Source organism: Clavelina lepadiformis, chromosome 7 (genome assembly GCF_947623445.1).
Source record: "Clavelina lepadiformis chromosome 7, kaClaLepa1.1, whole genome shotgun sequence".
NCBI classification, from domain to species: Eukaryota; Metazoa; Chordata; class Ascidiacea; order Aplousobranchia; family Clavelinidae; genus Clavelina; species Clavelina lepadiformis.
Window position 1 is genome coordinate 3,145,856 of NC_135246.1, and position 106,978 is coordinate 3,252,833.

Consider the following 106,978-nt stretch of genomic DNA (forward strand, 5'->3'; position numbering starts at 1 on the left):
TCCAAAAGTACATTATTGTACAGAAGTGTGCTAACTTGTACACTGTAGTTAAGCACTGTCAGATTGAAGTTGCAAGTCAGGGATGACCTAGTTTCAAGTCTTGGTTACGGTTATACCAATAATTGCAAAAAGAGAAAGTATGAAGAGGAGAATAGAATTTTTAAAACAGAATGGGGAAGGAAATGGAACTGCACAGAGATCTCGCTCTGAAAATGGTTCATAAATCTCTGAGTACAGTTGATTTCTGGAAACAAGTCCCAGAAGCAAAATACCTGAACCTAAAGAAAACAGCTATCCGGGTGATTTCTATTTTCATCACAACATGTGTTGTGAGTCATTTTATTCCGTGATAAGTTCTTTAAAGTTGAAATACCACTCAGATTTGACAAATCAACACTTCAAGGAACTGCTACAATCTGCTTTAATATCATATTACACTAATTTCAAACATCTTGCAATCTAGGTGGAGACTCATAGTATCACCACACAGCAATAATATTAATCAATAGCTACAAATATTTTCGTATTTTTTATTGTTTTTGTGTTGTGGCTCTTTTAAAACTGTCTTTTAGTTTGGAGGATGAATTTCTTTTACACAGCTCTAAAAGTACAAGCTAGCAACCAGTGCTAGGATTCGGCCAGTTGGCACCGGTTCATGTGAACAGTTCTTGGAATTTTACTGATCTCCGTCAACCGGTTGTTAATAAGTGTTTGTACCCGCCTACGTTTCGCTTTGGACACTGTAGGCCTATTTCCTTGCTTAAAAACATTCTATAAATAGCCCTAATAATTACAACAGCGTTACAACTTAGAAGCACGCGTGTTTATAACGCATTATGCAGTGACAGTACAGAAGTATTTACACAGAAGGACACTTGCGTTGTTTTTCACACTCAATTCGATCTTTCACTTGTGATATGCAGCTTATGGGTATACGATACAAATAATACATAGGGACCTAGCGATAAGCGAACCTGCGCGGTGGACTGATTTCGTATAAAACGTCACGTATAAACAGAAAATCTCTGGTTACTTTCCCAAAGGCTAAAGTAGGCCAGATGGACAGCATTGCGAGTAGAGTCCTCAGCAGTATTACACATAAAGAGTGACCAATGTGATGAAACTTCTTTGTAAGGCAAGTGCGCGTCTAAAGTGTTGCCTGATTTTTGATAACTACCAACAAAGAAGGAAATGGTTTTCCAGGACGTAATCTGTGAACTGTGAACTGTGAACTGTGAACTGTGAACTGTGAACTGTGAACTGTGAACTGTGAACTGTGAACTGCGAACTGTTGCAGAAATCTTCTGGACATGAATATCTGGAGCAAACATGGTAGCAGACCAGTTGTGTATGTAGAAGGGTGTTTGCTTTTGGCAATGGATGTTGTCATAAGTCATAACCCAAGAGAATGCGAACATTGACAGAATAGGAATTGTTGTGAACTCAGGTGAAGATTCACCTGAGCGGCTGATGTAAACACAAAGAAACACTAGAAAACAATAACAATACAAAATGCTGTTTTTTTGCAGAAAACAATAGGACATGCTGTTTTTCTAATCGGAGAACCGTTTTTGGTGCAATGATTTTGAGACCAGTCAGAGAAGTCTTTATAATAGAATCTGAAGCAATTATGAACTGTAGGTGGTATTGCTTGCAGTGTCGTTTGAAGTAGAGTGCAGTGACTGTGAAGAAGGATCTTGAGACCACAAAGAATCTTCGTTGATGTGACGAGGATGACGGTAAATTAACATCAATATCGATAGTATTATGACAAGTTTAGTTCGTTTGTGTATTACTTGTGTAATATATAACACAACAAACATATTCACCATAAAGACCGGCTTCACTGGCAGCTGCAATATGAGCGAGGACAGTTGATGATTCATAACTTGTATTGCTTCTGCTTCCATGATATGAGTTCTCATTTCTCAAACGACGTGGCTATGCTGTTTAGTTGCTTAACCGGACTGCATATACGGACTGCATAATATTACACCGCTAACAGACTGTATTGGTACAATTGTGCCCATATACATTTTATACTGAAATTCCCAAAACAGTTATACTTTTTGTGCGATGTGCCATATTTATCGCTCCGAACGTTGCTCTATGGAAGAGTCACTCGTGTTGTCAGGCCACATAGACACTGGACAACGCTATATGATATGTTATCATTGTGACCTCGATTATACTCTGACAACAACTCATTATGTCCTTGTACTCAATTCCCGGAAAATTTCCGCTGATGTTTCATGGCATTTCACTCAGTCGAAAATAAGCATAGATTTATTGGCATTCTTATTGTTGCTGGTGTGCACAAAAATAACAAAGATAATCTGGAAGATATGTGGAAAGTACATGCTTTGCCTCTTGTACGTGCAGCTATTTCTGCAGACCGCTTCAAGATTATGCTCAGACTTATTAGATTTGACGATGAAAATACCCGTGCAGAGCGTGTGCAAAAAGATAAAGCTGCACCAATACGAGATATTTGGCTCATGAATACAAATTTGGAGAGAGCCTACAAATCACATGAATGTGTAATGGAATGATTGGTTATTGTAGTTGAACTTGACTGTACCAGTCACTCCAATACAATCTTTGATTGTCTGAATGTTTATTGTCATCGATATAATGAGCCTCAAGGTCGTTGTTTGCTTAATCAATCCTAGACTCGATTGTTCAGCTAAAAGCTGATTGTCTTGTGAAGCCGACAAGCAGAGTTGTCTGACTTAACACTGAGCTTATCTTAGGTTGCACTGTTCAGTAGTTTGCACAAATTTGTTGATTGTATAAACTGGTTATATTGTTTCTTCGTTATACGATTACAAATTGACAGAACATTGGCACATCAACAGCACTTCATTCAACAGTTAATGTAATAGCATTGTGGCTTAGCTATATTCAACTGCATTAAATTGCTGATTGCTGATTATTCCCAGACTTGTTAATTCGTACTGTATCGCGCTAACAAACTTATTTTCGACAAACTGAACGCATACGAGAAAGGCAAAATATTACGTCACAACAATGGTACAGGAAATGATTGTGGCTCGTGTTACTCCTTGCTAAAACAACACATAAGTATTAGAATTGTAAATCTCACATAATCTGTATATTAGTTTTGGGTATAATCACAATATTATCACAAATGCATTACCATAGATCAGGGGTTCCCAACCAGTGGTACGCGGGAGCTTTTCAGGTGGTACGCGAGCAGCTCTCCGTTGCATGCGATATACAGTATAGTAGTATAACAATTTAATTTTGTGTTGCTAAAATATGCGAACAACACTTTTATTTCTTTCCGTACTAAACTCTCTGCACTCAATTAGCTACTTTTGTCGATCTTGCTCCCTGCTGTCATTGTTATTAATACAATGCTGCTGTGCGAATATTGGATCAAATTAGTTGTTTTGAAAATAGTGGTACGTGTTGACAATCCGTGGTGGCTAAGTGGTACGAGAACATAAAAAGGTTGGGAACCCCTGCCATAGATGAACAATTGTTTCCATATCAAGGACATACTAAATTTACACAGTATATACCATCTAAACAGGCTATATATGGCATCAAGGATTTCTGGGCTTATGATGCATTAAACTCCTACCCGCTACATGGTCAGCTTGATACTGGAAAACCAACAGAGGGTCCCAGACAAGTAAATATTGGTGAGCGAGCAGCTACACTGCCACACGACACCGACACACTGCGACACCGCCAAAAGGTACGATACAAAATGTGTAAAGGTACAATTGTAACCATGCCGCCTCTTAAGGGTGTCAAAACAACTCAATCCTCTATCTCGGTAACGAGTAAAATATTTTGGCCGAAATTTAGTCTGCATAATCTAACACAAAAATTTAGTGATGTCAGAAAATTTCAAGGCTCTCAGGTTTCTATAAAAAAGATTGTCTTAACAAAAAATTGGAAAGGTTACAATTGTACGACAAAGGTTCATTCTGTCTATGCATATTACAGTACTAAATGTTAACGTTCCAAATTTATTTATTATCAGACACAAAGGCTTCTACCTTCAGGCAAAGCTTACTGAATGTTACATTGTGCAGTAGTAACTAGTGAAATCAATCATGTAGAAAGGAAGGTGAGATTGCAAACAACAAAAGAGTATATATAGAGCACATCAGTTGAAGCGAGGTAATTTATCTGACGTCAGTGTGCACTGTGCAGTCTTAACAAGTGAGTGAGAAAATTAACAACTCATCACTCGTGACGTAACCGTCACAGTTTCGCTAGGCTTGAGATGGTCAAGGGAGACGCAGTCCGGTTTGCCATGACGGGATATAACGAAGTACTTTTCGTATCGTTCCAATACTGGTAAAATATGAAATAAAGGCGTACCCATGCTCGTTTCACATGATCACATCGAACATAAACACGGTCCCACTGGTTCAAATCCGGATAAACGTAGGACTGCATGAATTTTGAATGATTGTTCGTTGGAGTTTGTTTGACAGACATATTTAGCACTAAACTCCTATAATTTTTTTACAAATACATTAATTTTGTTTCTGCATTTCTGTATGTTGACACATACATTTCAAAATAACATTTGTTACGAAAAAGTTTTTTTCCGTCGGAGTCAAACTTCCAAAACTTTATACTTAATAGAAGTTAATTGACTAATTCAAATCACTCTTGAACCCTGTTTAGCTGCACTAAATTACAAACGGACTGGTTTAAACAGCTTAAAATCACGTCAAAATTACTCCTCTAAACATGAATAAAGTAAGGATTGATAAAGAATTACAATTCTTATTACGTATTCTGAGTATTATTATTGCTTTCAATAAAAACTTCTTACCATTTTGCTTAAATAAGCAATGTAGTGTTTTACAAATAATAACTGACAGGAAGATGGAAAACTGATTTATTGCAGAAAACAAGCCAATTTCATTCAAATAGTCATTTAGAGTAACATTTTCTAAGCTATTTCACTTTTTTCATTTTTTTTGGGCCTCAATGAACTGCATTTCAACTAAGTTCAATAACTTTATTCAACAATTAGCAACAGTTAATATAAAATCAAAACTACAAACATCATTTTCAACGAAATAGCTTTATTGTGTAGTGTTATCGATAAGTATCCTTTTGAAAATTCTCGATGCCTGTACCTCATATCACCCATTTGGCCAAGCTCATGTAGTTGATCTTGAATGGCACTGCAACTACCCAGTCAATCCTGATGTTAAAATTTATTATAACAGTATTAAAGCTAATTGCAGTTTTGGCCCTTTTTCCTCTGCAAACATCATTTTGAGCGAAGTTGATTAGCTTTACGTTATAGCTGCCGCTCAAACCGAATACACTGAATTGTTAGGACAATTATTTACAAGTTACCTAAAAAGTTTCGTCTGATTTGTATTATTATATCTGGATATAAGCATACCAAAGCTCATTGTACTTTGTAATTTGTTCTGCAGTTTTTTGAAAATTCATGTAAAACAGTATAATCGGTTAGTGTCATTTTGGAAATTCTCGATGCCTGTACCTCATATCACCCATTTCACCAAGTTCATGTAGTTGATCTTGAATGGCACTGCAACTACCCAGTCGATCCTGAAGTTAAAATTTATTATAACAGTATCAAAGCTAATTGCAGTTTTGGCCTTTTTTCATCTGCAAACATCATTTTGAACGAAATAGCTTTATTGTGTAGTGTTATCGGTTAGTGTCATTTTGGAAATTCTCGATGCCTGTAGCTCATATTACCCATTTGGCCAAGTTCATGTAGTTGATCTTGAATGGCACTGCAACTACCCAGTCGATCCTGATGTTAAAATTTATTATAACAGTATCAAACCTATTTGCAGTTTTGGCCCTTTTTCCTCTGCAAACATCATTTTGAGCGAAGTTGATTAGCTTTACGTTATAACTGCCGCTCAAACCGAATACACTGAATTGTTAGGACAATTATTTACAAGTTACCTAAACAGTTTCGTCTGATTTGTATTATTATATCTGGATATAAGCATACCAAAGCTCATTGTACTTTGTAATTTGTTCTGCAGTTTTTTGAAAATTCATGTAAAACAGTATAATCGGTTAGTGTCATTTTGGAAATTCTCGATGCCTGTACCTCATATCACCCATTTCACCAAGTTCATGTAGTTGATCTTGAATGGCACTGCAACTACCCAGTCGATCCTGAAGTTAAAATTTATTATAACAGTATCAAAGCTAATTGCAGTTTTGGCCCTTTTTCATCTGCAAACATCATTTTGAACGGAAAATCTTTATTGTGTAGTGTTATCGGTTAGTGTCATTTTGGAAATTCTCGATGCCTGTAGCTCATATCACCCATTTCGCCAAGTTCATGTAGTTGATCTTGAATGGCACTGCAACTACCCAGTCGATCCTGATGTTAAAATTTATTATAACAGTATCAAAGCTATTTGCAGTTTTGGCCCTTTATCATCTGCAAACATCATTTTGAACGGAAAATCTTTATTGTGTAGTGTTATCGGTTAGTGTCATTTTGGAAATTCTCGATGCCTGTAGCTCATATCACCCATTTCGCCAAGTTCATGTAGTTGATCTTGAATGGCACTACAACTACCCAGTGGATCCTGATGTTAAAATTTATTATAACAGTATCAAACCTATTTGCAGTTTTGGCCCTTTTTCCTCTGCAAACATCATTTTGAGCGAAGTTGATTAGCTTTACGTTATAGCTGCCGCTCAAACCGAATACACTGAATTGTTAGGACAATTATTTACAAGTTACCTAAACAGTTTCGTCTGATTTGTATTATTATATCTGGATATAAGCATACCAAAGCTCATTGTACTTTGTAATTTGTTCTGCAGTTTTTTGAAAATTCATGTAAAACAGTATAATCGGTTAGTGTCATTTTGGAAATTCTCGATGCCTGTACCTCATATCACCCATTTCACCAAGTTCATGTAGTTGATCTTGAATGGCACTGCAACTACCCAGTCGATCCTGATGTTAAAATTTATTATAACAGTATCAAACCTATTTGCAGTTTTGGCCCTTTTTCCTCTGCAAACATCATTTTGAGCGAAGTTGATTAGCTTTACGTTATAGCTGCCGCTCAAACCGAATACACTGAATTGTTAGGACAATTATTTACAAGTTACCTAAACAGTTTCGTCTGATTTGTATTATTATATCTGGATATAAGCATACCAAAGCTCATTGTACTTTGTAATTTGTTCTGCAGTTTTTTGAAAATTCATGTAAAACAGTATAATCGGTTAGTGTCATTTTGGAAATTCTCGATGCCTGTAGCTCATATCACCCATTTGGCCAAGTTCATGTAGTTGATCTTGAATGGCACTACAACTACCCAGTGGATCCTGATGTTAAAATTTATTATAACAGTATCAAAGCTAATTGCAATTTTGGCGCTTTTACATCAGCAAACATCATTTTCAACGAAATAGCTTTATTGTGTAGTGTTATCGGTTAGTGTCATTTTGGAAATTCTAGATGCCTGTAGCTCATATCACCCATTTCGCCAAGTTCATGTAGTTGATCTTAAATGGCACTGCAACTACCCAGTCGATCCTGAAGTTAAAATTTATTATAACAGTATCAAAGCTAATTGCAGTTTTAGCCCTTTATCATCTGCAAACATCATTTTGAACGGAAAATCTTTATTGTTTAGTGTTATCGGTTAGTGTCATTTTGGAAATTCTAGATGCCTGTAGCTCATATCACCCATTTCGCCAAGTTCATGTAGTTGATCTTGAATGGCACTGCAACTACCCAGTCGATCCTGATGTTAAAATTTATTATAACAGTATCAAAGCTATTTGCAGTTTTGGCCCTTTATCATCTGCAAACATCATTTTGAACGGAAAATCTTTATTGTGTAGTGTTATCGGTTAGTGTCATTTTGGAAATTCTATATGCCTGTAGCTCATATCACCCATTTCGCCAAGTTCATGTAGTTGATCTTGAATGGCACTGCAACTACCCAGTCGATCCTGAAGTTAAAATTTATTATAACAGTATCAAAGCTAATTGCAGTTTTGGCCCTTTATCATCTGCAAACATCATTTTGAACGGAAAATCTTTATTGTGTAGTGTTATCGGTTAGTGTCATTTTGGAAATTCTCGATGCCTGTAGCTCATCTCACCCATTTGGCCAAGTTTATGTAGTTGATCTTGAATGGCACTACAACTACCCAGTGGATCCTGATGTTAAAATTTATTATAACAGTATCAAAGCTATTTGCAGTTTTGGCCCTTTATCATCTGCAAACATCATTTTGAACGGAAAATCTTTATTGTGTAGTGTTATCGGTTAGTGTCATTTTGGAAATTCTCGATGCCTGTAGCTCATCTCACCCATTTGACCAAGTTCATGTAGTTGATCTTGAATGGCACTGCAACTACCCAGTCGATCCTGAAGTTAAAATTTATTATAACAGTATCAAAGCTATTTGCAGTTTTGGCCCTTTATCATCTGCAAACATCATTTTGAACGGAAAATCTTTATTGTGTAGTGTTATCGGTTAGTGTCATTTTGGAAATTCTATATGCCTGTAGCTCATATCACCCATTTGACCAAGTTCATGTAGTTGATCTTGAATGGCACTGCAACTACCCAGTCGATCCTGATGTTAAAATTTATTATAACAGTATCAAAGCTAATTGCAGTTTTGGCCCTTTTTCATCTGCAAACATCATTTTGAACGGAAAATCTTTATTGTTTAGTGTTATCGGTTAGTGTCATTTTGGAAATTCTAGATGCCTGTAGCTCATATCACCCATTTCGCCAAGTTCATGTAGTTGATCTTGAATGGCACTGCAACTACCCAGTCGATCCTGAAGTTAAAATTTATTATAACAGTATCAAAGCTAATTGCAGTTTTGGCCCTTTTTCATCTGCAAACATCATTTTGAACGGAAAATCTTTATTGTGTAGTGTTATCGGTTAGTGTCATTTTGGAAATTCTCGATGCCTGTAGCTCATCTCACCCATTTGGCCAAGTTTATGTAGTTGATCTTGAATGGCACTACAACTACCCAGTGGATCCTGATGTTAAAATTTATTATAACAGTATCAAACCTATTTGCAGTTTTGGCCCTTTTTCCTCTGCAAACATCATTTTGAGCGAAGTTGATTAGCTTTACGTTATAGCTGCCGCTCAAACCGAATACACTGAATTGTTAGGACAATTATTTACAAGTTACCTAAACAGTTTCGTCTGATTTGTATTATTATATCTGGATATAAGCATACCAAAGCTCATTGTACTTTGTAATTTGTTCTGCAGTTTTTTGAAAATTCATGTAAAACAGTTTAATCGGTTAGTGTCATTTTGGAAATTCTAGATACCTGTAGCTCAAATCACCCATTTGGCCAAGTTCATGTAATTCATTTTGAAATTGATACTACAAACGTAGACTTTGCATAGACGATATCGTCAAAACCAATAACTTCAAATCGTCAACAAATGTGTTCTTATGCAGGGTTTATTTCTGGGTGGTTCACTTTGGCGATTCAAGTTTTCTCCTACCAGACAAGGATGGAACTGAACAAAGGCTTGTGACTTTACGACAAACGCCGGAAGATGTTGCTGTTGGTAATGTGATGACGTTTGACTTCAATTCTCTCGTTTAATCCAGAACTGATCCAGCTTTGGATGAAATATTTACCCAAGGGGTAGGCCGTAAAAGTTAGAATACTATTCATTAGGGATGGGCCGATACGAACCCTAACCCGAATTGATTCGGGCGAACATGAATACCAACAATGGCAAACCCGAATACAATATTACTTATAAATTTGCTGACTTTTGTTAAAAATGATGATCTAATTTACCGACAATGCTAAACTAGAGTCAGCAGTACTTATAATGAAGGTCGTTTTCCTAACGATTTTGCTTTTTCAATCATTTTTTAAACACTAATTTTCGAAAGAAAGCGATTTGTTTATCGATTACATCATGTTACAAGCGCGACTTGACAAATTTTGGATGAAATTTTATTGTTTGGTTCTAATACGAATAGAATCGGGATTCGTTCGTGTCCTTCGTGATATTCGGGTTCGCACGAACCCGAATAATCTTCCTCGCGGCACATCCCTACTATTCATTAGAGGAGCAAAGGGGCCTCCGCCTAAATTTCTAAGGTTTGGACTATCAATAACTATATTTCGCGCATTTTCGAGAGACTAATAGACTTTAATCGTCATTCTATTTGCTAATGGAGTTGTATACATTTGTTATGTTATAATAAAAAAATTTGTTTGGAATTTTACACTGATACAAGCTAGCGACTTAACATTTTAATTATTAAATTAGTTTTCCAACTAAACGTTTTTTGTCGTTTATTCTTAGATGCGTCAATAACCAAAAAATACCTTACAATCTTTGTTTGTTTTATTATACAGTGAATTTACTAAAAGACTGATTACTCAAAAATCCTCCATGGGGCAAGAGTCCTTATGCAACTTACGCGGTTGTAGTTCCTAAAGGAGTGCTGTTTGAATCCTGATAATTGGGTGGATGGATCGAACTGCAAAGGACTTGACTTGACAAAGTAAATTTATTTAATTTTTGTCTGATAGCAATTGAAAATGAACTTTTCTTACGAAGTTAATCTCTACAAGGTTTGATACTATTCGTGTCTACATCAAAATTAAATCTTGGAGCAATTACCTGACTCGGGATCAACTCATTCTTGAGACGTCACATCAACAAGAGCATCAATAGTGCATTGCTGCTGAGAAACGTCCTTAAATAAAGTTTTCTGTGTGTAAATGTATAGATCTGCAGGATTTAACAAAATATGTTATAACCAAATCATGCCTATGTAAATAAGTGGTCCTAACAATTTGCTGATATATTATCCTCAATGATTTCGTGCAAAATGACATAATTGTATTTTTGTCGTCAAATAAACATTACATGTAACCAAACACGCCTGTCCAGCAGACTTCTTGTCAGCTTATTGTAGTTTTTGCATAGTTGTCAAGCTTTCATAGTTAGCTATATACAGAATCCCGGTTAGCGACTGTCCGTTATCGAAAACACTTCAATGTCAAGGCTACTTAAACGTTGTCCAGAAGCTTTCCTTAATGTAATACGTGGTACTTTGTGTCACCACCGCTATAAAACCGGCATGGAACAAGGAATTGAATGCTGCACCTGACACGGTTAGACGCTATCGGTAGCGCGATTACTAAAAACGTGATGATAAAACTCAATAAACAACAAGCAAAAATAAACTTAATGACTAGAATACTAGATGATGCTATTACCTTAAAACATCAAACTAAGTATAAAAAGTCATCGGAGTAGGATAGTGACAAATTTCTTGTCACAGTGTGTTTTCTGAACTTGTGTATTTGCCATGCTGCAGCTTGTGTTGTGCCACTCGTACATAGCGTTTGTGACATTACTTCCTATCATGACCTTGGAACTCAGATATAAAATCAAAAGTAACTAAGGCTTTATTAAAACAGATTTGTGCTAGTCCTTAAATAAAATATGATTAGTTACGTAAGACGCGACTGCAATCTATATAACACTTATATAGATAAATTCTTACTGAATAACGGCGTACAGATGAAAACCAACACAAGAACGAATTACGGCGGCGTGATTATGCGCAAAGCAGAAAAAGAATGCCACCACACTCCCCCGGCTGTTGTGCTGTGTGAATTCTCTAAGCTACAGTGCCCACCCTGTTTTCTTAATTATGACTAGTTACTCACCTATGTTTTCTCTACTGTTTTACGGTAACTACGGCATTTCAGGTTTGGGCTGGTGTTTACGTTTTGTGCTTTTTATTTATTGGAATAACTGATTAACCGTTTTATATTAGTCACAATAGTATTTATCAGAGGAAAAAAATGAATTTGTTTTTGGACTTGCCCCTCACTTTGATCGTTGAAAAGTGGAAGATGTAATCTTAAATTATTCACTTGAATATTTTGGTAGAAATTAGTAGATTGGGAATGTTTTCAGAGTGTGTGAGTTTTGTGAGGGAGATGAACGAAGAACAGTTACCAACCAATGATCTAAATTCTAAAATTTCTAAATGATCACTTAATTGCTTCGTGCTTCATTAAATAAAACTTTTGTTAACATGAGCCATAGAATGGAAAGGAAATGAACCCGTTTAATATCGGTGATCGGACGATTCAACCCAAAATAGTTCATGTCAAAGAACTATTCAACCAACAGACGACAGCTAAATTACTACAAGAAAGAAATAAACTACATGAAATGAAATTATTCTGCATGATTAGATCTATGCTGTTCGTAGAATATCATGATTATGTTTGTTATTGTCAGTGATTCTGTTGGCTATTCGCTGTTTGAGTGTTCGACTTTGAAGAATGACAAAACTAAGAGGCAAAATTTCGGTGAGATTGTTTTCAAGAAAATAAAGCTTTTGTGATCGCCTATATAGCTACGTTACTACCTGTTTATTAAGTCACGTCCTATTGTTCATTGTATCCGCAACTTAATATTGTTTAGTCAGTATACAAGGAAGTGAGTTGGCATGAATCTATGAACAAAGTTTATTAAAAAGCGTAAAATTTTAAAATGGCTTCCTCTAGTGTAATATGCAGTACATGTATTTTACAAATAAGACGAATACAAGAAAAATAGCTATACACTGTACCATCCAAGAAGTTATACTTGCAAAAGTAATGAAATTAATTTAAAGTTTGACAAATAAAGCGTTTTTAAACTGACAAAAGTATAAAAACCTCACGCGTTGCTCCCAATGGAGCAAAGCAAGTTTGAAAAATTGGTCAGAGGAACGTTTCTCACCCAACAAAAATTTTCAATTCATATCCATACGACTGCGACTTGCTACAGACTGACAGTATAAATCATCGAGTTTTGTTCTTTTGGCAAACGCAGTTCTCACTTCTCAGTGTTTCAAAAAACATCACTTCGTCATCATTTGATGATTCGAATCTCAGGAAATCATAGATTTTTCGGTTAAAAGTTCGTTGAATTAATTCTGGAACGCGAGCTGCTACTTCTCCATGCCACTCCACTAACATCAGTTGATCTCTTCCAGCAGAATGTTGAAGTTCCTGAAGCGCCGTCAACAGAAACCTAGAAGCAGTAAATCTTATATTTAATTCAACAATTTGATAAGTAGGAAGTTTACACCTCTAACGACGTACACTTATATACGTGCTAAAATGTTGTAAATTTAGGTTTTAGTTTATGCCACCTGCAAATTAGAGTGTCACAAAAGTTGCCAGAAAATAAGACGATAGTTTTACGACTCTTCGAAACAAGTCTCAGAAGATTTTCTGTTGAAAACACACCAGCGTCGACGTCACGACCAGCCAGGAGAAGTTCGATGGAAGGGTTCCCGTTAATCATCCCAGGTACAAATTTATAATCCACCCAATCACCAAGTTCATCATTGTTGTGGTCAAAGAACACAAAATCTTTTTCGTCTTTGCGTGTCTGGTAAGTTGAACAAATATCGTCTTGTTTCAGTGATTGAACTCTGAAATATTCATTGACTTTTCGAAATAGTAATCTCCTGAACCATTTACTGTAACCAACTACGCCGCATAAAATAAACAACATAAACAATGTTGTAAATGCAAGCGTGTAGGCCAAATGTCTTTCAAAATTGCACGACCTATTAAATCCATACAGTGACACCGGACGACCACGCAAATTCAGCGGAGATTGGCACGTAACGCAGCCGCCAAAATACTCATCAACCTCGGCTGTGCATTCTGGTAGAAAACCAGGTAGGTTGATATTGTCGCACTCATCGGAGATATACCGACGATAAAACCTGTCCCATACCTCACAAGAAAAATCGAGCTCGTTCCATCTTATGTCCAAATATTGAAGTGATTCCAGCATGTTTTCATCGGAAATACTTGGGTCGAGCCGTTGAAGATAATTATAACTAAGATCAAGTGTCTTCAGTTGTAAACGAGAAAATAAACCAAGTTGAATATATTTTATTTTATTGTGAGAGATTGAAAATGTTGTGAGACGAACAAGAAAGGAAATATTTTCTTTCAGTTCAACAATATCATTGTGGTCTAATTTGAGGAGCCGTAACGTTGGGATAAATTGTAGAGCTGATGATGGAAAATTGGGCATGCCGTTGGAGTTCAGTTCCATAATTTCGAGATGGTTTAAACCGTAAAACCAGTTTTGAGGTAACTCCAAGCTAAGTCCACAATTGTTAAGAACGAGTTGACGAATTCCAGGAAAAAACTTTAAAAATTTTGGCTTACTGGCGACATTAGGTTATTAGATAAGGTCACACCGTAAACTGATTCAGCGAAACAGTTTTCATTTTTTTGCCACAGCATCAATGCAGCTTCAGTATTTTGGCCAGATTGCTGCCATGTCAGTTGTACTGTGCTTAAAGTATTCAAACCACATAGAAATGAATAATTCCACAAATGAATGTCGTTTCCTACAATTAGCATTTGACGCAAGTTTGACAAGGAATTGAACGTGTGCTGATCAATAGCAACAAAGGAATTGTAAGAGATGTCGATGCTGCATAAATGCTTTAAATTTTTCAGATCATCTTTTCGTAAATTTTGCAATTGATTGTGAGATAAATCGAGGACGGTTGCCATTGATAACATAAGGTCTTGCCTGTCTGAGATTGTGTTGATTTGGTTGTTCGAGTAATCGAGTAAACCACTATTGTCACATTTCGGATTAGTTTTCGGCAAAATTGGTTTCTGGAACAAATTTCCTTTTAAATAAAATTGAAATTGAGACGGTATATTCAGAACCTTTTTTCTGAATACTTGTTTTTCAAAAGAAGTGTTGTTGTCGAAAGTCAAGAGGTTATGAGCGGCTCGGATGGATTTAAGATGACGTAATCCAAACCATGCATTAGACTGATTAGAGGAAATGTGACGAACATTGCAGTAGGAAAAATCGATTGTCGATAGATGAGTCAAGTTTGATAAACTGGCAAAAGAAGTTTTATCGATTCTATTGAACTGAATTGACCAATCTCCGGAAGTCATTAACTTGTCAACAGAGCCAAGATTTAATGTTTCCATGGAAGAAAATTTCGAAAATATTTGGCCCATCTGCAGGACGTCTATTGCCTCCGGGCTTGCACAAGTTGGATTATTGTTGAAGGACAAATCAAGATGGCGGATGTGAACCAAATTTCTCAAATAAGTTAGTTCAAAAATAGTTTTTTTCAAACAGTTGAAAGAAAGATCGAGGATTTTCAATTTTCCGTTATTTCTAAAACGTTCGGAAAAAAAAGGTAAAATTCCCTGAAAGATTAAGAGATTGCAGGTGGGTCAGTGGATCAAACACACCTTCTTCAATCATCACTATCTTTGATGCTGTTCCTGACAATCCTGCCAAATTCAATATTTTTATTCCAGTTGCGTTGACAAAATCATCTTTTCCCAAACGAGTAACCGGATTTCCATACATGGTTAAAACTACAAGTCCACGGGGAAGTATATTTCGAGGAATCTTGTTCCAATTGTTATACTGTACATCAACGAGTTTAAGGCTTGAAGGAAGAGGTCCAGTGATGGTAAAGTTCCTCAGACATTCTTGGGTTGGAGTCAAAGAAATACAATTTGCTTCACTCAAAAGTATAGTTAAATTGATTAGATGGTCGAACTGGCAAGATATTTCACCTAACTCTGTTTGAGTCATTTCCAGACCAATTTAATTATGGACGGAGATAGTTGTTTTGGAAATTCACGAAGAGAGTTGTAGGACAGAATCAGCCATTTCAAATGAATGAGATTTTGCAAAGCCCCGGGTTCTAACTTCTATGTAAAAATCTGCTTGGCATTTTGAGAGTCCTTTGTGGCTATTTCCAAGTAAATTTAAAAGATTTAGTTTGGGATATTGGCGGAAATCCATCAATTTAATTTGTCTGATCGCATTGTAGGAGAGGTCTAAAGCTTCCACGTTGCTTGCTAAATTATGTGGAATGACCGTTAATCCTCTGCTATAGCAATCAACATATACATATCTATGATCCAGCCAAGGGGCATTTTCGAATATTACCTCCAACGGAATCTGCTGTGACTTCTCGACCCACGAAACAAAATCCAATCCATTCACACTCGATGACGATTTGCAAGGATTCAGTGGATTCTTTGCAGAGACAACCGATATCAAGCAAATTTCAAAACAAAGTTTTGTCAGCCACCACATTGTTTCCACCTTATTTTAAAACCTGTTTTGTAATCAACAAGCGAAGCTTACATTATACGGTTTATAGCCTATACCCTATACTAATAAAAGCAATGCATTTATTGCTTACTACCCCATATTTATTCTTAAAATAATTTCACATGTGTAATGGATATTCTCTAAATAAAGTTTTCAAAACACGTATATTTTCTTTCGTTCTTTTTCAAAATGCCTGTGCTGAAATTTTATGGCAAACTTGGTTTCATCTGTGCAAGAATTTCATGTCAATCAAATTTCGGTCAATTAGACTTCGATCAATTCAACCCCTTCAATTCAATCTCGATCGGTTTACTGAAATCTCATTTCACGATACTGCAAACTTACAACACCGGTCCTCCAGATTTGCGATTATGTGCAATAGCAACCTATATAGGCTATAGCGGCCACAGTTTGCCTATAATTGCCCCGTCAACACAAAACACAACAGCATATGAAATACGTGACGAAGAAGCAATGCAAGCATGAATGACGTAAAGCAATATAGACAACGCATTCTTGCCGTTTGGATTTAGCCGATGTTTTTGCTTCGTACTTTCAACGTGGTTTTGCTTAATTTAGTGCTATCTATAAAAAGTGTGATTTGTAGGCTACACATCAACATACCTGTACATAAAGACTGCGTCTCATTAAAATGCTTCATTTACATTTTAGAACGACTTGTAACTTCTGTGTACAACAAATTCAGACACTAAATGATACAAAAAGTTAAAAGCTACCTCATCGTGCTAAAAGGTTTAGAACTACTTAAATGTTAATTAGCCAGCTGTCCTGAAGAAAATTAAGTGTCAAGTTGTAAGGAAATCTAAGACTTAAATCGACATTGCAACGAAACAGATCTGAAAAACTCGTTTGTAGAGAGGAAAGTTACCTTAGATTAACTGTTTGATGTCTAAATTACAAACAAGCTGTAAAAGAAGAACGTCTCAAACGATCACCATTCAATAAAACAATAAAAAATCAAACAGAACTCAGCAGGTTTCTGTATCCTACAAAAGTGAAATTTATCACAATTACACGGATGTTGGCCCGTGTATGAAACACACAACACGTTGTTGTACACAGCACGTTTTGGAAACACGCCCGTCATCGTGATGTACACTGTATATACGGACAATGTGATAACAACGTCTTGTTAAGATTGTGTCGTCATCGCCAGGTTTCCTTGTATTTTAGTACCACTTCGTCAAGTTCTTTTGCTGTAAGTTTAAGTTTCTATTTTTGCTGAGACTATTGCACTGTGTTTCCATTAATAAATACGTACTTGCCGCATTCCTTTATTGACTACTTAATCGTCTGCTTTATGCTATTTATGCTCGCGCGTCAAGGCGTTTCGACATTCGTCATCATTTGGTTTACTTTCGATAAAAATAAAAATCTACTCAAATTTGAGTCTATTTCAACGGGAAAAGGATGCCAGCCACAACGAAGTGTAACAGGCAAAAAGTTTTTGAAGTGAACGAGCTGAGAAAATCTTATATTAAATGCAATCATTAAGTCAATATGATACCGTTGCCGTTTCTTCCATTTCCAAAAGTTATTTTTTCTTTTAGAAAATAGTGCTTTCCGGAACTATTCTTTGTCGACAACATTCGGTGTTTTGTTTACGATAAAAACTGCATTTCCGCCAGTGATCAGCTAACAACTCCATACAAGTATAAGCTTACGATGCGGTGCAAGAATTTTGGTAAAGGTTGATTTTTATAATCGCCTGTCATAGAAGTAACTCATCGCCAACAAACACATAAGCATTAGTTGCGTTAGTTGAGTGAAAATTATAGCACAAGAGAACAGCTAACGACCGTGTGTGTATGAGTAAGAAATAACAAATGCGCGAATCACAACTAGCCAGGCTAATCGTTTAAAACAATATTGCTCGCGAAAGCAGTTTTCAGTGTTTCGAAGAACATCACGTCGTCATCATTTGATGAATCGAATCTCAAGAAATTGTAAAATTTTCTGTTGAAAGTTCGTTGAATTAATTCTGGAACGCGAACTGCTTCTTCTCCATGCTACTCCACTAATATCAGTTGATCTCTTCCAGCAGAATGTTGAAGTTCCTGAAGCGCTGTTAGGACGAACCTATACCAATAATAGTTTTGTTTGTTTGAGTCATGAACATGATTATATTCATCAATATAATCCGTTATCAATTTCTGACATTTCGTATAAAACTTACCTGCATGAAGGGAAGAAGCAAAATGTTCCCGAAAAAATTAAGATGGTTTTGCGACAGCTGGTAACAAATCGTAGAAGATTTTGTGTTGAAGAAATTCCAGCGTCGACGTCACGACCAGCCAGGAGAAGTTTGATGGAAGGGTTTCCGTTAATCATCCCAGGTACCAGTTTGTTATCCACCCAGTCACCCATTTCATCTGTGATATGGTCAAAGAACACAAAAGCTTGTTCATTGTGAGCTGTTGTGGACAGTAGGTATATTTCTTTTGAATTCACCGATTGAAATATTCATGAACTTTTCGAAATACCAATCTCTTGAACCATTTGCTATAACCAAGTGTGCCGCAAAAAAGAAATATTATAAAAAATAACGTGAATGTAAGCGTGTAGGCGAAATGTTGCACCAGGTCACACGATGTATTGAAGCCATTCCGAGAAAGTGAGCGACCACTTCAATTTGGCGGGGATTGGCAAGCCACACAGCCGCCGAAATATTGATCAATCTCTGTTGTGCATACCGGAAGAAAACCAGGAAGTTTGATTTTTTCACTTTTTTCGGAAATATACCAAACAAAAAAATTTTCCCATACGCCACAAGAACAGTCGAGTTGAGCTACAAGACACGAAATCTACTCCATTGACGCTTGATGTTGATTTACATGGGTTTAAAGGATCTTTGGCAAAAGCAACAGAGGATGTTAGGACACAAAAGACCATTTGTAACAACATTGTTGTAACATTTCTTAAAATCTCTATTTAAGTCAATAAAGTTCATGAAAGAGCATACATTGAATAATATTAAAATACTATTGAACAAGAAACTATTATAGCACAGCAAAGTCATAGTAATATTTTTGCTGTGCGTAGGCCGTAGGCATAGCCTGTGTTTAATGCATAATCAATTTTCGTTTAGACTTTTGCTGTCTACGTTGAATAGGTGAAACGTTTGTGCAGTAAATTGACGCAAAACTCAGGACTAAATAAAACGGAACTTTACCTTTCGCTATCCCATCTACGCCACTGCATGTCAAGCTCTTCAAGCCAACACTGTTGCCGGACTATGCAGTTACAAAAATAATGTTCTTATTTATACACTGTGCGTAATATAGATTTATCTCAACCTTATTGCTTGTCAAAAAACATTTTAGTTGTCGTATTTGTCAGATTAGGCTAGAGGTTACGTTTAGGACGATATATTGCCCAGTCGTCTCAACTTGAGATATTTTAAACCGCACATGTATAATGATACTACCACTGGCAGCATTTTATAATTAGAATTACGATCGATTACGTCATGCAGTGTTATGGTTCGCTGATTCGACACTTAAAGACGAGAATTGTAAATCTTACACAATCTGTATATTACTTTTGATTATTATTATATTATCACAACATCTTTAAGCAGATTATGATCAGTTTTTTCAAACAAAAAAGGATGAATGGACAGATGTAATAATGTGAAGTATTAGGAATTATGTATGTAATTATTAGGGCAACCAGATTTTTGACCTAAAAAGTTTAAATTTTGACCTTATTTTGACCTAAAAAGTTTACATTTTGACCTTATTCTGACCTAAAACAATTGCGCAATTGAAACTAACATTTCAGAAAAAAGTCATTTGATCGAAATCACGTTGTACAAACAAAAAACAAATAATGTAAAAAACAACATTAAGAATAAGGAAAAACTTTAAGAACGACATGAAAAAACCAAAATCAGTCAATCATTCTCTTGCAAAAGGAGTCTTCTTATTGTGCTTTGTTGGCATTGTTGTACTTTACAATCAAGTAATGTTTCTCGTAGCCTTCTCCTAAGTTTCTGTCTTTGGCCAAAATCTTTTTTAATATGGAAAAGCTTCTATCCACGGATGCAGATGTTGCTTGGGAGTTTTGAAGCAACTTGTATAAATGGGGGGAAATATCATCCCTTCCCATGCTCATGATGCACGCCACATCATCTTTTGTTAATTTTCGTTGGATGTATGCTTTGATAGCATAGCACAGCTATCAGCACCTAAGTCAAGAGATAGTACATCTTCGTAGGCTTGTCCCATAGTGTATCGGCTGCTTTCCATTTTTAGTACTATATTAGCTAGATCACTGTACTGCTCCTCAATTTGAAGAAGTTGAGCTGGTAGAGTCTGAGGTTTTAATGCTTCTTTAGCTCGTTGCAACAGGATACCGCCATCACCAAGATTTTCCACAATTCTTCTTACTTCAGGTAGATTTTTCGAGTAATAAAAAGCAGCTTGCAACCAGCTGGCCCATCTAGTTAAAACTGGTTGTGGAGACTGGCCAATTGAACTGAACAAAGCCCTTCTTGCCTTGTTTTTTTACAGTCAGTGCTTTCACTCTTGCTATCAAGTCATCTACAGCAGGAAAGTAAGCTCGCACTTTCATAGCACAGTTGTGTAGAAGGTGAGCCAAACATATCACATGGAAAAGCTTTGGATACAATTTTTTCAACAAGTTTCCTGCAGCTGTCATGTATGTTGCAGCGTCCGTCATCAATAAACAAAAATGGTCCCGCGCAATGCCAAGGCAATGAACTGCATCATCTATTTCTCGAATAATGACGTCACTGTCTGCAGATTTAGAAAGGGTTTTGCAGGTGAAAATATAAGTCGTTTCAGGGACTGTCATCTTACCAACGAGAATGTTCAAAAAATTTTTTTTATCAATTTCGCTCTCGTCTACAACCATGAATACTTCTTCATCTTTCAAATAATTTTTCAATTGCAGTATCTCTTGATCTGCCATTTTTTGTACTTTTGATGGACACGTAGTCTCAGAAGGCAACGGATGACCCAAATCATGAAATAAAGTTTTTATGTGACTATTTGTCAACTTATGCAAAGGAATGTCTGCACACAAAAAAGCCCGAGTCACGTTTTCAGCAAAATTTGTTGCTGTTCGTGCCAAACCTCTTTGATGCTTCTCACTTTTGCGGTGCGACTCCACCATAAATTGTTTCTCGCATTTTACTGTGTAATCACATAGCCTGCAATACAATTCACCCGTTGGTGTTGACTTGAACTCAGAGTTATATTTGCGCACCACAGCATTCACTTTCGAAGTGTATGGTGATTTAATTTTAGGCATGATCTAATTCTAAAATATCTGAAAAAACAAAATTATTGTGGCATCTAAAATACTTGCACAATATGTCAACACAAACCTATCCAGTCGCTTGCTCCAGTCTAATTGCAACAATCAGCGCAATATCGCATCAACATTTCAATCGAATTTTGCTTCGGTGTGTGAGTGTGGCGATTGTGACATAATACACGAAAGAAATAGTCGGTAACTTAGATCTACCAATGCCACCTAGAGAAGTAATAACTTGCGTATTATAAAGCTCAAACTGCTATGATTGTTCTTGCATTTTAAAATCAAACATCTTGCATGTTGCTAACTGAAAAACTCTATACTGATAGTCTCTACACTGTCTACAGCAACTTTCTAATCTAAAGTTGCATTTAAAATTGACAAAACGCTTTTCTAGTGTTGACTTTTTTTCGTTTCTGCGTATTAAGATTGACAAATTGCAGTTTCAAATGCAATGCCTTCACATCGTGACGTCACCAGACGCGCTGAAAGGCCTTCCCTCTCTTTGTGGCTTTGATTTTAAGTAAAATTTAGGGCACTGGAATTGTTTGCGGTACAAGAAAAGAGAAAAACGGAAGAATAATATTACAAAATGGATACAAAATTACAAGTTTAATAGATTTTGACCTAAAAGAAACAATTTGACCGTATTTTGACCTAACGTAACATTCCTAATAATGTCAATTATTATTGACCTAATAACTTCTATACCACACGTCGTACAAAGCTGAAATTTGTTTTGTGCTTGTCGCTTGTTTGATAGCATTCTGAGCAGGTTAAAAAAAATTGACCATATTGCCTTTTGGTTGCCCTATTAATAACCATAAAAAATAGCCCATTATTAACAAAGGCAAGTTACTTAGTTGAAAGTACGTCAGACCTTCTCAAGCAAAAACTACCTCGACCCAAATTCGATCGAAAATTAGTTCAACTATGACATACGTGTCAAACTCCCGGCCCGCTTTACAATAAAACTTGGCCCGCAATGCTATTTTATACATTGCACTATTTCCGGCCCACGAGATCATTGTACAGTATAGCCTACCTTACTTTTTTCAAGCAAGAAACAAGGTTATAACTAGGGCAACCAGTTTTTTGACCTAAAAAGTTTAAATTTTGACCTAAAACGTTTAAGTTTTGACCTCATTTTGAAAAACGCTATACTGATAGTCTCTACACTGTCTACAGCAACTTTCTAATCTAAAGCTGCATTTAAAAATGACAAAATGCTTTTCTAGTGTTGACTTTTTTTCGTTTCTGCGTATTAAGATTGACAAATAGCAGTTTCAAATGCAATGCCTTCACATCGTGACGTCACCAGACGCGCTGAAAGGCCTTCCCTCTCTTTGCGGCTTTGGTTCTAAGTAAAACTTAGGGCACTGGAATTGTTTGCGGTACAAGAAAAGAGAAAAACGGAAGAATAATATTACAAAATGGATACAAAATTACAAGTTTAATAGATTTTGACCTAAAAAAATACCTAAAGAAACAATTTGACCGTATTTTGACCTAACGTAACATTTTGATTTTATTTGACCTAATAACTTCTATACCACACGTCGTACAAAGCTGAAATTTGTTTTGTGCTTGTTTGATACCATTCTGAGCAGGTTAAAAAAAATTGACCATACTGACTTTTGGTTGCCCTAGTAATTATGTATGTATAATAATTATTATGTAACATGATATAATCAATGGACATATAGAAGGTTGGCTATAGGAGTTTTCTGTCCTATAGCCGCTATAGAACGTGAAGCGTCACAATCTAAAAATTAAAATCTCGATTAATCGGTTACAACAAAAGTAGTCCTTGCTATAACATCGCATAAATTCGGTCTTGCAAAACTTTATGCTTTAGAGCAGTGTTTCCCAAACTTTTTTCCGATAACGTCCCCCTGGACATGTTAATGACTATCAAACGCCCATTCAACAAAAAAGTAACAACGAATTTACTATTCATTCGGGAAGCGATTAACCATGCACCTGCACGCTTGCAAAATCAGCTCTAACACGAGCCTGAAATGTTTTAAAATTACTCGATGTACGATGGGTCATTTTTGACAACTAAAACATTTCTGACACAGCAGGACATTCCTCTTTCAAACCGTGTAATCGATTTTCTTTTAATTACTTCGATAAGCAACTAAATTGAACGTGTACAAACCTGGCTCCTGTCATCAAAACTGGATAGCAAGGATTATTACATCTTCCGGCATTCAAGTCAAACAAAGCTTTTGTTACATCATACACATAAACATAAACATCACTTGTAAATCTTCCCGTCTCACTATATCCAGGCGGTTTCTTTTGTTGTCCAAAAGCATTGTGACGACACTCAATGCACGCTCTACTAAGTATGAGCTGGGAAATGCAATAAAAATTTTTTTACCCGATTCCACACGTGAGGATATTTCACTTTAATATCGCGTTGCAGCCAAAATGATTGATACAAGATATGGAATTTTGGTTTGCGTTCAAAATAATTTTGCAAGAATGCCTTGCTCGGAAATATCAATGAATGGGTCGATTATTCAGTCAAGAATCTCCGATCGTATTACATCCTGAAACCGAACTTCCATATCTTCATGCAATTCCTTAATATGCTTGCTGTATGTCTCAACATCAACATAAGAAATACCTTTGTTGCTGATAGCAAGTTGTTGCAAGCTGGAAAACCGGGAGAATTGCGTCTAGCTAAATTTCGCCCATACAACGCAAACTTATTTTTGAATCCACACAGTAGGCCTACTGATTTTACGTTGATTAGATTTACCTCGTTGCCCTGAAGCGATAGGTTCAATTCGTTAAATTTGGAAAATATATCTGACAATTATGCGATATCATTTTATAGCAATAATTTCTTTGGCAAGGCGAGGGTCACAGCTTCCAAGAATTCCACAACAGTATCTATCAGTGTTTAAAATCGTACAAGGCCGTTTCCCTTGGAGAGCCATCTTACTTCGGTGTGTAGAAGTAATCGCTCAAAGGCCTCGTCGTTCTCTTTACACAATTGCTTAAACAAGCGTGTATTAAGCGCATGAGCTTTACTCTTCTTTACTGCCTTGATGACAGTCTTCAATGAGAGGTTAAGACGACCACTGATATTCTTGGCCACCAAATGCTGCCGATGAATCACACAATGAATTGTAAGCACGTTTGGATTCGCTGCTTTTAGGAATGCCATGAAACCACGGTAACGGCACATCATAGATGGGGCGCCGTCAGTTGCACACGCTGTGTTTTTTTCGAAATATGTTTTATCTTCTTGGAATACTGTCTCACCCCGGGGATCTGAATCCAGTGTTAAAGCGATTGCCAACTTTTCATGTAAACTTCATCATTCACAAAACGAACATATCCAAGTAATAGAGACTCATTTCCTGGCAAAGTTGACTCATCCAGTTGTAAACTGAGTTCTGTATTTCTGATGATGCTGCACAAACTATCTTCTATATCGGTGGCCTTCTCATCCACACGTCTCTGTACAGTATTGTTACTCAGAGGAATAGATTTAATAACTGTAGAAGAGGCCTTGTGATGCAAAACGGTGTACAAAACTTCCTTCACTGATGGCAAGATCAATGCTTCACCGGTCGTATGCGGCTTGCCTTTTCTTGCAAGCATCAAAGAAAAATTGTAAGACGAACGTAATCCATCATTACTTGTATGGGAAAGGTTTGAATACATCGTACCAACAGTTTTGCGTTTTTTGAAATTGTCCCAGAGCGTTTAAAAAAAATGATGCACTCTTGCCTACTTTATCTGGATGAATTTTCGTTAAATGCTCGGAAAGTCTGGACAGCTTCATCGATTCATTAGAAAACACTTTAAAGCACAGCAAACACATTGGCTGTGATTCGGAATTTGGGGCTGGAATAAATCCATACTGGAAATAATTTGAACTGTATTGCCTGCATTTTTATTTGGCTGAAATCGTTATTTAGCACTCTAATGACTGAATAACATAACTATAACTAGGTACCAGCTCACTAACTAAAATCTCACAATATTGCTATTCACAATCATACTAACTTCCTCGTGGCTTAAATACCTTTTGGCATATGCTACATGTGAGCAAAAATGCAACATTATTATGACACAATACTGTTGAAATTCGTCTATTAACGTAAAAATAAGAATAGTGAGCCTAATAAATGTATTTCATTTTAGGATTAACCGAAAAATCTCATACTATGCAACCGAATACAGGAAAGTGAAACAAGTAAATCGAAGCATAAAACTATTATAAGCTTACAAATGGCGCAAAAATTTTTACTTTGGCGCTATTCTTGTTACTGCCCACTTTATTATCAGCGCCCCCCAATCGCCCATTTAGTAGTCAGCGCCCCCTTGAGAAGCGCCAACGCCCACAAGGGGGCGCTGGCGCCCACTTTGGGAACCACTGCTTTAGAGAAAAAAATTCTACGCATCCCTATCTGTTTGTATACCACTTTTTATAACAGCAGCAAACCTTTATTTGAAATCAGGATAATATTGACAGCACAAACAGAACCGTTTCCAATTTAACTGAGACCAAGACCCAGCGTAAAAATAGCAAAAAAAAATCTGAGCCTAAGTAATGTATGGTCAAGTAAATACGTCACAGCTGAAAAGTATTCCTGGTCACGCTTGTACAAACTACAATTGGCCATAAAATAAAAAGTTTAATAAGATATATGCAAGATGTGAATGTCAATTATCACGTGTCGCAAAAGTTAATCTGTCACATACCTCAATTCTTCATTGGTTGTTGCAATGAATGCGCACACACGTAGTATGTATAATTGCAAACTTATTCCTTTATTTTGAGAAAGTAGGAAAAGTTGCTCTTTGAAGTGATTTTAGAAAGCAGCCTTTTCGCAACTTGTTAATTAAACCATTTACTATAGTTTCGTGTGGCCTTTTTGTTTCTCAACAAATTTTTTTCCTAAAGTACCATTTAAGGACCAAGTGCAGGGAACTTTGTTTGAACGAAAGAAACGGCGTGTACCGGACTTTTGCTCGCTTGACCTAACAGTTTGCCGTGGTATTTCGAGATACTCTTTCAGTATTCAAGCCAACAAACACAAAACTGGTCGGCCAAAAACTTTATTAACCGAGACTTACAACGTTACAAATAAAACTTGAGTGTACTTTTCAGCATGTTCCACCTACAACTGAGTTTATGGCAACTAACCTTGACTGTGGTAATAATCTGATTCAGCGGCTATTCTCTTTTGGCAAATCTATATGCGCTGTTAACAGGTGTACGTCGTTTTCATACAAGTCTCTATAAGATTTATTCAAAGCGCACAACCAATAGTACAAAAGGAACGCTTTTAGAAAGAGCAAAAGTTAAAAAAATACAGTTTTAATACAAAAATCAACTAATGACTTCCGGTCATCAAAACTTATCACAAACAAAAATCCATACCGAAGAAAAACAGGGAACTCCGTTGTACACTAAAGAATAAAAATAACTGTGCATAAACCGGGTCATTTTAAACAGCAACATTACGTCGGGGCGGCTTATCCTCGAGACTGAGAAAAGTATCCATCTTCCGGTCAAAGTCGAGTGGACGCATGACTGGTTCGTGATAACGCCTAGTCATGTTCGACCCGAGGTAAGTGATGAGTCGGCATTTTTCTTCGAACTGATCCAACTGTTTACGGTATTTCTTGCGGATGTACCCGGAATTTTTGGGACTGAATGCTGCAAAGTAAAGTTCTTAAATCAGAATACAGAATAACTGAAATATACTTTGTACATTGATTGAGTAAGTCGAACTTGTCAGATTAGGCTAGACCAGTGGTTCCCAAAGTGGGCGCCAGCGCCCCCTTGTGGGCGTTGGCGCTTCTCAAGGGGGCGCTGACTACTAAATGGGCGATTGGGGGGCGCTGATAATAAAGTGGGCAGTCACAAGAATAGTGCCAAAGTAAACATTTTTGTGCTGTTTGTATAATAGTTTTATGCTTCCATTTACTTGTTTTACTTTCCTGTATTCGGTTGCATAGTATGAGATTTTTCGGTTAATCCTAAAATGAAATACATTTATTAGGCTCACTATTCTTATTTTTACGTTAATAGACGAATTTCAACAGTATTGTGTCATAATAATGTTGCATTTTTGCTCACATGTAGCATATGCCAAAAGGTATTTAAGCCACGAGGAAGTTAGTATGATTGTGAATAGCAATATTGTGAGATTTTAGTTAGTGAGCTGGTACCTAGTTATAGTTATGTTATTCAGTCATTAGAGTGCTAAATAACGATTTCAGCCAAATAAAAATGCAGGCAATACAGTTCAAATTATTTCCAGTATGGATTTATTCCAGCCCCAAATTCCGAATCACAGCCAATGTGTTTGCTGTGCTTTAAAGTGTTTTCTAATGAATCGATGAAGCTGTCCAGACTTTCCGAGCATTTAACGAAAATTCATCCAGATAAAGTAGGCAAGAGTGCATCATTTTTTTTAAACGCTCTGGGACAATTTCAAAAAACGCAAAACTGTTGGTACGATGTATTCAAACCTTTCCCATACAAGTAATGATGGATTACGTTCGTCTTACAATTTTTCTTTGATGCTTGCAAGAAAAGGCAAGCCGCATACGACCGGTGAAGCATTGATCTTGCCATCAGTGAAGGAAGTTTTGTACACCGTTTTGCATCACAAGGCCTCTTCTACAGTTATTAAATCTATTCCTCTGAGTAACAATACTGTACAGAGACGTGTGGATGAGAAGGCCACCGATATAGAAGATAGTTTGTGCAGCATCATCAGAAATACAGAACTCAGTTTACAACTGGATGAGTCAACTTTGCCAGGAAATGAGTCTCTATTACTTGGATATGTTCGTTTTGTGAATGATGAAGTTTACATGAAAAGTTGGCAATCGCTTTAACACTGGATTCAGATCCCCGGGGTGAGACAGTATTCCAAGAAGATAAAACATATTTCGAAAAAAACACAGCGTGTGCAACTGACGGCGCCCCATCTATGATGTGCCGTTACCGTGGTTTCATGGCATTCCTAAAAGCAGCGAATCCAAACGTGCTTACAATTCATTGTGTGATTCATCGGCAGCATTTGGTGGCCAAGAATATCAGTGGTCGTCTTAACCTCTCATTGAAGACTGTCATCAAGGCAGTAAAGAAGAGTAAAGCTCATGCGCTTAATTCACGCTTGTTTAAGCAATTGTGTAAAGAGAACGACGAGGCCTTTGAGCGATTACTTCTACACACCGAAGTAAGATGGCTCTCCAAGGGAAACGGCCTTGTACGATTTTAAACACTGATAGATACTGTTGTGGAATTCTTGGAAGCTGTGACCCTCGCCTTGCCAAAGAAATTATTGCTATAAAATGATATCGCATAATTGTCAGATATATTTTCCAAATTTAACGAATTGAACCTATCGCTTCAGGGCAACGAGGTAAATCTAATCAACGTAAAATCAGTAGGCCTACTGTGTGGATTCAAAAATAAGTTTGCGTTGTATGGGCGAAATTTAGCTAGACGCAATTCTCCCGGTTTTCCAGCTTGCAACAACTTGCTATCAGCAACAAAGGTATTTCTTATGTTGATGTTGAGACATACAGCAAGCATATTAAGGAATTGCATGAAGATATGGAAGTTCGGTTTCAGGATGTAATACGATCGGAGATTCTTGACTGAATAATCGACCCATTCATTGATATTTCCGAGCAAGGCATTCTTGCAAAATTATTTTGAACGCAAACCAAAATTCCATATCTTGTATCAATCATTTTGGCTGCAACGCGACATTAAAGTGAAATATCCTCACGTGTGGAATCGGGTAAAAAAATTTTCATTGCATTTCCTAGCTCATACTTATTAGAGCGTGCATTAAGTGTCGTCACAATGCTTTTCGACAACAAAAGAAACCGCCTGGATATAGTGAGACGGGAGATTTACAAGTGTTATGTAACAACATGTTTATGATGTAACAGAAGCTTTGTTTGACTTGAATGCCGGATGATGTAATAATCCCTGCTATCCAGTTTTGATGACAGGAGCCAGGTTTGTACACGTTCAATTTAGTTGCTTATCGAAGTAATTAAAAGAAAATCGATTACACGGTTTGAAAGAGGAATGTCCTGCTGTGTCAGAAATGTTTTAGTTGTCAAAAATGACCCATCGTACATCGAGTAATTTTAAAACATTTCAGGCTCGTGTTAGAGCTGATTTTGCAAGCGTGCAGGTGCATGGTTAATCGCTTCCCGAATGAATAGTAAATTCGTTGTTACTTTTTTGTTGAATGGGCGTTTGATAGTCATCAACATGTCCAGGGGGACGTTATCGGAAAAAAGTTTGGGAAACACTGGGCTAGACGCTAGAGGTTAAGTTTAGGACGATATATTGCCCAGTCGTTTCAACTTGAGATATTTTAAACCGCAGATGTAATGATACTACTATTGACAGGATTTTATAATTAGAATTTATCACCAGTCAATATAACCTTCCAAACAAAGTTAAAAAACTTGAAAGTAGCCATGTTGGGTTAAGTTGATATGGACTAATCAGATATCTAGATGTCATGTAGTACAAACCCCAATGTCAAGTGCATACTGCAATGAAACCTTCTCTAAGTACTGTATATTCATACTACAAATTAGTCTACGTTTGAACGTTGGCTTTCGTTGCTTATGATGAAATGAAATGAAAAATTAGGTGTTCTAAACTCATCAAGTTTAACCAAAAAAAATTAATTTCGCGTATTGCGATAGAAACATAAAACGCGAAATAACACGAACAGAATTGTCATTAGGCGTTATTCTTCTCGTGCAACTAACAATTGTACAAATAATTTCAAATATTAAAATCAGAAGAAACCTATCGAGTAAAACCTACGCATTCAAAACTCCACACGTTTAAGACGGTCATCAATTGTAATGTGACCTCTAGTTACCTTTCAGATGACACGCCACGTACAAGAGGGATGACCTTTGTACACTGAGGAAAGGATACTTCGGTTTTAGGCAGCCCACAGCAGTGAGAGCTTTTATAACGGAAGTCGCCGCTCCTTGCTCTAAGTAGCCCAGCATTGGAAGACCGACGATGCTGGAGATTTATGAAAATAAAAATGATTCAAAAATAGGAAACCGAAATTGCGATATTTCAGTAGAAACCTGTGATAGCTGGCCCATGTTTACGAAATTTTTAGAGTTTTTAGCATTTTTGTTTATATTTCTTTATACGTAAAGTATAATCATAATTCCGATAACTCATATTTGCGCAAAATAAAAATACTGAATTCGCCAAATTGAAATTTTCCAAACAGAAAAAGTGGAAATAATAAGGCGAAATATTAAAAAGTTGGATTACATTAATCTAAACAAAAAATAACATGCTGTATAATCTCATGTTAGGTTTTGCCAAACTGAAAACCAAAAACAAGAACAAACAAATGGTCTGTTACTTTGTTGTTAAAAGATAAATTTTGTAATACTCAAGGTTTAAATATTCCAGTTGTACATTTATTATATGGAGTTTTCAAACTTGTGCAATTAATTATCTACTGGTGGTTTAAGGCGTCCCTACAAATCTACATATTCTTTATTTACTACAGTATCTAAGTTCTAAAACATATAACTATTTATTGTTATGATAGCAATTTATAAATATTGCAACTTTAGCTCATCCGAAATCTGTGCCACATACTTATACTGCGTGTACAAAGTATTATATTTACTCTGTTGGTTGCTTCTTCGGCGGAAGTTTGTTTGGAAGTTTTAGGTTCGAGTATTTTGATGGCATTTTCATAAATTTCTCAAGTTTTTCTTCATTTTGGAAAATATATAATTTCTCCTTGTACTCAACCACTAAGTCCGAGTTTCCTTCGACCAAAGCTTCATATCTGGAAAATTATATCAGAAATTATTACCACACACTAAACGATATGGAACAGTTGCAACCAAACGAAGAAAGCGTACAACATGTAGAAACTCTTCATAATTTCAACCAACTTTGTGACAAATGATATCTTTACTATAAAAGTTTGAAGCGCTATAGTATAACTATTATCGCTTTATAGGCCATGAAAGAATTTTCAATTAATAATTAGAGAAAACAATCGATTATGCAGTGAAGCTATAGGATTAAAAAATAAGGTTCTTGTGTCATAAGTCCAAAACTTGCCTGAGTTTTCCGTCGCAAAACGTAACTGGACAATAACCGTTCAACTCAATCTGCTTTGGAAACTGCGCCTTCGCTTCATCCCGGGTCCGTCGCTTCGGTATTTCTTCTGGCGGTGGTAATGACTTCGTTGCTAGCGGTTCCACAAATTTCTCGGGATTAGCTGAAAATAGGATTTACGCAAAGCTGTAATTACAGTAATTCGTTGCATGCTGTTACTCGGTACGTTAACAATCGGCTTACTGTTTTGCATTACAGCGTTTATTACATTATACAATAATCAAAACAATGACATAATCGTGGAAAGGAACTCATACCTAGAAATATCTCCATATTTTTCTTTGAGGAAGTTTTGTAATACTTGGACCTGAATTCCACAGCGAATTCGAGATTGGAGTCGAAGCTGCAGTCGACCAATTCTCCATAAAGATTGAGACTGACCGGACAGTAGTGACCATACCTGCCCAGCCGGACCTCAAACTCGGTAGGACTGATACAGAGCTCGGACAGTTTGGCAGCTTGGGCTAGAATTATAAGTTACGTTATGTGTTCAAAAATAACTAGGCTTAGCGCATTTTTCCTCAGGCTATAGCTGACATAGCCTACTCACTTTTTGCTATTGAGTCATAATAGTCTTGAATTCTGACCACAGACTGACTGGCGATGTCCATTACTGTTTTCCACAAGCGCCATTTTGAAATTTTAGCGTCGATGTGATGCCAGTTGTGATGCTGGTTTTCGTACCACCGCCGTATCGGCGGAATATTTTCTTTGTACTTCGCATGCCTGACTACCGTGATGCTTTCACTAGAAACGCAACGTGAAACAACTACAATTATTAACACGAAGTCACGTATTATTTTAATAAATTTAACAAGATATTTTAAAGGCGGCGCGGAATTAAAAAGAAGTTTTTACCTGTCATGGAGAATAAGTTTCTTATTCGCCGCAACGCGGTCTTGCTCAGACCGCCGAAGAACTTCTTTTCCGTCGATGTCCAGTTCAACAATTTTCACCGGGATTAGACCTCTCTTGTTCATCAGCTTCACTTGCTGTTCCGTGCAAGGGTATCCATCCAGCACGTAACTGTTAAGATGAGATATTGTAAGAATGACAGCACTTATGGTTGCACTATTTGGTGTCGAAATATTTATCCTCCCGCTCAGGGCATGGCTACTTAAAAACTCGGTGATCATTTTTTTCAGCACTGGAGTCATAGGTCCACATTTATCTGCGTGTTTTTTCGAAAAACTTAAGTTTCATTTGTATCATTTTTCAAGCATTATTTCGGAAGCATTATTATTTCCAGAATTTTGAGTGAAATTTTCCAACAGAACGCCTTGCACAGGCGTATCACAGCGACAGTGAGACCCTTAGCAGTTCTAAAACCGACGTTCTGAAACATAGTTCAATTTCAAATCTGGTGCCCTGGAAACGATAGCGGCGACAAAATTAAATAAACAAATAAATTAAACGAAACAATTTCCCAATCAAAAACCTACCCACGTGTCTTGCAGGTGGAATCGAGCAGCATAACTGCTAATGCTTCTACAGCGAGTTCGTCAGGAACAACATTTCCCTCGAACAAGTGGGACAGTATGGTCGTTGCCAAAGCCGAGTCCGGTTGGTTCTCCAACACACTTTTGATGCAAGTACCGATCGAGATGCGTGCGGTGCCGAGTTCGCTCGCGAATCTTTCCGCCACTGCCGGTAAAATTTGTGTTGATTATGGTCAAAACAAAATGGCGGCATTAAGTATGTAAACTTTTAAATTAAAATCATTCGTATTTTACAACTTAAACTATTTGTCTAATACGAAACTTTATGCAAACGCAGAATTTAAAAAAATTATAACTGATTCAATTTTAGCAAAACACACAACGATTGAGTATAACCATATGCATAAAGGTAATACATGTGCCAACGTATACTACATTCCATTGCATACCATTCTATGCGATGGCTACAAACTTTTTCAAAACCTCAGTTCTCTTTTAACTCGACTTGATCTTATGTGAAATAATTCATATTTACGACTATCATTAGAAGACAAAGAAAAAATTGAAACAAAAAAACTCTAGTTTTCTAGTACTGCTACTTGTGGTACTTATGACATACCGCTACCTATATGCTAGCGAGGTGCAGATTAAATGAACGGCATTTAACAGCGAATGATGCAACACACAAAGTAAAACACTCCTAAAGATATTTATGAACAGATTTGTGTAGAACACCATATGGTAGAAGTCGTCCCAACATCATACGAAGAGAAATTAAACTCGATTTTATGAAAAAATTCCTCACCATTCTATAATCACTGATAGAATGCTTTTGTTTAAACTAACAATGTACCGGCGAAATTTTCCTATGATACCAATTTAACCTACTCAAAGTAAAAATTAACCAATCGTACTCGTATGCGCAATTCATCAACTTACGAGTAGTCTTCCCAGACTTTGGTGGCCCCACCACTGCAAGCTGAACCGCCACAGCAAATTTTGCCTCCGGTTTATTGAAAACGTATTTTATGGGGTTGGCAACAAACGAATTCCTTGATGCTACACTAGAAAGGAAGTAGATGTGCTGGTTGTATACTACTGGGAAGGTCGGACGGGTGGTTCCCCGCATTGGTTGAAAGACGGTGCTTTCTTCAAGAACCTACAAAGAGGTATGTACTGTAATATAATCCTATTTACTTCAATTTATGATAAGAAATCTAAGTTCAGCTTCAACTTCGTACAGTTAATATGATGAAAACATTTAAAGGTACTTTTTTTACCGTATGGAACAACCATTCTGGAAAAAGACATTCTTATGGGCATGATTAACCTTTCTAGAGTCTGGCATGTTACACAAACTTTACATGCTAGCCTTCAAGTATGTCTATTTTTTCTATTCATGGAAGAAATTGCAATAGTATTGTACAGTAAGTTGATGTTATCTTTTCACAATATACCGAAGAAAAAGCACAAACCCCAACTGGGTCCCATTTTCCAAATGTACTTGGGTGCTTGTAACCAGTCGAAAGCATCTTAGTAGCCAAGGCCTCACTGACAGGATAAACACGTTCAAATGTACTTCTTCGATATTCAATCAGGTGCTTTAGTTTGTTATCGAGAAGGTATTTCACGATAGACGGCTTTCGGCTTGCTTGGACTTCCAACCTTGTGATCGCTAATTCCTCTAGCTGTTCTTGAATAACCTAAATAAATTTCACGATTGGTTTTCAAGTCTTGACCAATCACAACTGTTAATACGCTTATCAACTCACACCCAAAGATTGTAAAAATATCTTAATTTATACACGGATTATCTGGATTTTAGTTTTTATTTGTGGTACCAATTTACGTTGATAAAATGTTACTCATATTCTGTGGCTGAGAAACCATTAAGGTTTGGGGGCTAGTGTCACGGGATTATTTTTATGCACCCGTTTTATAGCCATCGTATTGTTTATTTTTGCACCACTCTTATATTTTGATTCGGTTAAATGTGTGGGTCAGCTCCTGTTTTTATTCGCGTTGTGTCTTTGGTGTGAATGCTTGTCAGGGTTTAGGTTTGCTCACGTGCTGCTGTATTTCACTTATTTATTTGTACACGTGTTTTTGGTCGATCTTTTGTGACGTCTCACATCCCAGTCCCTAGGGCCTAATTGGTGTTTAGCGTTCCACGTTGATTTTCTCATTGCGTGGAATTTGTTTTGGTGTGGTGTTGCGCTCGACTGGGCGAGCGTTGTTTTCAGTTACGTTTGGGTTTTATAGCGAGAAGTTGATTGTTTTTACCTAAGAAAATGCTATTAAAAGTTATTAAAGCAAACAGAGCTAATTGACTAGCTGTCGAGCGGGAAGTTCCTGGCTGAGAAAAAGTTTGGTTACACTGGTGCCATCGTAAAGGGGTTAGGTTATCGATTTATTCACCTGCAATTTGTTTACATCGTCGTCAAACATTTCTCCTAGATCTCCTTTCATCCTCTCATTAACATCTTCTTCTTGTTCTTCATCCTCTTCTTCGCCTTCCCCGTCATCCTGAACAATATTTAAGAAAGTTATCAGACTTTCCAACGTCTTTATTAAAACTTAAAAGCTTGGGGAACCACTCATGTTTGATCAATTAACTTCGATAAACCAACAAAATGAATCAGTTTGAGAACAACAACAACATCAAATTTCAGGATCAAATTTGAAGCATAAATGTATGTACAGAAGCCAGCGTGGTAGAATGTACAAGAAAATGCAAGTCACTTGGAGTCAGTTGAAGGATTATTGCGTTAGATTTATAACTTTTATTTAATGAATCATCGGACACATTAAGAACCACCTCAAACTCCATGGTGAGGAGTTCTTCTATGTCCTCCTCTTCTTCTTCCTCTTCTTCTTCACCTTCTTCTCTTTCCTCTGCCTTCTTTTGCTTCCTGACTTTTGCTTCTTCCTCGAGCTCTGCACGTCTAGCTGCCATTTTTTCTTTCTTAAAATTGAATTTGTTTTCAGTCAACGTGTTAATTTGTTACAAATTATGTAAATTCATGGCAGATTTAAAACTTTTTAAATATTTTAAGAATTTTTCTTCCATTTTCCAAATTATCTTCATGAAACTTATTGTTCAGCCTTTGTTGAAAACGTTGTCGTGACATAAAATAAATTACACAACCAGATTACAATAACAAAAGAAATACATTATTAATTAACACATCGTTGAATCTTCAATGCGAAATGGAGTATCTTAATACAAGCAGAAAGATCAAACACGGAAGTTCCCAGTTAGAAGCAACTTTCATAAGACAAGCGCTTTCATCGCTTACTTTTATTTGATCTTTCCTCTCCTTGATCCTCCTCTTAACCTCCACCCGATAATCTCTCCGCTTCCTCCAAACATCCATGCGATCCGGGAGCAACCTGGTGACAACATCATTGTCTTCAACCATCAGGAAAACAATAGCGTCGGGGAAGAGACCAGACTGGGCTAGGAACTGACATTCTTCCATCGTGCGTGGGAAGCCTTCCAGGATAAACCCAGTTGATCTGGAAAAAATGTTTTGTTTGCAACAAAAATCTAATATCCAAATTTATTATGAGGTGCTGTCATTTGGTTTAGTTGTATATCTTGTTCTAATACCCATCTGAAGTTTTTTTGTGCCCCTAAGTATTACTGCAGTATTTTTTACCCTAAAAAATCATGCTAAAAATATGTTTATGCAAATTGTACATTACAGTATATGCATTTTTATATGTATATATGATTACATAAGTGTTTTAACGTGCAAATTAAAGCCAAGCTTAAAGTCAAGCCTTCAAGCAAAGGTCACTGCAGCAATTCGATCACAGCACAACATGAAAAATATCATAGACAACAAAGTCTTAATCAAAATTCTATAAAATGTTCCACAAATAAAATGATGCCTTTGAGGTCATGTGCGGCATTAAGTTCCACAAACGTCAGTTATATGTAGTGCTCGATAAAATTTGAACCGACAATTTTAATATTAAAATTTACAGAATAGCAAAAGCGTTACACGACATCACCTTATATCGATAAAAACAACAATGGCCATTTGCACTGAAAGTTTCCCCGCTTATTGCTTCCATAAAAATTTCACGCACAATGACATACTTGAGCCACAATTTAAAGTAACGTCTTTTTATCTTTCTGCTACAAGTTATAGCCAACGTCATTAAACAAAAATGTTGTACTTATATGGTTCCTTCTTCCACCAAGGGCAGACAATCCTCTCGAGAATCTCTGGCGAAAGTGGGTCATCTTCAATCAGATTGTTCCGGATTGCTTCTTCCTCATCAGTGAATTCAATTCTTTCCTCCTCTTCGCTCTCGTTGAGCGACTGACATTAAAACAAGCTGTTGTTAAAATTGATCGATTGATTGATCTACAAACACTTCAAGCTCTGTCTGGCAAATGACTAAACATATTGGACTGAAGTAAAAACACTTGCTGGTTTAAAAACAACCAACACTGCGTTAGCAAATACAATAAACGGTTTTGAAATACATGTGTGAAAAAAAAACGCTGCATAACATGGATTCGATTAAATTCTGAGACGAGAAACAAACCTCTGGTTCAATAAACGCAGATTCCACTGCTTGTTCAATCGAAACAGACAAGTCTTTCGCGAGAAGATTTTTCTCGTCATGTTCAGGGCCAAGTCTTTTATTTGTCTTTGGAAGAATTAATTCCTACCAACATAATATTCCGTTAATGCAAGTGGATGATATTTATGTTGATGTCAAAAAGAAATCTTTATCGTGACTAAATGTATGGTTAAAACACCGCTAAACATAATTATAAAACAATTCCATTTTGGTGTATTGCAAATTTTTCGTCACCCACCTGTAACCTTTCCCTAAATGTGATATGAAAAACGCCCAATTTCTCAGCTAGCCGCCTTCCTTGTAGTGACTTTCCTGAGCCCCTGGCCCCCAAAATAATTATACGGGGAGGAGGCACAGTGAGTGGCTGATTACCGGGAAGATAATTAGTCGGCTTTTTGACAAACGCTTCACGATTTTCAGAAGATTTAAAATAATAAACTCTTTCCCGGTATTTTGCAGCTATGTCATGGTTTCCAGGCCAAAGTACAAACTCATTCTGAAAATATTAAGCATTTACATTGGCAATGCTGCAAATAATAGGTTCTATTGTATATCAGAAGTTCTATTGAAAATAAATTAAATGAGAAGTTTATAATCTTATTTACCAGTAAAAAGAACTTTACAGAACTAGGTACCAACATGAAATTTTTTTGTATAACACTTATCGTAATAAGTCTTACATTTACTTAAGTTATGTTTTTGTACACTTTTATGAATCGCCTCCTTTATAGATAATTATAATATTCATTTTCAATTTTCAATTTCATTTATTTTCATACGTTAATTTTATTTACCTTCAATGCAACTGGATCAAAATGCTTGGTATATCCAAAATGCTTTCTCTTGTGTCTTAACGCCTCTTCATCTTCTTCTTCCTCTTCCTGTCCTCCCTCCAGCTCTATCTCAGCACTCACATCTTCTTCCTCTTCATCCAAGTCCATTCCGGTAAAATCCCACGCTTTGTATCCGAACATCCCTGAAAGAGGAATGAAGGTGTCGAGTTTTAAAATAGCCGTGGAACAGTTAAATTTTACTAGAGTCATAAAAGTAGTTTTACAAGTTAATATTTCTACTTAATTTATTTCTAGTTAATATTTCTAAAAAGTTAAGTTCAGCTTCCAGTTGGTGACTGATTTCATTAGAAAAATGACTGAAAGTGTGCAATTAGATGATTCGACTGGTTTTGTTTGAAAACAATTAATTTCAACTAAAATAACATACATTTAAAAAAATTAAAAAAGAACAAAGTGATTTTCAAAACCACGTCGTACCTTGAATTTTTTCAACAAAGATCTTTACAATCTTCTCCAACGGTTTATCCTTAATTTCTACAGCTAGAGCCTTTTTAGGAGATGTTCCAACAATAGTGCCCTGAAGCATTCCCCACTCTTTGTCAAAATCTCGAAGCATGTTGTGGAAATTTTGATATTCGGGTGCATCATATACAGGGGCTCCAATATACATCGTTTCCAATTCTTGAATTTCTGCGAATAAAAAACACATTAAATGTAACGGCTTTAAATTTGGTTTAAAATGTTTGTAGATATTTTTACGAAAATAATCAGATTCTTGAATGCAAGAGCATGGAGCATTTTACTTGCATTGAAACAAATTCTCTCACCTTCAGCTATTTCATTGCCTTTGGCTGTTTCTGCTGAGCTTATCCATTCATTCTTTGATGATTCTGCTGCAGTTTCATTTTCGCTTGTGGTTTCTGTATCAAATTTTTATTTTGAGGTAAAAAATTGTACAAAGCAAATTTGCGTAATATTCACTTATTTGCATGATATATAATGCTGTTTGTAATTTCCGAAAAACCGAAGTTTGTCACTTCATTTAGAAATGCGAAAAACTGCACACCAACGCAAACTAACACAGAATACACTGAACAACAAATAAGTAAAATAAATCCAATAATTTACTTTTTATCTCACCTGTCTCACCTTCCTTGGGTTCAGATTCATCTTCTGTTTCTACGTCGTCTCTCCTCAGCAGTTTACTAACTTCTTCGTGCTCCTTCAAAACAAAACAAAAAGTCAGTGTTACTACTAAGTTTGCATTGTTTTCTTGGTTTCCAGTGATCTTATAATTCCTTAATTGCTTTAACCGCGAAAAAAGTATGAAAACGTCAGGAATGGACCTAAAAATGCTATAAACAGATTAATAGATCTAATATCTGGAGTGGAGAGGTTCATTTACCTGTAACGATGCCTTCTTTTCCAGAATCAACCTTGCACGAAATTGATTGGTGATTTCTTCTTTATTCATCTCATAATACCTAGAATAAGCATAAAATTTTTTGACTTGCATAGAGAGCTGCTTTACTCAAGTAAACGATACTTAATTCGAGTACTACTCCAGCAACAATTTCATGGTTCGTAAAAGTACTTCAGTACTAATTTCCCAGTGCTGGGGTATACTTGATTGTTTCTGTACATATTTGAATCGGTATATACTTGTTTACCAATTTTTATGGTTGATTTGTTACTGTATATTAATCTTTCTTAAACAGATTTATCAAATATAAGCTTAAACTACAGGTATGACCGTTCGTCTATTCAAAGTTTTTTGATTACTCTTTTGATCATTATTATGCGTAGGAATACGAGGCGATATGAGCTAGGAACGTGTTGGTTCTGATAGACAGCAGAAATAGTCAATTAACAAAGGAGTTAAAAAATTATTCCGTAGTTTTTATATTACAATGAAGTACTCGAGTACTTGGCACTTTCCACATGGCCTGGTACTCGTACTCGAATGTTTTTAAACTAACTACTTCTACTCGCCTTTGCTTGGCTTTCATATCCCATACTCTTACAGTTTGCTGCTAAATATATCACTACATAGTTCCACAAAAACACACCTTTGCCTAATTACTTCGTGGTTTGGGTCTTTGTCTGACAAAAGCATAACTTCGTCAGGAACGATCCCAGTTTCAAGCATAACAGCCCAGTGGTCCTTGTTTTCAGGAAAACCATCAAGTATCCAGCCTCCATCTCTGCAAAGAACCATTAAATATTAACTTTAACAGGTGTTGATAGATTTCAAAACGTTTGATTTTGTTAAATATTTTTACGATAACAGCACAGATTTTTGAACAAGATAGTTCATGTAAAATAACAGTAAAAAGTTAAAATACAAACTTAGGTGCGTCTGGATCTTTTTCAAGTCTCTCTTTTTGCATTTCTTCCAGTGCCTCTTTAAGCACACTGATGTACACACTTGGTTGAAGCTTGATCTCCTGTTGTTCGGCCTTTTTGACGGCTTCCTTAATCAGGGCTTTCACCTTTTTCATGATGATTTAAATTAAATGACAACGAGTTTGTGTCTAGCATGACAGCAGACATTTTACACCAGTATAATTTCAAAATTTTTTCTTTAGTATTACCTTTTAATTTTAGCTTTTTTAAATAACAACGTATAATCAGCACAGAAAATTTTCAAAAATGTTAGAATATATTGTCGTATTGAAAAATAAAAACGAAGCGAGTTCAAGTTGAAACAAAGGAAAGATGTTGTCAGGCTTAGATTTCTATTGTTAAAATAATAACCGTTCTTACTTCTTCGTGATCTTCTGTCACCGTAGGAACGGGACTCGGATCACGCATGTCCGAAGTTTCAGTGACGCTCTCCTCCGGCTGAATGTTTGTATCCATGTCGGAAGTTTCTTCTGATAAATTCTGGCTCTCTGATTACAAAGAAAAAATACTCAAACGCTGGATTGGAAATTGCACTGTACTCAAATCGTGTCACAATCAGACCACAACTACGTCCACCACATTTTATCCACGTCCACATAATTATTGTGATTAATTAATTTTTCTTGTGAGGATTTATTTCAAAGGAAAACATCACACCTTCTATAGACATGACACCTTCTGTAGTTTCAACCACTTCAGCTTGTGACTTCAACTTAGCTGCTTCCTCGGCTTCTTTCTGACGTTTTTCTGCACGCTCCATCGCCTCTTGTTCAAGTTTGTTTTGAACCAAAATGATAGACGATTCCAAGGTTTCCTTTGGTTCAATTTAAAATTTCAGTAACCGAAAACAAACTGAACCAAACACATGCGAAATTTTTGTTAATGTTTTTACTGGCAGATTGTTAGAAAGAAGCATGATTGCCCAGAAAAAGGGTAAATCATGTTTATTTACTCGCAAAATGTGAAGTAACAGATACAACAAACAAACAAACAAACCTGGCGAACTTTTTCAACAAGTTTGGTGCGTTCCTCAAGAAACTTGTTTTCCATCAATTTCTTCATATCAAACACCTTGGCCTGCAGTCATTACATGTTAATATAACATGACATAACAATAAGCATTATGTACTAATTGATTTTAACACAATATGACATAACAATAAGTACAAAATGGGGAAAGACAAACTGGCATTCAAATTCCACTAAGTAGCAGTGGTTACGACAACGGCAGTGAAATACCTATTTTATTTGCATAATACTGGCTATAGTTTTCTATAATAATCAAATCATTCTTCTTCAGAGCATAGGCCAAAATCGAATAAAATTTAGAAATAAATGCGTTAAAAGAAATGTTCAGTTTGAGAGCTGTAGTTTAAAATGTCAGACAAAATCCGCAGAAAATAATGGATTAGGGAATGTTATGTACGGTTATAATCAGCATGATGTAATAGATTATAGATTTTGTTACAATCAGTAATAACGACATACATTGTACTTTTCAGCAAGTGCAGCTGACAGGGTTGATTTTCCAGATAGGGGATATCCCAAAATCGCCAATTTACAAGGTGGAGCCGGCATAGGGGGGAGTAAATAAGGTCGGGGATTTTTCAAAAACTTCTCCATTGCTTCAGGTGATGAAAGAACGTACATTTTGTCAAGAAAGCTAACAGCAAGATCAGGTTTGCCCTAATGAATATAACATGATGATAAAATAAAATCTAAATAGTATAATATAATCTGATAAAAAAAAATATTCTTTTAAAAATTCTTAATGATAAAACATAATATCATCTACAGTATAATAAACATTCTACGAAAAGGCTCTCTTATTGGAGTTGGTTATAATAATTTTGTGAAAACAGAAATTTTTGTATTTTCACCACAAGAGAAGTTTATCACTGTTAACAGCTATCAACATTTATCACTGTTGGTATGCTTACTGGAACGTACAGCAAAATAATATATATTTGCTAAACACAATCATTCGCACTAAAACAAAAACACAAAAAGTACTTCAACAGTTAAGTCAGTATGGTCTGCAATTAGGTCTACTAAGATTAAACACCTGAAGCATATTTCCTTCTTTCAAAGCTACAGGACATAGTCTACCCCATTTTGACCTTCTCCATCTGTATCTTGGAGCTGTTATTTGGTAAGAGGCGAGAGTTCGCAACAATTCTTCCTACAAAGTTTGAGATCGGTTAAATTATAACCTTGTTAAGGTCATAATTTAAAATCTTTTTATAGTTTTGAAAGAAATATTCTTTTGCTTTTAATTTTGTTCTTAAGTTTCTTTATTTCAAAAGAATAAAGAACATAGGTAACCACAACCTATATTTGAATTACTGTAGATAAGCAAAAAATTAACATAGTTATTCCACAGTTATTTGAAGCAGTTTAAAACTCAATGTATATTTTATAATGTGTACAAAAAGTTCTTTGCTTTTTGTTACAAAAACCAAGATTTAAAGTCTGTGTTATGTTAAATAGAAGTTTAAAGTTAAATTTAATAGTTAAATTAATGTGTTAATTAATGTAATTAAGGCGTTAAATAGAAATTTAAAATATCTTCGACCGACAACAAACATACAGTTTCAATTTCATCCGGTAATTCATCTTCATCAGAACTTTGCAGCCTGATTGGTACAGCAGCACGACGGCAGCTAAAAGTATCAAGTTTCTTCATAAGATGTTTGAACAAGACGCTGGGATAACTGTTTCCGTCAAGTTCAATGAGATATTGTTGATCATGGTCAATCATATATGCCTGTCCAACAAAAATTTCTCAGTTATTATTTTGAAAAACAAGAACTTTGTTTTTGTCATTTAGAAACTGATCTTCCTAAAAATTTAAACCCTAAAATTATACCTCAAGCAATTGCAATGACTGATCTCTGTATTCTTTAGTTTTGTGTTCAACTTGTTCAGATTGAAATTCTGGAGCATGAATCAGTCTCTCTTTTGTCTCAATATCTACTTCAGGAAAATCTATGACTGACTGAAAACGGAATGCATATTTGATGAAAACAAATACAAATAAATATCCAGGTCCATGAAATATAATATACAGCGCATTAAAACCAATAGAAACCAAATGTAGCAGTTTCCTGATACAGATTGAGAGAGATATGAATCAAAACTGATCATTTGAAGCCAAAAATAAGAGTTTTACAAAAATCACGTCAAGCTCACTAGTCACGATGAAAATAGAGTAATTCAAAAACAAACTAAAAAAGTTAAATGGTAACTTAAAGGGCCGTTTCAAGCAACATTTTCTACACTCTTTCACACTTCATTTATTACACCCGGCAACAAATGTTTCACATATCATTCCTAAATGTAGACCAGAATAAAATAAATAGTAAACTAAAATTGCAACTTTGAAATATTGAACACAATAACTAATAATAAAATAAAAAGCACAAAACAGGAATAAAACAAGTTCAATTTATTTCGTCCACGTTGTGTTTAAAATTATTTCCATCTTAACCTGAGTTTCTTCCTCTTTTTTCTCTTCACCTTCCTCTTCTCCCTCAAGCTCTCCCTCTTCCACATCCTCAATGAGAGGAGATGGTGGAGGCTTGCTGAGGCCCCACATCCTCCTGGGATAAACATTCCCATTTAAGGAGTCCACCCGCATCCCAACCTGGCGCTGGTTTAAGTCAATATCTGGGATCTATGGAATATGTGTCAACTTTATCGCATGTGAAAAATGTCTTCTTCAAAACTTTTATTTTATTCTTTGAGAATTAAGGACGTTTTGTCAAATACTGATAGATTATCCACACTTAGCAATATCGACATTTAAGTTACTCCTAAATAAAGATATACCGATGCCAACAGTAAGCATCGGTTACAATCGTATATTATATGACGTAGCACACAAGAAAAATACCACATTGCATTAAAAGTTGCTTTTGTGAAAGGTCACAAACATCGGCCGATACCGATGTTGACAAGGGCCGATATATCGGCATTGATAACATCGATAAAAACCGGCATCAGTACAACTCTATTCCTAAGCGTTACCAAACTTTCAAATATATACAGTAGCCTAATACAAAAACAAACATGAATAAAATTTCATGCATGTAAATACCTTGATGTTAATTATAAACGTTGGCGACAATTTCCAATTCTTTATCATTTCTATTTGCTGCTGGACAGACATCACTTGATCATCTATCGTTGGCAAATCATCCAGAACATAACCATAGTGAGCAACTTCAGGGGAAGTGATTTTCTCTCTGGATATTTTTTATAAATACGTCTTAAATAATTATTAATAATAGTTAATATTAATATTAGTTAACCAATTAAAATTATAAGCTATCACTTATTAATTATTTGTAGGTGTGGAAGAGGCTTCCATGTTAAACACAATTAGCAGGTCACATACTTAACTCCAGGTTGCATTATAACTAAACCACCTCACCTCAACAGCTGCAAAACAAAATCAGTGGATAGCGTTTCTCCTTTTAAAAGTATTTCCTGCATTTTTTTTCCAATTTCACTTCCAAGGTCGATTTCGCGAAGAATAAGCTGAGAGGCTAAATAGAATAATCGATAATTAATTAACTAACTAACTAATTATTAAAATTAACTTAAAATTATTAATTAACTAAAAATTAACTTAACTAATTATTTCAGGAGAATCAAAAATCCACGTTTACTTGAAACATGAATATTTACAGTAGATGCCATTAAGCAAAATTGCTTATATTCATATCTAGAAATTCTAGGCATGTTAAACTTTTTTGTGTAAAATGTAAGATTACATCAACCATAAATTTCTAAAAGATATTTTATTACCATTCACAAGCTCGCATCTCCAAGTTTGTGCTAATTTTTTCGCCAAAGTAGTTTTTCCACAACCCTACAAATGAAATTGTTGTTATTTATAAGTCCATGACAACAATAATATTACTGAGATCATTGAGAATGCTAAATATACTTCATCACTGAAAATAATCTTCACAAAAAATAAAATTTAATGATCAACATGATTAATTTCTTATCCAAAGCTCATTTTTTTATCAGAAAGTTATCAAACAGGCAGACATTTAGAAATGATATGGTGTAATATCATGCACAAATTGAATTAATCATAATAAGTTGATACAGCAGAAGAGTCTTTACCATAAATGCAATATAATACATTGGCATTATTTGTCACAATCAAATGTTAGCAAATATGTATACCTATATGTAACAACTCTGCTATATGAGTTTTGTTAAATCAAACCATAAAGTTAAAAGTTTTTTATAAGTTACCGGTTTTCCAATAATCACAAAGCAAACTGGCGTTGAACGCAGAAAGTTGTATTCAGACAAATCTTCATTAAACTGGTCCCCTTCTGGGGCTTTCCCATCATCAACCATATTTGCTTTAAGAAAACCGTGTCCTTACAAGGACACTAATACAGGGCAAACAATTGGCTGGTATCAATAAACTTTAATAGATGGAAAATATTTACAGATCTGCAATGAGAAACAGTTTTATGTTGTAGTCATAGGTACTTTACCGTAATGTTTAAGGTCATAAATAGATTTTGGAAATATACCATCAAAATCAAGCCTTGCATAACAGTAAGTACTTCTTTCTTTTCTTTTTATTTTTAGTCCACTATTTTATTTGAGCAAAAACAACACTCCCGGTAATTGAAAGAATGTCAGAAAGTTTGAAATTACATAAATTACCAGTTACAATTTATTGTAAGCATAACCCAGACTGAAGAGTATGGCAGAAGCACACCCTAGATTTTTAAGCTGAAAGGGTGCCACACACCAGCTCATCAGTACGCTAAAACGACACGCCCGTTTTTTGGTGAGAAAAGACCGATCCCCCTAAAAAATTAAGACACTCCTTTTGTATCTTTCTTTTCCGGTATAAAAATCTACTCTTGACTGGTAAGTACGGCTGTTTTGAACAAAAAATAGTGCGTAAAAAGATGCAAAATTTGGCGTGATGGTATGCACTTGTAGTGCACCGCTTGTTGCTATAACTATAATTGGTAGTACCACAAATGAGAAGTTACTTCCACAGAACAATTCATAAACGCACAACTGCTTATATCCTTATATTTATATATAAGGTGTAAATTGACCACTTCTCTTTGGTTGCAACAACACTTTAACGGCAATTATAACAACAACTAGACACCAAATATGGAAATTTAGAAACAGCTGCTTTTATGAACAGAAAACATTTTCCCCTGAAATCTTGACCAAAAACATAAAAAGAGCATTAACTATAGATTAAACCAAAACCCAGACCCTACCCCAACGCATATTGCCAGTTGATGCACACCGTGTATTTTGTTCTCGTAATACGTTATGATAATTTTTTTACTCGTAGTGTTTTTGTTTCTCTGGAAGTGTGAAAATGACTCTGACGCATTGAAATTTCTTGTTTCGTCGTAAAGGTCTATTTGCTCAGTTTTTTATGGAGTACTTCTGTCTACTAAGTTTACATGTTCGTTTCGCCAACCCTTTTCTTTCACTGACACAGTGATTTTTTTCTTACTGCAATTAAACATGTTTTTTCACCGTGATTACCTAAGTTAATTTAAAAACGGTCAAAGTGTTGTTTTTGCAATTTTCTGTTTATTTTTTCTTTTTTGGGTGATTAACGTCATGCAATAAAAAATGCTTCTCTTTGGTTGCAACTAGCCAGCAGCAGGCGATGACCAAAGACAAAAAAATTGTGGTTTTTAAAAAGTAGAAATTGCTTTTTATTATGGTATTTAAGGTATCCTACATATTTACCATACATGTCATGAAGAAATGAAAGCATAAATTAAAATTGTTGAAATAAAAATAAAATGAAGGAGGACGTCTCGGATGAAGAACTTATTATGTAATAAATCCATGCCTGTAGACCTATAGCCTTATTTCGCAGTTCAGTAACTGACTGGCAGCAGAGAGGCTAATTCTAATTCGCATTTAGAGAGCAGTTCATTCCTAATTACAGCAACAGCAGAGTTGTCTAGTTTCAAATTTGTATAGCGTGATTAACTATCAGATGCTTTAACCATTACTTATGTCACTGAGTTTGCACCGGATGTTGACAAATTCTGCCGGTACGTACGCTTGCAAAACTGGTATAGCTTTGCATAACACTGAACTAAAACTATAGCGTACGTTTCATCATCTTCTATTTACGCACTTAGTTATAGTCTTAACTATGCAGTTTTATACCTCAATAAATTTAACTTTTTTCACGTGCATTAACGACGGAAAAACAAACACGCATTGGTTGACTGAGATTCATCTCAGAGTGTAAAAATTATTCCCATTACTATAGTAACTAACTTTATTTTAAATCTAGCTGTAAAAAATAATAGAAATCAAAGTTGGATAAATGTGTTTTGGAAGGAAAAATCACATTCAGATTTATTCTAATTTCTAAAGCAATATCAAAAAACGATATAAAAATCTTTATTTAAAAGTTTAAACAAATAAGAGTAAAAATGAATGATGAAGGACAGAACAGGTAACATTACGTTTAGTAATTCAACTTATTTTTATGTAGACCTAAATCAATATTATAATTTTATTGCAGTTTACCGGTGCAATAGTCAATAACTGAACAAACCTTAACTATCGGGTAGCTTGTTACAGCAATTTTGAATTCTTAAACTTTTCTATAAAATGGAGATTTTTGTGGCAGTGACAAGCAAGCGCAAGAACCAATGCATTGTGCTAATTGTCATAATTAGGATAATGCTCATGATTAGTATTATGCTCATGATTGTCATGATTAGGACAATGATAATGCTCCTACGGGATTCTTGTGCAGATGGAATAATATTAAGCCGATGTTCCATGGCAGGATTTCTTACCGCAGTCAGTGGCGAACAATTTACAATACAATAGGCTACAATTTAAAATACTTTGATTTAATAATGATGTTTGCTGGTCACGTATTTGGTGGTGCGATAAAAAGCACCTGAGTTTGACTATAGCCTCATGCTGGCGTAATCAGAGTAGGCTACTAACTATAGGCTATTGTAGGCTACTTAAACGGTTGACTCTTGACTTCATTTGATTCCAGAAAGTGTTACTGCAGCTCGTCTTGAAACCAGGAAATCAACATTGCAGATGATGTCCTCTATGGGAGAAGTTGTACGAAGACACTTTTGCTGTAGCATTACTTTCCACAGTCAAAACCAATCGCTTGTAGAGAGATTATGCGAACGCGCTAAACACAAACGGCCATACTGCACAAACCATATCTGTTACTCTGTGATTTCATCGTTAATGTATATGTAATTTTAGTGTAATTCGACATCAAAAAATCTTTTTCAGGTGTGCATTGCCCCGAAAACGGAGTGATTTTGGCAGTTATTACACACCAACCGTTTTATAATAAACGATTTTTGTAGAAAAACATTACACTTGTTCCGGTGTATTGAAACAGCTTTATAGGAAAGTATTCGGAGGAGCAAAAGTTGATCATCTTTCTCGGTAGTAACTTCTAACTTGCAAGATTTTATCTACTGCACTATTATTATTACATGTAACATGTTAAGAATAAACTAGAAAAGTTTGGTTCAGAAACTTTTCAATTAGTTTTATTTCTTTTAATCAGTTTTATTTATAAAAAAGGATTTCAAGCAATTGTGACATTTTCGTTATTATTTGCTAAGTCGAAAAACCCTGAACATTGTTATATATTAGTTATAGCCTAGTGCATGTCAGGATGTCTATCTATAGTAAAATATATTGAAATCTATAATAAAATAGTCTATATTAATGAATTTAAACGTTTGCGCGCTATGTTGGTTCGTTTAATTATTTCCAACAGTTTAATTTAGTCTAAAGTCAACCAATCAATCACTGTCAATCACAATCACTGACATTACGTAGCTAAAAAAAATCTAAGATATGATAATGAGATAAATGTGAGCATTTGCGAAAAAACGATTGCTGAAACTTACAGTAACTACAAGCATATGAATGTCATTCAAAATAGGAGCAAATTTTGACATTTACCCAATCGTGTGTCAGTCACATTTATCACCTGACAACTAACGGAAAACTTTGACAGCGCCTTAGAAACAGATTCCGTCTAATTGCTCGTTGATGTGAACAATCAGTCGAAGGCGATACTAAATCCTTTTATTTCGTTCGTTATTTATTTCTTTATTTTATTTCTTTATTTTATTTCTTTATTTTTATTTATTTATTTATTTATTTATTTATTTATTTTTTTATTTATTTTTATTTATTTATTTATTTATTTATTTATTTTGTTTATTTAGTTATCTATTTCATTTAGTTTATTTACTTTTGAAACAAGACTAAGAAACTCCCAAAACAAAATTTTTGAGATCTAAAACTAAGTTCTACTAATATCCTCTCATATGCATATGGTTAGTAAGTTTTAGTAATTATGGGAGACCGAAAGTTGGAAGTCTCACTGTTCATGTTTTGATGAATTAAATGAAATTAGTATTAAATTACTATTAGTATTAAATTAGTATTATTAGTATTAATTAGTAACTTATTAGTAATTAGTACTCAAACCTTACCTAGTTTGTTAATGTTGTTAAAAAGTTGAAACTTCTTGCGTTTCCCAAAACCATTTTCGTCGTAGGTTGTAGATATTTTTAATGTGGTTCACTGGGGTTTCAAAAAGCCACTCCAAGTGCGAAAACGTTGTGGTTTTCACACATAGTGAGAAAAAAGTCACAATGTCACAGAAACGTTTTTTCTTTCAGAAGGGTGTCATTGTTGAAAGTTACACTATCAAAGATTCTACCGCGCACCTAATGCTGATTTTGCCAAATTTACATTCACAAACCGCTCCCAGCAAATCATATGCTTTTGCGTTGCCACAATTATACTGGCATTTTTATAATGACCCATAATATTCATCAAGCATTCTACACACACCCAACAGAAAGTTCTGTGGTGTTAAAAAATTTAATGTCTTTTGCATTCGCATGGGTTATAACATGTGCAAACTAGAACCATATTGACATGTTCTATTCAATCGAAATGCTAAAAAACTCTTTCTAGCGGCATCGTACACTTTGTTCTATCGCGAAAAGTCTACACTAAATTATGGACAGTAGCGAATTGCTGTTGAACGAGGCGTTAGTTATGGTTTACATTAAAAAGTGTAATGTTATGGTTTACTGTTTGGCCTGGAAATAGAAGTTTTTTAATAATATGAAGCAAATTAACCAACTTCAAACAAAAAGCCCATACGAAACAAAACAAAAGCCCATACGAAAGTTCATAGCAATGACACATATACTGTAAATAAAAGCTTTTTTATGCGACAGTAGATGTTTACATTTATACAACGCAAATAGACGACCATTGTTGTAAATTTTCCGAGTTTATTTTTGTGTGTGTTTCTGAGTTTCATGCATTTTTTAGCTTGGTTGCAGTTATTTTTTCAAAGTGTTTTAGACAAAATACTGCATCGGCATCGTAGGCTACTAAGTTTACAGTAAAAATGCTTTGTAGGTCATTGAAACTTAATAGGTGTGTGATCTCTTACCCAAACATCTGCAGGAAACGACTCTACTTTTTGCGACAATTTTGCATTGGAGGCTTTCTTCTTGGCGCAACAAACAAGGCAAAAATAGCACTTGTTTTGATTTCTAGGTGAAATCGTATCTTGTTGGAATTGCTAGACCAAGACGAGAAGTCAATTTAACACGTGAAACCTGAGTGTTTTTAACATTTAATATTGCGATAGCCTGTACTGTAATGCAAAGAACTTTTGTATTGGATTATTCTGGTGTAGTTATCGTGTGTTCAGGCAGCTACCATCGAACATAACTTGGTACTGTTCTTAATATTTACGCTGGACTGTTTTTAACATATATATGTCAATAAGTATAAGCAGCATATAATGTAGTTGCACTTATTGGCGTCAAAAGATCATGTTACAACCCTGCAGACCTCAGTACTTGTAGTCTTGAAATCTGACACTTTGCGGTTCTTGGTGCAGTTTCAAGAGGCAGAAAAACAGGCGACATTATGGTTTGTCGTATTGAATTATTCTGATGCGAGAACAAAAGGTAAATTATGTTCAATCACTCTACAACACGAACGGAACACTGTAAGCTGTTTACCAATGAAAGATTGATCATGTATAACATGTAGTTTACGATAACGCGATCGTATGGTTTATAGTGTACAGTTATAATTAATAGGGATGTGCCGCGAGGAAGATTATTCGGGTTCGTGCGAACCCGAATATCATGAAGGTCGACACGAACGAATCCCGAATCTATTCGTATTAAAACCAAACAATAAAATTTCCTCCAAAAGTTGTCAAGTCTTGTTTCTAAAATGACGTAATCGATAAACAAATCGCTTTCTTTCGAAAAATGGTGTTTAAAAAACGATTGAAAAAGCAAAATCGTCAGGAAAACGACATTCATTGTAAGTACTGCTGACTCTAGTTCAGCTTTGTCGGGAAGCTAGATCATCACTTTTTACGAAAGTCAGTAAATTTATAAGTAATATTGTATTCGGGTTCGCCATTGTTGGTATTCGTGTTCGTCCGAATCTTCCATAAAGGTGATATTCGGCGAATCTATTCGGGTTTGGGTTCGTATCGGCCCATCCCTAATAATTAATTATGTTTCAACACATAAGCAGATCCACTTTATTGCTTGCAGCTTTATTTGTGGCCAATTTTCACAGGACGATTTTATGGCATAACTTGATCCCGTCTTCAAGCATGCATCGTAGAATGCTTTTCTGATCAAGTAGCCTATTATCGCGTGAATGAGACGGTGTGAAATTTCAGACTACACCGGCAGCGAACAACAACTTTAAGCAACTGGCCTGGTAGAAATTTCCAAAGCAGCAGGTTTGCATGACGCTTTTCTATTTGGAGAAATCCGCTGTTACCGTCTTGAATTAATTTGAAAATTGAGATGCGCATCGGACACGGTAATGTGAGTACGGGTGTAAAGTTTCGTGGATTAAAGGAAACATGACGTAGCGTTATGGGTTTAACAGCGGTTCGGATGTCAGTAACCTGATACGCTTGCACGCTATACAAGCGCCAAAGTTTGAGCTGCGAAATATTTTGACGCTTTCGTTAGGCTTAATCAAGCCCAGTTACACAGTATACGTGCGTACAAATTTTAGTTACAGGTTTTTACTTTCTTACTGTCATTGGCCGACGCGTTTTCACACAGAAGATTACGTTTGAAACTGGAACTAAACGAACGTTTTCTATCACATTGCTCAGATTTAGCGGATAAGTCAACTGCTTGGTCGGTAAAAGAGATTGTTTCTGTTTCACTTCCGTTGCTCTCTTGTGGTTCTGAGTCTTCGCATGTTCTCTCTGGATAGTCTTCCGTGCTTTTGTCACATTGTAGAGATGAGTTTCCAGCTCCTTGATCAGCATCAGCATTCGAGTCCAACTTGTACGCAGTAGTTGGTGCATTGTTTGGAGCTAAATCTTGTTGCCTTGGGTCCACATTGTTCAGAGAATTCTCGTGATTGTTACGTTTTTTTGCTGGCGATGTTTTTTCATTTTCATGACTGTTAGTGCTTTCGGTTTGGACATTGTAATGCGGTAACGGCAAGAAAATAGGTACAGGGACGGGGAAGGGCATTAGCAACACCGGCCAGGTGGGACCCTTATTGTCTCCAACGTTCTTCGGACTGTCATTTTTTAACCCACCAGGCTTGCAGTCTGTGACACACGGGGTGTTTGGTGATTCGTCAGTGTTCGTACTCGTCGCGGCGTGAGAGATTTTGGACGACGTATTGTGCAATGCTTTTTCAGCGGTCTCTTGAGCTGAGGATGGATTGCTGATGTCTTGATGTGAAGAAGATGCCAGCACACCCAACATGAAACTGGTTGCATCCAAGTTTTCGTTCGCGTTCCGTTGCAAAATGGTTTCGAAAGTTGAAGAGTTCAAGGGCAAAGAGTAAGAGCCAGTTGCAGTGTTTTCCTTCGCGATTGTCCCACTGTGTACCGACTTAGTATTCGTCCCCACGTGAAAAGACGGTTGGATTATATTTGTAGGGTATCTTGCACCAGGGTGTGTTGAGGGGCCAACGTTTCCCGCAAATCTTTCCATCGCAAGCTTCATATGGTTCGGCAGCAGTAACGAGTTGTTGAGAATTTGGTTACTGGTGATATTCGGTAACGACCAGTTCACACATGGCATTGTGCCGGGAGCTTTAGGCAAAGAAAGGTTTGACGTCGAAGGTCGACATTTCATCGCGGTCCTTGGTCGTTGATGTTGAAAATTCTTGGTGTCAACTCTAGAAAGATCGTTGTTTAATTGACTCTTGTCTTCTACTTTTGGTTGAATCTTCTTCTGAATTCTCAAATCCATTAAAGCAGAATCCGGAACGTTTTCATCTCTGTCTGAGGCTATGGCGTTGTCCTTTTTCTGTTTAGTGTTCGGTTTCGTTTTCTGAAAAGCAAAGGTGAAACTATATGTAACAATTGCAAAAGACCTTGTAAACGGTAGAATGACATCGAATTTACAGTTTTCCGTGTAACCATTTTCTGTGTTTCTTGTTTTGGACGTAAGTTGTATAGCTTAGTTCTTTTACATGCAGTTTAATCTAAGTTCAGAAACAGCTATTTTTGGTGTAATTTTGTCAAGACCAGTGCGAGTTATGCTTGAGGGTGAAGATGTCACCAAATTTCATGTTTGGTAATTTCTATATTAACCATGCTGACAGGTGTAAGCGGCATCTTGGCTAAAGAAAATCTTGGTTACAAACATACTTGAGTCTTCTCCAATTCGTTGCAAAAGACAGACACCTTGTAAGTCTCAAGACAAACAGAAGAACAGAACTGAAGCCGTCTTCCGCCTCCCTCGGTGTCCAAATACTCTTTCACTTTTCGGGATTGCTTGCAGCCGTCACAGACCTGACGAAGCGTTTGGTTAATTTATAACTTTTATTTCAACATAACCAAATTCGTTAGCGCGAAAAAGCAAGAAAAAGTTTACCCTGGTACGTTTAAATTCCGCTCTGCGACAAGCAGCAAAGCACTTTTCGCTGCAGAAAGTTTTACTTTTATCACCATCCGGAACGGCGAAAGCGGCGGAACCCGGCTTACGACACCAAACGCATGTTACGCTTTCTTCCGTACCTACAACAGAATATGGAACATTTATTTTTGTTTATTCTATTGTCATTTAAAACAATTAACAGCAATGAAATGGTGGATGTACCAATGCGAATATATTTAGTATACTCCATAATCACTTGGTTGCGTATTTTGGAGGATAAAACGTTTTAAATTAACATATAGGCTACCTGGCGTCATCTTACTGCAGAGTGCAAAACATTTTTCTTACCTACCATTTATTCAAATATGACGTAAAGTTAAGTGCATGGTTAAATTAAAAAAAACCTGAGTATCCGGAAGATGGTCGCCGTGCTTGTACCGGAGAAGCAGGAACCGGATAATTTTCAGATGAGACGCGGATACGTTGTGGATGTGACGACTCCGGATCAACCAAAGACACCATTGATGGAGGAAAAGATGTTATTTTGGAAAATAATTGATGTTTATCTTCAAGCATCTTCATCTTGATTTCATCCGCGTGGTTTAACGCCCCTTCATCTAAAACGAAAGAGGAAGAACAGTTTTGATTACACGGAATAAACGTTTAGTAACATTTCGGTAAACTATAACACCTACTTTTTATGAAATCGGGCATCGCAACTCCGTTTGACAATTTACTCTTAGTGTACAGTCGATTGATATCTTGTTCCATAACCCGGTCATAGCCGTACAGGCTGAGAAGTTCGTTAATCGTCCGCTGAGCAAAACTCTACATTGGCAAAACACAATGATAAGTGATAACCGTGAATAGCAACCAGCTAATGGTCCTGAGTTGTAATGATTCGAATCAGTGACTGTTTGGTTTGGTTTCGAATATCTATTGAGTCGAGTCTTTAACAACCAAACGACTCGACTTGATATGAGTCTTAAACGGGAAATGACTCGACTTGACTTTCGACTCGGTTTGAATAACTCGACTACGACTCTGAAATGGTCAACTTAGTTGCAAACAGAAAAGTTCAGAGCAATACATTTTCTTAAACATTTTCATGAACCGCTGTACAGTGACTTACACTTAGGCAGGCAACAGAAATATTTAAAGATGAAAAACTATAAATGACCCACTTTTAATTCGCTGCCTTCCTCTTCTATTTCCGATGACGTAGATTCCGCTTTCGGGTCTGCGGTGGGACTGATACTGCCTGGACTATTGATCTGAGACATCACAATTTCAAAAGCAATCAAACTAATGCCGAGCTGAAACAAACTTTTAAAAAACTATTAATCACGCAGAAATTTATATGAACTGAAAACTTCTGTAGCTTATATGGACTTTCCGCTTTGCAATGATAAGCTGATAAGTTGCTGCAAGATACAAATCCTCCTAGGACAGTAGAGATGTTTCTATATAAGGAAATAATGTACCGCGCGAGAGCAAAAGCTGTAATTAATCTTACTTTTTGCAATGAATATTTGTATTACTATATCCTGATGTCACGCTTAATACGTTGAACTTCTATTTCCTACTTTGTTACAGTTTATAGAACGCGTCAAAGTTTTCTTTTCGTTAATTGTTCGTGAGCATGCTTTTTATTGAGCTTCAACTATGGCAGTTACCATACCAACTTTCGCTCTGCACAGTTAACGACGATAAATAAACAATACGATACAAAAATACGGTCCTGTCGGTTTTTCCTGCTTTCAAAATCAACTTACAAATGTTGCTGTACTTGCTAATATTACGTTCTGTTAACTGTTATTCCTTTTTCATAACTACACACAAAATTTTGCGGTTTAAGAAACAAAAGACTCAATTACAAAGTTCCAGCCGCACATTCTGTACGAAGACCGGGTAGTGCTAACTCTAACAGTGCCTCCCGCTGCTGCGTAGTTTAAGCTCGGCCAACGTCGGCGGCACATAAGGCCGTCATTTAACTATGATTATACGCTCGACTTGGGTTACAGCAAACACGCAAACACTAACTAGGGCCCGTATTAAACTACGGTGTAGTGTTACCTTAAAGCATGAAATCATCCGTCATTACAGAAGAAGAGAAAATACGTTATAAGCAGATTGTGTTACGTGCTAGTGAAATACAGAATTTGGAAGTATACCATTACGACGTATTATCATGTGTTTATGTCTGGTACAAAACATGTATGTTTTAAGTTTCTTGTAAGGGGAGTTTTTTGAAAGCTTTATTACACACAGTAGGCACACTAACTCGTAGTATACCACACGACTTATTGCACGACAATAAACACAGTCTCAAAATAATGTTCTGAAAATTCTGTAACAGTGCCAGAAAAAATATCGATAAAATCCAAAGTAAAAAATACTATACAACTGCAACTGCTTTCAAGGTAATGTTTAAGGACGTGTAGTTTCTACGTACAGCCTTATTATGGATTACAGTGTTTATTAATTCAATGACCATAAACCGATGAACAATGACGAAACCGGCTGCATTAATGTGCAAGAGCTTTGCTGAAACAAGTCCGTATTTTTCTAAGAATTTGGTATGTTGTGAATTGATTGACGCGTGTTAACCTGAAAACTCTCGCGTCAGAATGGTTCGGTTAAAACATAGGTGTCAAACTCCCGGCCCGCGGGCCACATCCGGCCCGCTTTACAATAAAACCTGGCCCGCAATGCTATTTTATACATTGAACTATTTCCGGCCCGCGAGATCATTGTGCAGTATAACTTACTTTTTTCAAGAAAGAAACAAGATTATAACAAATCGCACAATACAGCAGCACAACAGTTGCCTCATCATACGATAGAATAAATCGATTTATTCCCAGCCAAAACCGTCAAAAAAAACAAAAATTTGGTGCTGTTTCGCTGACTGTTCCAATTCATATACTCGTGTCACGAAACGTTCAATCAAGTTTTATCCTTACGGCCCGCGGCGTTAAATAAGTTTTGAGTTTGGCCCCTGGTGCGATTGAGTTTGACACCCCTGGGTTAAAACATACAAGAATATATTTGACTAAATTATTAGATATCTTTTGTTTTTACAAACCCGTTTCAGCATTGCACTACGGCAAATAGAGGTAAGATATGACACGATGAGTAACATACAGCGAGACCCCGGTTAAATTCGCAACTTGAACCTGAGCAGTTTGTGGCGAACTCAGCAATCATGGTGCTGTACTGCAGTAGCTAAACACAATGCGAACTATCACGTAATATACATATTAAAATAACTGGAGGCACTGCGCAGTAACATTTCAATGCTGAGAGAGGTCGGAATTCCAACTTAACCGGGATATCACCGTCCAACGAGCGATAAACCAAAAGATTAACGTGCGGTTTGTACCATACCAATGCGCTTGAAACCACACACTTCATAACATAGACCTGACGGAGGAAAGTTTCCATGATGGAGGCTAATCGCCAGGATTCGTCTTCCATTTCTCCTCATCTTCCCGCTTAGCATCCGGACGAATCTGGTTCCTCAACCCACTTAATACGTTCGATGTCGCCTTTGACGCAATTATGACGGGGCGGACCAATGTGCCCGGTGCGTGACGTATCATGCCGCCCACCACGCCCGTAATTCCCTTCTGCTCGTGCTCCTACGTCATAAACGTTGGTAATTATTAACTTGTTGTTAGGTAATAATGAAAGCAAAAATTCCTGCGCTATACAGATGCAGTTTGATTTGAAGTTTTAATTTGAATTTACGGAGTGAAAAGAGAGAAATAACTTCTAATTAACATCTTTTCAGATGCAATAAAAATCTTACGTAATCAAAGCTTTATGAATAGAGATCATAAAAACAGTTGCCTTTAGTATGGTCAGGGTCAGTGCCAATACAAAGGAATTTTGTGTAAGGTGACAATTTAAAACATAGTTGGTGTAGTATAGTGGTTACAGCGCCAGACTCTCGACAATACGAACCGGGTTCGATACCCGACGATGCCATGTTCTGTTCACTGATCCCGCATTTCCGAAATGCTTGACATAAGGTAAAAAATGGAACCGGAAAGTGAATAAATACAAGCTCGGTCTGGAGAGGTGGGGAAATTAGACTCATTACTCAGGAGTAACAGATTGCGAAGATCTGCTTCTCGAAAACTTCCACAATTAGAAACAAATGATGCGAATAATCCCGCAAATCAAACCTTCTGTGCAACGCGGGCAATTGCATTAGCGGTGTCTGAAACTCCATTTCGCACTACAGCTATAGCGTTGTTGACCCCCTCTCTGATGTCGGCTGGTTGGCCTTTGATCCTGTTCCTTTTGTCAGGCGATCGCCAACTTGGTGATGGTCTTATTGCTCTATAGAAATCAAAGAACAAGCTTGTATATATGGCTAAGATTTCTATTAGGTTTAAGACATGCACTAATATCGATTGCGTACACACAGGCTTTACTGTTTTATTTTAAGCACAACCAAGCAAAAAAATAAGAATATTCAAGAAAATTTTTTCATGATTACAGTAACATAATATGGCAGAAAACAAAGACATCTCAACAATAACGGAAAACAATAACGGACTTTTAAGGATTGCAGAAACTATGTTGGCAACTCTGGCGCCAATAGCGGTCTGGTTTGTCACTTTCTACGGCAATTTTATTGACCTGCTGCTGTAGTCCACTGGTGAGAATACGTCATGGGCGGTCTCGGCAGCTGATTGGACGAGACCGACGAGGCGATTAGCCACTTCCAGCACGGCCATGGACGTTGATGTGCCTGTCAACATATTTATTGGAGAATAAACAAAGTTTAATTGGTGTGCAATGATGTTAATGTTGTTGTAGTGGCTACTAGATATACTAAAAGCAAACAAACTGTGCGAGCGTGGGGTGCGCAGTTTCTACGAAATTACTCGCTAAATTTAGCGAAAACATGCTACAGACCCAAGTAAATCGCCGCAAACGTAGCAAAATAATTCTTAGAGAATATGTAGTGCCAAAAATAACCACGTGAAAAAGTGCTGTTTCATAAAATTTAAGAGGCGTTGAAAAGCATTTACCAAATGAAGAAGTGCCTCTCTGTATGCCACGAAATATCCGTCCATCTCTCCTATACTGCTCCACTGGCATCCAGAATAGATCACAGACGCCTTGAAAGAACTTGACAACAGAATGCATGGGCCCTACACCCCCCAAGATGGACGGAAGTTGATTGTTACGGATGTCCGTTGACCACTCGTTCAAGGCGTAGCTGATGACACGGTCGATGCCCAGCAGACCGTGACAGTGTTCGATCTTCTTCAAAGTGAGTTGGGAACAGTTTAACTGTGCCAGACCCATCAACAAACCAGCTATTTTGCCCTGTTCAAAATATTCCAATTCAGTTTTGTGACGGTGGCCAATCATGATAAACACAACAATTGACGTCATAATTAATAAAATTCGTCACGCTAATTGTTATTTCTTTAAGGTTGTGTAGCGCCCACTAACGCCACAGTTCCATAAATATAAAAATCAATCTAATCCATCCTGAAGAGAACTTTTGTACAATAGTTGCAAACGCAACACACAGAACAAGAATTAAAGCGCTTTCTTCCGTTTAATTCCAATAACTGCAAATTATAATCTTTATCATAGAATTCCGTGTACCAGCAAAACTAAGTTGAAATTGAACAAAGAACTACCTGCTCAATGTCGATGTGTTTTCCGTGGTAGTCAAGCCGTATGGGGACGTCATTGGTGAAAATTACTTCGCGATAAAAAGTGTGTGTGGTGAGATTGTCTGATTCTTCTTCATCGATCACATTTGAGGAAGGCAAATCTTCTCAGAAATATATCATAGCGTATATTAGTAATACGGTTTGATTTGCGTGGCCTTGACTGCCACAAGAATCTTTGTAAATTATGTTTAATATGCCATTCTTTCTGAGTTAATTTGTAGTATAAGCAAATAATGAAATATGTGACAACTACCCTTGCCTTAGCTTATCGCAAAGCAAACGAAATAAATTTTCAGTATGTTAAAAATGTTTCACTGTGCTGATGACGGTTGAAAACAAAGACATAAATGAGTTATACCGCTTTATAAAAATAAAGCACCCACCCCCACTTGAAACACTTAGTTGTGGAGTATGGCAAGATTCGGGGGTTGCTGTTTTTCCTTCTGCACCAAATAATTCCGAGAGTTTTGTGAAGAAATTTATCAAAAAATCCAGCGTGTCTTGATCTATGTTTAATCTTATAGGCTGAAGCGTCACTCTGAGGCGGCATTCGGCAGGTTTGCCAGGATCCTCCGGTTTCAAGTGCAGGGTTTTCACTAGCAGCATGTTCGCATTGGACTGCTTTGGGCTATCTTCGTTGTGGAACTGATACAATAACTTGTTGATTTGAGATGAATGGAGTCGGTCTCTGATCTCGAAATCGTTGATGGTGAATACGGTCCGTGCTTCATCTGGGCTCGCATTATCAGGAAAGACTTCATGTTTAAACCGGAACTACACAAGAACAAGTGACAAGTTAGGGCACAGCAAATGCGGCGTCGGCGAAGAAACTTACGACGATTTCAAATTATGTAATTGGTAATTACGTAAACTATATAGTAACTGTACAAATCACTACAGTTTTAAAAAATTGTTTTACAAATTAATATCTTACAACATAACTTTAATACATATAACTTTGGTATGGGTAAGTTGCGTTTTACATACCAAGTGGTTGCAATAAACGTCACAAAAGCAGCCACTTTAATTAATACCAATGGCAATCGTAAATGCTCTACCTTAGTCACATGGAACTCGACCACTACGTCATGATTTCGACCGGATTGATTTGTCTTGTTATCGGCGCGTGACGTTCGTGGCGAGTAATCGGAAGGTAGTGGCTCCCGAGAGTATGTTCGCTGGCGGAACACAGGCTCCACACAATTTTCCTTCCTCCCGAAATCGGTACCTCCGTAGACACACCAGCAACAGGATAAGTCCGTTACGTTGTAACGTTTCACCGGGGACGGGTAATTACAGGGGGTGTGAAGATGGTTTATTTTTTCCATGTTTGTCTTGAACCAATGCTTGACAACGGATATGGGCTCATCCGGTTTGAAATATTCGAGTATTGGTTTATCGTCGCATGGGTCATGGTCAGGATCAGATATTATGCAAAATTCGTCATCGTCGTAGTCTGACGCATCCTTCATATTAAAAAAAGTTTAAGGAACTGCCCTCGGCTTATGGCAGTTGCCAAGACTTTTCAAATTTTAACACATCCGTTGGCATTGCCGCAGTTGTTCTATTTTGAAAGTAATAACACGCGGTGATTGATTTATCGATCATTATTTGTCTTTTTTTAAAAGGGCTACTATACGCATGTTAATGACAATCGCCATGGGAAATATGGCTTGAATAATCCCATCCAAAACAATATGTGCACCAATCTTTCTATGGCAGGCCTCATTGTAAAATATATGCCTTTCTTTCAATGATTACCTTATTAATTTGGCGAAATCAATATGAGCTCAAATTCCAATTACACACAACAGATTTTGATCGGATACAAATATTTATCATAATTACTGTTATAGCTCAGTTAAATCGCATTGCGCAATCATACATAAATACGCTCGGCGACCAAAAATACACCTCCCGATTAAATGAAGTGTGCGATTTGTTATAATACAGTAGCATTGATTAAATTATTAGCAGGGGTTGGTGATAATAACGTGATTATATCGTACAATGCGCATGGGTACGTTTCAGTCGCGTTCAGATCACATTTTTAATATGTTGCTCACATTGGATGCATTAACTTACCTTCAAGTAAGAGCCGCTTGGCACAGTTTCCGTGTCAACTGATGATAAGTAGTCACTGAAAAAGAATTTAATATCAACATAATCTAGTTTGTTGCAATTTTTCGTCAGCAGCTACCAAGTTGGAGTTCGCGAATGGACACGTGATAGTTTGTTTCTATGGCTAATTTCCAAGTACAGAAAACAAACATTTTGTACGCAGCAAATTTTATGCCAAAAATTAATCATGCATTGTACAATAAACCTCGCAGATAAAACAAACTTATATCATAAAAATTGTTGAAAAGTCATAGTGGCCACAAAAAAACTTCCATGTGTTTACCTGTGCATGGACGACTTATCATCATCACTGAATAGGTCCATGTCTTTCATAGCATCTGCCATTAGATCAGCAATTGTTGCTTGAACTGGACTTGTTCTCTGTGAAAGTTAAACAAAAAAATATGATGACACAGAAAAGTGATCCAGTTTCAATGAGAAAATTGCAATACCGACCGCTAAAGCAATAAATCCTAGTTTGAAAGATTCCAATAGCAGTAAAGTTAAGCCTTGATATCGCAGAGAAAAGAACTGAAAACGTTACTTTGAAATGGTTTTAACTAACTTGTACTCTACAAATTATGTCGAACTATTTAAAATTCGAATTATATCGAATTATTCCAAACTAGATAATGATAGTCCGATCAAGTTTTTGTTATCAGGTTTACAACAAAAACCAAAACTATCTAAAATTCGACTGCTCATGAAAAGTTCCAGGCCTATTTGGAAACTCATACACTTTTAAAAGTAAAATTGGCCGCTGGTTTAAGTATATCTCTAATATTCAACAATATTTGACATAAAAGTTTACCCTTCTGTCTATTTGTAAGAGCAATTGTGATCACATTTTATTCACCTGGTCGCTTGGCTTTGAGGATTGCTTAGACAAGTTCACATTGTTGCATTTCTCTTCAGCGGCTTCTACGTATTGGGAAGAAGAGACACTTTCAGGAAACTCCTGCTCCGCTAAATCTCCGTCTTGAATTATGTACCTCAGTAAGGCAATAAAAGCAGCGCAAGAATCAAAACAGGTTTTGAACAAGACTTGAACGTTTTCAATGGACAAGTCAATTTGAGGAAAATCTTGTGGAGCCTCCGATTCTACAGAAAATAAATAGAATCTTACTTTTCCAGTTTATAATAAAAAAACTTCACACTTTCTCTTATTTTGCTAACTATTAATTGCATACAATCAACTGCTGTATGTATTGATTGTATCGAACTGGTTACTGCATAACTAGATTCACAATAAGATTTTTGTGCAACATCCCTACCATTGAGTTGTACTGCTTTAGAATTGGCAAGCTTCAGAATCACTTCAAGCAAATTGACATCAAGGACGGTGACAAAATGCTGACGATTAATTCTCTTCATGCTGGTGCTATAATCCAAAACCGTACCGTTAAGACTCAGACGTTAAGACTCAGACTCAGAGAAGACTTAAGACTCATTCTCCTTTTGATTAAAGCCGATAAGATGAGTAGTGTCGACAAAAAAAACAGAAATAAATTAACGGAATATGAAGATCAACAACATGACAGAGTTGGTACCTATCAGATAAGTGCACTGACGAGTCATCTAAAATCATATGCAACAATGAAACCGGGGAGCCAGCTACAACATTTGAAGAAAGTGAAAAGGAACTAATGGTGGCCAGAACTCTCAGTGGGGGAGCGAGATAGAGAGGTTGGTAATCGGCTGCACATTTACGAGCGTGAAAGTGAATTTCGGTTAAAATTGCTGGTGGTTCATAACCAACAACAGGTTCGTCTTCAATATCCATAATACCGATAATCTGAAATCAGAAAAAGCAAACTCAGAGGCAAACTCTAATAAAAACGAGCAAAATTTGCATCTTTTTCACTTACAAGACAACAAAAATTAATGAAGTTTTAGAATTTAATCAAATCTTTATGCGGTAGCATCTATTTCTACAAGTCTTGAAGTTTTCTTGTTAATGTCAATTGAACAGAGAAGCAATCAGACTCATCTAAATTTAAGCCGCCATATCCTAACTCTTCATGTAATATAGTTCAGCACAATGTCAATTACATGTGAGATATGCACTTTATACTTCAGGCAACCTCGGCTATGACAAGACTTTACTCAGCTTTTCTAGGTTATAAATACTTTGAAAAAAGACAACTCAAAACTGTGACAACATGAAACTATCATACCTGCTCAAACCAGCTGTGACCGAGGGGAAGAAATTGATGCTTGATCGTCATTCCTTGAATCATAACCGCAACAACGAAGTGCTTCAGCGCTCGCTTTTCTTCACATACCACCTTTAATGCAATTGACAGCATCTTCTGTTTCTTCCCTGAAGTGACGGGAATATTTCGCCGGCCTGAAAAAATAACAAGTTTTTCGTTAAGAGAAAGTTGATACCGAGTGACTTTAAAATATAAAACCTACCAGAATGAAAAAACGGTTCCACCCCGTCTTCATTCGGATAGGCAACCGGAGTTAAATTTGGAGGAATTTCCAGAAATGGGACAGTTTCGAATTGCACAGAAGACGAGCTTCTCACCTGTAAACAGTAATCAGATAACAGTTAGGTAATGTATTAGAGAGAATAAGGTTTGTTTGACAAGTCTGACAAATGAAGTAAAAGTTTCTATGCTTTGTAAACTTGACCACAAAAATTATGCATTTGCAAAAGGTATGAAGCAATTGATTTGCTGGTACCAAAACCGTTTTAAAATGACCAAGATTAGGACTGACTAAATATTATTGGTGATTAATGGAAATTTTCCAACGAAACCACAAACATACAAACCTTATGATAAATGGAAAATGAACTGATATCAATACTGGTGTAATCAACATTGGGATTTCCACAATAACTGCAAGAGGTAAAAAGGTTTCCATTGTTGATCTGCATTGAAAACCAATTTTTAATATGAATATTAACATTCATTCATTAGCATCACCTATGGCCCAATTGCGGCCATAGGTTAGGTAAATAGAATATTTATTGTAATAATAACTTACAAAACAACATGAAATTACAATAGAAAAAGACATACCGCGAGGTAAAGTTGGCCAGTTTTCTTCGCGTCAGATTCAATGTTGAGGTCTGAACATAGAGAAAGCAAACCATCGTTTATCGAGAGTGATATGGTGAAGGCACTGCGCTCAGACGGGATGCTGATTCCTTCACTTTGCAAAGATTGAAACTGACTAGGGATGAAATCATCATAATCATCATCATCATTGTTAAGATATTCAGCTTTCTTGTCCGTCATACTAAAGTTCAACAAAATTCAAGAATAGTAACGTGGGAGGGTTGGAGCATTAATCCAATGGTTAGGAATGCCTTCTGTGGGGGAAACTCAGGTTCGATTTCGGATCTTACCAAAGAGCATGATTTTTAAAATGGCATTAGCAGTTTATTAAGGCAAAAGTTTGCAAGTAAAAACAGCATGTCCTGACACTGTCATTTGAAAAAAAACGTTGCTAAGAGAGGAAGTAAGGGGTGTTATTGTAGATAACAGTAACGGTAAGTAACGGTAAGTAACAGTAACGGAAGTAACGGTGTTATCAAACAAAAACACGGTCAAGGTTTATGAAGAAACAAGTACAATAACACATACCCCTTAGAAGATTTAACTGTGTGCGGTTCTTCTTCAGTGGAGCTAAAAAGATCATTTCGAAGTGAGAAAAATTGGCTGGCTGTGTCAAGTCGATCCGGTACATTTTCAGAATATACGCTGTGCTCTGTGGGCTGGGCTGATGAAGGCATCCACAGTAGTAGGTCGTTGTTAATCCTATTGTAAAGACTTTCAAAAAATGGCATGGAAGGACAGTATATCTTCACAACAGGAAAGTGGACGGCAACATGAAATGCTGACATGGCACTGGCATGGTCTTTGAAGTTCTTTAGTTCTTCTTGGTTGCCTGAAAGATAAAATTGCACGCTAAGTCACTACATTATCAGTTGAACGTTATATCAGGTAACATATTTTGATTCGTCAACTTTTACTGATTTTCTATAAACTGTAAATCATGTAAAATTGACAGGAAAATATTCAATAGCTTCATGAAAAGAAACTCGACTTTTATTTTGAGTTTGGTTATTTCACATTTATCTCCATGCTTTTTTAGGGCCGGTTAACGCTTTTACGAGGTGAGGTTTCATGTTAACTGCAAAAATTAGCAACGCTTAATTGTGTATCGCAATCCTTTCAGTGAACTGCATTTGGAGTTATGTCATTTTATTATACTTAAGATCTTTTCTTGATGTGAATAAAAACAACACATACATTTCGGCATAATTTCATGATAATTAAAGTCAGAAAAGAAACTTTGCCAATCATGTATAAAAAAAACAGCAAGATAATTACGTAACGAACTTAATTAGGCAAAAACTTAAGCAACAAACTTCAATTTTTCCTGACCACACACACCTGGTATCATTTTCTCTGTATCGCCGTGAACTTCTTTGCATGAGGAAAACGGTGTTGGCTCCTTGGGTTGGAAGTGATCGTATTGAGATTCCATCATAGGGTCGTTCATTTGAATAGAAACTTTGTCATTAAATTTTAAGTCGTAGAAGTGCTTCTTTTCGCTCAAAACGAGCTGTCTTGTACTGGCTGTTGGATGCTCAGTTATCTAGCGAGATAAATAAAAATACCATTCATTTAATTGCATTGAAAGCACAAAGCAGGTGCAAAGTTGTACTAAGTGACATAGTGTACTAAGTGACTGAATGTAATTATTATAACAACAACGTTTCTTAAACATACAGTGCTGATGATTTGATACTAATTTATCAGAATCACTAAAACAAAACAAAAGCATACCTTAATAAAAGGCATTGACGACTCTGTAAAGCTTTCTTGTAGTTGTGTATCGTCTTGTCCGTCACTTTTTGTTGCTTCAAGAAACAGCCTGGGGGGTCTGGAAAAAGATGTTCATTAAACGTAAGGTAATAAAAAGCTCACATCTCAAACCTAGTTAAAGTTATGCAAAAAATAACAATTAAACCAGTGATAATTGAATCTGTTAGCTAACACCTATTACATATCAGGCCCTTCATGTTTAAAACTTCATTTTAAAACTGTTTAAGCATTTAAACTTTTTTGAACTTTAACAACTGCCCAATACACAGCTTAACTACATCAAGATTCTTGTAATGAGCAGAAGACAATATGCAAAAAACATTCTAATATTCAAATATTACAATTTTAAATGTCCAATTACATACTTTTTTCCTTCATCAGAATACAAGGCATGTAAACATTGAAATTGGAGAGTCATTTCCCACATTTCGTCAACAGGTTGACTGGGTGGACCTAAAAAAGTGAAAAAAAAAACAAAAATACTATTAATAAAGTTGGATAAGACGATTCTTTGCAATTTTTCTTTCGATTACTAACCTGTGAAAACAGAAGCAACACATTTCATATCCTTTGCTATTAAATGCAGTGTTTCATCTCTTAGAGATCTGGTACATTTAATTTCCTTATGACTCACATCCCGCAGATCAGGAATCGGAAAGCGAAAATCAACCTACATTCCAATAAATACCACATAAATACGAGTAAACTTAACACTTTAACCATAAAAATATACACTGCCTTGTTTCCATTCATTATTTCACATTTAAAATGTGACTCGATTCAAGTGACCGTAAGACATCATTTCGTATAAACTACATTGAAATGGGAAATAAATGTTGAAAAGATGGAATAATTTGAAGAAAAACGTTACAGCAAGAGTAGGTGCAAACATCTTAAATGCTTAATCTTAACATGTATTCAGCAATGGTTCAAACAAAATACAATTTCACAATCAATCACTTACATTCATCTCAGAAGATGAAACAACAAGATTAAGCTCGCTAGGAATGGATTCGGTTTGGTCGTTGCAAACTTGTGCGAACAAAGCCTCCTTGTCAAGTGTAGATGCTTGTAAGTCAATATTGGTGTGAGCTTGTTCCTCAGACTTGGAATCAAATAGAAATAAAAGAGAAGCAACCCTGTCCATCATGGTTATATCAACTTCTGACTTGACATCTGCATTGACATTTATTGAAATATTGTTATTATATCTCCAACAATTATTTCTCTTTAGTGTTCGACATATACATTATCAAGAACAAGCTTTAAAACTTCTACAAATATAACAAGGGCAACATCACATACCAGTACACTAAACATACTAAACAGTACCTGTACAAGACTTACCTGAAAGTTTGATTGATAATTTTGTGTTGATTCTGTCTACTTTGTCTATCCTGTTGACAGTAAGATTCACACACTTTTCGTGTGATGTAGTAGAAGATTTTCTCGAGTCAGAAGGAAACATAAGGATTTCGACACACGTGCACTCACGCTTTGTATTCGGAGTGTCGCAAGGATTATACAAGCACTCGACAAGTTCCATGTCACCGATAGACATGTTCAACAGACTTTCATTAAACTCTTGGAGTTTAAAACTGGTTCCTTGTACATACTCAACATGAACTGGACCAGCAAGCAAGCGCAAATGATTCCTGTTTCTCAGAGCGTCATTGAAAAAATCACGCTTTTTAAACAATTCTAGCGAAGTGTATTTATTGAAAATTGTCTTCAAGTCTTTAAAGTATTTCTCCAGGAATGCTGACATGTCCTTTATTAGATCCTTCTCATCACCATTGTCACATGGTTGGGAGAAGGGATCTTCTAAAATTGTCAATAGCATCATGAGAAATTGGACCTGAAAGCGGAACTTTTTATCGATGTTTTCAATCACTTCATTGCAGCATTCACTTTTGTCATCAGCCTTATCAGCAGGCCTCTTATGGTTGAATCCATCCCTACGGCCATCAGAACTCGCAGAACATGAGTTAAAGGAGTAAAATTGTTCTGATACCCCATCCATTGAGAAAAAATGGTCCTTTGTGGTCTCAGAGTTGCAAGTATCCATGTTGAGTACCTCCGATAAATCCGATAATCCACCACGGCAATGCTCTGCCAACAGTTGGTTCTCAACGTACCTGTAATCATTTGCAGCCATGGGCCTGCTAGACGATCTGTTTGAGGTATGAGTGTTGTCATCTGCACCATTTCTTTTTGAAGTTGAAATGCAATTAATCAGGCCCAACAAAAGAGAGACCTGCAATAACAAATTATGAAAAACTTTAGCTAATAAGCCTTAGCTTATAGCTTGGCTGCATAGTTATTATTTTAACGTTATTAGTTAGTTAAAGTAGTACATTTTATTGTAAATATAGCTGGTTATTCTAAATGAAAATAAACCAAAGATTGTTGTCTATAAATATACTGGTGAAAGGAGTTCTCGTAAAATGTAATGGCTAGGTTATTGCCAAAATTGTGTCAGAAACAGGCTAGAGCCCACAGCCAAGACTGTAGGTCAGCAATTATATTAACCAGTACAAATACACCAATTTTAAGCTAGTTTAGGCTCATTTAACGCAAAATGTTCCTTTTATAAACTAAAGTATGCTATTATTTAACCTATTACTTTTCACTCGTCTGTCAGAGAAAACATTCTATTTATATTTGATCCAAATACGTGAGTCATTCCTTTTGTTTCTTTTAATGTGACGTAATAATTAAGCAATGAACTTTTGCCTTTTTGCCACTTATTTAAGGCAACCACATATTGGTACAAATCCTTTCACAAGCATATTTACTGAAACAACTACTCTTTTATTTAAGACCAACTTGTTTTCAAGACTTGCACCTCAAGAACTTGGTTTGTCAAAACAGTGTAAACACAGAAGATATCAATATATTTCACAAATCATTAAGCGATATACCTGTTTCGGTGTTAAAAACACAGCACAGCTGCCTAGGTATAAATCACCATCCACTTTGGGGCCTGATAATTGTTCATCTTGCTTAATTCGAAATTTAATTTGTTGTGAACCAAAAAACTGTGCGATGATACAGTCTGAGGCATCTATTACAAATAAACATGCGTAAATGTGTAATTTACAACATATGCGACTATTCGTACATTCTGCATGTATTCCTGGTTTATTTCAGGTTTTATTTTCACTAGAGTGATTGGCAATTAAGTAGTTAATTTTATAATTCATTCTATAAATGCACACAGAGACGGTCTAAAATAAGTCTGAAAAAAATAGGGCTTTCCAACCAAAAAGAAACATAGGGGTTGGGTCAAGTGCCAGCACACAGTAGCTAAATGACCTGCTATTGGTGGCAAAACACTGTTTACTGTATATCTACAACTCTCCTATGTTATCAGATTTCAGATAAAATAGATTTCATAAAGATGAGATAAAAACCCGGCATTAAAAATTGCTAAAAACCCAGACTTTATATTAGCTGTATTTTTAATAAAACAAACAAGAGATGGAGAGTCAAAATCAACAGCATTTCTTGGGAAAAGAGACAACAATATTTTTTAAGAGAATAAAAATAGTGTGAAAGCTCTTGGTATATATAGGTATGATATCCTTATTTATCACTTTTGGAATAACAGTAATCAACAGAAAATAATTTAGAAATACAATCGAAAACATAAAAAATATTTATGTAAGAATCTAAACCATTTTTAAGCATTTACCGTTTAGTTTATAATCATCTTCAGATTGCTTGTCATATAATTCATACAATGACACAGTTATTCCCGATACCATGAACCGTTTTGTAATGAATGAAGCAGCTGAACTGGAGGGATTGCATTCATTTGCTGATGAGTCATTGCTTGAATAATCTTCGTCTGAATACTGAACATCTTGTATTGATATCTAAAATAAATGTGTTTGTGTGTCAAAAGTGGGAAAATATTAAATAAAATACATGTAACGTGATGCCAGATTTATCAAATGACGATTTCAAGCTTATCAAAATTCTCTTTAATTGTCCGAAAATATGTATACATATAATGCAGCAACTATGGTACATAATTATACCTGAAATAGAAATTTGGGTGTGAAATTTAGCTGACTTTTGCCTGTTGGCATTAACCAAGGACAGACTATTAGCTGCTGATGCAATGACAAACCTTATTTCACTTTTGCATTCACTGTTTGAGTATTTCTTTATGTAATTGTAATTTTCACAGTTTAAGTTCACTGCAATTTTCCTAGTTGGTTTGAAAATTAAGTTAATTAAATAAATTAAGAAAATTAATCTATAAAATTTTACTTCTTTTGTGCTATTTTATTTCTGGCCTCTTTTAACTGTGCATGTCTTCTTCACTTTCACTTTTTAGTTTTTATGCCTATAGTTCTAGTTTCTAGTGTTCTAGTTCTATAATGTTGTTAGTTCCTAGTGTTCTAGTCTAGTTCCCAGTGTTCTATAACTAGTGTCCTAGTTATACTCATTCTTTTGCTCGCATGGAAGTTGTTATCTGCTTGGGCCTAAGGCTGTCTGATTTCATTCTCCCCCTCGCTTGATTGGATCGATGAGCCGCATGCTAAGACGGGAAGGGTGGATGGCTTTCATTTTATGCCAGATGTGGCTGGCTGGGATACAAACGTGGTTTTTGTTGTTGCTCATATTATATTCGTTTTAAATAGTGGAACTGACTGTGTGAGTCATTCGAGTAGTGACTGAAGAAAGCCTGGTTGATTGCTGTGGCAGCCGTTACCTCAATAAGAACTTGGCAGTGGCTGCTATTCGAGGGCGGCTTCTATTTTTATTACATGAAGTACCGGTAGTGTTGTTTAAGTGAAGTACCGGTAGTATTGACAATAAAGTTCTGTGTTCTCTTTTGACAAAGATTTTATTCTATTACTATCCGATCACTACTGTAATGTGACAACTGCTGTTTTTCGCATGTGCAAGCTCTCAATGACAACCATTATATTACACCGAAGCGATTTCAGCATTGTCTTCTGCTGCTTCTATGCGAGGGCGGCTTTTATTGTTTATTTTTAATCAAATCGTGCGGTTTCTATTCAAGAAAATACATTATATATATAATACAAAGAAAACATGCCTTGTCAAGCTTTAAAGTTTACCCCAAAAATTTAATTCCTGAAGGGTATTTTAAAGCAATAAGAGATGACTATGAAAGTGTAAGATTGTCTTTAAAGAAATTAAATTTATAATTAACCATTTACCCAACCTTTTTGAACATTCACATTTTCACCTAAAATGGGTGAAACATATTTTATTAATTAACCACTAAGTTAAATCTTTGCAACTCTAACAGAAATATTTCATAGAAATCATACCTTCAAACCAACACCATTACTTGGTGAATAAGCGTGCTCAAGTTGGAGGGTTGTGTCCGTAAATGTGACTTTAATTCTTGACAAAACACGTTCCACAGTTTCAACAAGAAGTTGAAATCCCTCATCTTTGTTACCTTTTGATTCCTTAATATTGTGAAAGTTACAAGTCATTTTTTAATTTAGACTAAATATAGTTTGAAGTAGTTGTTTCAAAATTTATTTTTAAATGTTAGCCAGATCTAAATAAAATTAATTAACCAAGTTCAAAATTATTAAAAAAACACAACCCAATGTCTAAGTCTTTAACATATAATAGGTTTAAAATAAAACGTTAAAAGCATAAGTTAAAGAAAAAAAACAAGACTATTCAAAGACCTCATTAAAACACTGTTCTGCAAACTCCATAGACGTAGTCATGTTTTTTAAAGAATTGCAAAATGAATCTGTCATGGATGAAAAATCGACATTTTGAGATTGCCTTAGCTGGGCAACAAGATTAAGCCCGTTGATTTCAACTTCACAGCTTTCCCTGAAACCGTAAACATACAATTGAAGTCCTAGCCATGGAATAGCATTATATGTATTTGCCATATTTGACCACAGCTTACCAGGGTATGGTATGAACTTCAATAATTTTCATTCAAGCAAATTCGATGAAATTTATAGTTAGCGTATAACACTGGTCTGCATGAAAATTTTATTTTGTATGATGCCAACGTTTTCTAGCTAATTTTGGTGCGCTGATTTCAAAAATGCCATCCTTTTTTGGCTGTCACATCAGGTTTTAAAGTTACGGTCAAAAAACCGCATAATTTTTCGCTTTTACGTTTAACTACCCACTTTTTTGTCAAAAGGATATAATTTATCAAGATAAATTTTGTTATCACAACGAGCTACGTATGTGCATCAAAGCTACGTATGTGGTACCATAAAAAACTCAAGAGCCTTCCCTTTGGCGTCCCTACGGTATGTAGGGAGCAAAAAAAACATCGCAATGACTGTTATTTTTGTATGGTGTATTAAGGGGTTTAACAGAAGAAACAAATCCAATATCAAGTACCCTAATTTAAAGTCAGCATTGAGGCCTGTACCACATTGTGATGAAATTCCTGTACCGAATCCTCTAACAGAGATGCAAAGCTCCTCAGAATCTGAAAGAAGTGCAGGTGATGGAGAGCACTATCAGGAAGGAATAAACGATGACTCTCCAAAGCTGTTTTCACAAACTCAGCTGAATGATCTCACAAGAGAGTTATATCTTTCAAAACAACTTCTAGCATCAAGATTAAAGGAAAAGAATCTTCTAGAAAAGGGAACAAGTTTTGCGTGGTTCCGCCACAGAAAGAAAAAATTTACAGAATTTTTTAGTAAAGAAAATACTCTGGTTTTTGGAAGAATGTTCAGGGTTTAGTTGAAACATTTAGGATATCATATTCAGCAGAACATTGGAGACTGTTCATAGATTCTTGAAAGACGAGCATGAAAGCTGTGTTGTGGTACAATGGGCAAACTGTGCCATCAGTACCTGTTGCACGTTTTACTGTGATGTCAGAAACGTATGAAGACATAGAAATTCTGTTGCAAATGATAAAGTACCAAGAGCATAACTGGTTGATATGTGCTGATTTAAAAGTCGTAGCTCTCATACTATACTACACTAAATTTCCCTGTTTTCTTTATCTCTGGGACAGTAGGGCGGATACTTCCCACTTTACTCGGAAATTGTGGCCAGTAAGAGATGAGTTTCTGTCTAGATCTAAGAATGTGAAGGCACATCCTCTTGTTGCTCCAGCAAAAGTTTTTTTTACCGCCCTTGCACATCAAGTTTGAGTGCATGAAAAACTTTGTGAAAGGTATGGACAAATACGGAGAAGGATTTAGGTACTTGCAAGAAAAGTTTTCGTCTTTATCCGAAGCTAAGCTGCAAGCAGGTATTTTCACTGGACCTCAAATCAGAGAACTGTTGAAGGATGAAGATTTCGAAAAAAAGTCTGTAACGGAATTGCAAGCCTGGAAGGGGTTAAAAGCTGTTATCCAGCAGTTCCATGGAAATAACGGAGCCTCCAATTACAAACAGCTTATTACAGATATGCTCGATGTCTTACAAAAACTTGGGGTAGGATGAGCGTCAAAATGCACTTTTTACCCTCCCACCTAGACTACTTTCCAGATAACTGTGGGACGTTTAGTGAGGAACAAGGTGAACGTTTTCACCGGGAGATAATGGTGATGGATGAACGCTATCAGGGTAAGTGGAATGTCAGCATGATTGCTGACTACTGCTGGTGTCTTAAAAGTGAAGACTCTACTAAATATGAGAGAAAATCAGGTAGACGCGCATTTTCAATAAAATAGATACCGAGGTAGTGAACCGCTGTGCTTTCAATAATAATCATTTTACCGGATTATATCGTTATTGCTGTCATATTTCAAAAATCTTTATTGTTAATTATCATAAGAAGACAAAGATGTGTAAAAATTGTGTGCAAACTGTGAATTTTTTCGAGTCAAGCTTGTACATTATTTGCGATTATTCATCAAAAACGCTATATGACGTGTAACAGTTATCTCAAAAACCTGATGTGCTAGAATAAAACGGACCACAGATTTGGAATCAGCGCCCCAAAATTAGCTATATTTGCATGTTTTTAGTGAAGAAAAAATTTTGAAGTTGAAAAATGCAGGCCAGTGTAATTGATGCAAACATACAACGTAGTAAAAGTAGATTAAAAGAATAAATGTAACAGAACTGACTTGAGTAAAGCTGACCATGGCATGTAAACAGCTATGGAACCAATGGACCCATGGACAATTTCAAAAGGTAAATGTAGATGGCTTAAAGCTTCGTTGACAGCATTTACATCGAGCTGGACATTCTGCACATAGCCCTTTCCATGATAAACGTCCAAGCTAAGCTGCTCTAGTTTCAGCTTCTCCTAACAAACAAGTAATGTTCAATTTCCAGCATGTTTTGAATAGTGTTTCAAACAATGTATTCCATAGCAAAACATCACTTCGATGTGATGGCATTGGCACAAATGGCAGGGTGCATTCCGTGTGATGCATACACCAAAAATCAGATTGGTGTCCATCACATGTATGCCCTATTGAAAAGTTTATTAATGCGCCTGGGACTGCCAGTTTTTCTATTGCAGAATTGCGGTTTCGCTATACAAGGGCTACGTTGGCGTGGAGCAAATTTTAGCAGCGTTTATTGGCCCAGTTATCCAGTGCACTGAAAACAAACTTTCCAGTAGGGCAAATACGCCAAAACAGGCTATCCCAACTACAATCTCTAAAGAAATAGATGTCGTGCTATTTTTCATCAAAAAAAAAGAAAATAAAGAAATTGCCATGGTTTCAATACAGTAATGCCAAGGTGTGATTTGTTCCACGTGATGCCTAGGTCAAACCAAGTTTACACGACTTGACTGTACGTAACTCACGTGTAATGCACCCTGGCAAAAATTGAGGATTTTTGGACACAAATGGCAGTTCTTGTTTATTACAGTGCATTGGTGCACTTATTAAATCAAATCTATGTAAGTGTGACATGCCAGACCGGAAAGCATAGCAGTTTTCAATGAGAAATCGTGCGTGCAAAGACACAACTTTTGGTGTGATGGCGTGCACCAAAACCACAATTCTTTGTTTGTTTAATATAAATAGCATTCAAACAAATAGCTTTATTTTGTTTGTTTATTATAAATTGGTTTGAAACTAAAAAGAATTCGATGTGCATGTTGATGAATCTTGTGCGTGCAGCTACCACACTTTTCACTATGTGTGACACGTATATATCACATCTTTACAGTAGGCGGGTCGCTTTTACTTTTGCATTCCTATATCAGGATTGAGTATGTACGTCCTAATAGACCTTTTCCGAGTTACTGCCTGGGTTTTCGATCGTTTATACTTAACAATGGAAAATGTCGAACCACTTTGATTCCTTTTCAAATGAAAAGCATTCTGATTGGTGGATTGTAAAGATTTCGTTCAGGTGCGTTACAGAGGAATTCCTTTAAGCGATAAAAAAAATTTGTTTAAAATATGTTGCCTAGTTCTTATTTTACAGTGCTTTGAATCCTACGCACTGGACTAGTTCGATATTAAGTCACGTTATGTGGTCAGCATAGCATGTGATGCGAAATACGTAAGAGTTTGCGTGGAATCTGTGGCGTGTTTAAATGTAATAATTCGGTTAGTATTTATTTCTAGTTGATTATTTTTAAAATTGCTTGACGTGCCAAACAAAATTAGCCTGTGTAATACGCTGCAAATTACACCATATCGGACAAGTCTAGTGTGTAAGATTCAAAGCAATGAAAACAAGAACTAGTGAATATATTTTCACTTTAATCTTTTTTTTATCACTTTAAGGAATTTGTATGCAATTCATCTGAACGAAATCTAATTTTAAAAAGAATCAAAGTGGGTCGAAAATTTCCATTGTTGAGTAAAAGCGATCGAAAAAATCATGCCATCCATGCCCAAAAATATCTTGCCATTTAAAAAAATGGCGACGGTAATTTGGAAAGAGTCTATTCATTCTATATTTTCTCATAACTCATTCCCATTTAAACCTCCAAGCCGGAGTGCAAAAGTATGAGACCTCAGTAAGCTACGTTGCACAAATGTTCTAAGCACAATTACAAATGCCCACCTGCAAATAACTTCCAAGATAATGCTCTAGTAAGTAACGACAGGCACGTCTTTTAATTGACTCAGACCATGGAAACCAAGTCATTTTTTAAACAAAAAAGTACCAACACTTACAGTAAATTTATGGAATTTCCAGTCTCTGAAAATACTAATGGTTATAGGCTACATGTGCAGGCCTAGGCCTATATGCTTAAGCTATAAGAAGTAAATCCTTATTCGGCCGTAGCAGCTTTCACTGTGACGCTATCTCCTCTGCTTACATCATATTGAGGCTAATACAATTATGCCAGTACCACCATCAACTAAGTTTAGTATAGGCTTTTAGCATACCAGTGAGCCAGCAGTAGGCTAACAAACACAAGACATAACACTAAATGGTTTGGCTGTTGGCTTGTTACCGTACTGTTGTTTAGCTTTTTCATGGTAGTACAGCAAATGTTTAAAACACAGGCATTTCTTTTTAGTGCAGAAAGATTACAGTCCAAGCGTGTAACCCAAGCAAACAATTACCGTCGTGCAACCCAAGCAAACAGTTGCTGTAAGCAATACAGGTGCACAGACCAGATGTAAACAAAAAACTTGACAAAGACTGTTTAAATTGGACAGATCCAAAAAGCGCTTTGCCGCTACCTAACGGTAATAAAATCAAGAGCTGCAGAAGTGCCGTGTCACAAGTAAGTTAACAACTGCAGTACATGAAAACCATACTTAATGATCCATTTTTGCCAAAACAAAATCATTTACAAGGTAATATGGTTGACCTTAATTAGCAACAATAAAGCTACTGTATATCGTCGTATTAAAGTTATGCAGTGTTCTTTATAATCCTGCCCACAGATTCACAATAAATTTTACTGTTATTGTGTAACGAAGGATTGATGGACTTGCTTGAATTAATGGCGTCCCAGTTCAAAATATAAAATTCTGTCGGTTAAATCACAATTAGCCCGTAAGCCGTCACCTTGCTTACGATAAGCAGTTAAGACATGTTAGGCCACACAACCATCTTAACAAAGAAAACTAAAAACGTTTTATTTTGACGACTAAACATAATTTGTGAAAGAGCTGCTTCACTTGAGTTAGGTACGATAAAAAAAACCTAATATTTCCAAGGGGTACCGATAAACAAAAAGTAAAAGAATCGCTGATCTACAGTATAATATACTGCAAAACTATAAACAAAAATATACGTTTTGATAAACAAATGTAACACCCTCAAATAAATCAACATTAGTCAACAGCCTTAATAAAATAAATAGCGTTGATTTTCAATCAGATTAGGCCTCTGCAATAGCTAAAGTGCCTTGCCTGGCTTAAGTCTAACTCTTGACCATTACCAGTAACAGTTTATAACTATTAGCGGCAAAATGCGCTCATCTCAAGTTCTCAACTGACAGGCATCAGTTAACCGAAGGGCAAAACGAACACGTCTTTATACTGCCTTGCTTTCCTGAAAGCGTGCAGCCCGTGAGATCGGAACAATACAAGACAAAGAACGAGACACAGGAACGCGCTGTCAAAGAAAACGCGCATAAAAATCAGGTCAAATTTTGTTTTTTCTGAAATCATTGTCTTTTTCATAAAAAGGCAACATAACTGCGAAAAATAGGTCATAATTATTCGAGTGCAACAAATCCCTGAAGCGAATTGACCTGATTGTATTGTCTTGCTTCGTCTGTCTCTAACTTCTTTTGATAAAGATTTGTCCTAAAAGAGCTCGAACCAAGCATGTGAAATTATGCGAGAAATGTCACGCGTTTTTTGCATCATTCAAACTGGAATCCACTCATCCACGGGGCAAAGAGTGCAATTAAGTAAACCCGCTCGGCATTAGGTCATCCTTACAGAAGCGAAGAGCCAAGTATGAAGGCCGCATGAAACAAATTTATTTAACACAGAAAAAGATTCCGATTCCCATATGGTCATGCATATACAGGCCTACTTAAAATGCCGCAAAAGGATTGATATTCTTGTATATCTGTCAACTTTACCAGTTACCTACAAAAGTTTGTCAATAAGGAAAAAATCAACTTTTTCCCTCTGATGACTTAATTAATTAATTAATTAATCTCATGACTTACTTAATCCCTGATGAATGCCAAAAATTACAACCTGGTTTTCGTTTGTTTGAAATAACAAACAATTTTCGCCATCATTTATTTCCGGTCATTTTTACAATTAGAAACTTTAACGTTTTGCTGTAGTTTATATTCATTACAGACCGCAAAATAAAAATAATCCAAACTGGTTTATTTTTGGCTTATACGAAATTCTATAAAATATCCTAATCAGTCGTCAAATCCTATTAACACTGTTTAACTTTTTTCAAGAGAGATCAGTATTTGTCGTGTTTAGATAAAGAGGCGTTTGTCAACCAAATATTTAACGACCCAAAATCCGTCGTAAAATGAAAGAGTTGGACGTAATGACCTCACGGCCGCGATTCAAAGATAGATAATGACTTGTGTAGCGTATCGAAAGCTTGATAAGTGTGTGTAGATTACGCATGTTGCGATAACAAAATACTTCAGAGAAACTTAACTTCAATTACCGAATTTCCAACAGCAGTGTACATACTGTGTTAATGCTAACTATACCAGGAAGTTAACATCATATAACGTCGGGATTAGCGGAAGAAATATCACCCGATTCATTCGCCGTTACATTTCCCGAAGTGAGAATAGCCAATGTGTGCAGAACGTACAACGTACAAACAAAAGAAACAGGCGGATAGTAGAAGTAGGTCACAAAAAGACAATGGCCCGTTTATTGCTAGGCGAGAATGAGGCGTTTCGCCGCTCCGTGTAGCGAACTGACCTGCTTTTATGTCCGTTTTATTGCATTTCATAAATTTTATTAAAAAAGTTCATCAACGAAATGTAAGAAACGTATTTGTTATACCAAGCCATTTCGACAAGAGTAACTACAAGAGTAAACGTAATTGCAGGAAAATGACAGCAAGGACATCAATTTCGTTTCAATTTCAATTTCAATTTCAATTTCCAACAATATCAATCTCATTAAAGGAACCAGATAAACAGGCGAACGAAATCAGAAAATTTGGAAGAAGGCCGTTATCGGGTGGAAAAAATATAGAGCGATAAAACAAACAATATCATAAAATAATATAAGCAATTACAAAAAAATTTACCTTACCGGTAGTAATTTTGCGCTTGATTTCAGATTGGACGCTCCGTTAAGTCATGCCTTCATCTCCTGTTGTGAGCTCCTTTCTGGCTGTGGTTGCTAAATTGGGCTGCGATTTGTGAAGCCATACTTCCATAACCTTCGTTAGATAGACAACATAAATAAAAGCAAACAACAAAAATAAAAAATGCGTATGAAATACTTTAAACCAGTGCCACATGGACAACAGATGGACTATACAGGCGGCTACATTTACGGCGCGTAATCGATGAACGTGACAATGAGATTTATAGCACGAAGACAATTGGACATGATGTGGCGGTGACGACAGCGGCCTGTTCAAAAACCGGGTTAGTTTGAATATTGATTTATAGATGTGATATTTTTAAGCTATCTTTCAGTAAAAGATGCTCTGATTGATTCATAAGTCGTCAAAGAATTAAGTCTTGTATTAATCGTTGGCGACCGTTAATGAAGTTACCGGTATAGAAACGTCACATATAAGTTATTTTATTACATACTGGACTGTAATAATGTTCCAGAATAATTTTTTATCCGATTTCAACTGTTCATACGAATCCTGGCTTAAAGATCGTTGACGAAACCTGTAACTCCAGAGCCGGATAAAACTCCCGTCGTAATCCACATCGTTGTCTGTTAAACATATGTCCATTATGACGTTGGGGCTGGTAGACCGCAGTACTTGTCTCATAACTTCAAGCTGTGTTATATTTACAGACGACAAGCACATCACACGCAAAGATTTCACGAAAGCAAATTTTATTCAACCAACTTGGTCTTTCGCTTGGTTAAGTTAAACAAAGATGAAATCCACTGGCAAGAAATTGAAATCTTTTCATGTGAATCCAGGCTTTTCAAGGGCCTTGGTTTCTGGTAAAGAGAGTGTTTTAGTTCCGACATTATGTGTGTTGCGTGGTTACTTTGTTCTATATGAACCAGCATTTACAAACTACTGAAAGAAATGAAATTTATCCACGGTAGTCCGAAACGCTCATTCTGTCCATAAGAAATATTCCATTAAAACTTTTTGATCCGTTGCGTTTTCCAAATTGAAATTTTGTCGCCAAATTTTTTAGTCTCGTCGCAGACTGTATTTACTACAAGCGCTGTTATAATAGCTGTGGCTAAACTAATGTAGCTGCGACCCATCAGCAAAAACCTGCAGATATACGTTTAAGTCGTGCCCATGGTTTGAAGCAGGCTGAATCATAGATTTCGCTGGTTCTCTGTCCTGCCCATATTGAATCAGCAATTCTGCGCCGGAATAATTTCTCACATTACGAAAAATACCCCAAAAAAACTTTTCGAATCTTTCCAATATTTGGAATTTAATTTGATCGCTTGTGAAAGTTTATGCGGTTATCAAGCGAATATTTCTTCTTCCAGGTGTCGCCATTTCATCTGTTAAATACGAGAGAACTGACCCGGCCAGAATTTATGACAGTCATGTGTGCGCGAGTGATTTTATTGAGCTGCTAATCTAATGCCTTAAATTAGCGGTGAAAGGTTTAACGAGAGTCAAACACATGTTTACACGGTTTTTATTTGGAAATAAAATGTTGGGGGTTAAGACTTTTATACATGTTCGTACAACGATTTTAGAACGAGAAGATTAGCTTTCGTTTTGAATATGGCTTCTTTTTTTTAACGCTCATTACAGACAGCTGTTATGTTTGTCAAATACAATCAGAACTCCTTTCGTCGGCATCGTCGTTCGTAAAATGGTTTACGAACAAAGGCAGATTGGAATCATTCCTACTAATATCTTCCACCATGTCTCATCTAAAGACGGCCGGAAAACCTTACACTGCTGTAAAGCAAACGAAAAAGTCTTCTGTTGTGTTTGCAAATAACTTCCTTTACGTGAATTATAATTTCGTCGCTTTGGGCAGTTATTAAACGATTCATTGTTTGTGTAACTAATGCTTAATTATGGTTTGTTTTGGTTATGGACGAAAAGCTTCGATTGTAATCGAAATCGCTCTAATTAACCTGAAACAATTTTTAAGTGCTATGTAATATATTACTTTGATGTAACTGAAAATTGATCAAATCGCGTAATGAATATTTATAACCATGTTCGTATTACTCCAAAACATTGCAAGAAATTCAGATGTCTTTGTCGAATGATACAGATGGTCATCCACTAGGCTAGATGTCGCAGCGCGTGTGTTGCAGGCTTGCAGCCACTGAACCCTACTGTTGACCTTTTAACTATACTGGCATCACGAATGTTGACATTAATTGGTGTTATTCATATTCTTACAATTTACTGCATTGTCGATACCGGTATTTTTTATATAAAAGATGCTGCTGCAAATGTTTGCCACTATTATGTCCACGGTAAACGTTACTCCAGGTCAAAACATGTGACGTTACTTGCTTGCAATTTTACTTGACATTTCTAGATTACAAAAAATCATAAATTAGTATTAAGGATTAATTAACTGCCTACCTGTGATTATTTCTTGCATTTGGTGTAAATTTAGTTAAAAAGTGCAAATATGGTTGCGAATGCAACAAAAGACGATAAAGGCTCTTCTATAACCTAATTAACGTCTGATTACAATAGGTTTCATTTTACATTCACATGCTACCACCTTCATTGCCGCGGTGATTTATCCACACACAGTCGGTTTGTGGAGTAGCGCAGTGCTACTCAAATTGTGGTATACGCGTAGTGGTAGCGCAAGCAGTCACTTTCCAGTACGCGGTATACTGTATTAGAAAATAAATGTAACCAGGACGGCTCGTACATAGGTGCTGCAGGCTCTCTTGTACTTTTTGTCCAAATCAAATGAAAAAAAACGCTAACAAGTTTTAGTTTTCTATTCTTCTTTCAAAGCGCTCAATATTTTTAGTTTTTTTTAATTGGAAGCACTTAGGAATGTGTCACAAGTCACAAAGTATTTTGGTTTGATTTTTTTTTCTTCGATTCAGAGAAGTACTTTCGGTTAGCAAGTTGGTAGCAAAATGGTGGTTTAGGCTGTTGGGGTAGCAGCCCAAAGTCACATAAAACTAACCAGCATAAAAATACGCATGGGTTTCTGTTGCTTTGGAACAACCAGTTAATACTGCTGGTAGGGCAGTGCTACTGCACCAATATTAGTAACTTAACTAAGTTTCATGCTACTGCAACAGGACCTTGCATTTGCAAGTTAGGGTCGTTTTAAGGATGCAAAAGGCTGAGTTAGTGCAAGTAATAGAGGCTTAGGTTTGAAGGCTGTGTCCAATCAGAGTTGGCAGGGTTTATTCCAAATTGGGTTAGCTTGCAAGGAAATCAAGCAACCTTCAAAGAATCAAGATTATTAACAGCGAATGGTTGTCCGTACTGAAGCTTTCGTTAGGTTAGCCACACCCAAGCAATAGACCTATACTTACATTTTGAGTTTGTGAGCGTGAATAGTTATTTGTGATGGCATATGTAGTTAAATTTTGTAGTTACGTTGCAGTTACATTGGTCAAGCACAATATAAGTCTAGAATAGACTTATTTCGAGGTACGGCGGCCAGCTGGTTTTGGGTGGGAAGATTGTTTCGATCGCCTATGCTTAAAAATCGAAATTTTCGACCCAATCTGAATCTTAATTTTAAATTTCAACCGTTTCGGGCATTGGCTTGTAAAGATTTTGCTCAGGTTGGTAGCACATGAATTTTTTTACACAGTAAAGGAAATATATTGGAAACAGGTGGGGCAGTTTTTATTTTACAGTGCTTTAAATCCTACGCAATGGTTTTGTTAGACATGAGGTTAGGTTACGTGGTCAGCATGGCATGTGACGTAAACGTTTTTGTGGCATCAGCGGCGCGTTACACATACTTTCACTTGCATTTCAAGCAAAGTTTGAAACAATAGATTAGCAGTAAATAAGAACTGAATTACTTTTAATTACACGCACTGAAGATAACACGCAAACTCTAATGCATTTCATATCTCATGCTTCGCTGACCACGTATCCACACGTCATATGGGACAAGTGCAGTGCGTAAGATTCATACCTCTGTAAAATATAAACTTGGCAACATATTTTTGCTTTATCGTGTAAAGAAATTCACTTGCTATTTACTTCCTCTTTAAACTTTACCCTAAGTGTCATCATGTCTTACCAAACATCGTGTTCTAAATTTCCTCCTCCGAAAACCCATTGGACAGACAACGAACTTACCTGAACATTTAGGCAAAGCTATTTACTGGCAAATTGGTTCTGGCAGAACATATCTGGATGGAATCTTGTTCATTACAGCAAAGCTGAATCAGAAGTAATATTTTGACCATCCATACAATATGGGCCACCAGACTATGCGCGACTTATATTTCGACCAAACCTTCCAAACGCTGGTTTGTTTGTCACTGTGAGTGAGTGTACAGCACACTTCCTGGGAACGAAAAACTTCGAAAAAAATCTATTTGAAACAATTTTGTTTCAGGTTTGATTATATTTATGCATACTTATAACTATAATTTGTTATACACACCAGCTTAGATATATTTAAAGATGCACCAAGAAATAATCAAAAATGTTTTACAACTTTATCAATTTTAGTTACGTTTTACTGGTAAAAACCATCAAATTCTTTCCTGAACGAAAACGTTAACTATGCGTCGTTCACCGTTTTTACTATAAAACAAAAGTTTTAATGGTCAAGTTACACTACAGTGCTTAACATCAACTTTTAACAAATATTTTAGATCGGTTGATTTAGCCGGACAAAGCAAGAAAGACGATCATACAATATCTTTTCAACTATACATTATAACTGAAAACTAACAAAATGACATCTTCACAATCATTGGTTCCTTGTTTTCAGCTTGTCTAGGTACAAGTAGGAGAAGGTGCTTCTGGCGGACTGATTCCAGTGATGTTACGTATCCAATCCTCAAAGAAGCTCACCCGTGTGTAGCGATCTTGGGTGTCAGCATTTCCACAGGAAGCGCCATTGTTTAAAACAATTCCAGCCACTTGACAAGCACATGAGTCACATCGTTGGCATACAAGCGGTCCGCCGATGTCGAGCTTTTGCAGAATAAGAAAAATGCATATCATTTGAGAATATCAATATCTTTCTTTTTAAGGTTTTAATCTTAAAATGTGTCAGTTTAACAAGAACGTTTCACTAATTTTGCATGTTAACAAAACTTAAATGTCCTACTCGCTACCAATGTCCTACTCGCTCCATTAGAGCGAGAGCTATACAATATACATGACGTCGAAATGGCGGCGGGCAAGTGGCAGTTTTTATTTTGCCACTCGCCTAAGTTTTCATTAGAACAATTCGTGGACATATTGCTGTAACTATACTGGATACATTCCATGCTTTATTTTAAGACTAACTTGTTCAAACATTTCAAGTTTTGTTTTTAGCTTTGCCTTCGCGGCAGAATACGGCGAAATTAAAAACAATTAAGCACTAACCGGGCAAGGACCCAGGCCACCTTCCACTTTCCCTGCACAGATTTGCCGCTCGGTAAGATTGGAATTGTCTGCGTCGCATAGTTCCCATGGTAAAGTACGAACCTGGACCTCCAGAAGCATTCTTGAAGCAACAGGGGCTGACAGGCAAGATGAACCAAATAAAAATAAATTGTCTCTTCGGGTCATTTAACAATAAAGCAGACACGCCATTCACCTCCGTCTCCCCAGCCAGTCGTCACGCAGGTGACGTCCTCACCCACAAATTCTCCGTCTGGTAAACAAACCACTCCAGGTGCGGGAGTACCAAGCGAAATAGGTTCCGTTAACTGAACAAACAAAAATTAATGTTAGTCGGAGATAGTGTATTCAGGGCTGTTCGATTCAGGAAATTTCGATTTCATGCGCTCTTGTAGTGAAGAAAAATTTCTTGACTTGTATATTAGCATACTCTATAACAAAAGTAGGCAGTACAATTTGGCACTTTGTGACAAAAGCACTAAATTATCGATATTGCTACCCTAATAAAAAGTTTGTTTTTAGAGGCGAGAGATATTTCAGATATTGCTTCTGACAATCGCTGTGGCCAAGGATAACTTTTGCTATTTGATTTTATTGAAGATACCTTATTTGGCTTAAAACAATTTGCATTGTTTGCAGTGAACGCAGTAAGTAATCACAAATACCAGCGTATAAACCAGGGCTTCCCAAACTTTTTTGATCGCGACCCCTTTCAAACTTCTGAAGTTTTCCGCGACCCTTCACGTTTAAATTGATAAGAAGTGCGAAATATACATTAGTCATTAGTGACATTTATTGAGATGCAAAGACTGAATTCAAGCAACCAGTACTCAAAGCCTACTTACTACTTTACACATATGTAGGCTACTGCAAACAAAAAAGCACACACATTTATTCAGTGTGATTGGTCCGACTGCTTTCTGCTACAAAGCAAGTCCAGCCGTGGCTCAATATCTGTTAATGCTGGTCTCAAGGCGGTTTCTATGTTTATTAGGCTGGAAGTATATTTTGTTTTGATTGTATTTTGTACTTCGTGTAAAATTGGTATACGCTCTGCGACCCCTGAAGTTCGTTACGCGACCCCTTGCGGGGTCGCGACCCCCAGTTTGGGAAGCCCTGGTATAAACAGTAGAAGCGTCTGTTTGACTAAACTTATTACGATATATCATAGTTTTTGCGTTTTGGCTATCAAGTGAGTATTTCGTCAAACGTAGGTCACGCAGCGCTTTGTTAAAGATCGGCGGTTAGGTTAGAAAAATGGGTGTGAAAAAATAAATTTAGTTACAAAGCTTTAAATTAAAGTCATTATTTGATTAAAAGGAAGATATATCTTATAGGATGCATGTTGTTGCATGCATTATGTTATGCATGTTGTTGCTAAAAAGTGAATGTATGTTAAGATTTATATCATTGGTATGGTTGTGGTATATATGTATTTGGTATAATATACCAACACCAAAATGTTTTCGTCCTGGGCATGACACAAAAATGCAACTGTTTGAAAGGCTCTGATATCGGAGTTTTAGAATCGTAGGAATTTGAGGCTACGTCTTGTTTCTATAGCTCACAGGTCTATTCTGGCCCGGAGCGGTAGCTTCGGCCAAAGTTCCAAATATGGGTCAAATAGCATCACTACTTTGTGATTCACTTCAGCTTTAGGAAACCAGCCCATGTAAAGAAGCCGGAATGGATACTGTAGAGTGGTATAGTGTAACTTATTTCTTTTCGGCATCTTTTGTGGCCGAGCCACCGCCAGACTAATTCGTGCATTGCAATCCTTCGGGCTCGGTCAACAAGGTTAAGTGCATGGAGGTCTTAACCAATGGGCTAACCAGAATCTCCACACTTCCTAGCCAAGCAAGCGCCGTGGAGTGCCTATTCCAGGCCAACCGTCTGTGGGGATAAAAAGACGGGAGGTGGCAGTCACGGATAATAAGCTCTTACCAACTGACCCGGGAACAAGCGCCCCTTTACACCAAGTAACTCCCAATCAAATAAGCTTTAACACGCTAACGCCTGGCTTCACAGTCACGAAACGAGAAAATGCATCTTATGATGTTTTGCGTTTGGTTCATCGGGGTTGTGCTGCCAAAGGAAAAAATGCAACCTATACCGTACGTGGTTTAAACACTTGTAGAAGTTTTGCTAATATGAAACAATAGATACCTATTGTAGATAAATAATAATAATCAATTCCAGCGTTTACATTTTTTGTTCATGTTCAAACCAAGCTTGTGTCTGAGCTAAAAATTGTTGATGGCAAGCGTCAATTTTTGTTTTGTCTGCGTTTGACAGTCGGTGGTATTTTATGTCACTTGTATTCCAGTATGTCAAACATATAGTTGTAGTTTTTTCAATACCTTTCCGCTCGAAAATCTCGGAGGTTGCCCTGGGGTTCAGGCAAATTAACTTACATGCAAGCAAATAATATGTACAAACTCACCGGGAAGGCAGGGTTGTTGACCAGAAAACTTGTACTGAGTAATGCGACATTTTTATGTCACAATGACCTCCATCTTGTGACATAATAAATTTATTCAATTCGTATTTTGTTCGCTTGTATACAGTACATGCATTCGCAAAATTTACGGTGTCTTACTATTCAGCCACTGAATACTACTCATAGAACCTGTATACTTCTACAGTAATATGCTAAGATAACCAAGGGCAAGATAACGAATCTTACCGAAGTGCGCATGCGCACACTTTCCGCTGTGAAAATATTAATTATTTTTAATTGCTAATAAGAGCAAGAGCCGAAGAACGAATGGTGCTCTTCTTTCATTGACCAGTGAGAGCGATGCTCTTATTTTAAAGAGCTGTTGCCTAGCTGTAGTTAATACTTTATAAACTTTGCTTCCCTGTACATTTAACCATGTGCAAAACTTTATGAGAATGTATCTAGTAACTGAGGCTCTAGTAATTTTACTAAAAAATAAAATAAACAAATTTAAGAGATTTCAACTTTTATTCTTTATTATATACTTGTTTCAGACCCCTATGTTATACTTTAACTGCAGCATCAAGCCAAATAAACTACCAAGTACAGTACAAGGCTTCATAAAAGTTTGTTTTTACTTACTTCTAAAAGTGCAATGTCGTAGTCACATGTTACGTCGTCAAACAAAGGATGCTTGATGATAGACTTGACCTGAATCTGATGGTCAGCAGAATTGAGATCACCCAGATTAAAAGGGACGTTTGCATACAATTCCGTACGATCTGGCTCCGTGCTTTGGTTACAAAAATATACAATTTTGTTTTAGAACGTGATTTGCTACAATTTATAGAATATAAAGCATGGAAGATTACCCAACTTGGTAAGTTTATGAGCTTATAAGCAAAGGCATCGACACTTACCCGAAACAATGCGCCGCCGTTAAAATCCACTCGTCTGTCACCAAGTAGCCGCCACATAAACTAATTATGGCATCTGCATCTGTCTGACCACCGAGGATCTGAGAAATATGAGAAAAACAGATTTCTAACCTTCTTCTCACAATAACCATGTTTATCGTAAAGCGATACAGCTATTGGATGTAAGTGTTATAACCGCTGTACACTCGATTCAATGATGTTATAAAACGTAGGATTTGGTTTCCACTTACCATCCATGGACACGCAGTCGTGTTTGCTATCTCACCGCCGGCAACTCGACCGGATTGTCCCGAGACCAGCCCACAAGAGTCGTTTGGAAGATTTGATGTATCGCAACACTGGTGGTCGCGATCTTTAATTATATCGAGCATAATGTGGGTGTGGACAAACGTCTGCGCACATAAAAGCGAATTTCTGTTATAATATTGTAAATTGTATTTCATTACAATAAAGTTGTCGAAAACCTTCCAAAGAAACCTGTCGCCTTCAGCGCATTACTCACACTTCTTTTACGAATATACAATGAGCCAAGTCCGTCACTTCTACATAACCACCCAGTGTGTACGGATCACACACACAAAGTTTTAATTGTTACTTCAGTGAAAACTATACGTTATAAAAGGACTTTTGCCTTATAACAAATTGACTTGACCTTTAAGTGGTGGCATGAATTCATTTTTAAAGAAGGAACACTTGGCGTCAAACGCTAAATTTTACAAGTTACACGCGAGTGTGAAAAAACGTTGATAGCTGAAATGTTTAATTTCTTCCTTAAATGTAACCAATTAATTGTACACTTGACCTGGATGGATCCATGCAAAGGACTGGTCTTTGTAACTTTTGTTTGATTAAAGATAGTATAAAAATACCAGTGGCACCGTTGTTTTAAATAAGTGCTTTCTACTATCATTTATCCCTGGCTTATGAATGGTTCATGTATTCTACTTATACCTGCAGTGCATTCTCCGTCGTTGCAATCCTGGTATTCATTCACGCCGTTACCGTCACGACGAACCTGGGTGCCATTTCCGCAAGATCTAGAACACGAGCTCCATTGGCTGGAAATGTCTGTCAAGAATTAAAGCACAGAGAAGTAATGGGGCAAAAACTCGTTTGTGTAATTGGGGTATCCATTGATGTGAATTAATATCTCAGGCTATCTGATGCCAATTTTGTTTAATGGTTAAACTAAATCTGTGGAGAAAAAGTATTCTTCTTCTTCTTCGTGTGGAGTAGATGGTTCTTGAATTTCAGAGAGGGAACAAAAACCTCATATTGTAGGGCAGGTGTTTGTTAGCCAGCTGACCAGGTTTTCATCCATTGTTGTCAGACCACGGTTTCCACAAGGATGGCGGTACGTGGGACAAGATTTTATGACGTAGTCTGCAGTCTGCTCTTCTGCACCACACTCACAGGCCGCAGATGGAGCCATACCCCATTTGTGCATTGTTGAGCGGAAGAGGCCAACGCCAGTTCTAAGGCGATTGAGCTTGGTCCAAGCACCCCTGGGAAAATGCATTCCCGGTGGTGATGTGCTGGCCTTCGAAATGTAGCCATGGAGTCTGGAAGAATTTTCTTGCCACTCCATGCTCCATTTGTAATCCGCCCAGCTTGCCACATTGGTGCTTGACAGGTTAAAGTCATCCAGTAAATCCAATGCAGCAGGGACAAATGGGTGCCTCGACTTAAGCTGCCGGTGTCCTCTAAGTTGAGGAGACAGGAGCCGGTTATGCAGAAGATGCCCAGGCTCCAGTGCTCGGCGTGCTAGAGACAGTGTGGCTCTCTTGCGGCGAAGCTCCGATGGGTGAATACCTGCTAGGACAAACAGGTTGTCTGTTGGTGTGGGGCGCAGGCATCCAGTCACTAAGCGCAGAGCGTCATTAATCGGCTTATCTATGAGACGAGTGTGAGCACTACGACACCAAGCTGGTGTGCAGTACTCGGCGGCAGAGTGGACCAAAGCCATGGTAGCTGTACGAAGTGTTGTACATCCAGCACCCCAGCTAGATCCTGCCAGTCGTCTCAAAAGCCCAACACGTGTTGTAAGCTTTTTGCGAAGTGACTCCAGGTGGCGACGAAACGTGAGTGCCCTATCCAGCTTTATGCCGAGGTATGTTGGTTCGGCAGTGAAAGGGAGAGGACGTCCATCAACAGTGATGTTGACGTCACGTTGTGCCTCCTTGTTGTACAGGTGGAAGGCAGCCGTCACCGTCTTGGTTACACTGAGCTTCAGCTTCCATTTCTGGAGATAAGTGGATATGGTTGCCATGTCCTGGGTTAGGGACCTCTCCAACTCCTGCCAGTTTTCTGCTCTATGCATAATTGCCAAATCATCAGCGTAAGCGAACTTTTTGGCAATTGTTTCTGGCAGGTCGTGCGTATAGATGTTGAAAAGGAGGGGAGCCAGGACTGATCCCTGTGGGACACCATTTCGCAGGCGCCGCAATCTGCTTTTTGTGCCATCACCGGTGGTGAGGGTGAAACTGCGATTTCGGACAAGTTCCATGATTAGAGAAACCATGTGCCTGTCCGGGAGTAGGCGCAAAAGCTTGCAGGTGAGGCCGCGATGCCAAACGGTATCGTAGGCAGCTGTGAGATCGACAAACACAGCACCTGCTTTTTTCTTAGCCGAAAAGCTGTCCTCGATTTCTTGAGTCAGGAGAGTAACTTGGTCCACGGTTGATCTTCCGTGTCGAAATCCAGCCTGCTCCCGAGGGAGCAGTGGGTCTATAATAGGTTCGACACGGGCGTAGATCAGTCTCTCCAGGATCTTGAAAGGGATACACAAAAGGGAGATTGGTCGATAACTCTTTGGATCCTCTATCGGCTTCATCGGCTTTGGGATGGCAACCACAAGTGCTTTTCTCCAGATTTTCGGAAGCTTGAGTGTGTTTAAACAGGAAGACAAGAACTTGTTTAGCCAGGACTTTAAAGCAGCTCCAGCGTGGATAATCAGCTCCGGGCAAATTGAATCAAGGCCTGGAGCTTTCCCAGACTTTAGCAGCTGGAGGGCGCTGGCAAACTCTTCTGGAGTAAAATCTCCAGAGATTGTTTCACCAGGAGGTGCAGGGATCCTCCAGAGCTCAGCCACCTCATTGTTAACAAGGTAAGCTGATTTGCGATCTTTCGCTTCATAGACCCCATTCTTTACTAACTGTGAGGCAATACAGTTGGCAGAGATGGGGCATGGGCGATGCGTTTGTCTGGACCTGCCAGTCAGATTGTTGATTGTGTTCCATGCCAGACGACTGGAGTGCGTAAAGTCGATGGTGTTGACAGCTTCTGTCCAGCGCTCTCTTCGCTTTTCATCGAGTCGAGCGTGCAATGCAGAGGCGGCTGATTTTGATGCCTCGCCCTGCTGGGCCTTCAGAAAGGCCTGGTAGAGGCTCTCACACTCCGCATCCCAGCACGGTCTATAGTTATTTCTACGACCGCTCTATTTCTTTCTATTTCTAGAAAAAGTATTTAAAAAACATGAATACGTAACTTACTAAAACAGGGTTTTAAGTTGCAACCGCGATTAAGAGTCCTTGTCTCGTTGCTGTTGCAATTTGTGGTGCTGCATGTTCGGGTTCTTTGTTGAGTTCCAGGTTCACAAGTTTCACTGCAAATTGACCACGCACTCCAATCTCCCAAAACACCTTCGGTATAAGCACAGAATGAGACGAATGAGAGTAGTGAAGAAGTTGTTTTTGTGATTTTTTTAGTTATTATTGCGAATTAGAAAATGGAATTATGGTTCTCGAAAAACATTTTAGTAAGGTACCTGTACCGAATAAGGCCCGGTCCCTAATAAGGCTCATTGCTCATATTTCGCAAACCCGTGCAAATAAATAAAAGATTTTGTCCCTACATAAAAACTAATATAAATTCATGATGGTTTACCAGATTTCATCCTTGTCACGTGATCAACCGATTCGCTAGAGCACAACAAAAATTTGATATTTGCAGTTAAGGTGGTTTTGTTAATTTAGAAAAAAAGTAAGTGAGAATTTGGCCGGTTAAATGAACTGTTGTCAGCCGGCTGAAGTTTTCATGTAACAACCAACTTAGTATTGAAAAGGATAATGCACTTTTTTTTGCTAAAATTTTTCTGATGATAAAAATGTGACATTTTTTTCGTGGATGCCACATGCGCCTAATAAGGCCCATACAAGATGCTTGGCTAATTGATGTCCAGACTTCAAGAGTGGTTCCAGTCATCAGTTGTCAAATTGTTGCAGTTACTTTGATGCGCCTAATGGAATCTTTTTAAATGTTTGTACAACTTAAAATGTGAAATTTCTAATAATGTTATATGTTGTCTATTACTATGTTTTGAATCAAAATACTCACAAAATTGGTGGGCCTTATTAGGAGCCTATGCTCCTAATAAGGCCCATTTTTTGGAATTTTTAATTTCTTTATAAAAATTTTTTGGGGGGTTGTCAGGTATTGTGGTTTTAATATGTTGTAGTCATATACCCTCACTAATAGAATACGATTTTTCAGTCTATTCTCATTTATGGTTCTTGAGTTATTTTCAAAAAAGTGTTAGGTGGGCCTTATTCGGTACAGGTACCTTACAAGTCGTTTTACGTTTTAATCCCATTTTATTCCTTGGTTAATACAAAACTGATATCATTTATTCGTTTTGCAACAATAGCTACAATATGGTGCTGAATTGAGCTTCATCTTGCAAGCCAGCCCTATTTCCTGTTTTTGCACTAACAATAGAACAATACAAAAGGAGGAAAAGTGTCAAAATATCGTCCTTTATTTAACCTTCCAATATGTCACAATACCCAATCTTTACATGCGGACCTGTTTTAGGCCGATTTCTTGAAATTGCGCTCTTTTCCAAAATTGGCCCCGCAATCACTCAAGCAAAGAGTGAAACATCCCTAACTTCATTACTTGCCCTACATTGTGTAATCGCATCGTCCAAACAACATGCACAAAGCAGATCAGATTGCAAAAGAGGTAGATTTTGAGATGATTTAAAATATTTTTCAAACAGAAAAAGCCAGGAAATAGTAAATTAATACTAATTCAAATTGTCGATGTTTTGAATAATAAGAACAGAAAAACTTGTCTTTGTTGCTAATAACGGACCCCCGGCTTTCAACACGTTTCATTAACTTCAGCGAATTACATCACGCAGCGAGAATAAAACAAAACTTCATTCTTGGTTTATTGCGAAGCATGGCTGAAATTATATCTAATTGGGCCCAGCAATTTGTAGCGCCGACCCTGTATGCATTACACTACAGTATTATATCGTTACCGTAGTTTCATTTAGGTGGCAGCTTTGTTATATGCTTAAGTTTACCTGGACCTGTGGCCGGACACTCTTCTAACGCGCATGCTCTTGTGTCGTTGTACGGACCATCGCAGCCTTCAACTTTGTTACACTCGCGGTGCCGGTATTGTTGCCCGCCGCCACAGGATTCTGTGCACGGTGTCCAGCTGTACCAAGACGAGTAAGCCTCGGCAGCTAAAAAAACGAAAAATTATATTGATACTTAATCCAATTCTACTTAAGTATCGCTGCTTATACCTCTGTCACAGTTAAGCAAAGATGTTGCGTTTTGGGCAATAAATCTGCTTAACCACTACACATTAGTAACAATAACTTATTTTTTCGTTATACTTGCTGACAAATACTCTTTCATTTAAGGCCAGTTTGTTTTTAGACTTGCCCTCGTTTGAAGATGAAAAAAGATCCAGGAGATAAAAGATCCAAAGATACAACTGCCAACCCACGTTCAGTATCGTCTAACAATTCATTGTTTTATTCATAACCTAACACTTCTACAGCTCCGCTGCTAAAACCTTTTAAACCAGTTTTACTGCGTTTTAGCATCTTTTTATCAGCTTCTGTACTTACCAGTAAGTAGCTAATAGCCGTATAGTCTAGTAATAGATACTTCTATTTTGTGTTTGAAACGAATGCAGTTACCACTACGGTTACTACTCAGAACGTTTGCGTAAAAGTTTCCATCCACTGAGTTCAATTTGTTCGTTTCAGTCTTACTAACATTTTTCGCTTACGCCCAGACCCCCATCGCTGCGCACTGTCACGACGCGATTACTGCAGATCCTTCGTCGATCGTAATGCAACGTATAGTTTAAGATTTTAAAACATTTCGAAGTCTTACCACAAACGCATCGCCGTCCGCAAGATCTGCAAGCTGATCGATCGCATTGAGAAACTACGTTCTTTCGACACCCATAGAAATAAATCAGAATGCGACAGAAAATATTGTTGTCTTGACAATCTCTACATGGACATCTACGCAAGATACACCATTTGTATCAAAATGAAGTAGTTTGTAAACAAATTTTGTCAGCAGATTTAAACGTAAAATTCATCAACGTAATATTAACGCAAAGGTGATATTATAAAATTTTAATTATACATTTTACTCACGAGCAATCTTTGTCAGCGGTACATTGTCTGCTTTCAAATTCGAATCGATTTGCTTCAATGTTTCGGTTGCGTGTTTGAAAACCTCTGCCGCAGTCGCTGCATTCGGTCCAATTAGACCATATCTGTAAGACATGGTGTAAACGTATAGCATAAAGAATAGTATAGTATCACTAGCATATATTTATGTTAAACAGGCTTAAATGGTTTTCGGTATTCACGTAATAGGTTTTTATGTATTAGGTATTAGGTATTTAGGTATTTAGGTATTTAGGTATTTAGGTATTTAGGTATTTAGGTATTTAGGTATTTAGGTATTTAGGTATTTAGGTATTTAGGTATTTAGGTATTTAGGTATTTAGGTATTTAGGTATTTAGGTATTTAGGTATTTAGGTATTTAGGTATTTAGGTATTTAGGTATTTAGGTATTTAGGTATTTAGGTATTTAGGTATTTAGGTATTTAGGTATTTAGGTATTTAGGTATTTAGGTATTTAGGTATTTAGGTATTTAGGTATTTAGGTATTTAGGTATTTAGGTATTTAGGTATTTAGGTATTTAGGTATTTAGGTATTTAGGTATTTAGGTATTTAGGTATTTAGGTATTTAGGTATTTAGGTATTTAGGTATTTAGGTATTTAGGTATTTAGGTATTTAGGTATTTAGGTATTTAGGTATTTAGGTATTTAGGTATTTAGGTATTTAGGTATTTAGGTATTTAGGTATTTAGGTATTTAGGTATTTAGGTATTTAGGTATTTAGGTATTTAGGTATTTAGGTATTTAGGTATTTAGGTATTTAGGTATTTAGGTATTTAGGTATTTAGGTATTTAGGTATTTAGGTATTTAGGTATTTAGGTATTTAGGTATTTAGGTATTTAGGTATTTAGGTATTTAGGTATTTAGGTATTTAGGTATTTAGGTATTTAGGTATTTAGGTATTTAGGTATTTAGGTATTTAGGTATTTAGGTATTTAGGTATTTCGGTATTTATTTATTTATAATCATTTTACATTTCAGAACTGGTAACTGTAAACGATAAACCTTTTTATTAATAATATATAATGTTTTGTTATATAATATAATATTTAGTGTTCCATGAGCACCAATCATAATAATTCGCTATGATGGGCGACGATATGACGTGGAATCGGGTATATTTTGGTAAAGCAATTACATAGACACCAAACAGCATAATAAGATGATGGTTGTACAGTAACACTGACTTGATATTTGGAGAAGAAAAATTTTTTTATTGTTTTGTTTCTTGTGCTTGTTCTAGAGATGATTAATAAATCTCCATACTTTGCTTTCAGATTGTTAGATTTTTAAACGCTCCATTAAAAAAGTGAGCTCATTTTTGTCGCGGTGAAATTCCAAAATCTACGAGGATCAAGTAATAATGACTCAGCTTCATTATTTTACGAAATTGTGCCGATTTATATGAAATATTACTCAGTCCTGGACAGACTTCCGTTGAGCAGGGTATAGTTTGGTTGTACGGCCCATTGCAGCCTGCGATTTTATTGCAATCTCGATGTCGGTGCTGTTGGCCACCACCGCAGGACACTGAGCATGAAGTCCACTTGCTCCATGAAGAATAGACTGGGTCTGTAAGGAAGATAAAAACGATTTTAAGCGTCAGTCATTTTTGACAAAACGTTTGTGTCTATAATTTGCAAGTCTTTTAACGAACTTGGTCATGATGTAGGACAGATCCTTCGTAACGTATAAAGTAGGTCTAAGTCTTTAATTATTTTAAAGTTTTTTTTACCACAGCCGCATTTTGGTTGCTCGCAACGCAGGCATGCTGTAAGTCGGCATTGTGCATATAGGTTGGCTGGACATCTTGGCGGTCGAAAGAAAATGAGACAAAGAAAATTTCTATTTCTGCACTTGTCACACGTTAGACATCTGTAGATAAAATATTATTGTGTATTATAAATGTAGATAAAATAATATTGTGGATTATAGGCAATTTTCCTTGCAAATTAATTTTCTACGATAGATTTAAAGTCCACAAAGAGCCTTAAGCGCAAATAAAGTTTGTATAAAAGATATATATATAGCATATATAGCGCTATATATAAAGCAACGTAACGTATAGACTATAGAGGTAGCTTTGTTACAGAAATAAAGCAGTTACGACGGCCGAGCGAAACGTAGCAAAAAATGTTTCGTTTTCTCTAAAAACAGAAAAGTAGATCAAGCGCTGTAGCGGTTTAGAAATAAAAAGTGTGACGTCATAATTGTGGGGAAAAGGATGTGGCGTCATCATTTGTATGAAAGGTGTTAAATAGGCATACCATATTTTTGTGATTGAAAACCGGGACGCTTCAGAACAACGAGTCTTGTCAGATAATGATTTTTGCAGAATGAAATGCAAACAAGTACCGGTACGAAATAAGTTCTTTCAATAACTTAACCGCAAAAAGAACACCTCCTCCTACAAGCCTACTATTACTGAACTAGCGAATGCGCTAACATTCAACCCACTACTGGACCAATTACCGGCGAGAATTACGTAACAATTACTGTTACATCGAACACAACGCAACAAGAACACGCATCAGGCATCACTCTTCAGCAAGTTGGCTAAACAAACCAATCACAGCATGCTAATATTCGTGTAGTGCAGGGCAATGCTGGCTAAATAAATGCCAAAGCGGGACGTTTTGGTTGACTGACCGGGACGCCGGGACAAAGCCTTAAAAACCGCGACTGTCCCGACTAAAACGGGACGTATGGTTAGCCTACCTATACAGAACAAACCAAGAAATAAGAATTAACACAACCAACAATGCTGGTCACCCCTGTCTGAGTGAGTTTAAGCCGCTGTAGTCACGCTTCAATAATTATCGGAAACGCCCTTTTTCTTGTAACGCCGGCCAAGCAATTACGGTTAAGCGGGGAAGCGTGTGTTTGACAAACGTTTATGCCTGAACTACAGCAAGGTAATTATCTTTAAGAGTGTTCTAAAGAAAGAAATTTTGTTAGTAAAACTGTATTAAACACAATTAAAACGTAAATATATGCCATGAAACTATCAATAATTGCCTTTGATGTTATATATTACAAAAGTACCACAAACGCAAAGTTATTTTTGTTTTTTAGTACAATTTCAGCATATTTAAATCGCCACTCTGGCTTCCCTTCACAGTATAAATCTTTCGCCTTTTACTAAAGATCGCTCAAATCAGTATTATTGAGTCACTCCTTCCGAAGAAAACCAGTCAGTTTAAAGTTCTACCGGGAAGACAGAAGCAAAACCAGCTTGCTGGCTAAGCAAAAGGCAGCCTACGCCTTTTTACAGAATAGTCATGGAGACACAACCTACTATTGAAAAGATGAAGACTTATGCAGATAGAGTAAACAAGCAATGGCGGTTTGAAGTACCCACAAACTACAACCGTGATAGGGAAGTTTCTATAAAGCTAAAAGACCCTTTACGAAGAGCCGATATTTACACCCTGCTAGACAAAACCAAAATTCCTTTGCAGTTCATAGAAGGAATCGTACAAAGACCTGGCCGAAATGTCGAAATTGCCTGTATAACTAAAGAAACCGCCATCAAACTTGCCGAAAAATTGAGAGACGCCAAAGAGGTAATGAATGTTATCGCACAAGGTGATGCTCATACCAACTTAAGCGTTGGATGGGTGCCAATTCACTTTCCACAAGAAAGCATCGTAGAAGCATTAAAGAGAATCGGTTTGGTCATATCGGCAGTCCATGGCCGAGATAGGTTTAAGGGCATGAGAGACGGCAGAAGAATCTTCAAAGTTTTGAAGAAAGACCTGATGGAGGCAAAACCACCATCCTACATCCATTTCGGCCATCTCAAGTTCGTGTTGGAGTATGAAGGTCAGGTAAAAACATGCCATTATTGCGATGAAACCGGACATTTCGTTAAGGATTGTCCAAACAAGGTTAAAAACCAAGACGTCGTAAATGAGTCGTGGAAGGCAGTTGGCGAGACACGCCGCACTTTCGGTGGGGTGTCGTTTAGGCAAATGAAAAGAAAATCTCCAGACAGATACTCACCTTCAAAAGAAGATTTTCCAGAATTGCCAAACAACTCGGGTGCTCTGAACAACCGCCATTCAACACCCTTTGCCAAGACAAAAACACCCAAATTGGGAACATCAAAAGGCCAACTCATAGATCATTTCGACGGATCGATCGTCGAATTCAGCGACGAAGAAGACTCCTTAGATGACATTCCCAAAGACACCCTTGGGACCGACAAATGTCCATCTAGTGGAGGACAAAAAAGACCCGACAAACGAGAACGAAGTGAGGACTCAACACTGTCGACCGCAATACCACCCGGACAGCGCCCGAAAGGAGAATCGACCGACAGCGAAATGTTAGAAGCTGATGAAACGGACGTTTTCAAGGTAAATGACTTATCAAATATTAAATGCAGCTGTGGCGAAATTGTGCCCACACCAAGAAACAAACAGTTGGTGTATTGCAACTGTTGTCCTATGGTTCACTTTAAATGCCGATGTTTGGAGGAAAACATAAAATCCTCAAATAGACTCAAACAAGGTATGTGCGACTCATGTGATTTTAGATATGTACCAGATGCTCACGAACTGAACGCCACTTCATGCATATAATATTAAACCTATTTATGTATCTCCAACACATTGAAAATATCTATTGCAATACTACGATTTTGGTTTTAATTCTTAGTTACGTTTACACGAAGATTTCCTATGTCAGGTTGATTTTATTTTGTCAAAGCCGTTTTTCGTTTTTTACAAAAGCTTTGGACCCACGTGGCTATTCGACACAAACAGGTGCAAGCCTTATCGCTTATCGGTCCATGCCCACGCGTAAGCGCACAAAAACCCTTGTCGACAGTAAAACATGCATCAAACTCGAGATAAGTAACTATTTGAGCCTGCGGATAAGGTCGCTAGATTCTGTCAGAGCTTTAAGCAAAAAACACTTGAAGAATGAAATGCGGGTGTCTTTTCCCCAACGCTCATTGATAACAACCAGTTTAACCAATCCTTGTAATGACAACCTTTTTAAAAATTATCAGTTTTAATTGCCAAGGTTTAAACGACGCATCTAAAAGGAAAGCCTTGTTCGAAACGCTCAAGAAACTTGCAGCGCAAATAATCCTCTTACAGGAAACAAAATGCAATCCGAAGGACGTAAATAACTGGTCTAACGAATGGGATGTTGGCCCTTCCATATTTAACGCAGCCAATAGGAAAAAACACGCCAACGCTGGCACGGCGATATTGATAAACCACCCAGCAATCACGTTTGCACAAACTCGGAGAGACGCCGAAGGAAGAGTTATTGCCGCAAATATCAAAATAGCGAATAAAATAATACAGATCATCAACGTATATGCCCCAAACGTTCAAGTAGGACACTACGTGAAAAATAATGAATTTTTTCATAAGCTTTATGGTTATGTCAACCCCAATGTCCCTTTAATAATAGGGGGCGACTTCAACATTGTCGACGATCCAGAGCGAGATCGCTTCCCTCCCCACAAAAAGCGAAGTACTAGAACGAAAATAGAGCTCCAAAACTTCACCCAAGCTTTTGATCTCAACGATCCCTATGACCAAACCCAAAATAGTGATGTAGATTTTACATGGCAAAGTGGTTCATCAAAATCTAGAATTGATCGTTTTTATGTATCCCAACAAATAAAAGTTGACGGTCTGCAAACGATGCAAAACCCTCTATCCGATCACAAAATGTTACTAGCAAATTGCGTTTCTTTCGCCCTAGAAAAAAGAGGCCGCGGAGTCTGGAAAAATAATGTAAACGTCTTTCAAAACGTCAAATTTCGCAAAACGCTTGAAGAAAGATGGCCCCTCTGGCGTACCCTACACCCCTTACTCATTCCAGATTTATCCGCATGGTGGGTGGAAATTAAAAACAGGATTAAAGACCTGATAATCGAAATCACGAGAGAAATCGCGCAAGAAACTAGGGAAGAAGAAACTCGCCTTGAAAACGATTATAAATTAGTTTGTGAACGACTATCCCAAGCAAAATGTAATTACGACGATTACCTAGCCGCCAAAAAATCACTGGCTGATTTCCAACGAAAAGCCGCTGATAAGAAATTGCGTAAAAGTTTGCAAAGAAACTTGGATACTCCGACCAAACAATTTTTTCAAAGATTCATGCAAGATAGGAAGTCAACCCGAATTACTGAAGTAACCGACTCGGAAGGTGTAAAGCACATCTCGTCCCCATCGATATTGAAAGAAACCCGTAGATTTTACAACAAACTTTACTCGAAAGAAGTAACATCTGAAAAGAAACAACGGTTTTTCTTGAAACATTTAAAGGCCCATTTATCGCCCTATGAAAGAGAGACGTTAGACGCTGAAATTAGCGACCAAGAAATATTCACCGCACTAACACAAATGAAAAAAGGCAAAACACCTGGCCCAGATGGTCTCAGCATTGAGTTTTACGTCCAATGTTGGGACATCATAGGTGGTGGCTTGCTTGAAATAATCAAAACGTGGTTTAGGGACGCAAGTACGACTAATTCAAACAAAGAAGGGGTTATAACTTTAATCCATAAGAAAGGGCCTACGAACGACCTCAGCAATTACCGCCCAATATCGCTATTGAATTGCGATCTGAAGCTTTACACGAAAATTTTAACTAACCGTTTAAAAGGCAAACTAAACAATATTACGCACCAGAACCAATTTGCAAAACCCCAAAAATCGATCCACGACGCCATCATCAAGATTCGCGATCTGTATGAAAAAAGTAGAAATGAAGGCCAAAACCATTTGTTCATATCGATTGACTTCTTAAAAGCCTTCGATTCAATCAACCACGCATGGCTTTTTAAGGTGCTTGAACGAATGCATTTTCCTTCTCGCTTCCTACTTGCCGTTAAAAACTTGTATTCTGACGCGAAATCCAGGATAATCAACAACGGTTTTTTATCTGAACCTTTTCATTTAAAAAAAGGAGTCAGACAAGGAGACCCGCTAAGTTTATACCTTTTCATATTGGCAGTAGAACCGCTAATATGCACAATTAATAGCTCGGTCGAAATAGACGGTTTGGGTCCCACCCCAAAGTATCGTACAAAATGCGTCGCGTATGCAGACGACACCACCTTCACCCTCAAAGACACGTACTCCGCCGAAAAGACTTTTAAACTACTGGATGATTTCAGCGAAGCCTCTGGCCTAAAAATCAATATCTCAAAATCCAAAGGCCTTACCCCAGAAATCAAACCAAATACCACGACGCAACTGCCGCCAATACAGTGGACAAACTCTCAACTCCAATTATTAGGAACAGCAATAGGAACTTACGACCCTACGATAAGTTGGTCACAACCGTTAGAAAACCTCAAAAAAGAAGCGACCCGCCTTAAAAAAGTACATTCCACCTTTGATGCCAAGTGCATATTGGTTCGAAGTAAATTACTCCCTTTAATTTCATACAACGCCTTCAGCCAGCCCATAACGACCAAGACAGCCGAGACCATAAACAGGACAATTGAAAGGTACATTTTGACGAGTAATAATACGTTCGCAGACATCGAAGTTCTTCAAAGACCCAGAGATTACGGCGGTTATGACATAATTAATATTCCCGTGTATGCAGATTTGTTTTATTTAAAACCTTTGACCCCATTTTGCAGAGACAAAATAGAAAACAAGGTTCTGTCGTTGGAAAACCGCACGATAGAACACCAAATCGGTCACCAACTGTCCAACCTCCTCGGCATCCAGATTGACAATCGTATACCGCATGCCACCTCCCCATCGATTTATTATGAGCATATGCTCGAAATAATCAGAAAACACCGTATCTCACTGAAAGAGATCGTAAGCGGAAAGGTTAAAAAAATATACCAGCGTATCATACGCGAAAGTGCCCCGCAGTTGTATTTGACCCCACCAGAGCGGTCGACATGGCCCAGAGTACACAACGCAATTCTCTCCAACGCCCAAAAAACTTTCAACTACAGAGTAATATGGAATGATTTACCTACTCGAGGTGATATGACCAACTTTGTCCCCTACACGGAAACAGCATGTCGTTTTTGCGCCAACGGCCCCGACTCGGTGCTGCACACGATAGTAAAATGTAAAAAAATAAACACTATTTGGGAATGTGCTTCCGGCGTTGCGCAAATCTTAACTCGTAGGGACGATATTAAGTTCGATCCAACCACAATAACCAACTTTGACGGAATAGGTGGCCCAGATTTCGAGTCCGCAGACATGTTAACCTATTGGTTAACAGTGGTAAAACAAAAAATTTGGAAACATAGGAACGCGATTTTGTTTGAAAGCCAAACTTTTAACCCTGACGAAATTATCCGATCTATTAAGAGGACCGTCTATGCAAGACGCACATGGGACCGGCGAAATGAAGGCCCCTATAAACAGCAGATTGAAAAACTGTGTGCTGCAATGCAAAAGTTTTTCACGCCACCCCTACCATAGCTTTTGATGACAAATGACCACGCTAGTCCCGTTGCTTGGACGTCCTTATCAAACTGTTTTATGAATTAGAACTTTTGTAAATTCTAGATACACTTTGTTGTAATTGTTAATTGCGATGTACAACCTTTATCGTACTTGCTTACAATTTACGAATGTATTATCACTAAGATTTCGAGATCTGTGTTATTGTTATTGTCATTTGTTTAAATCAATTACCATCACCGACATGTTCAATTGAAGTATCTTGCAAGTAGTTTTTGGAAAAGTTTGCCTTGTACATATTTTTTCTTTATTGTTGTTTTTCCCGCAATAAAATATCGCCTTTTACTAAAGATTTCCGTGTTTGGGAGCAATACAATGAGTCTAGTTTATTTTTCTACCTCGCCAGGGCGAGGCAATATTCTTCATTAATTAAGAGTTAAGCACAGCAGTTTGCCACGTTACTTACAATCTTAAACAAACGTTTATGCCGGCTGCGTTCGATGGTCAGCGTCACTACACGGCGGTTATGACATACTCAATATTCCCGTGTATGCGAATTTGTTTTATTTAAAACCTTTGACCCTATTTTGCAAGGACAAAATTGAAAACAAGGTTCTGTCTTTGGAAAACCGCACGATAGAACACCAAATTGGTCACCAACTGTCCAACCTGCTCGGCATCCAGATTGATAATCGTACACCGCATGCCACCTCCCCATCGATTTATTATGATTCCAATGCCCATCCAGAGAAGAACCAGAAAGAGCCGACAAACGAGAACGAAGTGAAGACTCAACATCATTGTCGACCGCAATACCACCCGGTCAGTGCCCGAAAAAAGAGTCGCTCGACAGTCAAATTTTAGAAGCTAACGAAACGGACGTTTTTAAGGTAAATGACTTATCAAACATTAAATGCAGCTGTGGTGACATTGTGCCCAAACCATTGTGGTATAAAAATGCTTACACGCCAAAATCTACTGTATAGTAAAAAATTCTTGATTACGCTAATCCACAAAAAAGACGTAAAAGAAGATTTAAAGATTTCTCGATCTCTCTTTCAAACAGCGATGTTAACATTTACATTTACAAAAGTCTTGACACAACGGCTGGAACGATATCAGGCAAAATACCCATGAGCAACATTCTGCCCAGCCTGCCAAGTTAATTCACGACGCCACCATATTGTTACGAGACCTTCATGAAAACGCGTGTCCTCGCGACTAGAAGTGTCTGTTTATCTCGATAGACTTTTAAATGGCGGTCAATCCAATAAATACCTTGGCCATTACTGTACTATTAATTGCATTTTTAAATCAAGACTGTTAGAAAGTTGAAATTAATGAGCATTAATGAGTTGGCTAAACAGACTAATAACAGCATGCTAATATTTGTGTAGCGTATAGGCCAATGCTGGCTGGCTAAATACCAAAGCGGGACTTTTGGTTGACTGACCGGGACGCCGGGACAAAGCCTTAAAAACCGGGACTGTCCCGGCTAAAACGGGACGTATGGTAAGCCTATGTTAAAGAATGGATCAACCAACAGACAGAACCCAAAATCGGTTTAAAAATTGGTGTATGTAGGCCTTATGAGTTTGCGACAGCTCCATGACACCAGTGGTTGCTGTTGGTAAATTTACAGCTTTCTTTCGGAGATTTTAAATTCCATTTTGCAAGTGAAGGTGATATTTAGTTGGAGAAAAACAAAACTTTTTCTGCTAGGCTTTGTTCTGGCTGTTACATTGCCGCTATACGACGTACACACAAGTCGATTTGAACATTAACAAGGAATTTAACGCCACGTTCACGCGCTTAATTAAAACAAAATCGTAGTATTCGTTAATTTTTCTCACTCGCAGTCTTCATCGTTTATGCATTGCCTGCCTTCAAATGTTGTACAACGAGTGCCACAGCTTTCTTCGCGGGTTTGATAGCCAATGCCGCAGTCGGCGCTACATTCGGTCCAATCTGAAATACGGGAAAATCAAAACCCATATCATGCTTCCTATGGAATATATAGGGAGTTGAAATAAAAATTCTACTTGATATTTCCAGCATTGGTTGAATGGATGTTGATGGCTACATCAAAAAATTAATGCGTTTAAACGGTCATGATATGAAATTTGTAATCGCATTTTTGAAATTCGTATTTGACGTTTCTTGTATCCGATGGCAATATAACATGAAAGCAGATGTTATGCATTTTTACTTGATATATTTGACATTGTAAATTCTATTTCAGTTACTTCAACTAAATTTGTTCATTTGTGCCGAGCGTCTCAAACCGGCTTTATATGCGGCGGCGTAAAATTTGCTCGTTGTACACAAGAATTTGGCGAAAATATTCCGAGTCTAATGTAGCGACTTGTATAAGTCCATAACCAGTTTAACAATAATACTTGACCTTATATGATATGCAATTATCATTGAAACAATAACTTAATATACAGAAAAGTTTTTATCTAAAAATATTATAGGTCGATATGTAAATGTGTATTTTATCGGTGTATGTGGAAGTTCTCAGGCGGTGAGAACTCATAAAGAATTTTAAACAACAATTTGGCAAATTTTACATTCATAAGAGCTAAGCAATTTTAATA

At 37.0% G+C, this 106,978-nt stretch overlaps 6 protein-coding genes and 2 long non-coding RNA genes across 17 annotated transcripts in view; 1 reads left to right on the plus strand and 7 right to left on the minus strand.

The window, feature by feature from the left end:
• Nucleotides 1-10,919, plus strand: part of LOC143464989 (uncharacterized) — an 11,431-nt gene extending 512 nt beyond the window's left edge. Inside the window, exons 1-6 of one of the 5 annotated variants that reach the window (XR_013118569.1) lie at nt 1,242-1,739; nt 3,560-3,657; nt 3,688-3,727; nt 9,470-9,662; nt 10,392-10,540; nt 10,611-10,919. This is a non-coding gene — a long non-coding RNA (uncharacterized LOC143464989). Of the gene's footprint in view, nt 1-1,241; nt 1,740-3,559; nt 3,728-4,018; nt 9,663-10,391; nt 10,541-10,610 lie in introns of those variants that run through there. The other 4 variants (XR_013118571.1, XR_013118568.1, XR_013118570.1 and 1 more) reach the window with 4 other exon arrangements.
• Nucleotides 10,920-12,571: 1,652 nt separating this feature from the next.
• Nucleotides 12,572-16,309, minus strand: LOC143465090 (toll-like receptor 2 type-2). 3 transcript variants are annotated; one of them, XM_076963249.1, is made up of 3 exons: nt 16,015-16,309; nt 13,202-13,443; nt 12,572-13,080 (listed from the first exon to the last, which is right to left on the minus strand). In XM_076963249.1, the coding sequence occupies exons 1-3, from the start codon at nt 16,162-16,164 to the stop codon at nt 12,849-12,851; spliced, it is 624 nt and encodes a 207-aa protein (XP_076819364.1). In that variant the 5' UTR covers nt 16,165-16,309; the 3' UTR covers nt 12,572-12,848. The 3 variants fall into 3 exon arrangements, with proteins under 3 accessions (XP_076819364.1, XP_076819363.1, XP_076819362.1); XM_076963248.1 differs by having other exon boundaries at nt 13,202-15,923; XM_076963247.1 differs by having other exon boundaries at nt 13,202-16,309.
• A 1,585-nt stretch (nt 16,310-17,894) lies between these two features.
• Nucleotides 17,895-21,548, minus strand: LOC143465097 (uncharacterized). Its single transcript, XR_013118580.1, has 3 exons — nt 19,376-21,548; nt 18,380-18,575; nt 17,895-18,282 (listed from the first exon to the last, which is right to left on the minus strand). It is a non-coding gene; the product is annotated as an uncharacterized LOC143465097 (long non-coding RNA).
• A 5,198-nt stretch (nt 21,549-26,746) lies between these two features.
• On the minus strand, nt 26,747-46,419 carry LOC143465082 (adenylate kinase 9-like). 2 transcript variants are annotated; one of them, XM_076963231.1, is made up of 35 exons: nt 46,197-46,419; nt 45,735-45,798; nt 45,358-45,472; nt 45,022-45,169; nt 44,413-44,598; nt 43,792-43,920; nt 43,513-43,689; nt 42,988-43,104; nt 42,411-42,608; nt 41,919-41,999; nt 41,580-41,736; nt 41,283-41,410; nt 40,866-41,008; nt 40,586-40,720; nt 39,922-40,000; nt 39,666-39,738; nt 39,344-39,436; nt 38,994-39,206; nt 38,517-38,698; nt 37,961-38,218; nt 37,684-37,806; nt 37,309-37,454; nt 36,420-36,639; nt 35,939-36,085; nt 35,539-35,646; nt 34,596-34,823; nt 34,060-34,279; nt 33,124-33,325; nt 32,540-32,707; nt 32,232-32,428; nt 31,939-32,145; nt 31,625-31,784; nt 31,179-31,343; nt 30,396-30,547; nt 26,747-27,178 (listed from the first exon to the last, which is right to left on the minus strand). In XM_076963231.1, exons 1-35 carry the CDS (start codon nt 46,302-46,304, stop codon nt 26,967-26,969), a joined length of 5,439 nt encoding a protein of 1,812 aa, XP_076819346.1. In that variant the 5' UTR covers nt 46,305-46,419; the 3' UTR covers nt 26,747-26,966. The 2 variants fall into 2 exon arrangements, with proteins under 2 accessions (XP_076819346.1, XP_076819345.1); XM_076963230.1 differs by having other exon boundaries at nt 39,657-39,738.
• A 5,210-nt stretch (nt 46,420-51,629) lies between these two features.
• On the minus strand, nt 51,630-56,786 carry LOC143465088 (uncharacterized). Its single transcript, XM_076963245.1, has 6 exons — nt 56,068-56,786; nt 55,579-55,711; nt 55,288-55,500; nt 54,881-55,023; nt 54,655-54,798; nt 51,630-54,334 (listed from the first exon to the last, which is right to left on the minus strand). Exons 1-6 carry the CDS (start codon nt 56,164-56,166, stop codon nt 53,045-53,047), a joined length of 2,022 nt encoding a protein of 673 aa, XP_076819360.1. The 5' UTR covers nt 56,167-56,786; the 3' UTR covers nt 51,630-53,044.
• Nucleotides 56,787-57,123: 337 nt separating this feature from the next.
• Nucleotides 57,124-77,676, minus strand: LOC143465080 (autophagy-related protein 2 homolog B-like). Of its 3 annotated transcripts, XM_076963227.1 has the most exons (29): nt 77,538-77,676; nt 75,629-75,810; nt 73,250-73,403; nt 72,875-73,018; nt 71,257-71,440; nt 70,484-70,626; nt 68,907-69,816; nt 68,524-68,735; nt 68,097-68,229; nt 67,925-68,012; nt 67,521-67,617; nt 67,125-67,329; nt 66,312-66,615; nt 65,745-65,964; nt 65,495-65,593; nt 65,131-65,245; nt 64,890-65,062; nt 64,263-64,507; nt 63,987-64,093; nt 63,569-63,813; nt 62,996-63,093; nt 62,677-62,731; nt 61,650-62,057; nt 60,975-61,365; nt 60,556-60,692; nt 59,932-60,232; nt 59,537-59,648; nt 59,077-59,233; nt 57,124-58,527 (listed from the first exon to the last, which is right to left on the minus strand). In XM_076963227.1, the coding sequence occupies exons 1-29, from the start codon at nt 77,619-77,621 to the stop codon at nt 58,339-58,341; spliced, it is 5,892 nt and encodes a 1,963-aa protein (XP_076819342.1). In that variant the 5' UTR covers nt 77,622-77,676; the 3' UTR covers nt 57,124-58,338. The 3 variants fall into 3 exon arrangements, with proteins under 3 accessions (XP_076819342.1, XP_076819344.1, XP_076819343.1); XM_076963229.1 differs by lacking the exons at nt 57,124-58,527; nt 59,077-59,233; nt 59,537-59,648 and having other exon boundaries at nt 60,089-60,232; nt 60,560-60,692; XM_076963228.1 differs by lacking the exons at nt 57,124-58,527; nt 59,077-59,233; nt 59,537-59,648 and having other exon boundaries at nt 60,094-60,232; nt 60,521-60,692.
• Nucleotides 77,677-85,106: 7,430 nt separating this feature from the next.
• LOC143465092 (trypsin-like) lies at nt 85,107-93,147 on the minus strand. The gene is made up of 8 exons (XM_076963251.1): nt 93,005-93,147; nt 90,465-90,581; nt 89,744-89,905; nt 89,496-89,593; nt 89,218-89,368; nt 86,332-86,443; nt 86,118-86,254; nt 85,107-85,718 (listed from the first exon to the last, which is right to left on the minus strand). Exons 2-8 carry the CDS (start codon nt 90,501-90,503, stop codon nt 85,518-85,520), a joined length of 900 nt encoding a protein of 299 aa, XP_076819366.1. The 5' UTR covers nt 90,504-90,581; nt 93,005-93,147; the 3' UTR covers nt 85,107-85,517.
• Nucleotides 90,784-91,479, minus strand: LOC143465210 (uncharacterized). The gene has a single exon (XM_076963399.1). It carries the CDS (start codon nt 91,477-91,479, stop codon nt 90,784-90,786), a length of 696 nt encoding a protein of 231 aa, XP_076819514.1.
• Nucleotides 93,148-106,978: the final 13,831 nt, after the last annotated feature.

What these genes read in the sequence shown, in the direction of transcription:
- LOC143465080 (XM_076963227.1), bottom strand. Translation starts at nt 77,621, where the DNA reads ATGACTTGGTTTCCATGGTCTGAGTCAATTAAAAGACGTGCCTGTCGT. An exon ending in ATTATCAATCAAACTTTCAG is followed by an intron (nt 68,736 to 68,906) that starts GTAAGTCTTGTA and finishes ATGTCAATGCAG; the next exon opens with ATGTCAAGTCAGAAGTTGAT. An exon ending in TTTCATCTTCTGAGATGAAT is followed by an intron (nt 68,230 to 68,523) that starts GTAAGTGATTGA and finishes ATTGGAATGTAG; the next exon opens with GTTGATTTTCGCTTTCCGAT.
- LOC143465088 (XM_076963245.1), bottom strand. Translation starts at nt 56,166, where the DNA reads ATGTCTCAGATCAATAGTCCAGGCAGTATCAGTCCCACCGCAGACCCG. An exon ending in ACCATCTTCCGGATACTCAG is followed by an intron (nt 55,024 to 55,287) that starts GTTTTTTTTAAT and finishes ATTCTGTTGTAG; the next exon opens with GTACGGAAGAAAGCGTAACA. An exon ending in CGGAATTTAAACGTACCAGG is followed by an intron (nt 54,799 to 54,880) that starts GTAAACTTTTTC and finishes ACGCTTCGTCAG; the next exon opens with GTCTGTGACGGCTGCAAGCA.
- LOC143465092 (XM_076963251.1), bottom strand. Translation starts at nt 90,503, where the DNA reads ATGAATACCAGGATTGCAACGACGGAGAATGCACTGCAG. An exon ending in CGACTGCGTGTCCATGGATG is followed by an intron (nt 89,594 to 89,743) that starts GTAAGTGGAAAC and finishes CATATTTCTCAG; the next exon opens with ATCCTCGGTGGTCAGACAGA. An exon ending in GTGGCCTGGGTCCTTGCCCG is followed by an intron (nt 85,719 to 86,117) that starts GTTAGTGCTTAA and finishes ATTCTGCAAAAG; the next exon opens with CTCGACATCGGCGGACCGCT.
- LOC143465082 (XM_076963230.1), bottom strand. Translation starts at nt 46,304, where the DNA reads ATGGTTGATGATGGGAAAGCCCCAGAAGGGGACCAGTTTAATGAAGAT. An exon ending in CGTTTATAATTAACATCAAG is followed by an intron (nt 44,599 to 45,021) that starts GTATTTACATGC and finishes CATATTCCATAG; the next exon opens with ATCCCAGATATTGACTTAAA. An exon ending in AAAGTCTGGGAAGACTACTC is followed by an intron (nt 33,326 to 34,059) that starts GTAAGTTGATGA and finishes TTTTACCGGCAG; the next exon opens with TGGCGGAAAGATTCGCGAGC.
- LOC143465210 (XM_076963399.1), bottom strand. Translation starts at nt 91,479, where the DNA reads ATGGCTTTGGTCCACTCTGCCGCCGAGTACTGCACACCAGCTTGGTGT.
- LOC143465090 (XM_076963248.1), bottom strand. Translation starts at nt 14,124, where the DNA reads ATGGAACTGAACTCCAACGGCATGCCCAATTTTCCATCATCAGCTCTA. An exon ending in TGTGACACTCTAATTTGCAG is followed by an intron (nt 13,081 to 13,201) that starts GTGGCATAAACT and finishes TACTGCTTCTAG; the next exon opens with GTTTCTGTTGACGGCGCTTC.